At 50.7% G+C, this 144179-nt stretch overlaps 2 protein-coding genes across 4 annotated transcripts in view; one reads left to right on the top strand and one right to left on the bottom strand.

The window, feature by feature from the left end:
- The window catches only part of UBE2T (ubiquitin conjugating enzyme E2 T), a 9246-nt gene extending 5081 nt beyond the window's left edge, over window positions 1-4165 (bottom strand). The window contains exons 1-4 of one of the 2 annotated variants that reach the window (XM_076054285.1): window positions 3976-4165; window positions 2655-2920; window positions 1267-1336; window positions 628-733 (exon numbers count right to left, since the gene is read on the bottom strand). In XM_076054285.1, the coding sequence (XP_075910400.1) occupies window positions 628-733; window positions 1267-1336; window positions 2655-2766 (288 nt within the window). In that variant the 5' untranslated portion in view covers window positions 2767-2920; window positions 3976-4165. The remainder of the gene's footprint in view (window positions 1-627; window positions 734-1266; window positions 1337-2654; window positions 2921-3975) is intronic. The other variant, XM_076054286.1, reaches the window with a different exon arrangement.
- A 24442-nt stretch (window positions 4166-28607) lies between these two features.
- Window positions 28608-141560, top strand: PTPRB (protein tyrosine phosphatase receptor type B). 2 transcript variants are annotated; one of them, XM_076054283.1, is made up of 37 exons: window positions 28608-29122; window positions 36474-36679; window positions 37617-37809; window positions 55731-55846; window positions 80888-81362; window positions 83345-83641; window positions 84406-84708; window positions 84902-85234; window positions 85829-86152; window positions 86699-87343; window positions 89217-89480; window positions 90048-90338; window positions 90922-91065; window positions 93512-93661; window positions 95583-95855; window positions 96829-97095; window positions 98032-98331; window positions 100766-100851; window positions 102438-102621; window positions 104328-104597; window positions 106415-106684; window positions 107168-107461; window positions 108296-108589; window positions 110538-110687; window positions 111956-112193; window positions 112791-112894; window positions 113525-113630; window positions 114765-114845; window positions 119233-119314; window positions 122230-122320; window positions 126420-126496; window positions 127044-127178; window positions 127941-128063; window positions 128531-128694; window positions 129897-130032; window positions 130434-130554; window positions 131832-141560. In XM_076054283.1, exons 1-37 carry the CDS (start codon window positions 29068-29070, stop codon window positions 131858-131860), a joined length of 7671 nt encoding a protein of 2556 aa, XP_075910398.1. In that variant the 5' UTR covers window positions 28608-29067; the 3' UTR covers window positions 131861-141560. The 2 variants fall into 2 exon arrangements, with proteins under 2 accessions (XP_075910398.1, XP_075910399.1); XM_076054284.1 differs by lacking the exons at window positions 28608-29122; window positions 36474-36679; window positions 37617-37809; window positions 55731-55846 and adding an exon at window positions 69487-72291.
- Window positions 141561-144179: the final 2619 nt, after the last annotated feature.

Raw genomic sequence — 144179 nt, 5'->3', positions numbered from 1 at the left:
GACTAATCGCTTGACGACAGGCCTTCATAGAGCCCAATGTGTTCGCTTACCGACAATTCATCGGTATATATTAATAAATGCATTGATCAATAATTTTGCGTTTAATGTTTATAATGTTGTTAGTATCTTTATGTATTAATGTCAATTGTTTTAAATATTATAAAGTACGGTTTAAAGATGTATTTCCTATACTCGCTTAACTATCAAATCACTTAACGACCGGTTTCATGGAACCAATTACCATCGTTAAGAGGGCTTTTCTATTGTATGTATTTTTATTTTTTTCCTTCTAACGCCGTGTTGTTGATAAATGCGTTGAGTCTTTCACTGCACGCACAACCGCTGTACAATCTTTTAAATGTTCTTATTTTTTTATTGGGTCTATGGTGGGCCACGACAATAATACATAAACCTTGAGCGTTATAGAATACATGTGTTAAAATAATACGCCTCGCGTGACCGCGGATCGTGCCAAATTAAAATCGCGAACCTTATTTGGCCTCTAGGCCATAAGTTCCCCACATCTACACGAGGATACGCAGCACCAAGGCACTTTCCGAAATACATTATTTTGTTTAATTAGTGAGAGCCAGGCGAGTGTGAAGGCACCTTGGGGGAAATAAGCACCTTAGGTGGCATCTTGAGGATGTCGAGGCATATTCGGCCGGCCGTGTCGATGTTTGGGTGATAGATGGGCGTCAGGAACGTCACCTTTGGGGGCTCAAATGGATACCTGCACACAGATGAGAACAAAAAATAAACCAACGCTTTAATCACGTACACCAACTGACGATACAAAATAATTATGTGTGTTGAACTTCTTTTGCACCATACGTAGCAAACCGTGCTAATCAGACAACAAACTATCACAAAAAGCATTCTAGTATGGTCCTCTTGCATGTACTGCTGGGTGAAGGGCTCCCCACTGTTGGTTGTGGAGGTTGTTTGATAATACTACTCCACCATGCTGGTTATTGCGGGTTGATCTTTGAGGACCCAGAACTGGTTCAGTTCTCACTTGCCAAAGATGTTAACCAGAGCCGGGAAATAAAAATTCAGGTATCCAGGTTCATAGCGCATGGGGCTAACCATTGCAACAACCACACTCCCCATTATTGTCCATAACACTCCATAATAGTGAATATAATGGAAGAGGGGTGGGGGTCAGGGATTAATATGAAACAATGTATTTTTATTTCACATTAGTTTTGTGATGGAGTTAAGTGTCCCTTTGTTATATCCCTCCTCCCAGCATTTGTCCTTTACCTGTCAGGTATCTGCACCTCCAAGCTGAAGATGCCTCCCTCGTAGGGAGTGCCCGCACCTCCCAGGATCTCTAGATGGAGACAAGATGCGAATCCAAGCCGAGACAATCCACGTGATGCAATCACCTCAAAGGGGCACTCGTGTCGGCCAGGGCATGGGTGCGGAACGTACGGCCCCCTTGGGCAAGACACGACCCACAACTGCCATTAAATAAAAACAACTAAACTATTTAAAATTTTGATTTGAAGCTTTTGTGACTGCAAGGATTCATCTTCTTTGGTTCTTTCGGTAAAGTCACGTAGAATGAGAATAAAATAATGAAATAACACAATAAAATTCTCAGCGAGAATTTTTTGTTTTATTTTATTATTTTATTTTTAATTTGACCAGGCAAGGCTCCACTGAGCTATATAGCTCTTTTTCAGAAGCGACTTGGCCACAAATGATAGCTGAACGAAGTAGCTTATCGTCACGTGGAACTTTATAGCGGCCAAATGTTCGTATATTAAACGCACGTTGATTCTAAATGTGGGCAAAAAACCTGGAGGGCCCGGAGAAAAATCCTCGCGACCACGGGGAGAACACGCAAGCTCCAAATATACAGGCGTCAGGGTCGGGATCGAACCCACGACCTCCTGCATATCATGCAAGGTAGTTAACATCTCGCCAACGTGGCGGCCCACAGCCACAAGAAGCCTCCCACTTCAAAATGGCCCCCGAATTATATTCTGTATTCTTCAAATTATAAGACACTCAAAAAATACGAGTCCCAAAGTTTGAGCCCTGTGTAGTTACAAAAATCAGGTGTCACACTCAGCTACCTGATTATAAGATAAAGCCGCATTTTTTGCATTTAAATACAGGGAAAAAAGTGGCTTATGAACCAGAGACTATAACAAAACCTGTCATTGTAGCTTAGCTGCACTCATCGGACACGAGATGTGAACATTTTCAACTTGGCAATACGGTTTCGAATTTTAGTGCACGCTACAGTTACCTATTGTTTTTCAAGTAGCACTGAGCACACAGCCAATGCATATACTTCTAGCGTGGTCAAAGTTATGCACTTTGGTAGCATTCTCCCACATGAATAATGTTCATCAATTCTCAAGGGCTGGAATTTATCCCAATTAAGTTCCGAACCAAATCTAACGCAATGGGTTTTGTTCATTAACCGATGACCAGGCCTGAGACCATTAACTCGCCGAATTTGGCGAAACTGGTTTAAAAACAGGCCGCTACAAGCTGGCTTCAATCCCACCATCTTCAGCGGGTTGCCGTTGTTACAGCGCTCAGACCGTCCCTCCGAGCCACATCCTCCGCGTGACAGCGATGATTACAATCGGTATGGTACAACGTGCAGGGGGGGTGACGGGATGAGGACTGACGGGCACGCAGCTCCCCGGACGCCTCGTCGCAGAGCCAGCACGACACGCCGGGCGGGGGCTCGCTCGCCAGACGCTCCACCTCCCGTGCCAGGCGTGACACTCGCTGCATCATTGCACCCCGGATCGCCTGCTGCTGCTGCTCCTGCTGAACTTGCTGCTGCTCCAGCTGCTTCTTCAGCTACTGTTGCTCCTGCTGCTGTGCCAGTTGTTTCTTCTGTTGATGCTCCCAGCTGCTCCTGCTACTGCTGCTCCAACTGTTCAGTAAACTGTAATGAAATATACGTGTAAACATCGTCACTAGGGAGACAAAGGCGGCCGGGTGTGGTGCTGGCCACCCACCCCCTCGTGTGGAGTTCCGGCCTTCACAGGTGCTCCTCCTCGCTAACAGCACTTGCCCCCTACAGTCTGTTAAAAGGCTGCACGGGGAGGATCTTTTGTGCGTGCGTTTGGACGCCCCTCTACTACCACACGTGTTGTTATACAGTGCGTGTACAGTCAACCCGCGTCACGCGGGGTCTTATTTGACCATACTTCACCACGCTGGTCCGCGCGGGGGTTATAAAGTCTGTTGCCACTCGTGCCGGGTTCGACCCGGAGAGTAGGGGGAGAACGGAGCGTCTGTTCAGGTGGCCAGGGATTATTGATTTGTACCACGTGGTGTGGTAACGCAATTGCCTTGAACGTTTCATTACATATTCTTGGTTCTTTCGGTAAAGTCACGTTGAAGGGAAACAATTAAATAATATATCCTTATTTTTATAATAATATATTATTATAAAGACAACACGAAGGACCACACAAATATTCCCCTATAGACTTAACAGACGGGTTAGTGCTGTTAGCGAGTAGCACCTGTGAAGGCCGGAACGGTAGCAAACGAGTTGGATGGTGGGTGGCCTGCACCACTCCCGGCCGTCTTTGTCTCCCTAGTGACGATGTTTACACAACAGCACGAAGGCACACAGAGACAAAGCTCCCTCGTGTAGCCTGTGCCAGACTGTAGGGGCAAGTGCTGTTAGCGAGCGGCACCTGTGAAGGCCGACACGGCACACGAGGGGGTGGGTGGCCAGCACCACGCCCGGCCGCCTTTGTCTCCCTAGTGACGACGTTTACACAACAGCACCAGGGAACAGTACATTCGAGGCCTTAAATGTTAACATTCCCCCCCCGCCCCCTTCGCATATTGATTTTTTCATCAACCTTAACCGTACTTACCAAACAAATATATGAAGTTTATAGAATTACGGTAAATGGAGCGGGGTGGTCACACAAGACGTCCATTATCTGTAGCATTTGGTACAACAACAAAAACCACACGTACCGTTAAAGCGAGGTCACGGGCGTGAGGAGGGTCACGGGCGTGAGGAGGTCACGGGCGTGGTGAGGTCACGGGCGTGGTGAGGTCACGGGCGTGAGGAGGGTCACGGACGTGAGGAGAGTCACGGTCGCCGCTGCGTGAGAGGGAACAGCAGCCTGGATTTGGCGCGCTTTTGCACTCGTCCAAGTCTCGCGAGATCTCGTTGACAATCCCACGGGCGGGGTCTGGGCGGGGGGTGCAGGAGGCAGGGCTGGATAGGGGGCGGGACCGAGTGACTATGACGTCACGGACGTTATTAACATAATTACAATCTACGTTTGTATTATGATGTTGGTTTAACAGATAGGGGCCGTCCATAAATGACGTCACGCGATTTTGGACGATTTTTGACCCCCCCCAGGTCACACGACGTCACAAAAAGTCAGACACCCCCCCTCGAATATGACGTCACGAAGCTCTGCCCGCCCCCCCAAAAAAATATGAAACATGCTTTAAATCGCTTTAAACTATTGTCATTGTAGTGCGTATTTAATATGGCGCTGCACTCTGATGTAAGAGAAAACATTTATTAAAAAGTCTATTTAATTAAGTAGAACGTGTTGTCTATATTTATTTAAAGTTGCGCATTTTGATGTGACGTTACATTTCTCAACCCCCCCCCCCCTTCGTCACACATCGTCACAAATGTCTGACCCCCCCCCCAGGTGCGTGACGTCATTTGTGGACGGCCCCTTAGGCTTTCGAGGATTTCTCAACAACGTCTGGCTGTCCGCCTGAATGAGGCTGCTAACGAAACGTTACGATACTTAAATTTTAAATGTTGTAGTGGGTTTACTCTCTAAAACACAAGCGGTGATTGTGAATGTTGTAGTGGGTTTACTCTCTAACACACAATCGGTGATTGTGAATGTTATAGTGGGTTTGCTCTCTAACACACACGCAGTGATTGTGAATGGTTAGTTGGTTTACTCTCTAAAACAAAAGCGGTGATTGTGAATGTTGTAGTGGGTTTACTCTCTAACACACAATCGGTGATTGTGAATGTTATAGTGGGTTTGCTCTCTAACACACACGCAGTGATTGTGAATGGTTAGTGGGTTTACTCTCTAAAACAAAAGCGGTGATTGTGAATGTTGTAGTGGGTTTACTCTCTAACACACAAGCGGTGATTGTGAATGTTGTAGTGGGGTTTACTCTCTAACACACAAGCGGTGATTGTGAATGTTGTAGTGGGGTTTACTCTCTAACACACAAGCGGTGATTGTGAATGTTGTAGTGGGTTTACTCTCTAACACACAAGCGGTGATTGTGAATGTTGTAGTGGGTTTACTCTCTAACACACAAGCGGTGATTGTGAATGTTGTAGTGGGGTTTACTCTCTAACACACAAGCGGTGATTGTGAATGTTGTAGTGGGATTTACTCTCTAACACACAAGCGGTGATTGTGAATGTTGTAGTGGGTTTACTCTCTAACACACAAGCGGTGATTGTGAATGTTGTAGTGGGTTTGCTCTGTAACACACACGCAGTGATTGTGAATGTTGTAGTGGGTTTACTCTCTAACACACAAGCGGTGATTGTGAATGTTGTAGTGGGTTTACTCTCTAACACACAAGCGGTGATTGTGAATGTTGTAGTGGGGTTTACTCTCTAACACACAAGCGGTGATTGTGAATGTTGTAGTGGGGTTTACTCTCTAACACACAAGCGGTGATTGCGAATGTTGTAGTGGGTTTACTCTCTAACACACAAGCGGTGATTGTGAATGTTGTAGTGGGTTTACTCTCGAACACACAAGCGGTGATTGTGAATGTTGTAGTGGGTTTAATCTCTAACACACAAGCGGTGATTGTGAATGTTGTAGTGGGTTTACTCTCTAACACACAAGCGGTGATTGTGAATGTTGTAGTGGGGTTTACTCTCTAACACACAAGCGGTGATTGCGAATGTTGTAGTGGGTTTACTCTCTAACACACAAGCGGTGATTGTGAATGTTGTAGTGGGTTTACTCTCGAACACATAAGCGGTGATTGTGAATGTTGTAGTGGGTTTAATCTCTAACACACAAGCGGTGATTGTGAATGTTGTAGTGGGGTTTACTCTCTAACACACAAGCGGTGATTGTGAATGTTGTAGTGGGGTTTACTCTCTAACACACAAGCGGTGATTGCGAATGTTGTAGTGGGTTTACTCTCTAACACACAAGCGGTGATTGTGAATGTTGTAGTGGGGTTTACTCTCTAACACACCTGAAGACGACCGTTTGTGTTATGGTCGAAACGTCGTGAGAATTTTTATTGTTTTATATATATTTTATTATTTTGTTGTTTCCCTTCAACGTGACTTTACCGAAATAACTAAGAATATACACAAGCGGTGATTGTGAATGTTGTAGTGGATTTACTCTCTAACACACAAGCGGTGATTGTGAATGTTGTAGTGGGTTTACTCTCTGACACACAAGCGGTGATTGTGAATGTTGTAGTGGGGTTTACTCTCTCACACACAAGCGGTGATTGTGAATGTTGTGGTGGGTTTACTCTCTAACACACAAGCGGTGATTGTGAATGTTGTAGTGCGTTTACTCTCTAACACACAAGCGGTGATTGTGAATATTGTAGTGTGTTTACTCTCTAACACACAAGCGGTGATTGTGAATGTTGTAGTGGGTTTAATCTCTAACACAAGCGGTGATTGTGAATGTTGTAGTGGGGTTTACTCTCTAACACACAAGCGGTGATTGTGAATGTTGTAGTGGGTTTAATCTCTAACACAAGCGGTGATTGTGAATGTTGTAGTGGGGTTTACTCTCTAACACAAGCGGTGATTGTGAATGTTGTAGTGGGTTTACTCTCTAACACACAAGCGGTGATTGTGAATGTTGTAGTGGGGTTTACTCTCTAACACACAAGCGGTGATTGTGAATGTTGTAGTGGGGTTTACTCTCTAACAAACAAGCGGTGATTGTGAATGTTGTAGTCGGGTTTACTCTCTAACACACAAGCGGTGATTGTGAATGTTGTAGTGGGTTTACTCTATAACACACAAAGCGGTGATTGTGAATGTTGTAGTGGGTTTACTCTATAACACACAAGCGGTGATTGTGAATGTTGTATTGGGTTTACTCTCTAACACACGAGCGGTGATTGTGAATGTTGTACTGGGTTTACTCTCTAACACACAAGCGGTGATTGTGAATGTTGTAGTGGGTTTACTCTCTAACACAAGTGGTGATTGTGAATGTTGTAGTGGGGTTTACTCTCTAACACAAGCGGTGATTGTGAATGTTGTAGTGGGTTTACTCTCTAACACAAGCGGTGATTGTGAATGTTGTAGTGGGGTTTACTCTCTAACACACAAGCGGTGATTGTGAATGTTGTAGTGGGGTTTACTCTCTAACACACAAGCGGTGATTGTGAATGTTGTAGTGGGTTTACTCTATAACACACAAAGCGGTGATTGTGAATGTTGTAGTGGGTTTAATCTCTAACACAAGCGGTGATTGTGAATGTTGTAGTGGGTTTACTCTCTATCACACAAGCAGTGATTGTGAATGTTGTAGTGGGGTTTACTCTCTAACACACAAGCGGTGATTGTGAATGTTGTAGTGGGTTTACTCTATAACACACAAAGCGGTGATTGTGATTGTTGTAGTGGGTTTAATCTCTAACACAAGCGGTGATTGTGAATGTTGTAGTGGGGTTTACTCTCTAACACACAAGCGATGATTGTGAATGTTGTAGTGGGTTTACTCTCTAACACACAAGCGGTGATTGTGAATGTTGTAGTGGGTTTACTCTCTAACACACAAGCGGTGATTGTGAATGTTGTAGTGGGTTTAATCTCTAACACAAGCGGTGATTGTGAATGTTGTAGTGGGTTTACTCTCTATCACACAAGCAGTGATTGTGAATGTTGTAGTGGGGTTTACTCTCTAACACACAAGCGGTGATTGTGAATGTTGTAGTGGGTTTACTCTATAACACACAAAGCGGTGATTGTGATTGTTGTAGTGGGTTTAATCTCTAACACAAGCGGTGATTGTGAATGTTGTAGTGGGGTTTACTCTCTAACACACAAGCGATGATTGTGAATGTTGTAGTGCGTATGTGTGGTGGTGTAGCGGTTTGCGCGCTGCGCTATGAACTTGGCGACCCGAGTTCGATTCCCGTTCACGGCCAAAATCCGTGACGATTATATGAACCCGTTCTGGGCCTGTCCTAGGTACACTCAGCCTCAAATGAGTACCTGGTGCGGTGTGTAAGCATCGCCACTCGGGAAACAAAGGCGGCCGGGCGTAGTGCTGGCCACCCACCCCCTCGTGTGCCGTTCCGACCTTCATAGGTGCTCGCGAACAGCACTTACCCCAGCAGTCTGTTAGAGACTACACGGGGGGGGGGGGGGGGGGGGTCTTTGTCATTCCTCTCACTGGAACAAACTTCCACTTCACATCAAGCGAGCGTCCTCCCTGTCGAGACCCACACCTCTTCACCCTGGCCCCATCCTTCGCTTCATCCCTAGGTAACCCTCCCGATAATACCCGTACCCCCCCCACTCCACATACCCCTCCGTCCTTTCGCTGCCTTCATTGTACCGCTCATTAACTCCCTGCAATAATTACGGTAAGGTAAGATGGGTGCCTGAAAAATATTCAACGCGTGAGACGAGGAATCGCCGCTCACCGAATCGCATTTGCACTGCGCAATCAGCCTGCCGTCAAGAAGATCCTCGAATGTTTCTTGGTCATGTTTTTGTTTGTTGCGGTTGTACCCGATTCAAGAGCCGCATGGCTCACAGGTCTATGTCTCCATATGTAATAAAGGCAACGTTGTGATTATGTGTGTCTGTTCAAAATGTTTAGCGTACTTCCCGACATGCAACAAACTTGAAATTTGCCATGTGGGTACTTTCCAGACTGTACACCATGCAAAAAATATAAATATACACTTTTTGGGGGGGGAGGAGCTCAATAATGCAGATATTTTTTGCACGGCAAGTGAGCTGTGATGTCAAATCTGTCACGTGACCCGCGCACGTGGAAGCGTAACGCATCGTAGTGTAGTGGTTAGCGCTACGCCGCGCTACGAACCCGGCGACCCGAGTTCGATTCCCGCTCGGTGATGATTATTTTAACCGGTCCTGGGCCTCCCCTAGGTCGACTCAGCCTCAAACGAGTAACTGCTGTGGTGTGTGAACATCGCCACTGGGGAGACAAAGCCGGCCGGGCATGGTGGATCCAAGTCCCGGGCGAAGCCGGGTAGTACAGCAAATACCTAATAAATGAAACTTAACTGAATTACATCTTCCGCTCCTGTCGAGAAAAAAAGCTGAAACTGCGGTGGCTGTCTGGAACTTTGCCCTCTGCTACCCGCCACGTGGCCCAGTAGCCCACAGCTCGTGCGTGGTTATCACCCCCATCGTAGCGTGATCCCCGCGCACTTCACGATTTAGCCACGGTCGGCTATGTACGGCGCGAAAGAAATTCAACGTACAAACATATCCAGGCTGTAACTCAGCTTGGCTTCCGATCTCTAAGGAGTTGCTTACTCAGCCACAGGCGTTGAATCATTGCACGTCCTACAAAAGCTCGCTACTCCCACTCCTTCCCTTCCAAAACAAATAATGTGCACCCCAAGACACTTCAAAGTGGGAGAGGTGGGGGGGATGAGTGAGGTGGGGGGGGGATGAGTGAGGTGGGGGGGGAATACGCAGGAAACCTACGTGACTTTAGCGAAATAACTAAAGAATAAGGAAACCATGTGTTTTAGTTGTGTGTTTCATGTTGGCTTCCACCGTCTTCAGCCAGGGCAATCGATCGGAAGCCAGACGTCCCACGGACTTGGTTACCGGAGGTGACAATCACACAATAGCTGTAAACCCACACGGGTTAACACGTATTCTTGTACAGGGGAATTGAAGTTTCAGGTCCAGGTGGCGTACAGCCGTTTCAATGGGGCAAAAATGATGAGTTGTGTGTATTTGTTTGTGTTTCTCCCTTGTGATGGGACTTTGTAGGATGAACGTTGAGATTTATAATGGTGTAGGGATGTTGTGGGAAGGAACCACACAGTGTTGGAAGGTAACACACAGCCATACCTTGGTGGCTACAACCACGTCCGCTATAGCCCCGCCCACAGTGGTGTATGGGTATAAAGGGCGGGGAGCCAGAGAGCTCGGGGCAGTGTGTTGGGGCCAAGAATGAAGAACCAGTGAAGAAGGAATGCCGGCTAGATAGACCCTGGGACTTCCCTGACCGCTGTCCTTTTAAGGGCTGGCAGGGTAAGCCGGTGGTGCGGCCCCAGAGCCTCAGAGCCGGAGCCCTTTTAAGGGCCGGTCTGGTTGGTGGGGTGTCGTGATCTGTGCTTGACCAGGGCCAGATCAGATAGCCTCTTCTAGCGCCTGTAGCTGGAGGAACTGGGAGCACAGGAATTAGGCTGATAGCCGAGGGGGTGTCCCAGCGTGTATACGGGTGAAGGGGCCGTTACCCCTTCCAGTGTAACCCCTGTTAAGTTGAATAAACAGTGCTGCCTCTACTCCACCGTGTCCTGTGAACCCACTACAATGGCACGGGGTGAACAATAAGGTCTGAAGTTGTCTAATGAAGTAGGGCACTGATATACTAGTGGTGAGTGAGTGTACTAGTGGTGAGTGTGCTAGTGGTGAGTACCAGTGGTGAGTGTGTGTAATAGTGGTGAGTGTACTAGTGGTGAGTGTAATAGTGGTGAGTGTCGTGGTGAGTGTAATAGTGGTGAGTGTAGTGCTGAGTGTACTAGTGGTGAGTGTAGTGGTGAGTGTACTAGTGGTGAGTGTACTAGTGGTGAGTGTACTAGTGGTGAGTGTAATAGTGGTGAGTGTAATAGTGGTGAGTGTACTAGTGGTGAGTGTAATAGTGGTGAGTGTAATAGTGGTGAGTGTACTAGTGGTGAGTGTGCTAGTGGTGAGTGTAGTGGTGAGTGTACTAGTGGTGAGTGTAGTAGTGGTGAGTGTACTAGTGGTGAGTGTAGTGGTGTGTGTACTAGTGGTGAGTTTAGTGGTGAGTGTAGTAGTGGTGAGTGTGCTAGTGGTGAGTGTGCTAGTGGTGATTGTCTATTTGTTTGTGTTTCTCCCTTGTGATGGAGACTTTGTAGAATGTACGTTGAGATTCATTAGGGGCACGGGGTGAACAATAAAGCCTGAAGTAGTAAGATAGGGCACGTAAACAAAACGTGCCAATTCGTGTGCTAGAGAGTAAACCCACAACATTTACAATTTGTGTACCGTGACATTTCGCTGGTAATTACATCAATCATCATGTTGGTTGTGGCAAATAATACAAGTAAAAAATATATATGTTCCCATGCGGAGAGGACGGATAATGCAAAGCCATCCTCTAGGGTACGGCGAATCGGGGTAACCGCCCAGGGACCCGTATTTTGGGGGGATGGGGGTGGGGAGCGATTCGACGTCACGGTGCCAGATGTAATATTACCGGTTTAGTTTGAAAGATACGGTCTGCTGATCTATTCTGTTATTTAGAAACACGCGTTTATATTATTTCGAATATTTCGGCTCCTATAAATGTCCACGTGATGGTGATAAGCCATTTGTGACCAGGTCGCTTCTGAAAAATAATAATTTCATGTTCCGGAGCGCCATTAATAATGCAATTGCCATCCCACAACGCTGCCACATCAATTAGCCCGGTCCCTCACACAGACGATACACAAATACTAAATCACTCGCACACGCTTACTTATAGCAAATAAAAAAAAACTAACAAAAAAGACGAAGACGTAAATACCGAGAGGAAGAAAAAAAATACACGTGTCAAGAAAGCGATCATCACGGAGATGAAGAAGCTGATGGCTCAGTGGAGTCCTTACCTGGTAAAATAAAAAAATAAATTGTTTATTTTACTTTTCCATGTGATTTGCTTCACGCCTTCCAGACGTTGCACTTCTATCGTGTTTTGGGAACTGTGTGTTGTTGTTGTTTGTTGTTGTAACTCGTTGACCCCGTGTCCCTGCTGGACATCTGTGAAAAAAAGAGCTTCATAGCCCATCGGATTCCTCCTCCGGAATAAATACAGATTCTGATTTAAATGATACGGATCGTGATCTCCGCACCGATTCTAGCTTGCATGTTGCGTAATATTAGTGTTGAAATTTTTTTTGCAGGAATTAATGTACTCATGCAATTTGTACTTAAAGTATTAACATCTCTTTTTTGGTGACTATTAAACATTTCTATATCTTGCACGACTATCGTGTGTTTTGCCATGTTTGCTGATGTAACGATCTTACCCTGTGCCGCTCTGCTGGACATCTGTGAAAAAAGAGCTTTATAGCTCATCGGATTCCTCCTGTAGTACAAATAACAAAATAATATCCACAATAGAAGTTTGGGGTAATATCGCGTAACTATAAATGTGTCGTTAAACCCACCACCACCCGACACAGCCAATTAGTAAAGGTTCTGTCATGTAAACAAAACGTGCCAATTCGTTACTAGTTCAGCACACACCGCTTGTGTGTTAGAGAGTAAACCCACTGCAACATTCACAATCACCGCTTGTGTGTTAGAGAGTAAACCCACTACAACATTCACAATCACCGCTTGTGTGTTAGAGAGTAAACCCACTGCAACATTCACAATCACCGCTTGTGTGTTAGAGAGTAAACCCACTACAACATTTACAATCACCGCTTGTGTGTTAGAGAGTAAAACCAATACAACATTCACAATCACCGCTTGTGTGTTAGAGAGTAAACCCACTACAACATTTACAATCACCGCTTGTGTGTTAGAGAGTAAAACCAATACAACATTCACAACCGTATAAAAAAACATTCTTATCGTTTCACAGTTTACCGCTAGAGGGGGCACGCGCAGCATCTGAGAAGCCCTCTCGCGTCCTCGGCAGTGAGGGAGCCGAACCTTGCCCACTATAATCTACAGGACCCCGGTTTGCTATATTTAGTGTGGGAACCGAGGAAACGTGCAGGAGTTCACAATGGGCGCGCTCCCTTGCCAAGGAGGGGGGAGGGGAGTGGATGGGAGGGATGGGAAAGCCTGCATCGGTCGCTTCAATCATTAGCGGAATGCCGGAGGGTGGGGGGGGCCCTTTTCCCCTTCCTCTACCCCCCCTGCCTTCGTCGAGAAAGGCGAGGGGCTTGCGAATGTCCAACGTGAACCACGAATGCGGACGGCTTGGGGAGCGGTAGGGGGCGGGGGGGGGCTGTGCCGCTTTCGTGTAGCCGGCCACGGTGAGACTTTAGTTGCAATCGGTCCGTTTGGGATGTTGGTGAAGGTGAGGCACACGAAGCTGCAGGGGCCCTGGCAATGGGCTTGCTCACTCCGCTGCCCGGCAGAGAAAGGGGGCTCTTGAGCTCTGGAGAATCACACTCCCCACCCCCCCCTCCTGCCGATAGCTTCCTGTGACAATAGTTGAATAGGTGACTTCCTGTGACACCTGCTCTATAGGTGACTTCCTGTGATACCTGCTGTGTAGGTGACTTCCTGTGACACCTGTTGTATAGGTGGCTTGCTGTGACACCTGTTGTACAGGTGACTTCCTGTGACACCTGTTGTATAGGTGACTTCCTGTGACACCTGTTATACAGGTGACTTCCTGTGACACCTGCTGTCTAGGTGACTTCCTATGACACCTGTTGTGTAGGTGGCTTCCTGTGACACCTGTTGTATAGGTGACTTCCTGTGACACCTGTTGTATAGGTGACTTCCTGTGACACCTGCTGTACAGGTGACTTCCTGTGACACCTGTTGTGTAGGTTACTTCCTTTGACACCTGTTGTATAGGTGACTTCCTGTGATACCTGCTGTGTAGTTGACTTCCTGTGACGCCTGTTGTATAGGTGACTTCCTGTGACACCTTCTGTATAGGTGACTTCCTGTGACACCTGCTGTGTAGGTGACTTCCTGTGACACCTGTTGTATAGGTAACTTCCTGTGATACCTGCTGTCTAGGTGACTTCCTATGACACCTGTTGTGTAGGTGGCTTCCTGTGACACCTGTTGTATAGGTGACTTCCTGTGACACCTGTTGTATAGGTGACTTCCTGTGACACCTGCTGTACAGGTGGCTTCCTGTGACACCTGCTGTACAGGTGACTTCGTGTGACACCTGCTGTCTAGCTGACGTCCTGTGACATCTGCTGTGTGGGTGACTTCCTGTGACACCTGTTGTACAGGTGACTTCCTGTGACACCTGTTGTATAGGTTACTTCCTGTGACACCTGCTGTACAGGTGACTTCCTGTGGCACCTGCTGTACAGGTGACTTCCTGTGACACCTGTTGTGTAGGTGACTTCCTTTGACACCTGTTGTATAGGTGACTTCCTGTGATACCTGCTGTGTAGTTGACTTCCTGTGACGCCTGTTGTATAGGTGACTTCCTGTGACACCTTCTGTATAGGTGACTTCCTGTGACACCTGCTGTGTAGGTGACTTCCTGTGAAACATGCTGTATAGGTGACTTCCTGTGACACTTGTTGTATAGGTGACTTCCTGTGACACCTGTTGTATAGGTGACTTCCTGTGACACCTGCTGTATAGGTGACTTCCTGTGACACCTTCTGTATAGGTGACTTCCTGTGACACCTGCTGTGTAGGTGACTTCCTGTGACACCTGTTGTATAGGTGACTTCCTGTGATACGTGCTGTCTAGGTGACTTCCTATGATACTTGTTGTGTAGGTGGCTTCCTGTGTCACCTGTTGTATAGGTGACTTCCTGTGACACCTGTTGTATAGGTGACTTCCTGTGACACCTGCTGTACAGGTGACTTCCTGTGACACCTGCTGTACAGGTGACTTCCTGTGACACCTGTTGTGTAGGTGACTTACTTTGACACCTGTTGTATAGGTGACTTCCTGTGATACCTGCTGGGTAGTTGACTTCCTGTGACGCCTGTTGTATAGGTGACTTCCTGTGACACCTTCTGTATAGGTGACTTCCTGTGACACCTGCTGTGTTGGTGACTTCCTGTGACACCTGTTGTATAGGTGACTTCCTGTGATACCTGCTGTCTAGGTGACTTCCTATGACACCTGTTGTGTAGGTGGCTTCCTGTGACACCTGTTGTATAGGTGACTTCCTGTGACACCTGTTGTATAGGTGACTTCCTGTGACACCTGCTGTACAGGTGGCTTCCTGTGACACCTGTTGTGTAGGTGACTTCCTTTGACACCTGTTGTATAGGTGACTTCCTGTGATACCTGCTGTGTAGTTGACTTCCTGTAACGCCTATTGTATAGGTGACTTCCTGTGACACCTTCTGTATAGGTGACTTCCTGTGACACCTGCTGTGTAGGTGACTTCCTGTGACACCTGCTGTATAGGTGACTTCCTGTGACACCTTCTGTATAGGTGACTTCCTGTGACACCTGCTGTGTTGGTGACTTCCTGTGACACCTGTTGTATAGGTGACTTCCTGTGATTCCTGCTGTCTAGGTGACTTCCTATGACACCTGTTGTGTAGGTGGCTTCCTGTGACACCTGTTGTATAGGTGACTTCCTGTGACACCTGTTGTATAGGTGACTTCCTGTGACACCTGCTGTGTTGGTGACTTCCTGTGACACCTGTTGTATAGGTGATTTCCTGTGATACCTGCTGTCTAGGTGACTTCCTATGACACCTGTTGTGTAGGTGGCTTCCTGTGAGACCTGTTGTATAGGTGACTTTCTGTGACACCTGTTGTATAGGTGACTTCCTGTGACACCTGCTGCACAGGTGGCTTCCTGTGACACCTGTTGTGTAGGTGACTTCCTTTGATACCTGTTGTATAGGTGACTTCCTGTGATACCTGCTGTGTAGTTGACTTCCTGTAACGCCTATTGTATAGGTGACTTCCTGTGACACCTTCTGTATAGGTGACTTCCTGTGACACCTGCTGTGTAGTTGACTTCCTGTGACGCCTGTTGTATAGGTGACTTCCTGTGACACCTTCTGTATAGGTGACTTCCTGTGACACCTGCTGTGTAGGTGACTTCCTGTGACACCTGCTGTATAGGTGATTTCCTGTGACACCTTCTGTATAGGTGACTTCCTGTGACACCTGCTGTCTAGGTGACTTCCTGTGACGCCTTCTGTATAGGTGCTCGGTGTATGGCAACGTTGTCCCAACAACATTCGTCCTTCGTCACTGGGGATTGCCTTCGTATTTCGTGAACAAGCCACACTCGTGTGGGGGTCAATGGGGTTTTCTTTTTTTAGTTTTTCTCTCTGGACACTTTGGTTTCCTTGCACACGCTCACACAGAAACACGCCCCCTTCAAGAAAAATAAATACATATAATTTTTGTAAAAAAAAAAATTAACGTTGGTTTACCCTTCCTTAATTTTGGTTTAAAAAAATCATTTTGGTTTTAAAACTATAATTTTGGTTAAAAATGTTTTAATTTTGGTTCGAAAAAAAGATTATTTTGGTTAAAAAAAGATGTAAAATTTTGGTTAAAAAAATTAAAATTTTGATTGAAAAAAATTGAGTTTTGGTCAAAAAAATATTTATTTTGGTTTAGCAAAACAAAACCCCATCCAAATGCAGGAACCTCATAATCAGTGTCTTAAGACTCGGTAAGGCTTTCGTGGCTCAATACACTGCACACAAGGACTGTAATTTTTCTCCAGGCAACTGAGAGCCCGAGATGGTAGCCCACCCTGCATGTCGTATGTATCTTGCATGTCTGTATGTTGAACTTATTTCGCAACCGTACGCAGATAACCGTGCTAATCGGAGGTGCGGGGGGAAGGACAATAAGCTACGTGTCTCTGTGTGAGTCTATGGGTCTGTGTGTGAGTCTATGGGGCTCTGTGTGAGTCTATGCGTCTCTGCGAGTCTATGGGTCTCTGTGCGAGTCTATGGGTCTCTGTGCGAGTCTATGGGTCTCTGTGCGAGTCTATGGGTCTCTGTGTGAGTCTATGGGGCTCTGTGTGAGTCTGTGGGGCTCTGTGTGAGTCTGTGGGTCTCTGTGTGAGTCTGTGGGTTTCTGTGTGAGTCTGTGGATCTGTGTGAGTCTATGGGTCTCTGTGTGAGTCTATGGGTATTTGTGTGAGTCTATGGGTCTCTGCGAGTCTATGGGTCTCTGCGAGTCTATGGGTCTCTGTGCGAGTCTATGGGTCTCTGTGCGAGTCTATGGGTGGTCTATGTGAGTCTGTGGGTCTCTGTGTGAGTCTATTGGTCTCTGCGCGAGTCTATGGGTCTCTGCGCGAGTCTATGGGTCTCTGTGTGAGTTTATGGGTCTCTGTGTGAGTCTATTGGTCTCTGCGCGAGTCTATGGGTCTCTGCGCGAGTCTATGGGTCCCTGTGTGAGTCTATGTATGTATATTGAACTTATTTCGTACCGTACGTAGCCTACCGTGCTAGTCGGAGGTGCGAGGGGAAGGACAACAAATTAAAGACACAAAGCAGTTCGAAATAAATTCTTTTCAATTGTCAGTTCTAGATGTAGGAGATGGTGGCGGTTATGTAAGCCATTCATTCAGCAGTGGATTGACCATAGCTGTAGACGATGACGATAACGACGATGATGATGATGACGACGACGATGACGACGATGATGATGACGATGATGATGATGACGATGATGATGATGACCACCATAATGATGACGATGATGATGACGACGATGATGATGACGACGACGATGATGATGACGACGATGATGATAACGATGATGATGACGACGACGATGATGATGACGACGATGATGATGACGACGACGATGATGATGACGATGACGATGATGATGACGACGACGACGATGATGATGACGATGATGATGACGATGATGATGACGACGATGACGACGACGATGACGACGATGATTATGACGATGATGATGACGACGATGATGATGATGATGATGACGATGATGATGACGACGACGACGATGATAGCCCGTCAGAAAAAAAAGTCTCTTTTGAAAGGGTTTGGGATCTAGACTTTCAGAAAATATATTTTAATAGATATATAGCGGTATAAATGAAACAAAAACAAACTGTACATCATCTGTAATGGTCGGAACCTCGCGGCGGTCGGTGTTTTCCCTCCGGGCACACGCACCTGCCACTCGTTCATGGAATTCGTCAAAACCATCCCCAAATGCGGGAACCCTTCCTGAAAAAAAAATGTTTAGTCTTGAGATTCGATGTTTCTTGCGCCCACCCTCGATAAGCGAGCATTATTAAATCTGTTTAACACGTAGGCTTTCGTGAACTATATCCTTAATAGAGTTTTTTTTTTCGGTTAGATCGCGTAAATATATAAATGTTGTGGTTTGACTCTCCAACACACAACCGGTGTGGCTGTACTAGTGACGAATTGGCCACGTGACAACCCCTTACTAAATTTTGATTTAAAGCTTTCGTGACTGCAGGGATTCATATTCTTGATTCTTTCGGTAAAGTCACGTAGAAGGTAAACAATAAAACAATAAAAAAATATATGAAACAATAAAATTCTCACGACGTTTCGACTGCAACATCGTGCAGTCGAAACGACGTGAGAATTGTATTATTTTATATATATTTAATTGTTTTATTGTTTCCCTTCTACGTGACTTTACCGAAAGAACCAACAATATGAACCCCTTACTAGCTGGCTGTGTCGGGTGTTGGTGGGTTTTAACGACACAACATTTATTTATTTACGCGATCTCACCCCCCCCCCCCCAAAAAAACCTCTTATGGATCATTAAATCTGTTCAACAAGTAAAGCAAAACAAAACATCTTTAAAAAAAATCCTAACAAAAAATTCGTCTTGAGATTCGATGTTTCTTTCGCCCACCTCGATAAGTGACCATTATTAAATATGTTCAACAACAAAAAATTCCCGCCCCCCCCCCCCCCCCCCCAAAATTTAAATATTCTCCCCTGCACAAATATACTCCGGTTAGAGGCCTCGGAGCCTTTCTGTGGCAATTCCACGCACCTATGACAGGTGACGGTCCATCCATAGGAATTGATGACTGCTCACATCCCAACAACAACCGCCATTCGCCACTAAGTGGCGGTGACGTGACACCACGACGCCTGTGCCAGGCTAGGTGCACCTTGAGGCCACGTGAAGTGTCGAACGCCCGCTGACAGGAGGTCACGGGGCAGACCCAGCAGGTGCCACGGGTCGACTGACTGAGACGACCGGACGATGCAGCACCACCTGTGCCTCCCTACTGTGCCAACTTGCTGTGCTTTAGCCACATCCCACAGAGTGGTTACACACGCGTTTTTGTTTTGACTGAACCTTGAACAGCGATCAACTGCGATGATGGCGATGACGATAAACCGTGTAAACCAACAACCAAATAACATTTTTTCGTTGTTGTTAGAATTTACGAGCCACGAGAAATCTCTTTCCTCAATCGCCTACACCTGCCCACCAGGTGCGAGGTGCCCCCTGACCGAAACATTCAATGGCGAGTCGACCTACGGTGGTGGGTGGGTGAGTAGGGGGGTGGTGGTGGTGGTGGTGGAGGTGGTGGAGGTTCCAGGTCTGCCCGAGCCACTGAGACGTGTCATGCTCCTTGTCCGTAGACTGGCGCCTTCCTTTTCCTGTACGCCTCGGCCCTCCTGCGTCCCATTGTGTTCGGTGTTTCCTCTTTAACTCTCTCGCTCTCCCCCTCCGCTGCCTCATAGCCTCCTGCATCTCCCTTTGCAACCCCCGCCCGCCCCGCCCCGCAGCCCTTCATCCACTCCCTCCCAACCGCAAGTGACGGGATGAAGCGAGTGCCGGGCATGTAGCAAATGCTATAAAGGGGTCCTATTTTTTTTTTTAAAACACGTAAATATTAAAACACGTAAATCTTTTAACTCGCACGGTAAAGTAATTGCATTGATGTCATTTGCTATAGGGCCCAGATAATACGACAAATCGTACGTAAAAGTTGAAGGCGGTATAGTACTATAGTAATAGAGCGAGTGCAGAATCACTGAAGCGGAATTGATAGCTTAAAAGCGTTTAGCGCGGGGCCCTTGAAAGTGCGGGGCCCGTAGCGAATGTAGCTACTTTCGCTTCGAGGATAATCCGGCACTACCCCCCCCCCCCCCCCATCATTGCACAAATTCACAGCGGTTTTGGGACATCCAGTCGCTCGTGACTTTGTTTCATACCTGCAACCGTGGCCACGCGAGGCGTACCGAGGGGCTTACGGTTCCTCTCACTGCGATATTTACCAGCCTTGATGAAATCCGTGATGTGGCACATGGCGTGAGGCTAGTCATAGCGAGATTCAAAAATACCGGATGTCGTTATGCCTGGTCTGGACCAAGAACCCTGAGCCTATTGGCAACGGTCGGCTACGTACGGTGCGAAAGAAGTTCAACACACTACATGCCCAACTCAAATGAAGTCCTAGGGGACTGCCACTTTGAAACGGATCGTGGAATGACATTCATTCCATCAACGCAATAGCAACTTAGCCGTACTAATCGGGGACTTGAGTGAATTATATTCAACCTGGAAATAAACAAAAATCTGTTTATGGTCATTAGTTAACATGATAGCGCGCCTCAACACAACTATAAAAAAGTCCTCACACAGAGACCCATAGACTCACACAGAGACCCATAGACTCACACAGAGACCCATAGACTCACACAGAGACCCATAGACTCACACATCGACCCATAGACCCACACATAGACGCATAGACTCACACAGAGACCCATAGACTCACACGGAGACCCGCAGACTCACACGGAGTCCCATAGACTCCCACAGAGACCCACAGACTCACACAGAGACCCATAGACTCACACAGAGACCCACAGACTCACACAGAGATCCATAGGCTCACACAGAAACCCATAGACTTACACGGAGACCAATAGACTCACACAGAGACCCAAGACTCACACAGAGACCCACAGACTCACACAGAGATCCACAGACTCACACAGAGACCCATAGACTCACACAGAGACCCATAGACACACACAGAGACATAGACTCACACAGAGACCCATAGACTCACACAGAGACCCATAGACACACACAGAGACCCATAGACTCACACAGAGACCCATAGACTCACACAGAGACCCATAGACACACACAGAGACCCATAGACTCACACAGAGACCCATAGACACACACAGAGACCCATAGACTAACGCAGAGACCCCCCCCCCCCCTCAGCACTTTCGGCTACGTACGGTGCGAACAAAGTGACACACACACACATTTTGGTGTGAACGATTATAAACACAGCAGTCGCGTAAGACCGGGCAGGGGGGATGTGGGTGTGGTGACGGACGGAACGGAGCGGTACTTGTCTCAAAGGACCCTTCCTGGAATGTGCTCCTCGGGTACCTCGAGACGCAGGCACCTAGAGAGGCCAGGCAAGGCAGCGTGTCGGTGGTGGTGGTGGGGGCAGCCAGGCAAGTCGCTACCGCCTCCTGCCCCGCACTCTGCATTTTGCCTTCCTGCGCGATGCCTTTTCCCGTCGGCTGGGTCTAGGTCACCCCTCTCGCTTCCTCGCTCGGGGGTGGTGGTGGTCGGGGGGTGTTGTGGGGGGGTGTTGTGGGGGGGGTGGTGGGGGGGTTGGTGGGGGGGTGTTGTTGGGGTGGGGGTGGTGGTGGTTTCTGTACAAACAGACGGCGGCCACGTAACTCAGCCGCCGGCGTTATTTGAGTGTCCGAGTTTTGTTGTTGTCGTTATCATCGTTACGATGAATCATCTTTTGTTGGCAGTATTAGTAGCATCGTCATCATGAGCAGTAGCAGCAGCAGCATCATTTAAAATCATCGGCTGCAGCGGTGACATCATAATTGCCACGCATTGATATTATTATTATGATCAGCATCAGCAGATGTCTCATCGGTAACATCATCATCAGCAGCAGCAGCAGCAAATAAGAACCACTGCAGTACACTATACACTACACTACTATACACTACACTACTATACACTACACTATACACTACACTACTATACACCACACTACTATACACTACACTATACACTACACTACTATACACTATACTATACACTACACTACCATACATTACACGACTATACACTACACTATACACTACTATACAATACACTATACACTACAATACACTACACTATTATACACTACACTACTATACACTACACGACTATACACTACACTATACACTACTACATTACACTACTATACACTACACTACTACAGATTACACTACTATACACTACACTATACACTACTATACACTACTATACAATACACTATACACAACTATACACTACACTACTATACACTACACTATACACTACTATACACTACACTACACACTACACTATACACTACTATACACTACACTATACACTACTATACACTACTATACACTACATTATACACTACTATACACTACACTATACACTACTATACACTACACTATACACGACACTGAACGCTACACCAGTGGCTATTCTTAACCTGGGGGTGCGAGATGCCCTTTCAGGGGGGTGGGGGGGGCGAGACACAGTCCACGACTTACTTTGTTTCATTAACTTACTATTCCCCCTAATCTCCCTGCCTAATCTCTCCCATCAACATAGTGCTAAGCTCCCATTAACACTGCTGTTGTGCGCATATACGGGGACGATAGTCTTACGTGGCGATGGAAGCTCATTTCACGCTAATCTCTCTTTCCCTAAGGGGCAGTCCATAAATGACGTCACAAAAAGTCAGACCCCCCACTCAAATATGACGTCATTTTTAAAATAAATCATGCTTCAAATCGCTTTAAACTATCGTCACATTGTAGTGCGTATTTAATGTGGCGCTGCACTCTGATGTTGTAGGAGTGTTGTTATAACAATTCTATATTTATTTAAAGTTGCGCATTTTGATGTGACGTCACATTTCTCAACCCCCCCTCCCCCTCGTCACACATCGTCACAAATGTCTGAACCCCCCCCCCTAGGTGCGTGACGTCATTTATGGACGGCCCCTAATCTCCCCCATTAACACAACTGACGTGCTTGCGTCCGGGGATGGAATTCCTTCCCAGCTGTTTCATCAAACCCTCTATGTAGTTATTAACATTGGTACATTTTTTTTTTTACATTTGAATACCAAAGGGGCCGTCCATAAATGACGTCACGCACCTAGGGGGGGGGGGTCAGAGATTTGTGACGATGTGTGACGAGGGGGGGGGGTTGAGAAATGTGACGTCATCGTCACGTCAAAAATGCGCAACGTTTAATAAATATAGAATTCATATTCTTAGTTTTTTCGGTAAAGTCACGTTGAAGAGAAACAACAAAATAACAAAATATATATAAAACAATAAAACATTCTCACGACGTTTCGACCATAACTCAAACGGTCATCATCAGGTGTGTTGGTTTGCATAAATTAATTTTTAAAACGGCACATTTATTTATTTATAAAAAAAAAACGTTGGCGTCACGAGCAGCGATTGGCAGTTTGCCCAGGACTAGTCCATCTATTTTTTTGAAAAGAGGAGGGGGGAGACGAAATTTTTATAATGTATGCTGTCTGAAAGCCACTGTAAGCGTGAACAATCAATCAAGAACTGAAATGATTTATCAAATGTTTCCAATGATTGCTAAGATAGAATCCATCTTCTCGGTTGAAATTGTCTCTGTGCTTGTATATGTGGATAGCCTCATGAACGAATCTCTCATGGAAGCCAGATGGCTTACAAAGAACCTCCGTCTTGGAAAAGTCAATGGCATGTGAGCCTACTGAATTAGAACAATGATCTGCTACGGCCGAGGTGTTGGTCCTACCGTGTTTAAGGTCTGCTTTATGTTCACGAATGCGGTCCGAGACATGGCGTTTGGTTTCTCCAATGTAACTACTACCACAGAGGCAACTTAGTTTGTAGACACCAGGGTATTGTATGTCCGGAATCACATCTTTTACAGACGGAACCAGATCACGGATTTTATGTAATGTGTTGAAACGGACCTGGATCTTGTGTTTATTCAAGATTTTGGAGATCTTTTTTGTGATCCCAGCAATGTAGGGTAAAGTGATGGTTTTGAAAGGCTCCTCAAGAGGGTTCTTCTTCATGGTTTGAGTGATAGCTTTGCGGATTGTATAGTCGGAGTAACCATTAGCCCTAAGAGCTTGGTGTACGTGCTTGAGTTCACTGTTTATGTGTTCCTGGTCGGATATGCATTGGGCTCTATGATACAGAGTCTTGATGAGAGAATTCTTCTGTGATAAATGGTGGTGGGAATCCGGTTTCAGATAAGCATCCGTATGGGTAGCTTTCCTGTAGACAGAGTGGCTCATTGAACCATCAGGTCTCTTTTTAATTAGGACATCCAAAAAAGGTATCTTGCCATCTATTTCGACTTCCATGGTAAATCTGATGGCTGGGTGTATGGAATTGATGTGGTCGAAGAATTGGTCTAGAGCAGGCCGGCCATGTGGCCAGATGACAAAAGTGTCATCCACGTACCTCTTCCATAAGGTTGGGCGCAGAGTGGCAGTCTGGATGGCGTCAGTCTCAAATTTCTCCATGAAAATGTTAGCTATAACTGGAGAAAGGGGGGAGCCCATTGGGGTGCCCTCAGTTTGTTTGTAGAAAGTTCCATTCCAAGTGAAGTATGTATTGGTTAAACAGTGTCTCACCAGGGGGGGTACCTCAGTGTTTAGTCCTTGATGAACCAAGTCTTCAATGCTTGCAATGGTGTCAGGTACAGGAACCTTGGTGAATAAGGAAACTACATCAAAACTGACAAGCAGGTCGTCTGGGGACAGGGAAATACCCTTGATTGTTGATACCAGGTGAGTAGAATTTTGTACCGCAGAGGTGGTCTTTCCAGTGAAAGGACGCAGGATTTCAGACAAAAAACGAGCTAGTTTGTAGGTGGGGGAGCTGATAGTAGAGACTATGGAACGAAGAGGTGTATCTACTTTATGTATTTTTGGTAAGCCGTATAATCTTGGTGGCCTGGCAGCAGAAGGTTTCAACGAAAACTGTTTAGATTGATCAATTAATGCGGTTGAATCAGAAATTATTTTGTTGGTTTGTGTGACGAGGCTGTTGGTGGGATCTCTTTTTATTTTTGTATAACTACCATCGTCGAGTAATTCTTTAATTTTGTTGTTGTATTCTATTTTATCCATGATGACAGTAGCATTGCCTTTGTCAGCTGAGAGAACTACAATATCATTCCTCTTTTTTAATTTATATAATTCAAAACGCTCATCTTTGCTGAGGTTGCTAGCTGGCATCTTAGCGTTTTTGAGGGTTGCAGCGATTTCAGATCTTGCTACGTCTGCAGCGATGTGACCCAGGCCCCTGAGAGCAACGTCTACTTGGGCAATTATATCATTAACTGGTATGTGTTTAGGTGTGACTGCAAAGTTTAGACCTTTAGCTAAAACGGATTTCAGACCATCGGAAATAGAACTGTTACTGCGATTAATTACGACTTTATTAACGTCTAACTTTTTGGTGTGTGGGTCCGGTCTTTTGTTGAAGAGGAGGTTAAATTTGGAAATCAGGTTTTCCTTACATTTGGTCGACATAGTAGCAGCTGAAGAGGCAGTCATATTGTCTACATGTTCCCAATCCGATGTGGACATTATTGCCGTCAATGATAAGTGTGATTTGTAGAGTGTCTTGTCTAACTGATCTAGTTCTGTGCGTATAAGTCTGATTTTTTCTGAGATAAGAGCTAAGCTAGTTTTGAAAAGAATTCGTTTCGCATTAGAAGAAGTTACAGCAGCAGAGGTCAGTGTAAATGCGATTGGTATTACCCCAGAGTCACGGCATCTCTTCAGGAAGGTGAGAGACTCGATCAGCTGAGCTTTCTTATCCCGGAGTTTGTTGAAGGATCTTAAAGTTATGTGAAAACCCTCCCCGTAGAGGCGATTAAATTTTGATTTAAAGCTTTCGTGACTGCAGTAATTCATATTCTTAGTTTTTTCGGTAAAGTCACGTTGAAGAGAAACAACAAAATAACAAAATATATATAAAACAATAAAAAATTCTCACGACGTTTCGACCATAACTCAAACGGTCATCATCAGGTGTGTTGGTTTGCGTAAATTTATTTTTAAAACGGCACATTTATTTATTTCAAAACCATCACTTTACCCTACATTGCTGGGATCACAAAAAAGATCTCCAAAATCTTGAATAAACACAAGATCCAGGTCCGTTTCAACACATTACATAAAATCCGTGATCTGGTTCCGTCTGTAAAAGATGTGATTCCGGACATACAATACCCTGGTGTCTACAAACTAAGTTGCCTCTGTGGTAGTAGTTACATTGGAGAAACCAAACGCCATATCTCGGACCGCATTCGTGAACATAAAGCAGACCTTAAACACGGTAGGACCAACACCTCGGCCGTAGCAGATCATTGTTCTAATTCAGTAGGCTCACATGCCATTGACTTTTCCAAGACGGAGGTTCTTTGTAAGCCATCTGGCTTCCATGAGAGATTCGTTCATGAGGCTATCCACATATACAAGCACAGAGACAATTTCAACCGAGAAGATGGATTCTATCTTAGCAATCATTGGAAAGATTTGATAAATCATTTCAGTTCTTGATTGATTGTTCACGCTTACAGTGGCTTTCAGACAGCATACATTATAAAAAATTTCGTCTCCCCCCTCCTCTTTTCAAAAAAATAGATGGACTAGTCCTGGGCAAACTGCCAATCGCTGCTCGTGACGCCAACGTTTTTTTTAATAAATAAATAAATGTGCCGTTTTAAAAATAAATTTATGCAAACCAACACACCTGATGATGACCGTTTGAGTTATGGTCGAAACGTCGTGAGAATGTTTTATTGTTTTATATATATTTTGTTATTTTGTTGTTTCTCTTCAACGTGACTTTACCGAAAAAACTAAGAATATGAATTACTGCAGTCACGAAAGCTTTAAATCAAAAATATAGAATTGTTATAACAACACTCCGACAACATCAGAGTGTAGCGCCACATTAAATACTCGCTACAATGACAATAGTTTAAAGCTATTTGAAGCATGTTTTATTTTCAAAATATAAATATGGTTTTGGGGGGGGGGAGGCAGAGCTTTGTGACGTCATATTTGAGGGGGGGGGGGAGTCTGACTTTTTGTTACGCCGTGTGACGAGGGGTTGGTCAAAAATCGTCCAAAATCGCGTGACGTCATTTATGGACGGCCCCATAGCCCGCGGGAGGAGGCGGGGTGGTGGGGGTGGGGGGTTTCCCCGCAGCTTGAAACAATTGTCTCCGTCGAAGCGCAGAGCGGCGAGGCGGCTGGAGCGATTTCGGGAAGCTGAACTGCAGGCAACGTGGGACAACGCGAGATGTTAACTCTCTCGCCTGGTGCACAGGAGGTCGTCCGTTCAAATCGACCGAAACCTGACGCCTGCGTGTGACTCTTCCCCGTGGTCGCGTGGATTTTTCTCCGGGTCGTCCGGTTTTTTTTGTCCCCTACCGCATTTAGGATCAACGTCACCCGCTCGTTTCGAGTTTTTGGTCCGCTAAATATTTCCACGCGATGGTGAGCCCGCTTCTTCGGGGCTATCGTTTTGTGGCCAGGTCGCTTCGCTACATAGGCCCAGTGGGCCTTAGGGGCCATCCGTTTAGTGCGTACGCATGGAGGGGGGGTTAACCCAAATGCGTACGCTTGCGTATGGGGGGAGGGGGTCTACTGACAATGTGCGTACGCATAGGAAACGGGGGGGGGTGGGGGTGGGGGGAGGGGGGTTGGGTGAAGCCTCGATAATAATTTGTCTACATTGGCCTTCAAATGAGTTAGATAGTCCGGCGGTGGACTATTCTGTTTGCTTAAGCACTTTAATAGTATTAATCCATGGTCATTTCTGCGCGGAATAAATATCGGCCGTTCTATAGGATTCGGGGGGGGGGGGGTGCGTCAGGCTGTACGTATCCAGGTAGGGGGGGGGTTTAAAAGGTACGCGTTCCCTTTAGGGCACAGCGCCACGAACCCAGCGACCCCACCACCACCACAACCACCACCCCCCCCCCCCCAAGCGAATTCGATGTCCGCTCCACGGCCACAACCAACACCGGTGACGATTCTCTGCACCGCTCCTGGGCCTCCCGTCAGTTCGATTCGGCCTCAAATAGGAGCGCCTGGTGGTGTGTGGGTGGGTGGGAGGGAGGGAGACAAAGGCGGCCGGGCGCGGTGCTGGCCAGCCCAACACACCTCTTGTACCATGTCGACCTTCAATAGGTGCTGTTCGCTAGACGCATTACCATGCCATACTCTTTGGTTCTTTCGGTAAAGTCACGTAGGTATAAAATATGAAATGAATTAAATCACGACGTTTCGATTGCAACACAAGCAATCATCATCAGGTGTGAAAGCCACAGCAAGAAAAATTTTCAGCTCAAAATAAAAAAAAATATCTTGCTGTAGTTTTCACACCGGATGATGATTGCTTTTGTTGCAATCGAAACGTCGTGATTAAATTTATTTCATATTTTATACCTACGTGACTTTACCGAAAGAACCAAAGAGTATGCAGTCAGGAAAACTTCAAATCTAGAATTAACATTACCAACCCCCCCCCCCAAAAAACACAATCCGTTCTGGCTATCCGGGTGTGTGTGTGTGTGTGTATGGGTTAGTGAGTGGGGGGGGGGATGTGGGGATTTTCTGTCTTGGTGTTTGTGTGGACATAGTTGGTGGTGTTGGGGAGGTATTATAACGAGAGATAGCCGCTACACCCCCACCCCCATCTCTCTCTCTCTGTGGACGGGAGGTCAGCAGACCGTGACAATGCGTGGAAGGAAGAGAAGGAGCGTTTTCAATTCGTCACCAGCCCTTGTCACAGCCTATCTGCCGAGCGGTCCGCTGCGAATTCCATCCGCTGGACATCGACAGCTCGGCAAAGCCGGGGGGGGGGGGGGGCCTTATCCGGAGGACGCCTTCTCTGGCTCTCTCTCTCTGCTCCCCTCTCTCTCTCTTTGAGCATCACGAATCTCAAACTCAACGCGATTGTCAGCCGAAGCGATAGGCGCGCGCCATCGTGAATGTCCGCAGGGTTTCCGCGGCTGTCGTCGAGAACGCTCGAGGGCCATCGTCATCATCATCACCAGCACCACCACCACCATTACCACCGTCGTCTTCCTCGTATTGGGCAGCATCAGCATGCCAGCGCTGATCCTGCTGTGTCTGCTACTGGCCGCGGTCAACGTGTTCGCAGGTGAGTGGCAGAAACCGAGGGGGGATTTGCTCAGTTCCACAAAGAAAGGAAATTACTTTGGAATGTTTCTCGGGGCGTGCGCGTGCGTGGCTGAATTCATTAATTAACATTTCATTAAGCGGCTTGTTTTTAATTGTTGTCGTGGCGGTGGTGGCGAGCGGTGGTGCAGTTGGTTAGCGCTGCGCTGCGCTACGAACCCGGCGACCCGAGTTCGATTCCCGCTCACGGCCAACAACAACAATTGTGACCGATTATATCTGAACAGGTCCTGGTCCACCCCTAGGTCGACTCGGCATCAAAATGAGAACCTTATTGCGGTGTGTGGTAAACATCCCCGCTTGGGAGACAAAGGCGGCCGGGCGTGTTGCTGGCCACCCACCCCCTCGTGTACCGTTCCGGCCTTCATACGTGCTCGCTAACAGCACTTGCCCCAACAGTCTGTTACAATCTTGATTTGAAGCTTTCGTGACTGCAGAAATCCATACTCTTCGGTTCTTTCGTGCGTAGAAAGAAAAAATTATCACGACGTTTCGATCGCAACCCAAGCGGTCGCACTCACCAGGCAGAAAAAATAGTCCATCAGTGGAATTGCTGAACCAGCCTGCTACAGGCTACACGTGGGATCCGTGTCGCCTTCGGTGACGGTGAGGGTGGAGGTGCAAGATTCATTTCAACTGCCTGAGCGTACACCTGACGTTACCAGGTAGCCGACTGATGGCTTTAAATGCTAAACGCGCGCGTGTGTGTGTGTGCTTGTTAAACAACGTGTCCTGTCCGTCGACGCCGTTCAAGTCCATGTCCAAGGTTTGTTTGTCCGTGTGTGAATTGAGTCGATTTTAAAGTGTGCGTATGGTGGTGTCCGTTTCAAGCACTCTGTGTGTGTGTGTGTCTGTGTGTCGATTGTGTCGTGTTAATCGCAGTGTCTGTCAATGGTGCTGGTCTGTGAGTGTGCGTGCGTTGAATTTCTTTTTGCGCCGTACGTCGCCAATTTGTGCCGATGGGTGGTGTAAAGTGTGCCTGCCTGTCTGCGTGTACGCCTGCGTGTGAGTGTCCATGTGGGTCCAAGACTGACGCAGGAGGATTTCCCCATAGCTTCTGGCCGTCACCTGATGATGCTGGTTGTTGTTGTTGTTCTAATTACCGGCAAAACGTCACAGTAATCTGATTGTAAATGTTGTGGTGGGTTTTACTCTCCAACACACAACCGGTGTAGTACTGTACTAGTAAACTACACTGAACACTACAGTATACACTACACTATACACTACTATACACTATACTATACACTACACTACAATACACTACACTACTATACACTACACTACAATTTTTCGATTTAAAGCTTTCGTGACTGCAATGATTCATCTTCTTTGGTTAAAATAACACAATAATATTGTGTTATTTTATTTTATCAATTTATTATTTTATTCTCATTCTACGTGACTTTACCGAAAGAACCAAAGAAGATACACTATAATTGTAAATGTTGTAGTGGGTTTTACTCTCCAACACACAACCGGCGTAGTGATGTACTAGTAAACTACACTGAACACTTCACTATACACTACACTATACACTACTATAGACTACACTACTATACACTACACTATAATTGTAAATATTGTAGTGGGTTTTACTCTCAAACACACACAACCGGTGTGGTGCTGAACCAGTAACGAATTGGCCACGTTTTATTTACGTGACAAACCCATTACTAATTGGCTGTGTCGGGTGGTGGCGATTTAACCTAAAAAAGCCCTCTTATGGATGATAGTGGTCGCGAAAGCCTCCTCCTGCCTCGTGTTAAACCCAACTCCGTGTGCCTGTTTACGCGCGTCTATGTAAACACTGCACGGTCTGCGTGTGTGTGTCTTAGTAATGCATGCGTCTGTGTGTCTACACACACATCCATGTGTGTGCGCGTGTGTCTTTGGGCTACGTGTCCGTGAGTGCTGCGTGCCTCCGTTGCGTCTCGGCGTTGCTTGCGTGCGTCTGTCAATTTGCGTGCGTGTGTCCGAGAGGTGGGGAGCGGTGGTGCAGCGGTTAGCGCTACGCTGCGCTACAAACCTGGCGACCCGGGTTCGATTCCCGCTCACGGCCAACAGAAGTGACGATTATCTGAACCGGTCCCGGGCCTCCCCTAGGTCGACTCAGACTCAAACGAGTACCCGGTGCGATGTGTAAACATCGCCACTAGGGAGACAAAGGCGGCCGGGCGTGGTGTTGGCCACTCACCCTCTAGTGTGCCGTGCCGGCCTCTATAGGTGCTCGCTAACATCACTTGCCCCTACAGTCTGTTAAGGCTACACGGGGAATCTTTGTCTTTGTGTGTCCGAGTGTACTCCCGTGTATTCTCGTGCGCGCGCGCGCGTGCGCTCGTGTGGTATTTGTGTCCTAGGCGTGTGCCTGTGGAGTTGATGGGGAGGGGCGGTAGTGTAGCAGCGGTTTAGGGAGCTGCGTTACGAACTCGGCCCCCACCCACCCCCCAGCTCACGGCCACCAACATCAGTGACGAGTGCCTGAATCGGAGCTCCCCCATAAGTTGACTCCGGCCTCAAGTGAGTACCTGGTGCGGTGTGCGGTCAACGCCGCCTGCGCTCGGGAGATAAGGGCGCACGGGCGTGGTGGAGGGCTGAACGATTAATCGATTTTAAATCGATTCCAAATCGATTAATCGCAATTTGAAACAATGCGATTAGAGAATCGCGAAGGCTGGCATTTTTTTTTTGCGATTTGAAAAGTTCCTCTTACTTTCTTATTGGAATTGTTTTATTTTGTCATTATTACAGCTTTATTTATTTAACTTAACAATTGTTCTATGTCTGATCGCTCTATTTCAATCAAAACATTTTAATAAATACATGTTGGAAGCAATTCATATCTTTTAAGTTCTCATCCGTTGCATTAGAAGGTATAGAGCTGTCTTTGCAGACGGACGCTTGTGTTGCGACCCAAACGTCGCGTTTCTTTTATTATATTTTTTTCTATCTACGTGACTTTACCGAAAGAACCAGAAAGTATAATACATAGAGCAGTTCACATATTGATGGTATCACGTGGTAATGCTCCGTCACATGTTTTGCATCTATTACACAGTGAATATCGAACTGAAGCTTTACTTAACATTTTTTTTTTAAATCGCAAATCGAAATCGCAATATCTGTCAGAAAAAATCGCAATTAGACGTTTTCCCCAAATCGTTCAGCCAGGGCGTGGTGTTGGGCGGCCACCCATCCCCTCGTGTGCCACCGTGCCAGCTTTCATAGGGTGCTGCTACTCGCTAACAGCACTTGCCCCAACAGTCTGTTCAAAGGCTATCCGGGTGATCTTTGTCTTTGTGCCCCCCCCCCCCCCGTGTTAGTATTGTGTCCATCCGCGTGCGCACTTCAGTGTTTAAGTGTCCGTCTAGTGTCCGTCTAGTGTGCGTAAGTGAGCGTCAGTGTGTCTGTCTGTCTGGGGGAGCGGTGGTGCAGCGGTTAGCGCCACGCTACGCTACGAACCTGGCGACCCGGGTTCGATTCCCGCTCACGGCCACCACCAGTGGCGATCGTCTGAATCGGTCCCGGGCCTCCTCTAGGTCGACTCAGGCTCAAATGAGTACCTGGTGCGACGTGTAAACATCGCCGCTAGGGAGACAAAGGCGGCCGGGCGTTTTGCTGGCCAACCCCCACCCCCTCGTGTGCCGTGCCGGCCTTTATAGGTGCTCGCTAACAGCACTTGCCCCAACAGTCTGTTACAGGCTACACGGGGGATCTTTGCTTTGTCTGTCTGGGTGAGCGTCTTCGCGTCTCCGTTCTTACTCTGTATACGTCTATTAATGTTTGTGTCTGCATGTCACTGCTTATTAGCGGTATGGATATGCGGGTTTGTCCGTGTCTATGAATCCCTCGCTGTTGCGAATGTCTCCGTCTCTGTCCGTGGCATATTGTGTCTGCGCGCGTGCGTCCTGGCGTCTCAACCTCATTGGAGAGATCTGCGTTTCTGTTTGCGACCGTGCATATATATTTGGTTGGTTCTGCTGGTGTCGTGTGTCGTGTGAAGAGACATGAGCTTCGTTAGCTCATTGGATTCCTCCAGTACAAATCAATATTCTGGATCTGTGCCTTTGCGTGCGTGCGTGTCTCAAGTGTTTGGACACGGTCTAGGGCACACATTGTCTGTGCACGCCTGCCTTAGAAGTGTGGCAAATAGCGCACTGCGCTCGGTACCTGGCGAGCACAAGTTCGATTCCAGCCCACGGCCATCGATCGCCGTGGCGATAATCTGAACCGCTCCTGGGCCCCACCTCTCTCCCGAGATCACCGGGTGCTCAACCTTCAATGAGTACCTGGCGCGATGTGCAAACGTCAGCACTGGGGAGACAAAGGCGGCCGGGCGTGGTGCTGGTGACCACCCAGCCCTCGATAGGGCGACACGGTGGCTAGGCGATGTCAACTACCTCGCCTGGTGGACAGGAGGGTCGTGGGTTCGATCACCGATCCTGACGCCTGCTGCTGTATATATGGAGTTTGCGTCTCTCATCATCATCACGGTGACCAGGAGATGTTAACTACCTCCCCTGGTACGCAGGAGGTCGTGGGTTCGATCACCGACCCTGACGCCTGCTGCTGTATATATGGAGTTTGCGTCTCTCATCATCATCACGCTGGCTAGGAGATGTTAACTACCTCGCCTGGTACGCAGGAGGTCGTGGGTTCGATCCCGACCCTGACGCCTGCTGCTGCTGCTGTATATTTGGAGTTTGCGTGTTTCTCTCTCCACGCGGTCGCGTGGATTTTTCTCCGGATCCTCCGGTTTTCCCCCTCCACATCTGGCGATAATCTGAATCACGTGGTTGATCATAAGCCACTTCGTTGAGGCTAGAATTTGTCGCTAGAGCTGGCGTAGCACAGTGGGCCTTAACCTGCGAAAACATAAATTTAGATTTAAAGCTTTCGTAACTGCAGGGATTCATATTCTTGGTTCTTTCGGTAAAGTCACGTAGAAGGAAAACAATAAAATAATAAAAATATAAAACAATAAAATTCTCACGACGTTTCGACTGCAACACAAGCAATCATCATCAGGTGTGAAAACCACAGCAAGAAAATTAGAAAAAGTGGCGGTTATTTTTAACGGTAGCATCACGGAGAGCGATTTGACAGTTTGTTCAGATGGACGAGTCCATCTATGTTCGGAACATAGATGGACTCGTCGAACATAGATGGACTCATATTCTTGGTTCTTTCGGTAAAGTCACGTAGAAGGGAAACAATAAAATAATAAAAATATAAAACGATAAAATGCTCACTAATTTTATTGTTGTATATTTTTATTATTAAAATTCTCACTAATTTTATTGTTTTATATTTTTATTATTTTATTGTTTCCCTTCTACGTGACTTTACCGAAATAACCAAGAATATGAATCCCTGCAGTCACGAAAGCTTTAAATAAAAAAATAGATGGACTCGTCCATCTGAACAAACTGTCAAATCTCCGTGGTGCTCACGTTAAAAATAACCGCCACTTTTTTCAAATTTTTTTGCTGTGGGTTTCACACCTGATGATGATTGCTTGTGTTGCAGTCGAAACGTCGTGATAATTTTACGGTTTCATTTTTATTTATTTTATTGTTTCCCTTCTCTGCTAAAACACAGTTTTTTTTATTTCGTTTTATAGTTTAATTTGTTAGTTTAATAGGCGCGCCGTGCCGGCCTTCATGAGTGATGCTCTATTGAAGGCTATAAGGGAGATTTCTAGATTTGAAGCTTTCGTGACTGCAGGAATCCATACTCTTTGGTTCTTTCGGTAAAGTCACGTAGGTAGTGTAGAAAATAAACTCAATCACGACGTTTCGATTGCAACACAAGTAATCACCTGATGATGATGATGATGATTGCTTTTGTTGCAATCGAAACGTCGTGATTTATTTTATACCTACGTGACTTTGCCGAAAAAACCAAAGAGTATACGGGAAATCTTTGATCGTGTGCGCGGGCCCAACTCACCAAGGCGTGTACGCAACTCCGTATCCGTGTGGCTGCATCGCGTACCGTTGGGGGTCCGAATGAGGCGTTGTCAAATCTGAAACGGATGAAAACGTCGAACAATTATGTTTTGTGTTGTGTTCACACAAATTGTAAATGTTGTGGATTTACTCTCCAACACACTGAAGTAGTACACTATATACTACACTATACACTACACTATAAACTACACTATAAACTACACTATACACTACACTACACACTACACTACACACTGCACTATACACTACACTATACACTACACTATACACTACACTATACACTACACTATACACTACACTATACTAGTAACTAATTGGCGCTTTGTTTACGTGACAAATCCCTTACTAATTGGCTGTGTCGGGTGGTGGAGGGTTTCGACACAACATTTATACTTACACGATCTAACCCAAGAACATTTATTATGCATAATATTGGTCGCGGAAGCCTACTGCTTCGTGTTGCACCTATGAAGGCCGGCACGGCACATGAGGGAGTTGGTGACCAACATCACGCCCGACCGCCTTTGTCTCCCCAGCGACGATGCGTTTACGCACCGCACCAGGTACTCCATTTGAGGCCGAGTCGACCTAGGGGATGCCCATGACAGTTTTATGATAATCGTCACCGATGTTGGTGGCCGTGAGCGCGGGAATCGAACTCGGGTCACAGCGTTCGTGGAGCAGCGTAGCGTGGACCACTACGCTGCCGCTCCCCACATCAGCATATCAGCACATAACCACCACCACCACCTACAGTGTCACGTCCCACCACCCCCCGCTAGCACCACCACCACCTGTACCCAGCAACAACTGCCGATGTCAAGACCCGTTCCAGATGCGCGCATCTCACCTGCGACCCGTGCCGCTCTAGACCCGTTCCAGATGAGCGCATCTCACCTGCGACCCGTGCCGCTATAGACCCGTTCCAGATGCCCACATCTCACCTGTGCCCCCTGCTGCTATAGACCCGTTCCAGATGAGCGCATCTCGCCTGCGACCCGTGCTGCTCTAGACCCGTTCCAGATGCCCACATCTCATCTGTGCCCCGTGCCGCTATAGACCCGTTCCAGTTTCCTGCATCTCACCTGTGACCCGTGCTGCCCTAGACCCTTGCCAGAGGCACGCATCTCACCTGCGACCCGTGCTGCTATAGACCCGTTCGAGATGAGCGCATCTCACCTGCGACCCGTGTTGCTCCAGACCCGTTGCAGATGAGCACATCTCACCTGCGACCCGTGCTGCTCTAGACCCGTTCCAGTTTCCTGCATCTCACCTGCGACCCGTGCTGCTCTAGACCCGTTCCAGTTTCCTGCATCTCACCTGCGACCCGTGCTGCTCTAGACCCGTTCCAGATGCGCAACGCCAAGAGCCCCGACTGCCTGTCCACGGTCGCGGGCTCCCCGCGTCTCTGGATGGCGAAGTGCGACGAGCGGCTGCCCGGGCAGCGGTGGCTGTGGCTACCCGGGGGTCGCCTCCGCAGCCACGCCGAGGGCTCCTGCCTGGGGTACAGCGGCTCCCGCTTCCACCTGGGCCAGCCGGCCAGCCTGGTGAGCCTACGGATATCACTGCTATAGACTGTGGACTACACTATAGACTACACTATAGACTATACTATAGACTACACTATAGACTACATTATAGACTACACTATAGACTACACTATAGACTATAGATTACACTATAGACTACACTATACACTACACTATAGGCTAGACTATAGACTACACTACACTATAGACTACACTATAGACTACACTATAGACTATAGACTACACTATAGACTACACTATAGACTACACTACACTATAGATTGCACTATAAACTACACTATAGACTACACCACACTATAGACTACACTATACACTACACTATAGACTACACTATACACTACACTACACAATACACTATACACTACACTATAGACTGCACTATACACTACACTATGGACTACACTATACACTACACTATAGACTACACTATACACTACACTACACAATACACTATACACTACACTATAGACTGCACTATACACTACACTATGGACTACACTACACTATAGACTACACTATACACTACACTATAGACTACACTATACATGAGACTACACTATAGACTACATTACACTATAGACTACACTATAGACTACACTATACACTACACTATACACTACACTATACACTACACTATACACTACACTACAGACTACACTATACACTACACTATACACTACACTATAGACTACACTATAGACTACACTACACTATAGACTACACTACACTGCACTATACACTACACTATAGATTAAACTATAGACTACACTACACACTACACTATACACTACACTATAGACTACACTATACACTACACTATACACTACACTATAGACTACACTATAGACTACACTACACTATAGCACTATAGACTACACTATGGCCTCCACGGCACGTCGTGCTCCGCCCATTGCCCCCCCCCCCGCCCCACAAGGTGAGCTGCCGGCACGCCCCCGGATGGTCGTGCGTGACGCGCGACCGTGATGCGGACCTCCTAGCGGTGCGCGACCGCTCGCTGCTGCTCAGCAAGCAAGGCACGTGGGTCGTGGTGCGGCACTTCGAGCGCAAGTACCCGAGCTCGTGGCGGCGAGCAGAGCCAGGGAGAAGCCTCGCCTCGCTCTGCGCAGGTGAGACGCGTTTCGGAAGGGCGGGGAGCGCACAGCAGTGGCGTCATTCTTCACGTTCTGCAGATGTAGATGCCACTGATTCTTCATGTTCTGTAGATGTAGATGTCACTGGTTCTTCACGTTCTGCAGATGTAGATGCCACTAGTTCTTCATGTTCTGCAGATGTAGATGCCACTGGTTCTTCACGTTCTACAGATGTAGATACCACTGGTTCTTGACGTTCTGGAGATGTAGATGCCACTGGTTCTTCACGTTCTGGAGATGTAGATGCCTCTGGTTCTTCATGTTCTGTAGATGTAGATGCCACTGGTTCTTCATGGTCTGCAGATGTAGATGCCACTGGTTCTTCACGTTCTGTAGATGTAGATGCCACTGGTTCTTCACGTTCTACAGATGTAGATTCCACTGGTTCTTCACGTTCTGCAGATGCAGATGCCACTGGTTCTTCACGTTGTGCAGATGTAGATTCCACTGGTTCTTCACGTTCTGTAGATGTAGATGCCACTGGTTCTTCATGTTCTGCAGATGTAGATGCCACTGGTTCTTCACGTTCTACAGATGTAGATACCACTGGTTCTTGACGTTCTGGAGATGTAGATGCCACTGGTTCTTCACGTTCTGGAGATGTAGATGCCTCTGGTTCTTCATGTTCTGTAGATGTAGATGCCACTGGTTCTTCATGTTCTGCAGATGTAGATGCCACTGGTTCTTCACGTTTTGTAGATGTAGATGCCACTGGTTCTTCACGTTCTACAGATGTAGATTCCACTGGTTCTTCACGTTCTGCAGATGTAGATGCCACTGGTTCTTCACGTTGTGCAGATGTAGATTCCACTGGTTCTTCACGTTCTGCAGATGCAGATACCACTGGTTCTTCACGTTCTGGAGATGCAGATGCCACTGGTTCTTCATGTTCTGTAGATGTAGATGCCACTGGTTCTTCACGTTCTACAGATGTAGATTCCACTGGTTATTCACGTTCTGCAGATGTAGATGCCACTGGTTCTTCACGTTCTGTCGATGTAGATGCCACTGGTTCTTCATGTTCTGGAGATGCAGATGCCACTGGTTCTTCACGTTTTGCAGATGTAGATGCCACTGGTTCTTCATGTTCTGTAGATGTAGCTGCCACTGGTTCTTCATGTTCTGTAGATGTAGATGCCACTGGTTTTTCATGTTCTGCAGATGTAGATGCCACTGGTTCTTCATTTTCTGTAGATGTAGATGCCACTGGTTCTTCATGTTCTGTAGATGTAGATGCCACTGGTTCCTCACGTTCTGTCGATGTAGATGCCACTGGTTCTTCATGTTCTGGAGATGCAGATGCCACTGGTTCTTCACGTTCTGCAGATGTAGATGCCACTGGTTCTTCATGTTCTGTAGATGTAGATGCCACTGGTTCTTCATGTTCTGGAGATGCAGATGCCACTGGTTCTTCATGTTCTGGAGATGCAGATGCCACTGGTTCTTCATGTTCTCGAGATGCAGATGCCACTGGTTCTTCACGTTCTACAGATGTAGATGCCACTGGTTCTTCATGTTCTGTAGATGTAGATGCCACTAGTTCTTCATGTTCTGCAGATGTAGATGCCACTGGTTCTTCATGTTCTGGAGATGCAGATGCCACTGGTTCTTCATGTTCTACAGATGTCGATGCCACTGGTTCATCATGTTCTACAGATGTAGATGCCACTGGTTCTTCATGCTCTGCAGATGTAGATGCCACTGGTTCTTCATGTTCTGTAGATGTAGATGCCACTGGTTCTTCATGTTCTGGAGATGCAGATGCCACTGGTTCTTCGTGTTCTGGAGATGCAGATGCCACTGGTTCTTCATGTTCTACAGATGTCGATGCCACTGGTTCATCATGTTCTACAGATGTAGATGCCACTGGTTTTTCATGTTCTGCAGATGTAGATGCCACTGGTTCTTCATTTTCTGTAGATGTAGATGCCACTGGTTCTTCATGTTCTGTAGATGTAGATGCCACTGGTTCTTCACGTTCTGTCGATTTAGATGCCACTGGTTCTTCATGTTCTGGAGATGCAGATGCCACTGGTTCTTCATGTTCTGGAGATGCAGATGCCACTGGTTCTTCATGTTCTCGAGATGCAGATGCCACTGGTTCTTTACGTTCTACAGATGCAGATGCCACTGGTTCTTCATGTTCTGTAGATGTAGATGCCACTGGTTCTTCATGTTCTGTAGATGTAGATGCCACTGGTTCTTCATGTTCTGGAGATGCAGATGCCACTGGTTCTTCATGTTCTGGAGATGCAGATGCCACTGGTTCTTCATGTTCTCGAGATGCAGATGCCACTGGTTCTTCACGTTCTACAGATGTAGATGCCACTGGTTCTTCATGTTCTGTAGATGCCACTGGTTCTTCATGTCCTGCAGATGTAGATGCCACTGGTTCTTCATGTTCTGGAGATGCAGATGCCACTGGTTCTTCATGTTCTGCAGATGTCGATGCCACTGGTTCATCATGTTCTACAGATGTAGATGCCACTGGTTCTTCATGTTCTGCAGATGTAGATGCCACTGGTTCTTCATGTTCTGTAGATGTAGATGCCACTGGTTCTTCATATTCTGGAGATGCAGATGCCACTGGTTCTTCATGTTCTAGAGATGCAGATGCCACTTGTTCTTCATGTTCTGGAGATGCAGATGCCACTGGTTCTTCACGTTCTCCAGATGTAGATGCCACTGGTTCGTCATGTTCTGTAGATGTAGATCCCACTGGTTCTTCACGTTCTGCAGATGTAGATGCCACTGGTTCTTCATGTTCTGTAGATGTAGATGCCACTGGTTCTTCATGTTCTGGAGATGCAGATGCCACTGGTTCTTCATGTTCTGGAGATGCAGATGCCACTGGTTCTTCATGTTCTCGAGATGCAGATGCCACTGGTTCTTCACGTTCTACAGATGTAGATGCCACTGGTTTTTCATGTTCTGTAGATGTAGATGCCACTAGTTCTTCATGTTCTGCAGATGTAGATGCCACTGGTTCTTCATGTTCTGGAGATGCAGATGCCACTGGTTCTTCATGTTCTACAGATGTCGATGCCACTGGTTCATCATGTTCTACAGATGTAGATGCCACTGATTCTTCATGTTCTGCAGATGTAGATGCCACTGGTTCTTCATGTTCTGTAGATGTAGATGCCACTGGGTCTTCATGTTCTGGAGATGCAGATGCCACTGGTTCTTCATGTTCTGGAGATGCAGATGCCACTGGTTCTTCATGTTCTGGAGATGCAGATGCCACTGGTTCTTCATGTTCTACAGATGTCGATGCCACTGGTTCTTCATGTTCTGGAGATGCAGATGCCACTGGTTCTTCACGTTCTGCAGATGTAGATGCCACTGGTTCTTCATGTTCTGGAGATGCAGATGCCACTGGTTCTTCATGTTCTATAGATGTGGATGCCACTGGTTCATCATGTTCTACAGATGTAGATGCCACTGGTTCTTCATGTTCTGCAGATGTAGATGCCACTGGTTTTTCATGTTCTGGAGATGCAGATGCCACTGGTTCTTCATGTTCTGGAGATGCAGATGCCACTGGTTCTTCACGTTCTCCAGATGTAGATGCCACTGGTTCGTCATGTTCTGTAGATGTAGATCCCACTGGTTCTTCACGTTCTGCAGATGTAGATGCCACCGGTTTTTCATGTTCTGCAGATGTAGATGCCACTGGTTCTTCACGTTCTGCAGATGTAGATGCCACTGGTTCTTCATGTTCTGTAGATGTAGATGCCACTGGTTCTTCATGTTCTGGAGATGCAGATGCCACTGGTTCTTCATGTTCTGGAGATGCAGATGCCACTGGTTCTTCATGTTCTCGAGATGCAGATGCCACTGGTTCTTCACATTCTACAGATGTAGATGCTACTGGTTTTTCATGTTCTGTAGATGTAGATGCCACTAGTTCTTCATGTTCTGCAGATGTAGATGCCACTGGTTCTTCATGTTCTGGAGATGGAGATGCCACTGGTTCTTCATGTTCTACAGATGTCGATGCCACTGGTTCATCATGTTCTACAGATGTAGATGCCACTGATTCTTCATGTTCTGCAGATGTAGATGACACTGGTTCTTCATGTTCTGTAGATGTAGATGCCACTGGGTCTTCATGTTCTGGAGATGCAGATGCCACTGGTTCTTCATGTTCTGGAGATGCAGATGCCACTGGTTCTTCATGTTCTACAGATGTTGATGCCACTGGTTCTTCATGTTCTGGAGATGCAGATGCCACTGGTTCTTCACGTTCTGCAGATGTAGATGCCACTGGTTCTTCATTTTCTGGAGATGCAGATGCCACTGGTTCTTCATGTTCTGCAGATGTAAATGCCACTGGTTCTTCATGTTCTGTAGATGCCACTGGGTCTTCATGTTCTGGAGATGCAGATGCAACTGGTTCTTCATGTTCTGGAGATGCAGATGCCACTGGTTCGTCATGTTCTACAGATGTCGATGCCACTGGTTCATCATGTTCTACAGATGTAGATGCCACTGGTTCTTCATGTTCTGCAGATGTAGATGCCACTGGTTCTTCATGTTCTGTAGATATAGATGCCACTGGTTCTTCATATTCTGGAGATGCAGATGCCACTGGTTCTTCATGTTCTGGAGATGCAGATGCCACTTGTTCTTCATGTTCTGGAGATGCAGATGCCACTGGATCTTCACGTTCTCCAGATGTAGATGCCACTGGTTCGTCATGTTCTGTAGATGTAGATCCCACTGGTTCTTCACGTTCTGCAGATGTAGATGCCACTGGTTTTTCATGTTCTGCAGATGTAGATGCCACTGGTTCTTCACGTTCTGCAGATGTAGATGCCACTGGTTCTTCATGTTCTGTAGATGTAGATGCCACTGGTTCTTCATGTTCTGGAGATGCAGATGCCACTCGTTCTTCATGTTCTGGAGATGCAGATGCCACTGGTTCTTCATGTTCTCGAGATGCAGATGCCACTGGTTCTTCACGTTCTACAGATGTAGATGCCACTGGTTTTTCATGTTCTGTAGATGTAGATGCCACTAGTTCTTCATGTTCTGCAGATGTAGATGCCACTGGTTCTTCATGTTCTGGAGATGCAGATGCCACTGGTTCTTCATGTTCTACAGATGTCGATGCCACTGGTTCATCATTTTCTACAGATGTAGATGCCACTGATTCTTCATGTTCTGCAGATGTAGATGCCACTGGTTCCTCATGTTCTGTAGATGTAGATGCCACTAGTTCTTCATGTTCTGCAGATGTAGATGCCACTGGTTCTTCATGTTCTGGAGATGCAGATGCCACTGGTTCTTCATGTTCTACAGATGTCGATGCCACTGGTTCATCATTTTCTACAGATGTAGATGCCACTGATTCTTCATGTTCTGCAGATGTAGATGCCACTGGTTCTTCATGTTCTGTAGATGTAGATGCCACTGGGTCTTCATGTTCTGGAGATGCAGATGCCACTGGTTCTTCATGTTCTGGAGATGCAGATGCCACTGGTTCTTCATGTTCTGGAGATGCAGATGCCACTGGTTCTTCACGTTCTGCAGATGTAAATGCCACTGGTTCTTCATGTTCTGTAGATGTAGATGCCACTGGGTCTTCATGTTCTGGAGATGCAGATGCCACTGGTTCTTCACGTTCTGCAGATGTAAATGCCACTGGTTCTTCATGTTCTGTAGATGTAGATGCCACTGGGTCTTCATGTTCTGGAGATGCAGATGCAACTGGTTCTTCATGTTCTGGAGATGCAGATGCCACTGGTTCTTCATGTTCTCGAGATGCAGATGCCACTGGTTCTTCACGTTCTACAGATGTAGATGCCACTGGTTCTTCATGTTCTGTAAATGTAGATGCCACTGGTTCTTCATGTTCTGGAGATGCAGATGCCACTGGTTCTTCATGTTCTACAGATGTCGATGCCACTGGTTCATCATTTTCTACAGATGTAGATGCCACTGATTCTTCATGTTCTGCAGATGTAGATGCCACTGGTTCTTCATGTTCTGTAGATGTAGATGCCACTGGGTCTTCATGTTCTGGAGATGCAGATGCCACTGGTTCTTCATGTTCTGGAGATGCAGATGCCACTGGTTCTTCATGTTCTGGAGATGCAGATGCCACTGGTTCTTCACGTTCTGCAGATGTAAATGCCACTGGTTCTTCATGTTCTGTAGATGTAGATGCCACTGGGTCTTCATGTTCTGGAGATGCAGATGCCACTGGTTCTTCACGTTCTGCAGATGTAAATGCCACTGGTTCTTCATGTTCTGTAGATGTAGATGCCACTGGGTCTTCATGTTCTGGAGATGCAGATGCAACTGGTTCTTCATGTTCTGGAGATGCAGATGCCACTGGTTCTTCATGTTCTCGAGATGCAGATGCCACTGGTTCTTCACGTTCTACAGATGTAGATGCCACTGGTTCTTCATGTTCTGTAAATGTAGATGCCACTGGTTCTTGATGTTCTGCAGATGTAGATGCCACTGGTTCTTCATGTTCTGGAGATGCAGATGCTACTGGTTCTTCATGTTCTACAGATGTCGATGCCACTGGCTCATCATGTTCTACAGATGTAGATGCCACTGGTTCTTCATGTTCTGGAGATGCAGATGCTACTGGTTCTTCATGTTCTACAGATGTCTATGCCACTGGTTCTTCATTTTCTGTAGATGTAGATGCCACTGGTTCTTCATGTTCTGTAGATGTAGATGCCACTGGTTCTTCACGTTCTATCGATGTAGATGCCACTGGTTCTTCATGTTCTGGAGATGCAGATGCCACTGGTTCTTCACATTCTGCAGATGTAGATGCCACTGGTTCTTCATGTTCTGTAGATGTAGATGCCACTGGTTCTTCATATTCTGGAGATGCAGATGCCACTGGTTCTTCATGTTCTGGTGATGCAGATGCCACTGGTTCTTCATGTTCTGCAGATGTAGATGCCACTGGTTCTTCATGTTCTGTAGATATAGATGCCACTGGTTCTTCATATTCTGGAGATGCAGATGCCACTGGTTCTTCATGTTCTGGAGATGCAGATGCCACTTGTTCTTCATGTTCTGGAGATGCAGATGCCACTGGATCTTCACGTTCTCCAGATGTAGATGCCACTGGTTCGTCATGTTCTGTAGATGTAGATCCCACTGGTTCTTCACGTTCTGCAGATGTAGATGCCACTGTTTTTTCATGTTCTGCAGATGTAGATTCCACTGGTTCTTCACGTTCTGCAGATGTAGATGCCACTGGTTCTTCATGTTCTGTAGATGTAGATGCCACTGGTTCTTCATGTTCTGGAGATGCAGATGCCACTGGTTCTTCATGTTCTGGAGATGCAGATGCCACTGGTTCTTCATGTTCTCGAGATGCAGATGCCACTGGTTCTTCACGTTCTACAGATGTAGATGCCACTGGTTTTTCATGTTCTGTAGATGTAGATGCCACTAGTTCTTCATGTTCTGCAGATGTAGATGCCACTGGTTCTTCATGTTCTGGAGATGCAGATGCCACTGGTTCTTCATGTTCTAGAGATGTCGATGCCACTGGTTCATCATTTTCTACAGATGTAGATGCCACTGATTCTTCATGTTCTGCAGATGTAGATGCCACTGGTTCTTCATGTTCTGTAGATGTAGATGCCACTGGGTTTTCATGTTCTGGAGATGCAGATGCCACTGGTTCTTCATGTTCTCGAGATGCAGATGCCACTGGTTCTTCATGTTCTGGAGATGCAGATGCCACTGGTTCTTCACGTTCTGCAGATGTAAATGCCACTGGTTCTTCATGTTCTGTAGATGTAGATGCCACTGGGTCTTCATGTTCTGGAGATGCAGATGCCACTGGTTCTTCACGTTCTGCAGATGTAAATGCCACTGGTTCTTCATGTTCTGTAGATGTAGATGCCACTGGGTCTTCATGTTCTGGAGATGCAGATGCAACTGGTTCTTCATGTTCTGGAGATGCAGATGCCACTGGTTCTTCATGTTCTCGAGATGCAGATGCCACTGGTTCTTCACGTTCTACAGATGTAGATGCCACTGGTTCTTCATGTTCTGTAAATGTAGATGCCACTGGTTCTTGATGTTCTGCAGATGTAGATGCCACTGGTTCTTCATGTTCTGGAGATGCAGATGCTACTGGTTCTTCATGTTCTACAGATGTCGATGCCACTGGTTCATCATGTTCTGCAGATGTAGATGCCACTGGTTCTTCATGTTCTGGAGATGCAGATGCTACTGGTTCTTCATGTTCTACAGATGTCTATGCCACTGGTTCTTCATTTTCTGTAGATGTAGATGCCACTGGTTCTTCATGTTCTGTAGATGTAGATGCCACTGGTTCTTCACGTTCTATCGATGTAGATGCCACTGGTTCTTCATGTTCTGGAGATGCAGATGCCACTGGTTCTTCACATTCTGCAGATGTAGATGCCACTGGTTCTTCATGTTCTGTAGATGTAGATGCCACTGGTTCTTCATATTCTGGAGATGCAGATGCCACTGGTTCTTCATGTTCTGGTGATGCAGATGCCACTGGTTCTTCATGTTCTCGAGATGCAGATGCCACTGGTTCTTCACGTTCTACAGATGTAGATGCCACTGGTTCTTCATGTTCTGTAGATGTAGATGCCACTGGTTCTTCATGTTCTGCAGATGTAGATGCCACTGGTTCTTCATGTTCTGGAGATGCAGATCCCACTGGTTCTTCATGTTCTACAGATGTCGATGCCACTGGTTCATCATGTTCTACAGATGTAGATTCCACTGGTTCTTCATGTTCTGCAGATGTAGATGCCATTGGTTCTTCATGTTCTGTAGATGTAGATGCCACTGGTTCTTCATGGTCTGGAGATGCAGATGCCACTGGTTTTTCACGTTCTACAGATGTAGATGCCACTGGTTCTTCATGTTCTGCAGATGTAGATGCCACTGGTTCTTTATGTTCTGTAGATGTAGATGCCACTGGTTCTTCATGTTCTACAGATGTAGATGCCACTGGTTCTTCATGTTCTACAGATGTAGATGCCACTGGTTCATCATGTTCTACAGATGTAGATGCCACTGGTTCTTAATGTTCTGTAGATGTAGATCCCACTGGTTCTTCATGTTCTACAGATGTAGATGCCACTGGTTCTTCATGTTCTGCAGATGTAGATGCCACTGGTTCATCATGTTCTACAGATGTAGATGCCACTGGTTTTCATGTTCTGGTGATGTCACTGGTTCTTCATGTTCTGGAGATGTAGATGCCACTGGTTCTTCATGTTCAGGAGATGCAGATGCCACTGGTTCTTCCCGTTCTGGATATGGAAATGCCACTGGTTCTTCATGTTCTGCAGATGTAGATGCCACTGGTTCTTCATGTTCTGTAGATGTAGATGCTACTGGTTCTTCATGTTCTGCAGATGTAGATGCCACTGCTTCTTCACGTTCTACAGATGTAGATGTCACTGGTTCTTCATGTTCTGGAGATGCAGATGCCACTGGTTCTTCACGTTCTGGAGATGCAGATGCCACCGGTTCTTCATCTTCTACAGAGATAGATGCCACTGGTTCGTCATGTTCTGGAGATGTAGATGCCACTGTTTCTTCATGTTCTGCAGATGTAGATGCCACTGGTTCTTCATGTTGTGCAGATGTCGATGACACTGGTTCTTCATGTTCTGTAGATGAAGATGCCACTGGTTCTTCGCGTTCTACAGATGTAGATGCCACTGGTTCTTCATGTTCTGCAGATGTAGATACCACAGGTTCTTCATGCTTTGGAGATGCAGATGCCACTGGTTCTTCATGTTCTACAGATGTAGATGCCACTGGTTCTTCATGTTCTGTAGATGTAGATGCCACTGGTTCTTCATGTTCTGAAGATGTAGATGCCACTGGTTCTTCATGTTCTACAGATGTAGATGCCACTGGTTCTTCATGTTCTGTAGATGTAGATGCCACTGGTTCTTCATGTTCTGCAGATGTAGATGCCACTGGTTCTTCATACTCTGGAGATGCAGATGCCACTGGTTCTTCATGTTCTACAGATGTAGATGCCACGGGTTCTTCATGTTCTACAGATGTAGATGCCATTGGTTCTTCACGTTCTGCAGATGTAGATGCCACTGGTTCTTCATTTTCTGTAGATGTAGATGCCACTGGTTCTTCACGTTCTGTCGATGTAGATGCCACTGGTTCTTCACGTTCTGCAGATGTAGATGCCACTGGTTCTTCATTTTCTGTAGATGTAGATGCCACTGGTTCTTCACGTTCTATAGATGTAAATGCCACTGGTTCTTCATGTTCTACAGATGTAGATGCCACTGGTTCTTCATGTTCTGGAGATGTAGATGCCACTGGTTCTTCACGTTCTACAGATGTAGATGCCACTGGTTCTTCATGTTCTACAGATGTAGATAGCACTGGTTCTTCACGTTCCACAGATGTAGATGCCACTGGTTCTTCACGTCCTGTAGATGTAGATACCACTGGTTCTTCTCGTTCTGTAGATGTAGATGCCACTGGTTCTTCAAGTTCTGCAGATGTAGATGCCTCTGGTTCTTCACGTTCTGCATATGTAGATGCCACTGGTTCTTCATGTTCTGTAGATGTAGATGCCACTGGTTCTTCATGTTCTGGAGATGTAGATTCCACTGGTTCTTCACGTTCTACAGATGTAGATTCCACTGGTTCTTCACATTCTGTATATGTAGATGCCACTGGTTCTTCACGTTCTGTAGATGTAGATGCCACTGTTTCTTCACGTTCTACAGATGTACATTCCCCTGGTTCTTCATGTTCTGGAGGTGCAGATGCCACTGGTTCTTCATGTTCTGGAGACGCAGATGCCACTGGTTCTTCACGTTCTACAGATGTAGATTCCACTGGTTCTTCACGTTCTGCAGATGTAGATTCCACTGGTTCTTCATGTTCTGCAAATGTAGATGCCACTGGTTCTTCACGTTCGGTAGATGTAGATGCCACTGGTTCTTCACGTTCTACAGATGTAGATTCCACTGGTTCTTCACATTCTGCAGATGTAGATGCCACTGGTTCTTCACGTTGTGCAGATGTAGATGGCACTGTTCTTCACGTTCTACAGATGTAGATTCCACTGGTTCTTCACGTTCTGGAGATGTAGATGCCTCTGGTTCTTCATGTTCTGTAGATGTAGATGCCACTGCTTCTTCACGTTCTGCAGATGCAGATACCGCTGGTTCTTCCCGTTCTGGAGATGCAGATGCCACTGGTTCTTCATGTTCTGCAGATGTAGATGCCACTGGTTCTTCATGTTTTGTAGATGGAGATGCCACTGGTTCTTCACGTTCTGCAGATGTAGATGCCACTGGTTCTTCATGTTCTGGAAATGCAGAGGCCACTGGTTCTTCATGTTCTGCAGATGTAGATGCCACTGGTTCTTCACGTTCTGCAGATGTAGATGTCACTGGTTCTTCATGTGCTGTAGATGTAGATGCCACTGGTTCTTCACGTTTTGCAGATGTAGATGCCACTGGTTCTTCATGTTCTGAAGATGTAGATGCCACTGGTTCTTCATGTTCTACAGATGTAGATGCCACTAGTTCTTCATGTTCTGTAGATGTAGATGCCACTGGTTCTTCATGTTCTGCAGATGTAGATGCCACTGGTTCTTCATACTCTGGAGATGCAGATGCCACTGGTTCTTCATGTTCTACAGATGTAGATGCCACGGGTTCTTCATGTTCTACAGATGTAGATGCCATTGGTTCTTCACGTTCTGCAGATGTAGATGCCACTGGTTCTTCATTTTCTGTAGATGTAGATGCCACTGGTTCTTCACGTTCTGTCGATGTAGATGCCACTGGTTCTTCACGTTCTGCAGATGTAGATGCCACTGGTTCTTCATTTTCTGTAGATGTAGATGCCACTGGTTCGTCACGTTCTATAGATGTAAATGCCACTGGTTCTTCATGTTCTACAGATGTAGATGCCACTGGTTCTTCATGTTCTGGAGATGTAGATGCCACTGGTTCTTCACGTTCTACAGATGTAGATGCCACTGGTTCTTCATGTTCTACAGATGTAGATAGCACTGGTTCTTCACGTTCCACAGATGTAGATGCCACTGGTTCTTCACGTCCTGTAGATGTAGATACCACTGGTTCTTCTCGTTCTGTAGATGTAGATGCCACTGGTTCTTCAAGTTCTGCAGATGTAGATGCCTCTGGTTCTTCACGTTCTGCATATGTAGATGCCACTGGTTCTTCATGTTCTGTAGATGTAGATGCCACTGGTTCTTCATGTTCTGGAGATGTAGATTCCACTGGTTCTTCACGTTCTACAGATGTAGATTCCACTGGTTCTTCACATTCTGTATATGTAGATGCCACTGGTTCTTCACGTTCTGTAGATGTAGATGCCACTGTTTCTTCACGTTCTACAGATGTACATTCCCCTGGTTCTTCATGTTCTGGAGGTGCAGATGCCACTGGTTCTTCATGTTCTGGAGACGCAGATGCCACTGGTTCTTCACGTTCTACAGATGTAGATTCCACTGGTTCTTCACGTTCTGCAGATGTAGATTCCACTGGTTCTTCATGTTCTGCAAATGTAGATGCCACTGGTTCTTCACGTTCGGTAGATGTAGATGCCACTGGTTCTTCACGTTCTACAGATGTAGATTCCACTGGTTCTTCACATTCTGCAGATGTAGATGCCACTGGTTCTTCACGTTGTGCAGATGTAGATGGCACTGTTCTTCACGTTCTACAGATGTAGATTCCACTGGTTCTTCACGTTCTGGAGATGTAGATGCCTCTGGTTCTTCATGTTCTGTAGATGTAGATGCCACTGCTTCTTCACGTTCTGCAGATGCAGATACCGCTGGTTCTTCCCGTTCTGGAGATGCAGATGCCACTGGTTCTTCATGTTCTGCAGATGTAGATGCCACTGGTTCTTCATGTTTTGTAGATGGAGATGCCACTGGTTCTTCACGTTCTGCAGATGTAGATGCCACTGGTTCTTCATGTTCTGGAAATGCAGAGGCCACTGGTTCTTCATGTTCTGCAGATGTAGATGCCACTGGTTCTTCACGTTCTGCAGATGTAGATGTCACTGGTTCTTCATGTGCTGTAGATGTAGATGCCACTGGTTCTTCACGTTTTGCAGATGTAGATGCCACTGGTTCTTCATGTTCTGGAGATGCCACTGGTTCTTCATTTTCGGAAGATGCAGATGCCACTGGTTTTTCACGTTCTGTCGATGTAGATGCCACTGGTTCTTCATGTTCTGCAGATGTAGATGCCACTGGTTCTTCATGTTCGGCAGATGTAGATGCCACTGGTTCTTCACGTTCTGCAGATGTAGATTCCACTGGTTCTTCATCTTCTGCAGATGTAGATGCCACTGGTTCTTCATGTTCTGTAGATGTAGCTGCCACTGGTGATCCTCCTCCACACCCGTGGTTCTCCAGCACAGGGTCAACCAATGAGAAGCGAGTTCTAGTTGCGGGGGAGGGGGTGGGCTTGACCATACTTCACCACACTGGTTGGTGGTGGAGGGTTGGGGTGGGGGGGGGGGGGGTATCGCTCACCAATGATGTTGGCCGTGGCCGGGAATCGAACTTGGGTAACCGACTTCATAATTACAGTGAGGGAAAAAGTATTTGATCCCCTGCTGATTTTGTAAGTTTGCCCACTGACAACGAAATGATCAGTCTATAATTTTAATCGTAGGTTTATTTGAACAGTGAATGACAGAATAACAACATAAAAATCCAGAAAAACGCATTTCAAAAATGTTATAATTTTATATGCATTTTAATGAGGGAAATAAGTATTTGACCCCCTCTCAATCAGAAAGATTTCTGGCTCCCAAGTGTCTTTTATACAGGCAACGAGCTGAGATTAGGAGCACACTCTTAAAGGGAGTGATCCTAATCTCAGCTTGTTACCTGTATAAAAGACACCTGTCTACAGAAGCAATCAATCAATCAATCAGATTCCACACTCTCCACCATGGCCAAGACCAAAGAGCTCTCCAAGGATGTCACGGACACGATTGTAAACCTACATAAGGCTGGAATGGGCTACAAAACCATTGCCAAGCAGCTTGGTGAGAAGGTGACAACAGTTGGTGCGATTATTCGCAAATGGAAGAAACACAAAAGAACTGTCAATCTCCCTCCGCCTGGGGCTCCATGCAAGATCTCACCTCGTGGAGTTGCAATGATCATGAGAACGGTGAGGAATCAGCCCAGAACTACACGGGAGGATCTTGTCAATGATCTCAAGGCAGCTGGGACCATCGTCACCAAGAAAACTATTGGTAACACACTACGCTGTGAAGGACTGAAATCCTGCAGCGCCCGCAAGGTCCCCCTGCTCAAGAAAGCACATATACATGCCCGTCTGAAGTTTGCCAATGAACATCTGAATGGTTCAGAGGACAACTGGGTGAAAGTGTTGTGGTCAGATGAGACCAAAATGGAGCTCTTTGGCATCAACTCAACTCGCCGTGTTTGGAGGAGGAGGAATGCTGCCTATGACCCCAAGAACACCATCCCCACTGTCAAACATGGAGGTAGAAACATCATGCTTTGGGGATGTTTTCTGCTAAGGTAACAGGACAACTTCACCGCATCAAAGGGACGATGGACGGGGCCATGTACCGTCAAATCTTGGGTGAGAACCTCCTTCCCTCAGCCAGGGCATTGCAAAATGGGTCGTGGATGGGTATTCCAGCATGACAATGACCCAAAACACACGCCAAGGCAACAAAGGAGTGGCTCAAGAAGAAGCACATTAAGGTCCTGGAGTGGCCTAGTCAGTCTCCAGACCTTAATCCCATAGAAAATATGTGGAGGGAGCTGAAGGTTCGAGTTGCCAAACGTCAGCCTCGCAACCTTAATGACTTGGAGAAGATCTGCAAAGAGGAGTGGGACAAAATCCCTCCTGAGATGTTTGCAAACCTGGTGGCCAACTACAAGAAACGTCTGACCTCTGTGATTGCCAACAAGAGTTTTGCCACCAAGTACTGAGTCATGTTTTGCAGAGGGGTCAAATACTTATTTCCCTCATTAAAATGCAAATCAATTCATAACATTTTTGACATGCGTTTTTCTTGATTTTGTTGTTGTTGTTATTCTGTCTCTCACTGTTCAAATAAACCTACAATTAAAATTATAGACTGATCATTTCTTTGTCAGTGGGAAAACGTACAAAATCAGCAGGGGATCAAATACTTTTTTCCCCTCACTGTAAGTGCTCTAACCACTACACGACCGCGCCAAAGACAAAAAAAGATCCCCCTGTATAGCCTGAACAGATTGTTGGGGCAAGTGCTGTTAGCGAGCAGCACCTATGAAGACCAGAACGGCGCACGAGGGGGTTGGTGGCCAGCACCACGCCCGGCCGCCTTTTTCTCCCAGTGGCGATGTTTACTACACATCGCAACCAGGTACTCATTTGAGGCTGAGTCGACCTAGGGGAGGCCCAGGACTGGTTCGGATAATCGTCACTGATTTTAGCCGTGAGTGGGAATCGAACTCGGGTCGCCAGGTTCGTAGCGCAGCGCACTAACCGCTTCACCATCGCTCCCCACACACACACACAGACAAACGCACACACACAAATACGCATAATCGCACACACACACATCTGCACAAACATACACACACACAAAGACTTCCCGTATAGCCTTAACAGACTCTTTCGGCTACACAAGACAAGACAAAGATCCCCCGTATAGCCTCCACAGACATTTGGGGAAACTGCTGTTCGTGAGCAACTATGAAGGCAGGCTCAGACAAACACACACATCACACGGACACAGAGACAAATACATAGACAAACAGACAGATGGACAGAGAGGCTGACACATATAGTATATATGGATACACACACAGATACACTATATATTTTTTTATGTTACCAGGTAAGGCTCATTGAGCGACGTAGCTCCTGGCCACAAATGATAGCTCAACGAATTGGCTCATCATCATCCCTTGGCAATGTACAGCAGCCAAATATTTTAAACGCGTGCTGTTGATTAGAACTGTAAAGGGGGGGGGGGGGGAGACCGGAGGACCCGGAGATTTAAAAAAAAGTACACGCCACCACGGAGAGAGAGAGAGAGACACGCAAACTCCAAATATACAGCAGCAGGCGTCAGGGTCGGGGATCGAACCCACGACCTCCTGTGTACCAGGCGAGGTAGTTAACATCTCCTAGCCAACACGGGGAGAGAGAGAGACACGCAAACTCCAAATATACAGCAGCAGCAGGCGTCAGGGTCGGGGATGAAACCCACAACCTCCTGTGTACCAGGCGAGGTAGTTAACATCTCCTAGCCACCGTGATGATGATGAGAGAGACGCAAACTCCAAATATACAGCAGCAGGCGTCAGGGTCGGGGATCGAACACACGACCTCCTGTGTACCAGGCGAGGTAGTTACCATCTCCTAGCCACCACGGGGAGAGAGAGAGATAACACGCAAACTCCAAATATACAGCAGCAGGCGTCAGGGTCGGGGATCGAACCCACGACCTCCTGTGTACCAGGCGAGGTAGTTAACATCTCATAGCCACCGTGATGATGATGATGATGAGAGAGACGCAAACTCCAAATATACAGCAGCACGCGTCAGGGTCGAGGATGGAACCCACGACCTCATGTGTACCAGGTGAGGTAGTTAACATATCCTAGCCACCGTGTTGATGATGATGAGAGACGCAAACTCCAAACATACAGCAGCAGCAGGCGTCAGGGTCGGGGATCGAACACACGACCTCCTGTATACCAGGCGAGGTAGTTAACATCTCCTAGCCACCGTGTTGATAATGAGAGAGACACACAGACTCCAAATATACAGCAGCAGGCGTCAGGGTCGGGGATGCAACCCACGAGGACCTGGCCATTTAGAAGTTGGGAAGCGTCTGGTTTAAACAATAACAAAAAAAAGGAGAGGGGCTACCCCCGTCTGACCCGTGATATTTATACGACTTGAAAACAAAGTCCCGCGCGCGGATATAATAAATAAATAAATAAAACAAATTCCACCAGCCTTTATAGCCCGTGATGATTGTTCAGAGGTGAGCGTGGGATGGTCTCTGACGCGCAGTCGAGAGGAGGGAGACGTGAGCGCTTGCATTCTGCTCTCTCGCGCAATCGGTCTCGCGCAATCTCGCGCATTCACTCGACAAGAAATTCCACTCTCACGCAATCTCATGCGGTCACTCTCATGCAATCTCACGCAATCACGCTCACGCAATCACTCGCACGCAATCACTCGCGCGCAATCACTCTCACGCAATCTCACGCACTCACACCAGCTCACGAGACCGAGGTTCCATCTCGGAGCCAGTTACACCTTCTGCCCTTTACCCCCACTGCCCTTCTACCCTTTACCGCGACTGCCCTTCTGCCCATTACCGCCACTGCCCTTCTGCCCTTTACCGCGACTGCCCTTCTGCCCATTACCGCGACTGCCCTTCTGCCCTTTACCCCCACTGCCCTTCTACCCTTTACCGCGACTGCCCTTCTGCCCTTTACCGCCACTGCCCTTCTGCCCTTTACCGCCACTGCCCTTCTGCCCGTTACCGCGACTGCCCTTCTACCCTTTACCGCGACTGCCCTTCTGCCCGTTACCGCCACTGCCCTTTACCGTGACTGCCCTTCTGGAATTGCCCCGTGACTAACCTGTTACTCCTCTTCTGTTACTGTTCCGTGACTGCCCTATCCCGTGACTGCCCTTCCAGTAGTTACGGCCGTAACTGCGAGACCATCGCTCTCCGTTTGACTGCCCTTCCCTTGACTGCCCTTTCGTGTGACGACCCTTTTGCAACTGTAGGTGCGCCCCTCCCGTGACTACTCTCGTGACTGTCCTCTTGGAAGTCCCCTCGGTGACTGCCCTTTTTGTGACCGCTCTCCCTGTGACTGCCCGCAGAGCCACGGCCGACATACGAGGAGGAGGAGGAGGTTGAACTCAAGGTCCGGGCCGAGTACAAGGTGGCCCTGCCCAGCGACGAGGCTGAGCTGAGCAGCAACGAGACGAGCACGCAGGTACGGTCCTTACACGCCCGCAATAGCACACGTGCCTCGCACACGTGACATGTACACGTGCCTCGCACACGTGACATGTACACGTGCCTCGCACACGTGCCGCGTACACGTGCCCTGCACACGTACCCTGCACACGTGACATGTACACGTGCTTCGCACACGTGCCCTGCACACGTGCCCTGTACACGTGCCTCGCACACGTGCCCTGCACACGTGACATGTACACGTGCCTCGCACACGTGACATGTACACGTGCCCCGCACACGTGCCCTGTACACGTGCCTCGCACACGTGACATGTACACGTGCCCTGCACATGTGCCCTGTACACGTGCCTCGCACACGTGACATGTACACGTGCCTCGCACACGTGACATGTACACGTGCCCTGCACACGTGCCCTGTTCACGTGCCTCGCACACGTGCCGCGTACACGTGCCCTGTACACGTGCCCTGCACACGTGCCTCGCACACGTGCCCTGCACACGTGCCCTGCACACGTGCCTCGCACACGTGCCCTGCACACGTGCCTCGCACACGTGCCGCGTACACGTGCGCTGTACACGTGCCTCGCACACGTGCCCTGCACACGTGCCTCGCACACGTGACATGTACACGTGCCTCGCACACGTGACATGTACACGTGCCCTGCACACGTGCCCTGTACACGTGCATCGCACACGTGACATGTACACGTGCCCTGCACACGTGCCCTGTACACGTGCCTCGCACACGTGACATGTACACGTGCCCTGCACACGTGCCTTGTACACGTGCCTTAACACACCCACACAACACGAGTGCCCCGTGTGAACCACACGCTCTCTGCAACACATCGTCACACACGCTCAGCACATGGTGCCCTGTGCAAGTGAGGGCCTATCCCGTATACTCGATGTGGTGTGCCGGTTGCGGATATTTGTTTGTTGTTGTTGTTCTTCCGGGTCACCTACCCCGGGCAGACCCAGCTGGAATTAAGCCCACAGCGGGCGCCCTTCCCAGTACTGTCCAGGCTCAAAGCCATCTTAGCTTCTGAGATTTGGCGCATTCCACTTGAATTGCTGCCACGGTGGCTATGAGATGTTAACTACCTCGCCTGGTATACAGGAGGTTTGTGGATTCGTTCCCGACCCTGACACCTGCTGCTGTATATTTGGAGTTTGCGTCTCTCATCATCTTCACGGTGGCTATGAGATGTTAACTCCCTCGCCTGGTATACAGGAGGTTTGTGGGTTCGATCCCGACCCTGACACCTGCTGCTGCTGTATATTTGGAGTTTGTGGTGTCTTTCTCTCCCCGTGGTCGTGTGGATTTTTTCTCCCTGTCCTCCGGTTTTCCCCTCCACATATAGAAACAAGCGTTTAGAGCATTTGGCTGCTATACAATTTCCACGCGATGATGATAAGCCACTTCGTTGAGCTGTCGTTCGTGATTTGTGGCCAGGTCGCTTCTGAGAAAGAGCTGCGTCGCTCAGGGGGGCCTTACCTGGCCAAATAAAACTCGTTTTGAATAGTGTCATAGGCACCACTACTTCTGTTATCAGTTTGACGCTTTTCAAACGAAGGTTAAGATCATATTCATGGTTCTTTCGGTAAAGTCACGTAGAAGGGAAACAATACAATAATAAAAACATAAAACAATAAAATTCTCACGACGTTTCGACTGCAACACAAGCAATCATCGTCAGGTGTGAAAACCACAGCAATACATATTTTTTTTCAAATTTTTCTTGCCGTGGTTTTCACACCTGATGATGATTGCTTGTGTTGTAGTCGAAACGTCGTGAGAATTTTATTGTTTTATATTTGTATTATTTCATTGCTTCCCTTCTACGTGACTTTACCGAAAGAACCATGAAAATGAATCCCTGCAGTCACGAAAGCTTTAAATCAAAATTTGAAGGTTAAGATCGTCAATTTATTACCTACGTCGGATTTTCTGTCTGTAACGGAGGGTTCACAATAACTCTAACACTGGAGAGACAAAGGCGGCCAGGCGTGGTGATGGCCACCAGATTGCGCACAGTGAATAGGCCTTTCAAGGTGCTCGTTAACACCTCCGATTAGCACGGTTGGCTACGTACGATGCGAAAGAAGTTCCACATACATACACACATACACAGAGACCCACAAAGATACCCATAGACACCCACAGAAACCCATAGATTAGCACGGTGGGCTACGTAGGGTGCGAAAGAAGTTAAAAATGCATACGTACATGCACACAGACCCATAGAGACACCCACCGAGACACCCATAGATCAGCAGGGTTTGCTATGAACGGTGCGAAAGAAGTTCAACATACATACACGTACACACACAGAGACCCACAGAGATACCCATAGACACCCACAGAGACACCCATAGATCAGCAGGGTTTGCTATGAACGGTGCGAAAGAAGTTCAACATACATACACGTACACACACAGAGACCCACAGAGACACCCATAGACACCCACAGAGACACCCATAGATCAGCAGGGTTTGCTATGAACGGTGCGAAAGAAGTTCAACACACATACACGTACACACACAGTGACCCACAGAGACACCCATAGACACCCACAGAGACATACTCTTTGGTTCTATTGGGTAAAGTCACGTAGGTGAAAATAAAATAACAAAAAATCACGACGTTTCGGCCACAACACAAGCGGCCTTCATCAGGTGAAGGGACGAGACTGTCTGGAGGACAGCGCTGAAGTGAGAGAAGCCACGCTTAGATCACGACCTTTAAGCTGTGTGAGAAGAAAAACACAAAGCGCCTTGACAAAGGAATTAGCATTTAATTTAGCATTGAAATGGAGTAGCCTTATCCTCTCTGAGATGAAATATAGGCTGGCCTTAAGCAGAATCTGTTTAGAATTCGGAGAAGATACAGCAGCAGAAGTGAGTGTGAAAGCGATGGGTATTACCTTGTGATCGCGGCATATTTTGAGGAAGGTCAGTGTCTCGATGAGCTGCGACTTCTTGTCCCGTTGTCTGTTAAAAGCTCTAAATATAGAACCCACAGAGACACCCATAGATCTGCAGGGTTTGCGAAAGAAGTTCAACACACATACACACACAGAGACCCACAGAGGCACCCATAGACACCCACAGAGACACCCATAGATTAGCAGAGTTTGCTATGAACGGTGCTAAAGAAGTTCAACACACATACACGTACACACACAGAGACCCATAGACACCCACAGAGACACCCATAGATTTGCATGGTTGCCCCAATAATTTATAAACGGCTATACCGGGGGACCTTTGTCGTTTTAATGCTTTCCAACTTATGGCTGGCAAGCGTGAACGCGTCAGCTCTGTCCGTCCGTCTGTAACGGATGAGCATGATGACTCCCGTAAATATGATCCGATATGTACGTATGTGTATGCATGTATGTATGTTGAACTTCTTTCGCACCGTGTATAGCCAGCCGTTCTAATCCATGGGTCTTTTTTAGTCCTTGTTGTTACCACGTTTAATAATAATAATATACAATCCATGCACGTGCGCGGTTTTTATTCTTTGTTGTTACCACGTTTAATAATAATAATACATAATCCATGCACGTGCACGATTTGTATTCCTTGTTGTTACCACGTTTAATAATAATAATACACAATCCATGCACGTGCACGATTTGTATTCCTTGTTGTTACCACGTTTAATAATAATACTAATAATACATCATCCATGCACGTGCACGATTTGTATTCCTTGTTGTTACCACGTTTAATAATAATATACAATCCATGCACGTGCACGATTTGTATTCCTTGTTGTTACCACGTTTAATAATAATAATACATAATCCATGCACGTGCGCGGTTTTTATTCCTTGTTGTCACCACGTTTAATAATAATAATACATAATCCATGCACGTGCACGATTTGTATTCCTTGTTGTTACCACGTTTAATAATAATAATACACAATCCATGCACGCGCGCGATTTGTATTCCTTGTTGTTACCACGTTTAATAATAATAATCCATGCACGCGCGCGATTTTTCTTCCTTGTTGTCGCCACTTTTTTTTTCCCCCTCGCTTCGTCGAACACGAAACCTCTTTCCTTTCATTGTTGCGTTGTCGCCGAGGCGATTGCCAGAGGCGCTTCGAGCCGCCGGCTCGCCCAGCGGCGGTCCCTGAGGCCGTCTCGAGAAAGTCGTTTTGGAATTATAATTTTTTTTATATTTTTCTTTATTTGTGTTAACTTGGCTTCCAAGGCGGCGTGTGTCCGGCGATTTACCAATTCCCACAAAAAAAGCTCGGGCAAAACCTTTTATTTTTTTTTCGATTTAAAGCTTTCGTGACTGCAAGGATTCATCTTCTTTGATTCTTTCGGTAAAGTCACCACGTAGAATGCGAATAAAATAAGAAATTGATAAAATAAAATAACACAATAATATTCTCACGACGTTTCGGCCACAACACAAGCGGCCTTCATCAGGTGAAGGGACGAGACTGTCTGGTAGGACAGCGCTGGAGTGCTCCAGCGCTGTCCTTGTGTTGTGGCCGAAACGTCGTGAGATTTTTATTATTGTGTTATTTTATTGTATCAATTTATTATCTTTTCTTTTTTTTTTGCGTTTTACTTACGGCCTGGGGAGGGGTCGCAGCGATGTGAAGATCCTACGGAACGCGCGCAGCAACGCACGTTCAAGCATAAGCTGAACTCTCATTCCGTGTCTTCAAGTAGAATTCAAATATATATACACACAGGCGTATGATTAGTCCATCAGCCTACGGGGCAGTCCTCGACATACGAGCGCAGTTCGTTACTTGGACCCGTACGTAAGTGGAGCGGTTCGTAAGTCAGAACACAGACAGGGACTCGTCTGTTTACGAATGAGTTAGGTTCCAAAGGTCTCTCCGTAGGTCGATATGTCCCAACTTTACGCCTGTCGATTCCAGACATGTTGTACAGCGTGTACACTAAAATGGGGGGATGGCTTTAAAAATTGTATATTCTCCTGTAGATGTAGATGCCACTGGTTATTATTGTCTGCAGAGGTAGATGCCACTGGTTCTTCATGTTCTGCAGTTGTAGATGCCACTGGTTCTTCACGTTCTGCAGATGTAGATGCCACTGGTTCTTCACGTTCTGTAGATGTAGATGCCACTGGTTCTTCATGTTCTGCAGATGTAGATGCCACTGGTTCTTCACGTTCTGCAGATGTAGATGTCACTGGTTCTTTGTTCTGCAGATGTAGACGCCACTGGTTCTTCACGTTCTGTAGATGTAGATGCCACTGGTTCTTCACGTTCTGCAGATGTAGATGCCACTGGCTCTTCACGTTCTGCAGATGTAGATGCCACTGGTTCTTCACGTTCTGTAAATGTAGATGCCACTGGTTCTTCACGTTCTGCAGATGTAGATGCCACTGTTTCTTCAAGTGGCATCTACATGACATACGGACCAGGTTTGTTCGTGTCTCTGAAAGTTCGGAGGTCGAATGTTCGTAAATAAAGGAGTCCCTGTAATCGAGGTTATTTAAATGCCCACACACACAAACACTCACTCCCAGCACGAGGCCGGCTCGCTATACCTCAAGGAGGATCGTTCAGCCGGACAACATAGTGACCCGGCGCATTTTGCAAGCGAGAGTTCGCGTTTTAAGTCAGTGCTAAACAAGAAAAACAAATAATTCATGGAAGCTATAGTTCGTAAGTGCGGGTGTTCGTGAGTCGGGTGTTCGTAAGCCGAGGACTGTCTGTGTTGGCTTTCCAAATTAATAGTATCCAGCAAGTCAGCAGGTTTATTTGGGGGTAATGTCCATTGAGCTAAGATTCGATCTATAAATGGAAACCCGGCCAAAGTGGCAGGCACTTTACGCGGGTATGGAGGGTTTACAGGGGCTGCATAGAGCCGCTGGTAGGACGGTAGCCGGCAGACTTACATGGGGAAGCGAGGGTTTAACAGGGGCTGGTATAGACGGGTAGCAGCTTTTGGCTCGCCATCGCACAAAGACGCTCACGGCATCACGCGGCGCTTTCAGATCCGCTTCTGCAGCCGTCTGGACCGCTCTTCCTTTCCGATATTCGCAACTGTCACGGGGAAGCTGTGCAACTTTTGAATCGTCGTCGTCTAGACTGACAAACTCATTTCTTAAAAAAAAATGCTTTTTGTGTCTCAGTTTGTGTGTCCTTCCACCCGCACCTCCGATTAGCCACGGTTGACCACGTACGGTGCGAACGAAGTTCAACACACACACACACACACATGGTTTAGTTTGTTGGCTTCCCCCCGCAACTCCGATTGGCCACGGTTGACCACGTACGGCGCGAACGAAGTTCAACACACAGACGTACACGCATGGGAAGAGAGGCTTTACAGAGGCCGCGTTGAACAAAAGCAGGGACATTTCATAAACATGGCTAAAACAAAAACAACCGTCGCTGTGTACAATGGAAATGTTGAAAGCGATCCAAAATAACGTCACGCGTGGCACGAGGGAGAGGCGCTCACGTGTGGCATTTAGAATGCAATTTCTAACGGCATTATTATAGCCAGAGAGAAAGAAAAAAACCTTCACTCTGAGCCGGTTTCAACTTTCCGTGGGCTCATCAGCAGAGTCAGACTCGTTCGGGCAAAATATCCCCGCTGCACTGCCGGACGTTATTGGCAAGGGCACTGTGTGTGTATGTGTGTCGGATAGCGTAGCGGTTAGCGCCACGCTGCGCTACGAACCCGGCGACCCGCTCACGGCCAAACACCAAGCCACGGTTTACCTGAACCGGTCCTGGGCCTCCCCTAGGTCGACTCAGCCGCAAATGAGTATCTGGTACGGTGTGCAGTAAACATTGCCACTGGGGAGACAAAGGCGGTCGGGCGTGGCGCTGGCCACCCACAACCCTCGTGTACCGTTCCGGCCTCCATAGGTGCTCGCTAACAGCACTTGCCCCGACAGTCTGTGAAGGCTATACGGGGGATCTTTTATCTTGGTCGGATAAAACTGGAGAACCCGAAGCAAACCCCTCCACGCACACGAGAAGGGGATGGGGAGCGGCGGGGGGGGGGGGGGGTGTGGAACACGCGAAGTCACCGCACAGATAGATCCAAGAATCCGCTGCGGCAAAGGCCAATTCCTGTCCGCCTGGAATGTGACTGGTAATTGATTTGAGGCGCTTCCTGCTTTTGTCTTCGTGTGTCGGGGTGGGGATACTTTCCTTCCTGAGGGCCCAACAAGGGCTCTCCAATACCTTTTGGCTGGGGCCAGACATCCAAAGCGTGCACCTTTCGCAATTGTCGAATACTCGCTGCGAGAACTCCCAAATGTTTGCACACGTGGACAGAGGGCCCAACAAGGGCTCTCCAATACCTTTTGGCTGGGGCCAGACATCCAAAGCGTGCACCTTTTCATCTTGTGGAATACTCGCTGCAAAAACTCCCAAATGTTTGCGCGCGTGGAGAGATGGGGCCCAGTGTCCCAAATGATTTTTTCATGAGCTGTGTGTGTGTGTGTTTTATTTGGTGGCCTTAAAGTGCACCGAGCCTGGCACGAGCGCCGTGGTCACGCCGCCGCCACTTTGTGGAGAATGGCGGTTGTTGTTGTTGTTGCGTGTTGTTATTTGTGCGCGTGCACCCACTAACCAGACGTGGCACGCTCCTCTGGCCCGCCATGAGCCTCTACGCCGAGCTGCATCGCACCGCTCTAGCCCGACCACGATTCCCAATCACCTCCGCTGATCTCGTCAAGGGGCAAGAGATTATCGTCATCACGTGGCCCTCCGACCGCCATCCTCGCAGCAGCAGCCGCCGCAAGCGGCTTTTGGCTGAGCCATCGAACAATGGCGGTGACGGTCACCGCGCCGTCGCGCGGCGCTTGCAGACGCGATTTCTCGGCGGCCGTCTGGAACGCTCTCTTCCCTTGCGTTATTAGGAAGCCACTGGGAGATAACGCAACTTTTAAATCATCACCATCTAGATCGTCAAACTCATTTTCTTTTGCACTTCTGTTTGTGCTTGGTCTGTTGTCCTTCCCACCGCACCTCCGATTGGCACGGTTGGCTACGTACGGTGCGAAAGAAGTTCAACATATAGTACATGAACAGAGACCTATAGAGACACCCATAGACACTCAGAGAGACCCAAAGATTAGCACGGTTGGCTACGTACGGTGCGAAAGAAGTTCAACATGCATACATAGACTCACACAGAGACCCATAGATTAGCACGGTTGGCCACGTACGGTGCGAAAGAAGTTCAACATATAGCAACACAGATAGCCGAACGCAGCATCACCCAGCTACTGCAACTCATCCCTCAAATGTCCGTCACGTGGCACAGTCTAAACCGCGGCCGTTACTACTTATTGTTCTTAGAGCTTGAATTGAGGCGATGTGTTGGAGTCTGCGTGTTCTATACCCCCGTATATATATGGGGAGTTTGAAATTCCCCACCCCCATACCCCCCCTCTCCCGCCCCCCCTGTTCTACACAGCGCGTGTGCGAGTCAAAGGCGACCGGGCGTGGTGCTGGCCACCCATCCCCTTCCTCGTGTGCCGTGCCAGCCATCATCGGTGGTCGTGCTGCTGCTGCTTCTCGCTAACAGCACTTGCCCCAACAATATGTTGGGACTACATGCTGGATGTCGTTGTCTTTGTTTTTGGTGTCGGTCTGTGGGGAGCGGTGGTGCGGCGGTTAGCGCTACGGAACACCCGGCGACCCGAGTTCTATTTCCCGTTCACGGACAAACACCCGTGACGAATATCTGAACCGGTCCTGGGCCTCCCCTAGGTCGACTCGGCCTCAAATTGAGTACCCGGTGCGGTGTGTGAACATCGCCACTGGGGAGGCGTAGGTGCTGCCCACCTAACCCCCAATGCGTGCCGTGCCGGCCTTCATAGGGTGCTACTCGCTAACAGCACTTGCCCCAACAGTCTGTTAAGGCTACACGGGGGATCTTTGTCTTTGTGTTCGTCCGTGTGAGTGGAGTCCGCGTGTTCGCTCTCCCCTGTGGCCGTGTGGATTGTTCTTCGAGTTCCCCTCCCATGCTTTTCCCTCCTCCACTCAAAAATTGTGCACACAAATTATGATTAAGTGGCTGCTTCATTAAATCCCCACGTTCGATGAAGCCATATTCTTTGGGTCTTTCAGTGAAGTCACGTCGGAAGGTTCAAAGAAACTATGTTGTGTTATTTTCTTTGGTTCTTTCGGTAAAGTCACATAGAATGAGAATAAAATAATAAAATAATACAATGAATTTATTTTATTTTATTATTTTTTCCCCATTCTACGTGACTTTACCGAAAGAACCAAAGAAGATGAATCCTTGCAGTCACGAAAGCCTTAAATCGAAATTTATGTTGTGTTACTTTCATTGATCCTATGTACGTGACTTTAACCGAAAGACCCGAGGAATATGAATTTCTGCAGTCACGAAAGCTTCAAGTCGAAATTTTAAAGCCACTTCGATGAGCTTATCACGTGTGGCCAGGTCGCCTCTCTGTCGGCAGCGCTCGCAAGCTTCCTAGGGCTTTACGTGGTCAAATAAAACTAGTAAAGTGTTCAGTTTAAATCAATTTGAAAACCCCCAAAATATGACGTGTTCGTTGTGGCCCGCCTTAGACGGGCAAGTCACCACGCTGGAGGAGCACGTTGAACCACGGGCGGCTGCAACTGAATTCGAACCCAGGCTCTAAGCAGGTCTGAATGGGGGAATCCTATCAAGGACAAACAGGTCTCCTAGTGCAAGGGATGCTGAGGGTACAGAGATCACGGTGCCCTACCGAGTGAACGCTTCCCCGTGCCTGTTTGGTGAGGTTCCAGGTTGTGCAGTAGCCCATTAATTTTTTGCTAATGCCATCATTAAGGGTGCCACGGTGGCTATGAGATGTTAACTCCCTCGCGTGGTATACAGGAGGTCGTTGGTTCGATCCCGACTCTGACGCCTGCTGCTGCATATTTCGAGTTTGCGTCTCTCATCATCATCACGGTGGCTCAGAGATGTTAACTACCTCGACAGGTATACAGGAGGTCGCGGGTGCCATCCTGACCCTGACCCCTGATGTATATTTCCAGTTTGCGTGTTTTCACCCGTGGTTGCGTGAATTTTTTCCCGGGTCCTCCGGTTTTTCCCTCCACGTTTAGAAACACGCGTTTAGAGTATTTGTCTGCTGCAAATGTCCACATGATAAGCCAGGGCACTGAGCTATCATTTGTGGCCAGGTCGCTTCTGAAAAAGAGCTCACATAGCTCATTGGGGCCTTTCTACTCACTCCACTCCACTCACTCCACTCACTCACTCCACTCACTCACTCCACTCACTCCACTCACTCACTCACTCTAGTCCCCCCCACCCGCTCCTGGTCCATCATGGCCCATACACCTCCTACGTACATCGTGCTCATTTCTATACTAATTCCTTTGTCAAGCGCTTTGCTTCCTCCCACACAGCTTAAAGGACGCGACCTGGGCTTGGCTGTTTTCACTCCAACGCTGTCCTCATGACAGCACGGTTCCTTCACCTGATGAAGGCCACTTGTGTTGTGGCCGAAACGTCGTGAATTTTTTATTTTTCTTTTTTGTTGTTTGTTACTTGACTTTACCGAATCGAACCAAAGAGCAGTGGGGCCTTACCTGGTAAAATAAAAATAAAACATTGTTGAGTTTTAGTTTCATCATCCCGGCGCATAAACCATCACACAAACTCCGGTCATCCTCCTTTGGGCGAACCGTCGAACAAATACGGTCACTGCATCGCGCGCTTTGCAGACGCGATTCTGGGGCCGTCTGAAATGCTCTTCCTTCATTATGAAGTCACTGGAGTTATGCACTTTTAAATAATCTAGATAGAAAACGGATTTCTTCAGAACAGCTTGTTGTCTTTAGTTTGTCTTCCGTCCTGCGCACCTCCGATTAGCGCGGTTGCCTACTTACAGTGCGAAAGATGTTCCAACAAAGTACATAATTGCAGTCTGCCATGCTATATGTAGGTTCTGATGCACTCTGGTGTGTGTGGCATGTTGTTTAACTTGGCCAAACTACTGCACGAAGTCGCCACTGCTTGTCTGGCTGTTCCGTCATCAGCGCGATCGGCGGTTACAATCGCCTTGCTGAGTGGAGAAATATTCACTCGGACATGCTGTGGGTGTCTCTTAGCCACATCTAGACACTCTGTGGGTGTCTCTTAGCCACATCTTGACACTCTGTGAGTGTCTCTTAGGCTCATCTAGACACGCTATGAGTGTCTCTTAGTCACATCTAGACACTCTGTGGGTGTCTCTTAGTCACATCTAGACACTCTGTGAGTGTTTCTTAGTCACATCTAGACACGCTGTGAGTGTCTCTTAGTCACATCTAGACACTCTGTGGGTGTCTCTTAGCCACATCTAGACACACTGTGGGTGTCTCTTAGTCACATCTAGACACTCTGTGGGTGTCTCTTAGCCACATCTAGACACTCTGTGGGTGTCTCTTAGTCACATCTAGACACGCTGTGGGTGTCTCTTAGCCACATCTAGACACTCTGTGGGTGTCTCTTAGTCACATCTAGACACTCTGTGAGTGTCTCTTAGCCACATCTAGACACTCTGTGGGTGTCTCTTAGTCACATCTAGACACGCTGTGAGTGTCTCTTAGCCTCATCTAAACACTCTGTGGGTGTCTCTTAGTCACTTCTAGACACTCTGTGGGTGTCTCTTAGCCACATCTAGACACGCTGTGGGTGTCTCTTAGCCACATCTAGACACGCTGTGGGTGTCTCTTAGCCACATCTAGACACTCTGTGAGTGTCTCTTAGTCACATCTAGACACTCTGTGGGTGTCTCTTAGTCACTTGTAGACACGCTGTGGGTGTCTCTTAGTCACATCTAGACACACTGTGGGTGTCTCTTAGCCACATCTAGACACGCTGTGGGTGTCTCTTAGTCACATCTAGACACTCTGTGAGTGTCTCTTAGTCACATCTAGACACGATGTGGGTGTCTCTTAGTCACATCTAGACACGATGTGGGTGTCTCTTAGTCACATCTAGACACGCTGTGGGTGTCTCTTAGTCACATCTAGACACGCTGTGGGTGTCTCTTAGCCACATCTAGACACTCTGTGGGTGTCTCTTAGCCACATCTTGACACTCTGTGAGTGTCTCTTAGTCATATCTAGACACTCTGTGAGTGTCTCTTAGTCACATCTAGACACGCTGCGGGTGTCTCTTAGTCACATCTAGACACGCTGTGAGTGTCTCTTAGTCACATCTAGACACTCTGTGGGTGTCTCTTAGTTACATCTAGACACTCTGTGGGTGTCTCTTAGTCACATCTAGACACTCTGTGAGTGTCTCTTAGTCACATCTAGACACTCTGTGAGTGTCTCTTAGTCACTTCTAGACACGCTGTGGGTGTCTCTTAGCCACATCTAGACACTGAGAGTGTCTCTTAGTCACATCTAGATACTATGTGGGTGTCTCTTAGTCACATCTAGACACTCTGTGGGTGTCTCTTAACCACATCTAGACACTCTGTGGGTGTCTCTTAGCCACATCTAGACACTCTGTGGGTGTCTCTTAGTCACATCTAGACACTCTGTGGGTGTCTCTTAGCCACATCTAGACACTCTGTGGGTGTCTCTTAGTCACATCTAGACACGCTGTGCGTGTCTCTTAGTCACATCTAGACACTCTGTGGGTGTCTCTTAGTCACATCTAGACACTCTGTGGGTGTCTCTTAGTCACATCTAGACACTCTGTGGGTGTCTCTTAGTCACATCTAGACACTCTGTGGGTGTCTCTTAGTCACATCTAGACACTATGTGGGTGTCTCTTAGTCACATCTAGACACTCTGTGGGTGTCTCTTAGCCACATCTAGACACTTCACGGACAATCGGTTCGCCTCGAGCGACCTCAAATTTATCCAACCGTCGGTGTTTGCCAAGTGAAAACAATTAATAATATGTAAATAACCTTACTCTTAGTGCCCGATCGGATAATCACAGGCTGCTTCCAAAAAATGTTAACACTCTATTTTATTTTATACTTACGTTACTAGCTTACGTGACTTAACCGAAAGAACCAAAGAGTATGGATCCGTGCCGTCACGAAAGCTTCAAATCAATATTACATGGGGCTATCGTTTTTAACGGAAGAAAATAATGGATAATAATAACAACACGAACATGATCACAAATGTAAATGTTAATAGCTTCAAAAAGTCAAAGAGCCTCCCACTTAAATTTTGATTTAAAGCTTTCGTGACTGCAGGGATTCATATTCTTGGTTCTTTCGGTAAAGTCACGTAGAAGGGAAACAATAAAATAATAAAAATATAAAACAATGAAATAGTTTTATATTTATTCTTGGTTCTTTTCGGTAACAATTTCATTGTTTTATAAAACAATTTTATTGTTTTATATTTGTATTATTTTATTGTTTCCCTTCTACGTGCCTTTACCGAAAGAACCAAGAATAAATTTTGATTTAAAGTTTTCGTGACTGCAGTAATTCATATTCTTAGCTCTTTCTGTAAAGTCACGTTATTGTTTTATATATCTTTTATTATTTTATTGTTTCCCTTCAACGTGACTTTACCGAAAGAGCTAAGAATATGAACCAAGAATAAGTCTACCACTTCGTTGTCAACGCACGCCTGGAATCTTCTCGAGGTGGTCTTCAGAGCCCCCCCCGGGGGGGGCGGGGGGGGGGGGGCTGGGTACATTTATCGTGGTTGTATTTGTTGCAAATTCTCGGAAGTGTTAACATGTTTTTGAAGCGACCCTGCACAAACCCGCAGTCTGTGGTGCCGTTTCAAACCCTCGCTGCGGAGTTCTAGGAAAGAGCTCCTCGCGTGGCCCAGTACCAAATGAAGTCATGGGGCGTATCCGGCAACGCGGACTCCGCAAGTTTATCCTCCCGTGTCTCATTAAGTGAGTGAGTGATTGGTCGCGAATACATACATGGAGGGTGGGGTGGGGTGGAGTGAGTGGGTGGTGGTGGTTGCATACAATGAGAGACGGGTGGGAGGGCAGAGGAGAGAGAGAGGCAGAGAGCGAGAGAGGGAAAGGAGAGAGAGCTAGGAGGAGAGAGTGAGACAGGGCGAGACCCACACACATACACACCCATACTCTCAGCCTTTTACTCGATCCACCCCACCCCTATGTTTATAATTCCAATCAACTCCTCCCATCTCTCTCTCTTTCCCATTTCTCTTCCCCTCTAGCGGCTCTATTCATTCTCTCACGCACGCAACACACGTAAACTCTTTCTCTCTCTCTTCTCACACACACACACATTGTTTTCCTACTGAGCTAGCGAACGGGAGTCGAACTTTAGCGTCGATAAGATACCGGGGACTGTAGGTGGTGGACGCGTTGTTGGTTGGTTGGTCGAGCGCTTTTCGGATGGACGCGGGCGACGAGGTCACATTGTAAGTCGACCGTGGCGACTTCGCGGAGATCAGGATCATCATTTTATATTTAACCGAGAACGCAAAAAAAAGGGCAGGAAATGTAATGGGTCAATGCGCTTCTTTGTTTTGCTTTGTGAGATGGTCGAGACTTTGGTAGACCTTGTGTGTGATTCTATCGTCGATGAGGATGTTAATGGAAGGGACAGGCAATGGCCACATCGGTCAGCTATCGAATAAGGGAGCATGTGAGGTTGATTATTATTAATCCTTTAGGCTATGATGATGATAATGATTAGCGTTATTGCCGCCATATGCTCTTAGTTGGTTTGTGAGATGGTCAGCCTTTGATTGATGCTATCCGAAGGGACACGGTGCGAATGTTTATTGTTCTACAAATCGTTGTTTTATTGTAAGTGAAAAGGGATTAAACGGGCCAGAGTTAATTGACAGTTTTGGGGTTGCGTGATTGATATTTAATTAAAGGGACTGGATATGGTAACAATCGATCAGCTATCGAATGGGGTGTGTGTAAGCGTGATTATTAACCCTTAGCTTATGATGATTTTAATTATTGTATAAGTAACAAATATGTATTTACTGTTTATTGTTGTATCATAGTAATATAATGTATATTTTAGCGTTGTATACTCATGCACGTGTGCGTATGTCTCTGTCTTAAGCTTACGGCGTATATGCGTACAATTTGACAGAGGCGTCATATGTATATCTTATTTAATTAGAGCTGGTTGTTTAAATGTAACTGCATGCGCCCGTACTTCCGACTTGGGCGGTTGGCTACGTACGGTGCGAAAGAAGTTCAACACACACACATAGATGACTCGTATGTTAACACTCGTCGATTGTACGTCTCCAGAGTGTATATACCCCGTATTTGTGGAACTTTGATGTGAATGTGTGAATTAATAAGGCTTAAACGACATTGTGTCAATAAGACACGCGATTTAGTCACTATATATACTGCATTTGTATCGCCGCTTGTACGTACTGCAATTGCATGTATTTAGTGTACTGTATCAATATATTGAATGTGAGTAGCGTATCTCTTACATACACATTGAGTAGTTGTCACACAAAGATCCCCCGTGTAGCCTTAACAGACTGTTGGGGCAAGTGCTGTTAGCGAGCACACGCACACACACAGACACACAGACATACACACGCCTATTCCATACACACATTAATGCATTGGCATATATGTACACAATCACCGTGAACACGTGGACCCGCTAAACAAACAGTGCGCACGCATCTTCACATCACCGCTGTACGCATCCGCATATAGACACAGCGTGCATGTCTCTGCGAACTTTATTATGTAGAAACACAAAGTGCCACCGCTCTTAAAGCTGCTAAGTGCGCGCAGAGACTTTACTTGGTGGAACTAACGAAGTGCTATGAAAGTAGGGCCATTGCCCGAAACGTCGCCTATTGTTCTTTTGATATTCAAGGCAACGCCAGTGTTGATTGACGGACGCGTTCAGCGCGCGTGTGTGCGTGTTAAAGTGTGCGGAGCGGTGGTGTAGTGGTTAGCGCTACGCTGCGCTACATGAACCCGGCGATCCGGGTTCGATTCCCGCTCACGGCCAACACCCAGTGACGATTATCTCAACCGGTCCTGAGCCTCCCCCCTCGGCCGACTCAGCCTCAAATGAGTACCTGGTGCGGTGTGTGAACATCGCCACTGGGGGAGACAAAGGCGGTCGGGCGTGGTGCTGGCCACCCCCTCGTGTAGCGTTCCGACCTCCATAGGTGCTGCTCGCTAACAGCACTTGCCCCTACGGTCTCTTGAGGCTATATGGGGGATCTCTGTCTTTGTTCAAGTTAGCGAGCACGTTTTTAGTCGCGGTTCGAAGGGGACGTTGTGCAATCATCGTTGTGCACCTAGAGGGGCGGTCTGGCTCTCAATGTACCCGTGCATACGTCTAAGCACACGAGCGCGCTCCTGGCTGACTAGCGCGTGCGTTGTTGGCACCCTTCTCGTGGACCCTGCACTCACGCACGACCACCACCACCACCGCCACTGCTACCTCCTCTGCTGCCTTGTCACGATGGTCATCTTCGGCATCCTGGCCGCATTGGCTGTACTGGAGGTAAGGGAATATTTACGTGATCGAAGCTGAATAATACTGAACACACAGACGCACGCGCACACACGCGCACACACACACGCGCACACGCGCACACACACACACGCGCGCGCGCATGTTGGGGCACGTATTTGGAGTTCACGGCAGTCTGCTGGAGGATTTTTTCCACAACTTTTGGATGTTCGGCTGATGATGCTGGTTGTTTTGTAATTACCGGCGAAACGTTATGGTACTGGAATTGTAAATGTTGTAGTGGGTTTACCATCTAACACACAAGCGGTGATTGTGAATGTTGTAGTGGGTTTACTCTCTAACACACGAGCGATGATTGGGAATGTTGTAGTGGGTTTACTTTCTAACACACAAGCGGTGATTGTGAATGTTGTAGTGGGTTTACTCTCTAACACACAAGCGGTGATCGTGGATGTTGTAGTGGGTTTACTCTCTAACACACAAGCGGTGATTGTGAATGTTGTAGTGAGTTTACTCTCTAACACACAAGCGGTGATTGTGAATGTTGTAGTGGGTTTACTCTCTAACACACAAGCGGTGATTGTGAATGTTCTAGTGAGTTTACTCTCTAACACACAAGCAGTGATTGTGAATGTTGTAGTGGGTTTACTCTCTAACACACAAGCGGTGATTGTGAATGTTGTAATGGGTTTACTCTCTAACACACAAGCGGTGATTGTGAATGTTGGAGTGGGTTTACTCTCTTAACACACAAGCGGTGATTGTGAATGTTGTAGTGGGTTTACTCTCTAACACACAAGCGGTGATTGTGAATGTTGTAGTGGGTTTACTCTGTAACACACAAGCGGTGATTGTGAATGTTGTAGTGGGTTTACTCTCTAACACACAAGCAGTGATTGTGAATGTTGTAGTGGGTTTGCTCACTAACACACAAGCGGTGATTGTGAATGTTGTAGTGGGTTTACTCTCTAACACACAACTGGTGATTGTGAATGTTGTAGTGGGTTTACTCTCTAACACACAACTGGTGTGCTGTACTAGCAACGAATTGACCGTGATGCCGGGTTTAACGACACATTTACATTTACGCGATGTAACCCAAACACTTCTGTTATCGATAATAATGTCAATTAATCTACTATATATAGATGCTACTGGTTGTCATTTGGATGCACTTGACCCTGCCGCGGGAATGTGGAATTTCCACCACTGGTTTCAGGTGTCACCCAACGAAGTAATGTTGCTGACTTAATCGATGTTCGTTGGACGGAACAACCAAAAAAAAAGCAACACTAAAAACGGTTGAAGGCGCTGCCCTGCAATTACCTGTTCGTGTCACTGCTGGCGGATGGACCTCCCGTTAGACTGCAGTGGTTATTGACCTTCACTACAGCCTTGCATTCCCTTTGGCTCTCAACAATATTCATAACTACATCGGGGGTTTGATGAAACAAAGTAAGTTGCCGACTTACGTTGCCCTCTACTTCATTTGTGTTTCCGATGATTTACCTTCTAAGAAAATCTGTCCATGTCTCGCACACCCCCAGGAAGGGCATCACGCACCCCTAGGGGGTGCGGCGTGCACCCCAGGTTACGAACCTCTGGTGTAGTGTACACCGCTGTTGTAGTGTATAGTGTAGCGTATGATCGTTTAGTTTATAGTGTTGTGCAGTGGTTCTTGGCCTTGGGCGCACACCAGGCTAGGAACCACTGCGCTAGAGGGAGTTCCTCGAGAGGGCGCTGTACTTGGCCTACTCTTTCACGCCGGTCAGACGAACTTTGAAGGCGTGGTAGGCACCACCACACGTTCCTCGTTTGAGCAGAGAGGCACACGTTTGTCTTCACGTGTTTGGACAACGATCCCCGTAGCCTCAACAGACTGTTGGGGCAAGTGCCGTTAGCGAGTCGCACCTACGAAGGCCGGCACGGCACACGAGGAGGTGGGTGGCCAGCACCACGCCCGGCCGTCTTTGTCTCCCTCCCGGCTCAGTCGATCTGTCGGGAGGCCTCGGGACCGGTTCAGACAATCGTCGCTGGCGGTGGCGGTGGTCGCGAGCGGGAATCGTAGGGCAGCGCACTCATTTGAGGCTGAGGCCGCCGTAGAAGAACCTCAGGATCGGAACATGTATTTATACTGGAAGAATCCGCTGAGCTGTGAAGCCCTCTTTCGCAGATGTCCCGCGGAGTATACGCTAACCTGGTGAATGTATCGCGAAAACTCGTTGCGTGAACACCGCGCGTTGAGCAAAGTTTTATTTACTTCGGTATCGCTCAGAGAATTGTCCTCCAGACTGTCGTGCTGCATTTTGCCGCGTTGCTGAACGCTCGTCACGCCACGTAACGATTCGACGCGTCTTCGCGTCGGGTGGCGGAGGTGCCTCGAGACACAAATTTGGCCACGGAATTTTGTCGTGGCCTCCCGCATCCGACAAATAATTTGTGGAGTGGCACGATTAGCAGCAGTAGCAGCAGCACGGCGCCACGGTGGCTATGAGATGTTAACTACCTCGCCTGGTGTACAGGAGGTCGTGGGTTCGACCCCGACCCTGACCCCTGCTGCTGCTGTATATTTGGAGTTTGCGTCTCTCGTCATCATCATCATCATCACGGTAGCTGTGAGATGTTGACTACCTCGCCTGGTGTACAGGAAGCGTGGTGGGTTCAATCCCGACCCTGACCCCTGCTGCTGCTGCTGCTATATATTTGGAGTTTGCGTGTCTCTCTCTTTCTCAGTGTTCGCGTGGATGTTTCTCCGCGGTCCTCCCGTTTTTCCCTCCACAATTATAAACACGCGTTTAGAGTATCTGGCTGCTGCTGCTGCTGTAAATTCCCACGCGATGATGATGATGAAAGCCACTTCGTTGAGCTATCGTTTGTGATAGCCAGGTCGCTTTTTTGAAATAAAATAAAAAGCTACACTCTTTGGTTCTTTCGGTAAAGTCACGTAGGTAGATAATAAAATACATTAAATCACGACGTTTCGGGCGCAACACCAGCGTCCGTCGTCAGATGGGACAGCCAATTGTTTCCTGCTGTGGTTGTCCCATCTGATGACGGACGCTTGTGTTGCGCCCGAAACGTCGTGATTGTATTTTTTTTATTTTTTTCTACCTACGTGGACTTTACCGAAAAAACCGAAGAGTATGGATGGCTTCCTGCAGTCACGAAAACTTCAAATCAAAATGAAAAAAGAGCTACTTAGCTCAGCGGGACCTTCTCTGGTCAAATATAAAATGGTTTAGGGGCCGTCCATAAATGACGTCACGTGGTTTTGGACGATTTTTGACCCCCCCACCCCCCCCCCCCTTCGTCACATGACGTCACAATAAATTAAGACCCCCCCCTCAAATATGACGTCGGAAAGCTCTGCCCCCCCCCCCAAAAAAAATATATAAAACATGCTTCAAATTGCTTTAAACTATTGTCATTGTAGTTCGTATTCAATGTGGCGCTTCACTCTGATGTTGTAGGATAAAACATTTATTAAAAAGTCTATTTAATTAAGTAGAACGTGTTGTCTATATTTATTTAAAGTTGCGCATCTTGATGTGACGTCACATCGTCACATTTCTCAAACCCCCCCTCCCCCTCGTCACGCATCGTCACAAATGTCTGACCCCCCCCCACCCCCGCCTATGTGCGTGACGTCATTTATGGACGGCCCCTTAGTTTAGATAATGGTGTTAATAGGAGAGATGTAACACGTTTCTTGAGCACACGTTGTAAAGACTGGAGAGGAGTGATGGGAGCTCTGGAGTCGACCAGTGAGAATGAACGAGTGGAGAGAGTCGTGTTGTGATCTGGAGTACTTAAAATCATTTTGATATAAATATTTAAAATAGGGTTTAATGCATATTGTTAATTAAACAGAATACAGGTATGAGGTAAGCGGTGTATAAATTATTTTAAATGCGCCCGAATATCGCTATGTAGTAGATAACGTACATTAAATGCACTAGAATACCACTATATAGTATATAATGTCCATTAAATGCACCAGAATACCACTATATAGTATATAATGTACATTAAATGCACTAGAATACCACTATATAGTATATAATGTCCATTAAATGCACAACAATACCACTATATAGTATATAATGTCCATTAAATGCACAACAATACCACTATATAGTATATAATGTACATTAAATACACTAGAATACCACTATATAGTATATAATGTCCATTAAATGCACTAGAATACCAATATATAGTATATAATGTACATTAAATGCTCAAGAATACCACTATATAGTATACAATGTACATTAACTGCTCAAGAATACCACTATATAGTATATAATGTTCATTAGATGCACTAGAATACCACTATATAGTATATAATGTACATTAAATGCACTAGAATACCACTATATAGTATATAATGTACATTAGAAGCACTAGAATACCACTATATAGTATATAATGTTCATTAGATGCACTAGAATACCATTATATAGTATATAATGTACATTAAATGCACTAGAATACCACTATACAGTATATAATGTAATTAAATGTACTAGAATATCACTATATAGTTTATAATGTACATTAAATGCACAAGAATGCCACTATATAGTATATAATGTTCATTAAATGCACTAGAATGCCACTATATAGTATATAATGTACATCAAATGCACTAGAATACCACGACAGAGTGTATAATGTAATATAAACATTCGCTAGCGTGCCATTGTGTGGTATGTAACGTATCGCCTTGGTATGTCTTGCGGTTGTATCCCTGCAACACATTGTGTTGAATTTGCTTAACAAACACGTGCATGGAGTGCTGCACGCGGTTACGAAAAACTCAGACAAAGGTCCCCCGTGTAGCCTTAAACAGACTGTCGGGGCAAGTGCTCTTAGCGAGTAGCGGCACCCTATGAAGGCCGGCACGGTGGCACACGAGGGGGTGGGTGGCCAGCAACCACGCCCGGCCGTCTTTGATGTTTACACACCGCATGTTTACTACACACTGCACCAGGTACTCATTTGAGGCTGAGTCGACCTAGGGGCAGGCCCAGGACCGGTTCAGATATATCCGATACCGTTGTTGGCCGTGAGCGGGAATCGAACTCGGGTCGCCGGGTTCTTAGCGCAGCGCGCTCCAACGTGTACTCACACGTACGGTACATCTACTGGAAATTTTATTAAATAATAATAGAATACGACGTTTCGATTGCAACACAAGCAACCATCATCAGGTACAAATGAATGAGAAAACAAACATCGTAAACTTGGAAATATAATGCAATACAACACAGAGAGTCGGCCAACACAAGAGTCAACACCCCACCTGGTTGATTACGTTCTTCCAAAGATTGCTAAATTTGAGAGAGAGACAAAACACAGACACGGAGACACACAGACAGAAACACAAGCAGAGAGATACTCACACAGAGACAGAGTGACACACACATAGGCACACAGACACAGAGACACAACAACAACAACCGCCGTTCGCCACTAAGTGGCGGTGACGTCACCACGACGCTTGTGCCAGGCTATGTGCACCCTGAGACCACGTGAAGTGTCGAACGCCCGCTGGCAGGAGGTCACGGGGCAGACCCAGGTGCCACGGGTCGACTGACTGAGATGACTGGCTAATGCACCACCTGTGCCCCCTTCTGTGCCAACCTGCTGTGCTTTAGCCACCCGGCGCTCCGCTCGTTGTTGTGAGCGTCGCTCCTCCGCCCTCCGTTGTTGTTGGAGGGCGACTGCCTCCAACTGCCCAGTAACATCCTTCACGAGCCTCCTCCACAGAGGCCGATCTTGACACCGCTGGTACCAGTCATCGGCAAGTCCACTCAGCTCCACGTACTCCTGTACCACATCACTCCATCTCTTCTCTAGCCCGTGCCGCGCCCGTTTAACCCCCTCGATCCGGCCGAACAAAAGCTGTTTCGGCATGCGGTGTCTGGGCATGCGGGCTACATGACCCAGCCAACGCAGCCTTGCCTGCCGGAGGCGCTCACTGATGGGACCTTGCCCAGATTTTTCAAAGATTTGTGAGCTCCTCACACAATCCAGCCTGGTTAAACACAAGATGGATCGTAGGCAGGCTAGCCTAAATGTTTCTAACCGGCGAAGATGTTACATTAGGGGGGTCCACGTTTCGCAAGCGTAGAGAAGGGAGGGAATGACCGTGGCCGAGAAGACCTGAAGCTTAGTGCGGAGCGGCAGACCAGGTAGCTTCCACACAGCGTTACGCAATCGATGAAAAGATATTGCCGCTCGACTGATAAGGAGTGATACCTCTGCTGTTAAACTGGAACCGGTCATAAGCACACTGCCCAGGTATGGGAAACTCTCCACTCTCTCCAGAACTGCCCCATCACCGATTGGGAGTTGTGGGTGTGGAGTGTCCGATGGTACAAAATACCCAGGCAGGTGCTTAGTTTTGGTGGGGCTGATGGTAAGGCCCCATCTCTTAGTGGCATGCTCCAGTCTCAGCAGCAGCGTCTCCAACTCCTCCTCTGAATGAGCAGCTATTACCAAATCATCGGCATACATAACGTGGTTGAGCAATAGGGAGCCATCCCTTGACCGCACCCGGGCATCGATCAGCCTCCCATTATATCTGTACCATATGGAGATTCCCACGGTACAGCTATTGAAGGCTTCACGAACTATGTGGTCAAAATAGATGTTAAATAATGTGGGAGCCAGAGGACATCCCTGTCGCATCCAAAGGTGTACAGGGAATGGCTCTGACTCCCGGCCACGTAGTTTTACCCGGGCCCGCTCACCATCATGAAGGTCCTTAATGATCGTGAGCAGAGGGTCAGGGACTCCAAAAGCACGAAGAACAACCCAGAGTCCAGGCCTACTGATGGTATCATAGGCCTTGACCAGGTCAATAAAGCAGAGATGTAGGTCTTGCTGGAATTCCCTACACCTCTGCTGTAGCAGACGGACAGAAAATATGGCATCTGTGCAGGACCGCCCTTTCCTGAAACCGCATTGGGGCTCCGCGAGCCTCTCCTCAGCGTGCCTGGCAAGGCGATGTTTAATAATCCTTTCCAGGACCTTTCCCGGCACACTGAGGAGTGAGATGCCCCTGTAGTTGTTACAGTCTGTGCGGTCCCCCTTCTTAAAGAGGGGGACCACTAGGGCATCCTTACAATCCTCCAGTGGTCCAGACTGTTGTTATGATGTCATATAGGGCAGTCTGTGCACAAACGCCACCCTCCCTCAGCATTTCGCTTGGGAGATCATCTCTGCCCGCTGCCTTTCCTGGTCTCAGACTCCGGATCGCCTTCAGTACTTCCTCAACAGATGGCACCTCAGCCAGCCACTCACAGGGGGTGACTTCTTCCAATATTTGAGGCACCGCAGCCTCAGCAGGGTCACACACACAGGCACACAGACACACACATAGGCACACAGACACACACATAGGCACACAGACACACACATAGGCACACAGACACACACATAGGCACACAAACACACGCATAGACACACATAGACACACGCATAGACACACAGACACACACATAGGCACACAGACACACCCATAGACACACATAGACACACAGACACCCACATTGGCACACAGAAAGACAACGTCTCTGTGTCGAGGCCTTAAATAGAGAGAGAGGGGGGGGGGCAGAGGGGGAGTTGTGTGGAATTCCTGCCCATGGGGGACGGAGGAGAGAATGAACTTATAAACAAGCACGGTAGTAAGCAAATTTAGTAATATGAGTAAAATATCGATTTAAAGCTTTCGTGACTGCAAGGATTCATCTTCTTTGGTTCTTTCGGTAAATTCACGTAGAATGAGAATAAAATAATAAATTGATAAAATAAAATAACACAATAATATTCTCACGACGTTTCGGCCACAACACAAGCGGCCTTCATCAGGTGAAGGGGACGAGACTGTCTGGAGGACAACGCTGGAGTGAGAAAGCCACGCTGAGATCACGACCTTTAAGCTGTGTGAGAAGAAACAAAGCGCCTTGACAAAGGAAGTAGCATATAATTTAGCATTGAAATGGCTGAGTGATTAGCTTGTGACTGGTCACAGAAAAGGCTATGTTAAAGTTAAAGCATACACCGAAAGAACCAAAGAAGATAAGTAAAATAATCTACTGGACTGTTCACAGTCCAGTAGATGTACCCATGTGCTTGTGTCCTATTCGTAACGTGGGTGCTTCTGTCACACTCATCTCCGCACACCACCACCCATTCATCTACCTATCCAAATACCCACCCATTCGCTCAACAAATCAATTACTCACGCACCCACCCACTCGCTCACCCATATGCGCACTCACCCACTCACCCGCCCACCCACTCACTCATATACTCACCCACCCTTCCATCCACTTGCCTGCTCACCCACTCTCCCGCCGACTCACCCATATACTCACCCTCCCATCAACTTTACCACCCGCTCACCCACCCGCTCACCCACCACTCTCCCATCCGCTCACCCACCACTCTCCCACCCGCTCACCCACCACTCTCCCACCCGCTCACCCACCACTCTCCCATCCGCTCACCCACCACTCTCCCACCCGCTCACCCACCACTCTCCCACCCGCTCACCTACCACACTCTCACCCACTCACCCACTGCTCACTCACCACTCTCCCAACCCTTGCAGAGAACGCAACCCATCCCTGTCGCCACCGCAGCCGCCTCCCCGACAACAACCACAACTACAACAACAACCGCAACAACTACAACAACAACGACACCGCCACCAACAACAACGGCCACAACCACGGCCGCGTCGACCCCAACGCCCCAGCCCGACTGCGGCGTCCGCCACCTGACGGCGGATGTCTTCCTGCAAGGCGCGCTGCTCACATGGTCAGCCGTCAGCCGCGGCTGCTCCTTCACCGCCCGCTACGTTGGGGAGGATGGGTTCGACTCTCAGCTGGCCGACTGCGATGGAGGAGGAGGAGGAGGAAAAGGTGGAGCAGGAGGAAGAGAGGCCGCAGCATCGGCTGCTGCTGCTGCTGCCGTCCCCATGTATTCGTGCACTCTGAGTGACCTGCGACCTGGCAGCGGCTACAGAGTGGACGTGCGCCCGGCACGAGGCGTCGGGAGCGCCGCCAGTCTGCCGATCCGCACCGGTGAGTTCGCCGCGCGCTAGCGCGCGTGTGGGTGTGTCTGCGGTGTGTGGGGAGCGGTAGTGTAGCGGTTAGCGCGCTGCGCTATGAAACCTGGCGACCCGGGTTCGATTCCCGCTCACGGCCAACACCGGTGACGGTTATCTGAACCGGTCCCGGGCCTCCCCTAGGTCGACTCAGCCTCAAATGAGTACCTGGTGCGGTGTGTAAACATCGGCACTAGGGAGACAAAGGCGGTCGGGCGTGGTGCTGGCCACCCACCCCCTCGTGTACCGTTCCGGCCTTCATAGGTGCTCGCTAACAGAACTTGCCCCTACAGTCTGTTACAGGCTATATGGGGGATCTTTGTCTTTTTATCTTTGTGTCTGCGTGCGTGCGTCTACATGTGTCTGCGCGTGTGCGTCTGCGCGCGTCTGCGCGCGTGCGTCTGCGCGTGTGTGAGTCAAAGGCGACCGGACGTGGTGCTGGCCGCTCACCCCCTTTCCTCGTGCGCCGTGCCAGCCTTCATTGGTGGTGCTGCTGCTCGCTAACAGCACTTGCCCCAACAGTCTGTTAAGGCTATACGGGGGATATTTGTCTTTGCTCGCGTTTGTGTCTGTATGAGTGTCCATGTGGGGAGCGGTAGTGTAGCAGTTCGCGCGGTGCGCTAAGAAAGATCTGGGACAAAGTCCCATCGGTGAGCTCCTCTGGCAGGCAAGGCTGCGATGGCTGGGTCATGTAGCCCGCATGCCCAGCCACCGCATGCCGAAACAGCGTTTGTTCGGCCGGATCAAGGGGGCTAAACGGGCGCGGCATGGGCTAGAGAAGAGATGGAGTGATGTGGTACAGGAGGACGTGGAGCTGAGTGGACTTGCCGATGACTGGTACCAGCGGTGTCAAGATCGGCCTCTGTGGAGGAGGCTCGTAAAGGACGCTGCTACTGGGAAGTTGGAGGCAGTCGCCCTCCAGCAACAACAGGGGGCAGAGTAGCGACGCTCACAACACAGCAAGTTGGCACAGTAGGGGGGCACAGGTGGTGCATCGGCCACTCATCTCAGTCAGTCAACCCATGGCACCTGCTGGGTCTGCCCCGTGACCTCCTGCCAGCGGGCGTTCGAAACTTCACGTGCACCTAGCCTGGCACAAGCGCCGTGGTGACGTCGCCACCACTTAGTGGCGAATGGCGGTCGCTGTTGTTACGGGGAGCGGTAGTGTAGCGGTTAGCGCTGCCGCTGCGCTACTAACCTGGCCACCTGAGTTCGACTCCCGCTCACAGCCACCGGCACCGGTGTTGATGACCTGAATCGGTCCTTGTTCTCCCCTGGGTCGACTCAGCCTCAAGTGAGTCGCGGTGCGGTGTGTAGTAAAACATCGCCACTTGGAAGACAAAAGCGGCCGGGCGTGGTGCTGCCCACCCACCCCCCTCGTGAGCAGCTCGCTAACAGCTCTTGCACCAAGAGGCTTTGAAAAGGCCGCACGGGGAATCGTCGTCTTGTTTCAGGCTGCCCAGCTAAGGCCGTCAGTGTTGTTGCGTTATCTCTGCCCGTGACTCGGGCTCGCCCACCATGACTCTCACGCAGGTGTTCTGATTATATATATCGTCTACGGAGTGAAAGTCGAGTGTGTGAGGTTGTGCTGCCGAGCAAAAGCAGATGAAATCGATAAGAAGGGCCACCCGGCGTTTTTCAGCCAAGGGCGATGACATCACACGCCGCCGCCGCCGCGATGTTACAATTTTGACGAAGGCATTTGATGGACGTTTTAAAACACATTTCAAACGAAGCAGAATACAGTCGCGCGGTGCATAAACGATATCCATCGCCGCGGAAACACCGCTCTGTGAGCCCCCCGGGCAGACGACAGTCCGGCACGGTGGAACCCCACGCCACTCGCCGCCCGTGGCGGTTGTTGGGTTTCTTTGTTGTTGTTGTTCATCTTCTCGCCTTCTCACGCCCGCTCCCGCACGCCTTCGACCGCCTGGGCCCGCCCGCCCGCCCGCCTGCCAGTGCCCGAAGCCGTGTCTCGGCTGCACGTCCTCCGCGACGCGACGACGGAACGCAGCCTCACGGTGTCGTGGCTCCCGCCGCCCGGCGCCGCCCACGGCTACGAGGTGCTCGCCGAGGCCAAGGAGCCCAACGGCCCCCCCGGCCGGGCCGTCGCCGAGGTGGTGGAGGCCGCCGCCGCCGCCCTGCCGCTGTCGGCCACCGTGGGCCGCCTGAGCCCGGGCACCAGATACGAGGTGTCCGTGCGGGCGCGCGCCGGGGACCGCCAGGGAGCTTGGGCGCGCGTCGAGGCCACCACGTGTGAGTTCACGCTTCGCCGCTCGCTCGTCTCTTCTCTGTGCGCGCGTGTTCGTGCGCGCGTATTCGTGTGTGTGTGTGTTCGTGTGTGTGTGTGTTCGTGCGCGTGTGTTCGTGCGCGTGTGTTCGTGTGTGTGTGTGTTCGTGTGTGTGCCTGGTTCGGTGTGTAAAACATCGCCGCCGGGCGTGGCGTTGGCCACATCACCCAACTCGTGTGCCGTTGCCGGCCTTCATAGGTGCTCGCTAACAGAACTTGCTCGAAAAGTATGTTAAGGCTATACAGGGGATCTTTGTGTATATGTGAGCGGTACCGCAATGGTTAGCGCACTGCGCTAACCCATAGACTCGCACAGAGACCCATAGACTCGCACAGAGACCCATAGACTCGCGCAGAGACCCATAGACTCGCACAGAGACCCATAGACTAGCTCAGAGACCCATAGACTCGCGCAAAGACCCATAGACTCGCACAGAGACCCATAGACTCGCGCAGAGACCCATAGACTCACACAGAGACCCATAGACTCGCACAGAGACCCATAGATGCGCACAGAGACCCATAGACTCGCACAGAGACCCATAGACTCGCACAGAGACCCATAGACTCACCCAGAGACCCACAGTCTCACACTGAGACCTATAGTTTTTTGTCTTTCCCCCACACCTCCGATTATGTATGGTGCGAAAGAAGTTCAGCGTGCACGCGCACGCACCACGCACACGTACGCACCTCCTCCACCGGGCCGCTCCGCGTGTCTGCTCCACAGTGCCGGCCCCCGTGCGGTCCCTCCGTGTGACGGCGGGCCCCGGCGGCCCGGGCACGGCCCTCGTCTCGTGGGACCCCCCCGAGGGCCGCGCGGAGGCCCTGGTGGTGCGAGCGGCCGCGGCGACGGCCCCCTTCCCGGCGGGGGGGTCGGGGCCCTCGCGGGACAGCCCCTCGCTGCCGCCGTCGACGCGTCAGTGGGCCCTGCGGGACGTCACGCCGGGCCGGGCCTACGCCGTGTCGGTGCGCTCCCTGCTGGGCGGCGGTGGCGGCGCGCACAGCGAGGCGGTGGTCACCTACCGCGCAGGTACGGTTCCGCCAAAGGTGCCACGGATGTGCGATCCCGCTGGCGTACAACCCCACCGGCGCGTGATCTGCCAGCGTTTCGGCCGGCCAGGGGCTGACGCGGGATCACCTTGGTGGCCATTCTCCGCCTCCCCTCCCTCCCGCCCTCCTCCACCCACCTCCTCCTCCCGTCCGTGTCTCCCCACGGGCTCCAGATCCGGCGCCCGTCCCGCGGCTCGCCGTGACCGGAGGCCCCTCGCCGGGCGAGCTGAGCGTGAGCTGGGCCGCGACCCCCGGCGACGCCGACCGCTACGAGGTCACCGTACGGCCGGCGACCCCGGACGAAGCCGGCGCGGCCGTGGCGGCGGTGGCGGTGGTGCCGTCCCCGCCAGCGCCGCTGCGCTCGTTGTCCGTGCCGGCGGCGGCGGCGGCCGTTGGCGACCTCAGCTGCCGGTTCCGGGACCTCGAGCCGGGCCGCGAGTACGCGGTGACGGTGAGCGTCGTGAGCGGAGACGCCAGTGCCGGCAGCACCGGCAGCGGAAGTGCAGGTGAGGGGGGCCCGGCGGAGGGATGGTCGGGTTGAGGGGGGGGGGCGGCACTGGGCCACGTGTCTACCGGTGCTGATACCGGAATCCTGGAACGACCGAGCAGGACCGGTGTGGCGTCGTTCCGCAGCCAGTCTTTGGGTGCCTCCCCGGCGTGTCAACGTCGGCACTGGGGAGACGAAAGGCAGGCCGGCAAGTGGCGCTGGCCACCCACCCGGCCCTCACGTGCCGCCGTGCCGGCCTTCGTAGCCGCTCGCTCGCAGCCCTTGTCCCAAAAGTCTGCTATGGCTGCACGGGTGATATTTGTCGAAACATGTCCAGCCGAATGTGCCTCTCGGCTCAAACAAGGCAATGTGTGGGTGCTACCACGTCTTTCAAGACGTCTGACCAGCATGAAAGAGTAGGCCAAATACAGCGCCCTATCGAGGAGCGCCCCAACAGTCTGTTAAGGCTATACATGCGGAGGGGGGGATCTTTGTCTTTGCTTTTGCCCAAATCGATCATCATCACGGGGTTATCGGCAGGTAACCAGGGCACTCGGCTGATATCCCCCCCCCCCTCCTCCCCCTTGTGTGGTCCTCCCCGCCGCCCTTTCAGCGCCGGCCCCCGCGAGCGACCTGGCCGTGAACTCCTCGAGCCGCGAGGCCTCCGTCTCCTGGGTGGCCGCCCGCGGCCGCGCATCTCGCTGCGAGCTGAGCCTGCTGGCCGCGGCCAGCGGCGAGCTCGTCTCCAGCCACGCCGTGCCCTGCCGGCCGGCGCGTGCCCGCGGTGACCGCGGCGACGATGGGAAGGACGGGACGGAGGAGGCGGGGCGGCTGCGGTTCACGGTGCCCGGCGTGTACCCGGGACGGGCGTACCGTGTGTGCGTGGACACGCACGCCCGCGGCCAGGTGGCGAGGGCGTGCGAGGAGACGCGCGCCGGTGGGTGACGTTCGTCATCGTTGTCGTCGTTTGGCCGGCGGTGGAATCGTCGTCGAGAGTTGCAACTTTGTAACGAGCGCGCGGGGGGGCAGTGCCCGTAGACGCAGGGGGCGCGGGTGAGCCGCAGACAGGCGCTTCGGGAAGGCGGCTGCCCGAACCGGGCACTAGCAAACAGTCACCCACGTTCTCTGTGTGCGTGGCTCCACATCGCGATGTTTGCCCGGGTGGATACCCGGAGCACCCGGAGGAAAGCCACGCATGCAACAGCCCTTCTTCTCAACATTTGTGCGAGGGTGATCCACCAACCCTTAGCTGCCTCCGCAGGTGCTGGATCACGGGCAGTCACGTGCAGCATAGGCACCACCGCCTGCATCATCATCATCATAATGGTGTCACCATGATATCATCATCATAGAGGTCTGATCCGAGGCATCACCATCATCATCGTCGTCGTCCATTTATCTCACACACCCTTACTGACCTCTCCCCGTCCACTGTCTCACCGTCCGCTGTCTCCCCATCCCCGTTGCTTCCGCGCATCTCCAGTCCCGTTGGCCGTCTCCGATCTCCGCGTGCACAACGTGAGCACGAGCGGCGTGAGCATCGCGTGGACGCGGCCCCACTCCGACCTGGACACGTACCGCGTCCTCTTGCACGCGCCCGAGGCCCAGGCGGACCTCCGGCCAGCAACCGAACGCCTCCTGCCCGAACCTCGAGGCCTTCCGCCGGGACGTGACAGCCTCGAGGCGGGACGTCCGGACCTCCAATCGGAACCTCAGGACCATCAGCCGCGGCGCCGAGACGTCCGGCTGCAGCGTCCAGACCTCCAGCAAGGACGTCCAGACGTCGAGCAAGGACGTTCAGACCTCCAGCAAGGACGTTCAGACGTCCAGCAAGGACGTTCAGACCTCCAGCAAGGGCGTCCAGACCTCCAGCAAGGACGTTCAGACGTCGAGCAAGGGCGTCCAGACCTCCAGCCAGGCCATCCAGACCTCCAGGCAGCACGTCAAGATGTCCAGCAAGGGCGTCAAGAAGTCCAGCCGGAACGCCGAGACCTTCACGAGCGGACGTTGCCCCGAGATGCCACGGAGACGGTGTTCCACAACCTCACAGCAGGGCGCCTCTACTTCATCCTCGTCTTCACCATCAGTGGCAACCTCAGCAGCTTCTCATCCGTGTCGGCCAGGACCCGTGAGCATCGCCTGGGGTCAGGGGCTGGGGTGGGACTGGCAAGCGCATGGGCAGGCGCTGCTGGGCTGGCAGGCGGGCTGGCTGGCTGGCTGGCAGGGGGGCAGGCGGGCTGGCAGGCAGGAGGGCGGGCAGGGGTGTGGCCAGGCGGATGGGATGAGCAGGCAGGCTGGCAAGTGGGTGGGCTGGCAGATGCGTGGGCAGGCTGGTGGGCTGGCAGGTAGGCGGGCTTGTAGGTGGGTGGGCTGGCAGGTGCGTGGGCAGGCTGGTGGGCTGGCAGATAGGCGGGCTGGTAGGTGGGTGGGCTGGCAGGTGCGTGGGCTGGCAGGTAGGTGGGCTGGTAGGTGGGTGGGCTGGCAGGTGGGTCAGTGGGCAGGTGGCTGGCAGGTTGTCAGGTTAGCGGGTGGGCAGATGTGTAGACTGTAGGGGCTGAAGGTGTTAGCGAGCACCTCTTTAGGACGATCGCTGATGATCGCTCGCGATGATGGTGGATTTGTTGATGCTCGTAGACTTTTATGAATTTAGATATCGACCCATATTTTCATATAGAAATCCATAGACTAGGGTCCTACATAGCGAGCCACAGATTTACCTAGACTCGGCTGTGATTAAAACGGGTTTTTAAGTGTCGTACGTCAAAGATCTCAGCCTGGTCACTAGTGACTTGCAGAGACCCATAGACTGACACAGAGACCCATACACTTACACAGATACCCATAGACTTACACAGAGACCCACAGATTTACAGAGACACATAGAATCACATGGAGACCCATATACCTACACAGAGACCCATAAACTTACACAGAGACCCATAGACTTACACAGAGATCCATAGACATACATAGAGTCCCATAGACTTACACAGAGACCCATACACTTACACAGACATCCATAGACTTACACAGAGACCCATAGACTTACACATAGACCCATAGTCTTACACAGAGACCCATAGGCTTACACAGAGACCCATATACTTACACAGATACCAATAGACTTACACAGAGCCCCACAGATGTCCACAGAGACCAGCATCGGCTTGACGTGTGCCCGACGTGCCGTGCTTACTGGCCAACGTGGTGCACCCAATCCATGTATGCCGCGGGTGGACACAGAGGGCGGTGGGAGGGGTGGTGGGGGGGGGGTGAGCGAGAAGGGGGGAGGGAGGAAGGGGTCCGGAATTTGACCCAAAATCTCCCCCCTTTTTTTTTTATAACTGCCGCGTCAGGAAATATGGAGCCGAATCGGCGACCCCGATTTCTTGTGACGACGACGCTCTTAAGGCCACGACTCTCGCTCGCATCGTTCGGGCTCAACGCCGCAGCAAGCGTAGCCGCACGCGCAGAGCGCGCGCCCCAAACTGAACGAGCCGCGGTAGCACCCCGCTGCCGATCTCGTCAAGGAGCGATAAAACATCGTCGCGCGGACTCCGGCCGTCGTCTTAATGGCGGCGGCAGCGGCGGCGGCGGCTTTTGGCTGACCGTCGAACAAAGACGAAGGTCGCCGGCATCGTGCCCGCGCGCGGCCGTCTGGAACGTTCTTCCTTCCGCCGCGGTGGTTAGATGTTAGCTACCTCGCCTGGTACGCAGGAGGTCGTGGGTTCGATCCAAGTCCTGAGGCCTGCTGCCGCTGTATATTTGGAGTTTGCGTGTCTCTCTCCCCGGGTCGCCCGGCTTTTCCCTTCACGGGGAAAAATAAATAAATCAACGTCACGTGTTTAAGGGTGTTTGACCGCCTGTAAATTTCCACGCGACGACGATAAGCCACTTCGTTGGGCTATCATCATTTGTGGCCAGGTCGCTTTTAAAAACCTTCCCCCTCCTCCCCCCCCCCCCCGTAACCCCCCACCCCCCCCCCACCGTCCCCCGGTCAGTGCCGTCCCCGGTGCCGGACCTGCGGGCGGACAACGGCGGGGCGGTGGACTCGCTGCGAGTGAGCTGGGGCCCAGCGGCGGGCGACGTGGACGGCCTGCGCGTCTCCCTGCTGCGCGGGAAGTCGCTGGTGACGGAGGCGTCGCTGCCGCCGGGGGCGCGGGAGCACGCCTTCGGCGGGCTCGTGCCGGGGGGCCGCTACCTGGTGCAGGTGGCGGCGCTCAGCGGGGGCCGTGCGGCCACCGCCTCCGTGTCGGAGCTCACTGGTGGGTTGGGTTGGGGGTTTGTGGGTTGGGGTTGGGGTTGAGCGGAGATGGTGGACGGCTGGGTTGTTGGATGGGTGGATGGGTGGTAGATGGGTGGGTGGATGGGTGGGTGGTTTGGGTGGATGGGTGGGTGGATGGGTGGGTGGTTTGGTGGGTGGTTTGGGTGGATGGGTGGGTGGATGGGTGGGTGGATGGGTGGGTGGTTTGGGTGGATGGGTGGGTGGATGGGTGGGTGGTTTGGTGGGTGGTTTAGGTGGGTGGTTGGGTGGCTGAGTAGGTGGGTTGGTGGATGGGCATTGAAGCCGGCTGACGGCGCTGGCTTCAATGCCCCCACACCTCATCCCAACCATCTCCATGCCCTTCTGCAGATTGAGCCAAAGAGACTCTTCTGATGGCAGCTGTCCTCCTCACTCCCCCCCCCCCCCTCTCCCCCCCACTCTCAACTCCTCCTCCTTCCTCCCCCCCCCCCCCGGCCAAAGTGAGTGGCGCTCGCCCATCACCTCTCCCGACCCTTCACCTGACCACCCCCCCCCCCCTCCGCCCGCCCCCCCCCCCCGACCACCGCAGTCCCCGGCAGCGCGGTGGACGTGGCGGCGACCAACGCGGGCCGCGGGGATCTCCTCCGCGTCTCGTGGGCGCCGCCCGCGGTGGGCGTCGTGGACCGGTACCGGCTGACGGTGCGACGCGCCGGCGGCGGCGGCGGCGGCGGCGGCGGCGAGGCCGTCTACAGCCAGGAGCAGCCGCGCTGGGTGACCGAGACGTCCGTGTGGTCGCTGGTGCCCGGCCGCGTCTACACCGTCTCGGTGGAGACGTGCAGCGGGACATACTGCAACCGCAGCGACGTGGCGGCGCAGACGCGTGGGTGACCGCGCGTCCGCGCCGCCAAACCATGCGGCACCCACGCACCATGCACAGCCCACGCACCCCCCACCCACGCACCCCCCACCCACGCACCCCACACCCACCCACGCACCACCCACGCACCACCCACCCACGCACCACCCACGCACCACCCACCCACGTACCACCCACACACCACCCTCCCATGCACCACCCACCCACCCACCCACTACCCACCCTCCACCCACCGCCACCTACCCACCAACCCACGCACTGCCACCCACCCACCACCCCCCACCACATGAGATGCGCCGTTTTGCTGCCGTGCCTCTGCCGTGCCTCTGCCATGTCACTGCCACGTGTCACTGCCACGTATCACTGCCACGTGTCACTGCCATGTGTCACTGCCGTGTGTCACTGCCGCGTGTCACTGCCGTGTATCACTGCCACGTGTCACTGCCACGTGTCAGTGCCGCGTGTCACTGCCGCGTGTCACTGCCGCGTGTCACTGCCACGTGTCACTGCCACGTGTCACTGCCACGTGTCACTGCCGCGTGTCACTGCCGCGTGTCTCTCCGGTGCGTCTGTGCCGTGCGCGCAGACCCGGCCGCGGTGTCGGGCGTGCGCGTGGCCGAGCGACGCCAGGACGGCCTGCGCCTGGCGTGGACCGCGGCCGCGGGCGACGTCGACCACTACGCCGTGCGCTGGGAGGCCGTGTCCAAGCGGCCCGGCGCCACCGCGCAAGGTGCTGCTCACGGGGCTTGCCGCCGCCGCTGTCGGTGATGGTGGTGGTGGTGCTGGTGGTGCTGGTGGTAGTGGTGGTGATGGTAGTGGTGATATTGGTGGTAGCGGTGTTGGTGGTGGTGATATTGGTGGTAGTGGTGTTGGTGGTGGTGATATTGGTGGTAGTGGTGGTGGTGATATTGGTGGTAGTGGTGTTGGTGGTGGTGGTGATATTGGTGGCAGTGGTGATGGTGATATTGGTGGTAGTGGTGTTGGTGGTGGTGGTGATATTGGTGGCAGTGGTGGTGGTGGTGGTAGTGGTGGTGATGGTAGTGGTGATATTGGTGGTAGCGGTGTTGGTGGTGGTGATATTGGTGGTAGTGGTGGTGGTGGTGATATTGGTGGTAGTGGTGTTGGTGGTGGTGATATTGCTGGTTGTGGTGGTGGTGATATTGGTGGTAGTGGTGTTGGTGGTGGTGATATTGGTGGTAGTGGTGTTGGTGGTGGTGATATTGGTGGCAGTGGTATTGGTGGTGGTGGTGCTGGTAGTGGTGGTGATGGTAGTGGTGATATTGGTGGTAGTGGTGTTCGTAGTGGTGATATTGGTGGTAGCGGTGTTGGTGGTGGTGATATTGGTGGCAGTGGTGGTGATATTGGTGGTAGTGGTGATATTGGTGGTGGTGATATTGGTGGTAGTGGTGGTGGTGTTGGTGGTGATATTGGTGGTAGTGGTGGTGTTGGTGGTGGTGGTGATATTGGTGGCAGTGGTGGTGATATTGGTGGTAGTGGTGATATTGGTGGTGGTGGTGGTATTGGTGGTAGTGGTGGTGTTGGTGGTGGTGGTGATATTGGTGGTAGTGGTGGTATTGGTGGTGGTGATATTGCTGGTTGTGGTGATATTGGTGGTAGTGGTGGTGGTGATATTGCTGGTAGTGGTGTTGGTGGTGGTGATTTTGGTGGTAATGGTGTTGGTGGTGCTGATATTGGTGGTAGTGGTGGTGTTGGTGGTGATATTGGTGGTAGTGGTGGTGGTGGTGGTGATATTGGTGGTAGTGGTGGTGATATTGCTGGCAGTGGTGTTGGTGGTGGTGATATTGGTGGTAGTGGTGGTGATATTGGTGGGCATGGTGGTGCTAGTAGTGGTGACTGGTGGTAGGGCTGGTGGTGGTAGTGGGGTTGTTGTGGGGGCGATGTTGGTGTTGGTGGTGCCTGGTGGTTAAAACACAATAAGTTGGCACAGTAGAGGGCCCAGGTGGTGCATCGGCCCAGTCGTCTAACTCAGTCGACCCATGGCACCCGTGACCTCCTGTCAGCGGGCGTTTCGTCACTTCACGTGGCCTTAAAGTGCACACAGCCTGGCACAAGCGCCGTGGTGACATCACTGCCGCTTAGTGACGAACGACGGTTGTTGTTGGTGGTGGTGCTGTAGTGTAGCGGTAGCGCTGTTAAATTCCCGCTCACGGCCAACACCAGTGACGATTATCTCAACCGGTCCTGGGCCTCCCCTAGATTGAGCCGGTGCGGTGTGTAAACATCGCCACTGGGGAGACAAAGGCGGCCGGGAGTGGTTCTGGCCACCCACCCCCCTCGTGTGCCGTTCCAGCCTTCATAGGTGATACTCGCCAACAGCACTTGCCCCTACAGTCTGTTAAGTCTGAACGGGGGACCTTTGTCTGTGTACATGTGAAAGTGTGTGGGGAGCGGTGGTGCAGCGGTTAGCGCTGCGCTACGAACCCGGCGACCCGAGTTCGATTCCCGCTCGCGGCCACCAACACCGATGACGATTATTTAAACCGGTTCCTGGGCCTCCCCTAGGTCGACTCAGCCTCAAATGAATGCCTGGTGCGATGTGCATATGTCAGCGTTTGGGAGACAAAGGCGGCCGGGCATGGGTGCTGTCCACCCACACCCCTCGTGTGTGCCCTCTTGGCCTTCACAGGTTGCTGCTGCCCGCTGTCAGCACTTGCCCCAACACATTCTGTTAAGGCTTTACGGGGGATCTTTGTCTTTGTGTACCTGGTTTGGTGTGTAAAACATCGTCACTAGGGATACAAAGGCGGCCGGGCGTGGGTGCTGTCCACCCACACCCCTCGTGTGTACCCTCTTGGCCTTCATAGGTTGCTGCTGCCCGCTATCAGCACTTGCCCCAACACATTCTGTTAAGGCTTTACGGGTGATCTTTGTCTTTGTGTACCTGGTTTGGTGTGTAAGACATCGTCACTAGGGATACAAAGGCGGCCAGGCCGTGGTTGCTGGCTCCTAGCCTCCCCCCCCCCACCCCTCTCGTGTGCCACCGTGCCGGCCTTCACACGTTGCTGCTACTCGCTGACAGCACTTGCCCTAACGCTCTGTTCCAAGTTTTCCAGTTTCATTTATTCGGTATAGCCCTGTTAAGGCTACACGGGGGGTGTGGATCTTTCCCCTTGTTGCTCTTTGGGGGTCACCGCCTCGCCGACCCCCTGCCACAGACGGCGCGAGCCGCGGCGGCGCCGCTCAGCTCGCCAACGACACGACGGAGATCGAGCTGCGGCAGCTGACGCCGGGCAGCGCCTACTCGGTGACCATTGAGACCTGGGCCGGCGACGCACACAGCGACGTCGTCACGGAGGAGCGCACCAGTGAGATGCGCGCACACACCCGCCTCCTCCTCCTCCACCTTCACACACACACCACTACCTCTACCACCACCACCACCACCTTCACACGCCCCCTCCTCCTCCTCCTCCTCCACCACCACCTTCACACACCACCACCTCCACCACCACCACCACCTTCACACACCCCCTCCTCCTCCTCCACCACCACCTTCACACACCACCACCTCCACCACCACCACCACCTTCACACACCCCCTCCTCCTCCTCCACCACCACCACCACCTTCACACACACACCACTACCTCTACCACCACCACCACCACCACCACCTTCACACGCCCCCTCCTCCTCCTCCTCCTCCTCCACCACCACCTTCACACACCACCACCTCCACCACCACCACCACCTTCACACACCCCCTCCTCCTCCTCCACCACCACCTTCACACACCCGCACCTCCTCCTCCTCCACCACCACCTTCACACACCACCACCTCCACCACCACCACCTTCACACACCCCCTCCTCCTCCTCCTCCACCACCACCTTCACACACCCGCACCTCCTCCTCCTCCACCTCCACCACCACCACCTTCACACCCCCCCCCTCCTCCTCCTCCTCCACCACCTTCACACACACACCACCACCTCCACCACCACCACCTTCACACACACACACACCACCACCTTCACACACACACCACCACCACCACCTTCACACACACCACCACCTCCACCACCACCACCTTCACACACACCACACCACCACCTCCACCACCACCACCACCTTCACACCCCCCACCTCCACCACCACCACCACCACCACCTTCACACCTCCCCCCCCTCCACCACCACCTTCACCCCCCCCCCCCCCTTCAGCTAGCGCTCATGCTGGCACCGGCTGCTGCTGCTGCTTCATCCGTTGACTGAGTTTACAGGGCGGTTCCCCGGGTTGCGGAAGGCCCCCGACTCACGGGGAGACCGTGCCTTCGGGGGAAGTGCTCCCCTACAAACCATCGCTTGAGCGAGCCACTTGTGCCGATGAATGCCGCGCAGTCGGGCGAGCGGCCTTGCGCCTCACTCGAGCTTCGGTAAAGTCAAGTAGATAGGTTGAACGAAATTAACAAAAAAACAACTACGACGTTTCGATCACCACACAAGCGGTCTTTTTTTGTCCTCTTGTGGTTCCTCCTCCCGGCCCCTCTTGAGTCGTCCTTTCTCTCTCTCTCTCACTCTCTCCATGAGTCATCCTCTCTCTCTCTCGCTCCCTGAGTCGTCCTCTCTGTCTGAGTCATCCTCTCTGTCTGCGTCGGCCTCTCTCTCTCTGAGTCGTCCTCTCTCTCTCTGAGTCGTCCTCTCTCTCTCTCTGAGTCATTCTCTCTCTCTGAGTCATCCCCCCTCTCTCTCTGAGTCGTCCTCTCTCTCTCTGAGTCGTCCCCTCTCTCTCCGAGTCATCCTCTCTCTCTCTCTGAGTCGTCCTCTCTCTCTCTCTCTCTGAGTCGTCCTCTCTCTCTCTCTGAGTCGTCCCCTCTTTCTCCGAGTCATCCTCTCTCTCTCTCTGAGTCGTCCCACCTCTCTCTCCGAGTCATCCCCTCTCTCTCTCTGAGTCGTCCTCTCTCTCTGAGTCGTCCTCTCTCTCTGAGTCGTCCCCTCTCTCTCCGAGTCATCCTCTCTCTCTCTCTCTGAGTCGTCCCCTCTCTCTCCGAGTCGTTCCTCTCTCCGAGTCATCCTCTCTCTCTCTCTGAGTCATCCTCTATCTCTCTGAGTCGTCCTCTTTCTCCCTCTCTCTGCGTCACGAGGTAGCGTGCACCGTGCGGCGACGGCGGTGGAGCGGCGTCACGACCCATCGCCGTTATCATCGCAAACACCGCCAGATGCCGTCCTGACTTTTTTTGTTTAACCAAACCACCGCCCGCGGTGTCCACCACCACCACCACCACCAGTGCCGGCGGAGGTGCGCAACCTGGCGGTGCGCAACCAGAACGAGGCCGGCGCCGGCGCCGGCCTGGTGGCGTCGTGGGTGCGTCCCGCCGGGGACTACGACGACTTCTTGGTGGCGCTGCGGCACGAGGGCGAGGCGGTGCGCAGCGAGACGGTGGCCCGCGACGGCACCGGGTGCACCTTCCGGCGGCTGACGCCGGGCCGCCGCTACGCGCTCACCGTGGTCACCCGCAGCGGCCCCTACGACTCGCCCGCCGTGGCCTACGGCAAGACGCGTGAGTCCAGGGGAGGGGGGGGGGGGGGAGGCGTGGGTTCTCACAACGACGGGGCAGCTAAAACGCAGCGAGTCGCCGGTCATCTCAGTCGGTCGACCCCGTGGCGCCTGCTGGGGGTCCGCCACGTGACCTCCTGCCAGCGGGCGTTCGACGCTTCGCGTGGCCTCGACGTGCGCCTAGCCTGGCACAAGCGCCGTGGTGACGTCACGGCCGTTTAGTGGCGAGTGGCGGTTGTTGTTGTTGTTGTTGTCTCGAGTTCGATTGACCGCTCAAAGCCGACACCGGTGACGATTATCTGAACCGGTCCTGGGCCTCGCCTAGGTCGACTCAGCCTCAAATGGAGTACCTGGTGCGGTGTGTGAACATCGCCGCTGGGGATACAAAGGCTGCCGGGACGTGCTGCTGGCCACCCACCCCCTCGTGTGCCGTGCCGGCCTTCATAGGTGCTGCTCGCTCACAGCACTTGCCCCAACAGTCTGTTAAGGCTACACGGGGGATCTTTCACTTTGTCAAACACGCTGCTTTAATTGTTGTCGACATTAAGGCGATGATGACAACGATGATGACGACGATGATGTCGTCTGCTGAAGATGATGCTCATGTTTCTGATGCTGACGATGCTGATGTTCCTGCCGCTAAGCACTTCTGCTGCTCCTGCTGCTGCTTGTGCTGCTGATGGTAATGCTACAAGCGATGCTAAAGGTGCTCGTGATGCTGATCGTGATGCTGCTGATTGTGTTGCTGCTGGCGATGCTGCTGATCGTGATGCTGCTGATCGTGCTGCTGATCGTGCTGCTGCCGGTGCGCATGTTAAACTTTTTTCGCACCATCGTACGTAGCCAACCGTGCTTATCGGAGGTGCGGGGGAAGGACACCAAACTGGTGCTTCTGATGCCGGTGCTGCTGCCGGTTTTGCTCCTGGTGACTTATCACGACGCTGCCTCCGTCCCCCCCCCCTCCCCCCGTCCGGCAGAGCCGGCTGCGGTGTCGCGCCTGCGCGTCGAGGAGCGCTCCACCGACCGCCTGCTGCTGCGCTGGGACCCTCCGGTGGGCGACGCCGATCGGGTGGAGGTGCGGCTGGTGGCGTCGGTGTCGCCCGGCGGCGTCGACCCGGCGAGCCTGCCCAGCTCGTCGGACGGCTACGTGGCGCGCGAGCTGGCGCCGGGGCGCGTCTACAACGCGAGCGTCACCACGTGGAGCGGCCAGGAGCGGCGCACCGCGAGCATCGCGGCGCAGACGGGTACGGCGCGACGGTGACGCTCGCGGCCGACGGCGACGGCCGGGGTCGGTGGCGGTGGGGTGGGGGTGGGGGTTGACGCGCCCCGGTTGCGTTCCCGACTCGGGTTCCCCAATGTGTGGAGCTTTGTGCGTGTGCGGGCGCACGCTGCGCCACGAACCCGGTTCGATTCCCGCTCACGGCCAACAACGGTGACGGTTATCTGAACCGGTCCCTTGGCCTCCCCTAGGTCGACCCGGCCTCCAATGAGTACCTGCTGCGAAGTGTAAACATCGCCACCGGGGAGACAGTCTGTTCAGGCCTATACGGGAGATCTTTGTTTTTGTGAGTTTGTGTGGAGTTTTGCACGTTCTCCTCCTGGTCTGCTTGGGTTTCCTCCTCCCTTGACTAGCCCTTCCCCTCCTCCCCTCGCTACCCCCCACCCCCCCCATACAATGTGACTAGTATCAGCCAAAACATCCCAAAGCTGAGAAATGTCCTGCAAATCACCCACTTCCTCGCGTTCCCCCCATTTCTCCACCTCCCTCGGTCCCTCGCGTCGCCCGCATCTCCGCGTCGCCCACGTCTCGACGTCGCCCACGTCTCGACGTCGCCCACGTCTCCACGTCGCCCGCATCTCCACGTCGCCCACATCTACACGTCGCCCACCTCACCACATTTCCCACGTCTCCACGTCGCCCGCATCTCCACGTCGCCCACGTCTCCACGTCGCCCGCATCTCCACATTTCCCACATCTCCACGTCACCCACATCTACACGTCGCCCACGTCTCCACGTCGCCCGCATCTCCACGTCACCCACATCTACACGTCGCCCACGTCTCCACGTCGCCCACCTCTCCACGTCGCCCACATCTCCATGTCGCCCACATCTCCACGTCGCCCACGTCTCCACATTTCCCACATCTACACGTCGCCCACGTCTCCGCGCCGCGCTCAGCTCCGGGCTCCGTGCGGGCGCTGGCGGCCGTCGGGCTGGACTCGCGCTCGCTCTCCGTCACGTGGTCCCCGGCGCCGGGCGACGTCACCTCCTACTTGGTGTCGCTGTGGCCTCCGCTCGGTGGCAGCGGTGGCGGGGGTGGGGTCGGAGCCGCCGGGACCAAGCGCAACCTCACGCTGCCGCCCAGCGCCACCAATGCCACCGTGGGGCGGCTGGCGCCGGGCCACGAGTACCGCGTCGCCGTCGCCGCCGTGAGCGGCGCGCTCAGCGGGGAGCCCGAGGTCATCACCGGCAGAACCGGTGAGCCGCCGGTCCCCCTGCACCGTCTTCTGTCTGTGTGTATGTACGTTGAACTTCTTTTGCACCGTGCGTAGCCAACCCTGGCCAATCGGAGGTGCGGGGGAAGGACAACAAACTAAACACAGCAGCAGCAGAAGGAGGTGGAGGAGGATGAGGAGGAGGAAGAGGGAGGGGAGGAGGTGGAGGAGGGAGAGCAGGAGAGAAGGAGAGAGGAGGAGGTTGAGGAGGAGGAGGCGGAGGGAGAGGAGAAGATCGAAGAGGAGGGAGAGAAGGAGAGAGAAGGAGGTGGAGGAAGATTTCCTGGATCTATAGGTTCTACAGGATTATCTAGGGCTTCTAGGACAGCCGAGGATATTCAAAGTCAACTATATCTCCTCTAGGACTTCATAAGATCTCCAGGATTCTCTAAGGCTTCTATGGCTGCCAGGACATCCAAAACTTAAACTAAACTTAATTTTGATTTCACCAGGTAAGGCCCACTGGTCTCTGTGGCTCTTTTATCAGAAGTGACCTGGCCACAAATGATAGCTCGACTAAGGGGCTTATCTTCATCACGTGGAAAAGTAGAGCAGCCAATTACTCTTCACACTCGACGTCAATGTTGATGACGGACATGTACCTGCCACGATGATGTGTATGACCAAAAAAAAGAACTGAACACGATTTTAATTTTACCAGGTAAGGCACATTGAACTACTAGCTTCTTTTTCAGACGCGACCTGGCCACGAGAGATAGCCTCAATGGAGTGGCCTTTTTCATCGCGTGGAAATTCGTAGCAGCCAAATACTCTAAACGTGTGACATCAATTCTAAATGTGGTGGGAAAAACCGGAAGACATGGAGGAAAATTCACGCGACCACGGGGAGAGAGACACACCGCAAACTCCAAATATACAGGCCTCATCCCTGGATCTTATGGATATCTCGGTCCTACAGGATTATCTGGGGATCATCTGGATCTCTGGGGTCTACAGGATTATCTGGGGATCATTTGGATCTCTGGGTTCTACATGATTATCTGGCGATCATCTGTATCTCTAGGTTCTACAGGATTATCTCGGGCTTCTGGGAAAGCCAAGCGTATTTAGGGTCAACTGCGTCTCCTGCAGGACTTCTAAGATCTGTAAGATTCTCCAAGGCCTCTATGGTAGCCAGGACATTCAGGATCTGCAGGATCTCTTTGATCTCCACTATATCCTAAAATCTGTAGGTTCCGTAGATCTACAGAACATGTACGTTATCTTGATTTGAAGCTTTCATGACTGCAGGAATCCATACTCTTTGTGTTTCTTTCCGGTAAAGTCATGTAGGTTGAAAAATAAAATATATCACGACGTTTCGATCGCAACACAAGCGGTCGTCCTCAGGCGGAAAAAAATATAATCCAGCAGTGGAACTGCTGAATTTTTATACCTGCGTGACTTTACCGAAAGAACCAAAGAGTATATACGTTCTGTATATCTATATAACCTATAGGATATCCAGCATCTCCAAGACTCCCCATTGCACCGAGGGCATCTGTCGGAACTGCTCAGGACGTCTCTCTCTCTGCCTCTCTTCCGCGTCTAGCTTCTCCCTTCCACCCCCTTAATGGAGGCCACTGGGTCGACAGACTTCCAGCTTCAGTAGCAGAAGCTGCTGCGCATCACGGTTGGCCAACGTCATCACACGCCCGTCCGTTGCTGATGTTTCTCTGGGCGTTCCCTGTCCCCGTGTCTCCCCGTGTCTCTGTGTGTCTCTGTGGTCCCCCGTGTCTCTGTGATCCCCCGTGTCTCCCCGTGTCTCCCCGTGTCTCCCTGTGTCTCTCCGTATCTCTGTGGTCCCCCGTGTCTCTGTGGTTCCCTGTGTCTCCCCGTGTCTCTGTGTGTCTCTGTGATCCCCTTGTCCACGTGTCTCTGTGGTCCCCTGTGTCTCTGTGGTCCCCCGTGTCTCCCCGTGTCTCCGTGATCCCCTTGTCCACGTGTCTCTGTGATCCCCTTGTCCACGTGTCTCTGTGGTCCCCCGTGTCTCCCCGTGTCTCCCCGTGTCTCTGTGTCTCCCCGTGTCTCTGTGTCTCCCTGTGTCTCTGTGGTCCCCCGTGTCTCTGTGGTCCCCCATGTCTCTGTGATCCCCCGTGTCTCCCCGTGTCTCCCCGTGTCTCCCCGTGTCTCTGTGGTCCCCCGTGTCTCCCCGTGTCTCCCCGTGTCTCTGTGTCTCCCCGTGTCTCCCTGTGTCTCTGTGGTCCCCCGTGTCTCTGTGGTCCCCGTGTCTCTGTGATCCCCCGTGTCTCCCCGTGTCTCTGTGATCCCCCGTGTCTCCCCGTGTCTCTGTGGTCCCCCGTGTCTCCCCGTGTCTCTGTGATCCCCCGTGTCTCCCCGTGTCTTCCCATGTCTCCCCGTGTCTCTGTGGTCCCCGTGTCTCCCTGCGCATCCCACCCGGTGTCTCCGCGTCTCAGTGCCAGGCACGGTGAGCAACCTGGTGGTGGACAACCGCTACTCGACCGACCTTCTCATGGCTCGCTGGCGCCCGTCGCCCGGCAAGGTGGCGCCCAGACCCTCCTCCTCCCCCCTCCTCGTCATCCTCCACCTTGTCCTAGTCCTCTTCACACCCACCACGGCCTCAAGTTGTCTCACAATTGTGCCGTCACGTCGTCGTGTCAGTCCGAGTCGTCATCATCGGCCGCAGTCAGATGCGCCACTGAGGGCTCAGTCGATCGCTCACCGACTCGCTCGTCTACTCACCCACCCACTCGCTCACTCATCCACTTTACCACTCACTCGCTCACTCATCCACTTTACCACTCACTCACTCACTCACCCACTCGCTCACTCATCCACTTTACCACTCACTCACTCACCCGCTCGCTCACTCATCCACTTTACCACTCACTCACTCACCCACCCACCCACCCACTCGCTCACTCATCCACTTTACCACTCACTCACTCACTCACCCGCTCGCTCACTCATCCACTTTACCACTCACTCACTCACTCACCCACTCGCTCACTCATCTACTTCACCACTCACTCACTCACTCACCCACTCGCTCACTCATCCACTTTACCACTCACTCACCCGCTTGCTCGCTCATTCACTCATTCATCCACTCACTCACTCACTCATTTACTCACTTACTCACTCACTCACCCGCTCGCTCATTCATTCATCCACTCACTCACTCATTCACTCACTTACTCATTCACTCACTCACCCGCTCGCTCGCTCATTCACTCATTCATCCACTCACTCACTCATTCACTCACTTACTCACTCACTCACCCGCTCGCTTGCTCATTCACTCATTCATCCACTCACTCACTCACTCAATCACCCGCTCGCTCGCTCATTCACTCATTCATCCACTCACTCATTTACTCACTCACTCGCTCGCTTGCTCATTCACTCATTCATCCACTCACTCATTTACTCACTTACTCACTCACTCACCCACTCGCTCATTCACTCATTCATCCACTCACTCATTCACTCACTTACTCACTCACTCACTCACCCGCTCGCTCGCTTGTTCACTCATTCATCCACTCACTCACTCATTCACTCACTTACTCACTCACTCACCCGCTCGCTCATTCACTCATTCATCCACTCACTCACTCATTCACCCAGTCACTCATCCGCTCGCTCGCTCATTCACTCATTCATCCACTCACTCATAAACCGACTCACCCACCCACTCGCTCACTCATCCAATTACCCACTCATACATTCACTCACTCGCTTGCTCGCTCATTCACTCACTCACCCACCCACCACCCACTCATCAACTGACTCACCAACCAACTCACTCAGCCAGACACAACGTGCCACTCATGTTCAAGTGTGGAATTGGAACCGGGGACGCTGAGATCCTAGGCTGTTTCACTCACGGTCACTTTTAGTGAATCTCACGTCACAAAGCGTTACTTATTTTATCGACCGCGGAGAGATGGTGGGCTGAGTCAACTCCAAAATAGGCTCGCTGATGACGACGACGATGACGACGACGACGACAACGATCATGATAATGATGACAATGATGACGACGATGATGACGACGACGACGACGACAATGATAATGACGACGACGTCGATGACGAGGATGTCGATGGCGACGACTGGGCGCAGGTGGACGCCTACCTGCTGCGCCTCACCGACGGCAATGGCTCGCTGGTGGCGAACGCGACGGCCGAGCCGGGCGACGCCGAGTTCTCCTTCCCGGGCCTCGTGCCGGGCTCGCCGTACCGCGTCGCTGTCACCGCCACCAGCGGCGGAGTGAGCAGCACCGCCGTCTCAGCTGAAGGCAGGACCGGTAGGAGGGCCTCTCGATCCTCCTCGCTCGCTCCCCCATCCCCTATAGACTCGCCCCCATACTATCCCCTGTAGACTCGCCCCCATACTATCCCCTGTAGACTCGCCCCCATACTATCCCCTATAGACTCGCCCCCATACTATCCCCTGTAGACTCGCCCCCATACTATCCCCTATAGACTCACCCCCATACTATCCCCTATAGACTCACCCCCCCACACTATCACCTATAGACTCAACCCCCACACTATTCCCTATAGACTAGCCCCCACGCTATCCCCTATAGACTCACCCCCACACTATCCCCTATAGACTCGCCCCCATACTATCCCCTATAGACTCACCCCCCCATACTATCACCTATAGACTCAACCCCCACACTATTCCCTATGGACTAGCCCCCACACTATCCCCTATAGACTCACCCCCACACTATCCCCTATAGACTTGCCCTCACACTATCTCCTATAGACTAGCCCTCACACTATCCCCTATAGACTAGCCCTCACACTATCCCCTATAGACTAGCCCTCACACTATCCCCTATAGACTCACCCCCACACTATCCCCGATAGACGAGCCTCCACACTATCTCCTATAGACTCGCCCCCACACTATCCCCTATAGACTAGCCCCCATACTATCCCCTATAGACTCGCCCCCACATTAACTCCTACAGACTCGCCCCCACACTATCCCCTATAGACTCGCCCCCACACTATCCCCTATAGACTCACCCCCACACTGTCCACCTATAGACTTGCCCCCATAATACCCCCTATAGACTCACCCACCACACTATCCCCTATAGACTCACCCCCACACTATCCCCTATAGACTCGCCCCCACACTATCTCCTATAGACTCACCCCCATACTATCCCCTATATACTCACCCCCACACTATCCCCTATAGACTCGCCCCCACACTATCCCCTATAGACTAGCCCCCACACTATCCCCTATATACTCACCCCCACACTATCCCCTATATACTCACCCCCACACTATCCCCTATAGACTCACCCCCACACTATCCCCTATATACTCACCCCCACACTATCCCCTATAGACTCACCCCCACACTATCCCCTATAGACTCACCCCCACACTATCCCCTATAAACTCACCCCCACACTATCTCCTATAGACTCACCCCCACAACTATCCCCTATAGACTTACCCCCACACTATCCCCTATAGATTCACCCCCCACACTATTTCCTAAAGACTCGCCCCCATATTATCCCCTATACACTCAACTCCCACACTATCCCCTATAGACTCGCCCCCACACTATCCCCTATAGACTCACCCCCACACTTTCCCCTATAGACTGATCCCCACACTATCACCTATAGACTCACCCCACACTATCCCCTATAGACTAGCCCCCACACTATCCCCTATAGACTCACCCCCACACTATCCCCTATAGACTCGCCCCCACACTAAATCAACTATAGACTCACCCCCACACTAAATCCCCTATAGTCTAGCCCCCACACTAAATCAACTATAGACTCACCCCCACACTAAATCCCCTATAGACTCACCCCCACACTAAATCCCCTATAGACTCACCCCCACACACCGTAGCCCAGCCCCGACACTACCCCCCTTAGGCTATCCCCTGAACCCTCACCCTAACCCTATAAACCAACCCCCCTCAACCCCCCCCCACCCCCCCGCCGCCCCCTAACCGCAGTGCCGGCGAGCGTGCCGTCGGTGTTCGCGGACAACGACGGCCGCCCGGCACAGCTGTCGGTGCGGTGGCACCCATGTCCCGGCGCCGCCGAGCACTACATGGTGCAGCTGCTGAGTCCCAACGACAGCCTCATCAGCAGCCAGCTGGTGCCGGCGGCGCGGGCCCGGCACGCCTACGGCGACCTCACGCCGGGGCGACTCTACCGCGTGCGTGTCTTCACCGTCAGCGGCGGCCTCTTCAGCTCGGCCGCCACGGCACAGGCGCGAACGCGTGAGTCGACGCGGTGTGGGGGCGGGGGCCCCAAAGTGGGTGAACAGAGCCCGGTGTTCTCGGTTAACGGGTCTCTGTGTGAGTCTACGGGTCTCTGTGTGAGTCTATGGGTCTCTGTGTGAGTCTATGGGTCTCTGTGTGAGTCTATGGGTCTCTGTGTGAGTCTATTTGTCTCTGTGTGAGTCTACGGGTCTCTGTGTGAGTCTATGGGTCTCTGTGTGAGTCTATGGGTCTCTGTGCGAGTCTGTCGGTCACTGTGTGAATCTATGGGTCTCTCTGTGAGTGTATGGGTCTCTGTGCGAGTCTACGGGTCTCTGTGTAAGCCTACGGGTATCTGTGTGAGTCTGTGGGTCACTGTATGAGTCTATGGGTTTCTGTGTGAGTCTACGGGTCTCTGTGTGAGTCTATGGGGTCTCTGCACGAGTCTACGGGGTCTCTGTGCGAGTCTACGGGGTCTCTGTGCGAGTCTACGGGGTCTCTGTGCGAGTCTATGGGTCTCTGTGCGAGTCTACGGGGTCTCTGCACGAGTCTACGGGTCTCTGTGCGAGTCTACGGGGCCTCTGTGCGAGTCTATGGGTCTCTATGTGAGTCTACGGGGTCTCTGTGCGAGTCTATGTGTCTCCGTGTGAGTCTACGGGTCTCTGTGCGAGTCTACAGGGTCTCTGTGCGAGTCTACGGGGTCTCTGTGCGAGTCTACGGGTCTCTGTGCGAGTCTATGGGTCTCTGTGCGAGTCTATGGGTCTCTGTGCGAGTCTACGGGTCTCTGTGTGAGTCTATGGGTCTCTGTGTGAGTCTATGGGTCTCTGTATGAGTCTATGGGTCTCTGTGCGAGTCTACGGGGTATCTGTATGAGTCTACGGGTCTCTGTGCGAGTCTACGGGGTCTCTGTATGAGTCTACGGGGTCTCTGTATGAGTCTATGAGTCTCTGTGCGAGTCTACGGGGTCTCTGTATGAGTCTACGGGTCTCTGTGCGAGTCTACGGGTCTCTGTATGAGTCTATTGGTCTCTGTATGAGTCTGTGGGTCTCTGTGTGAGCATATGGGTCTCTGTGCGAGTCTACGGGTCTCTGTGTGAGTCTACGGGGTCTCTGTGTGAGTCTACGGGTCTCTGTGTGAGTCTACGGGTCTCTGTGTGAGTCTACGGGGTCTCTGTGTGAGTCTATGGGGTCTCTGTGTGAGTCTACGGGGTCTCTGTGTGAGTCTACGGGTCTCTGTGCGAGTCTACGGAGTCTCTGTGTGAGTCTACGGAGTCTCTGTGTGAGTCTATGGGGTCTCTGTGTGAGTCTACGGGGTCTCTGTGTGAGTCTACGGGTCTCTGTGCGAGTCTACGGGGTCTCTGTGTGAGTCTACGGGGTCTCTGTGTGAGTCTACGGGGTCTCTGTATGAGTCTACGGGGTCTCTGTGTGAGTCTACGGGGTCTCTGTGCGAGTCTACGGGGTCTCTGTGTGAGTCTACGGGGTCTCTGTGCGAGTCTACGGGGTCTCTGTGCGAGTCTACGGGTCTCTGCGCGAGTCTACGGGGTCTCTGTGCGAGTCTACGGGGTCTCTGTGCGAGTCTACGGGGTCTCTGTGTGAGTCTACGAGGTCTCTGTGTGAGTCTACGAGGTCTCTGTGCGAGTCTACGGGGTCTCTGTGTGAGTCTACGGGGTCTCTGTGTGAGTCTACGGGGTCTCTGTGCGAGTCTACGGGGTCTCTGTGTGAGTCTACGGGGTCTCTGTGTGAGTCTACGGGGTCTCTGTGCGAGTCTACGGGGTCTCTGCGCGTCGCCAACCGCGCTGACCGGACGCTGACGCGTGCCCCCCCCCCCCCCACCGCCAGTGCCGGCGACGGTGACCGGGCTGCGCTCGACCGACGCCAACAGCACGGACTCGCTGCGCTTCGCGTGGACGGCCGCGTCGGGCGACCACGACTTTTACGAGATCCGGCTGCACAGCGCCGACGACAAGGCGCTGCTCGAGAGCAAGCTGGGCGCCCCCGCCGTGGGGGGCTGGGACTTCGGGGGGCTGGCTCCGGGGCGGCTCTACACGCTCAGCGTCACCACGTACAGCGCCGAGCTGATGAGCGAGACGAGCGTGCAGGCGCGCACACGTGGGTTCCTGCGGCTCGCCGTGCGTGCTCGGGGCAGCAGGGAGTCCTGCTGCTCCGGACGGTTTTTTTTGTTGTTTTCGTATTGAACGAACAAAGATATTGAACGGGGTTCATGGGGAAGGGGTTAACCCTGCTACCATGCTCGGGTCATGCACTCACATCCCCCCCTCCCCCCCCCCCCCCCCCCCCGTTATCTCCCCCCCTCCCCCTGTGTCGTCATCTCTCCCTCCCTCCCCCATCGTCACCCCCCCATCCCCCACCGTCCCCCCTCCTCCCATGTCATCTCCCCCCACCCCCCCCTGTGTTGTCTCCCCCCACCCCCTCCCCCCCCCGTGTCGTCTCCCCCCACCCCACCCCCTCCCCCCCCCCCCCGTGTCGTCTGCCCCAACCCCACCCCCTCCCCCCGTGTCGTCTCCCCCCACCCCACCCCCTCCCCACCCCCTCCCCCACCCCCCCCCCCCCCGTGTCGTCTCCCCGTCTCAGTGCCCCGGGCCCCGTTGCGCCTCTCCTTCCGCAACGTGAGCACCACGGCGGCCGAGCTCGTCGTCGACTACCCGTGGGTCGCCGGCGTCGCCGACCTCTCCGTGGTCGTGCGGCCGAGCCACCCCGGCCTGCGCGTGCGGCCGCGGCCGCCGGGCGCCGGCGGCGCGCCGCTCGACGCTCGCCGCTGGCTGGCGGGGCTGGTGCCGGGCCGCGGCTACGCGGTGGCCGTGCGGGCGCTGAGCGGCGGGGTGCTGCCCACGATCAGCGAGGCCTGCCACGGGTTCGTGCGAACCGGTGAGGCCGGCCGTGCCGACGAGCTCCCCGATGGTGACCGGGGCTGCCGGTCGGGCGTCTCTGTGTGCACGCCGCCGCCGCCGCCGCCGCTGCTTTGGCGCCACGATGGCTCGGAGATGTTGACTGCCTCGCCTGGTGTACAGGAGGGCGTGGATTCCATCCCGACCCTGACACCTGCTGCTTTATATTTGGAGTTTGTGTCTCTCATCATCATCACGGTGGCTATGAGATGTTAATTACCTCGCCTGGTGTACAGGAGGGCATGGATTCCATCCCAACCCTGACGCCTGCTGTATATTTGGAGTTTGCATCTCTCTCATCATCATCATGGTGGCTATGAGATGTTAACTACCTCGCCTGGTGTACGGGCGATCGTGGATTTCATCCCGCTTCTTACGCCTGCTGTATATTTGGAGTTTGCGTGTCTCCCCGTGGTCGCGTGGATTTTTATCCAGCTCCTCCGGTGTTTCCCTCCACATTTGGAATCAACGTCACACGTTTAGAGTATTTGGCCGCTATGAATTTCCACGCGATGAAAAGGCTATCTCTCGTGGCAAGGCCGCGGCTGACCTGGTGAAAATAAAATCGTTTTTACATATTTTTAGTCATACAGCATCGTCGTCGTCATCTACATCATCAGCGAGCCTGTTAAGGAGTTGACCGAGCCCATCATCCCTCCGGGGTTGATAAAAAAAAAGTAACGCTTTGCGACAAGAGCGTCAATAGACAGTGAGTGTTTGACCGCTGTAAATTTCCACGCGATGACGACAAGCCACTTCATACGTAGCCGCCGCCCGTCTGTCCATCTGTCCGTCCGTGCGCCCACCCTTCCAGTCCCGCTGCGTCCCGCCGCCTTCCACTGCCGCCCGGAGAACTCGACGGCACTCTCGTGCTCGTGGTCGGCGCCGGCGGGCTCCGACGTGGACGCGTTCCTCGTCGCCTGCGACCCGTCCTCCGGCGGCCGTGGTCGCCGCGTCTCGGCGCTGCTGCCCGCCGGGGCCGCCGCGGTTTTTTCCCACGTCCTCGCCAACCTGGAGCCGCACAACAACTACACCGTGACGCTGATGGCCGTATCCGGGGAGCGGCACAGCGCCGCCGCCGTCCAGGCCATCGTCACCATGATCGATCGTGAGCGCCGGCGTCGCCGCGGTTTCCCGTTGTCGCGCCTTGAATCCGAACCCAGTCAAACGCGCTACGCCCGAGGCCAACATCGGCATGGACGTTGGCCCTGCAGTGGCCCAGCGTTGGTCCGACATTGGCGCAACGCGCCTTGTTTTCGCCACGGTGGCTAGGAGATGTTAACTGCCTCGCCTGGTATGCAGGAAGTCGTGGGTGTGCATCGCTCATCATGACGGTGGCTAGGAGATGTTGAACTACCTCGCCTGGTATGCAGGGAGTCGTGGGTGTGCATCTCTCATCATGACGGTGGCTAGGAGATGTTAACTACCTCGCTTGGTGTACAGGAGGTCGTGGGTTCAACCCCGACCTTGAGCTTGCGTCTCTCTGACCGTGTTCTCGTGGATTTTTCCCTGGGTCCTCCAGAATTTTCCCCTTCGACATTTCAAAGCAACGTCGCACGTTTAAGAGTATTTGGCTAAATAATTTCCCACGTGATGACAATAAGCTACTTCGTTGAGCTATCAGTTGCGATGGCCAGGCCGCTTCTGCAAAAAGAGCTATATAATAGCTGAGTGGCCCTTACCTGGTGAAAATAAAAAATGGTTCGGTTTAGTTTTTCGAATACATTTCCACGTGATAAGCCACTTGATTGGGCTATCATTTGTGTGGCCAGGTCGCTTCTGCAAAAAATAACTACATAGCTCAGTGGGCCTTACCTGGTAACATACAAATGGTTCGTTATAGTCAGTAACATCCCAGTATCTGGAAACAAAGGTGGACTTTGAGACCTTCGAAATGACCAAACCGCGCACGAGAGCGACAAAAATCTCGTCTGTCGCCCGAGGTGGACTTTTACGGCAAGCGGCGTCAGCAAGCGTCCACCAAAAGGTGCTTTGCCTCCAACGTACCGGGTAAAATAAACTCCTTCAAAAAAGTTTTTTTTTTAAAACAACGGTTTTATTTTAAAGTGCACTAAAAAGTAAATAACTCGATTGGACAACGGCAATTGGATGACATCTTGAAAAAAGAGACACGCGGCGCCTGCTTTTTGCGCGAGCAAAAAATAGATAATTAATATGCCGTCCATGAAAAAAACGAATATTGCTTGAAAGGAGGCAGTTAATTGATGAATCGATGCCGATTTTGATACAGACATGCATTGTCGCCGGATCTGAGTACGTGTGCAAAATTTGGTCGTCGATTGGACAACGGGAAGTCGACTAAATCTCGATCACAAGATTTGACCACGACACAGGAGTCAAGTCAAGTTGAATAAAAGCGGTGATACACAGTGTACTTAAAAAAAAAATATGAACACTGACATGGGACCATCCTTGGCCATCATTCTCAAGACACGCCTGGAATCTTCTCCAGGTGCTCTCCAGAGGCCGGAGGCAGCAGCAAATTTCTTGCGGTGTTTGTTGCAAATTCTCAGAAGTGTTAAAACACTTCTCGAGCACCCTGTGTTAAATTTCGATTTAAAGCTTTCGTGACTGCAAGGATTCATCTTCTTTGGTTCTTTCGGTAAAGTCACCACGTAGAATGAGAATAAAATAATAAATTGATAAAATAAAATAACACAATAAAATTCTCACGACGTTTCGGCCACAACACAAGCGGCCTTCATCAGGTGAAGGGACGAGACTGTCTGGAGGACAGCTCCAGCGCTGTCCTCCAGACAGTCTCGTCCCTGATGAAGGCCGCTTGTGTTGTGGCCGAAACGTCGTGAGAATTTTATTATGTTATTTTATTTTATCAATTTATTATTTTATTCTCATTCTACGTGGTGACTTTACCGAAAGAACCAAAGAAGATGCACCCTGTATTAGTTACAACGGTTACTGACACATCGGGAACCTGCTGAGCACCCCCCCCCCCCCGCGGCTGTCCCCCGCTATCACTATCACCCCCCTCCCTCCCACCGCTGTCCCCCCCCCCTCCCCCCACCGGTGTGCAGGGCCCCCCGAGCCGGCGCGCGAGGCGGCCCCCGCCGACAGGAGCAGCGTGGCGTTCCGCAAGGGGATCCGCTTCAACATCAGCTGCGACTGGTTCAGCGACGCCAACGGGGAGATCAAGTTCTTCAGCGTCATCGTCCACGAGTCCCAGGGTAGCGGCGACGGTGGGGGGGCGGGGGAGAGGGGTGGGGGGCGGGGGAGAGGGGTGGGGGGCAGGGGGGAGGGGCAGGGGGGAGAGGGGGTGGGGGCCAGGAGGGAGGCTGTGCTGTTGATGATAATCAAGTTACCAATGGCGATCGTAATGATGATGACGACAAAGACAGAGCCGATGATGACGACGATGATGATCAAGTTACCAATGGCGATCATAATGATGATGACGACAAAGACAGAGCTGATGATGACGACGATGATGATCAAGTTAACAAATGGCGATGATGATGATGATGACGACGAAGACAGAGCCGATGATGACGACGATGATCAAGTTAACAAATGGCGATCATAATGATGACGACGACGAAGACAGAGCCGATGATGACGACGATGATGATCAAGTTAACAAATGGCGATCATAATGATGACGACGACAAACACAGAGCCGATGATGACGACGATGATGATCAAGTTACCAATGGCGATCATAATGATGACGACGACGAAGACAGAGCCGATGATGACGACGATGATGATCAAGTTACCAATGGCGATCATAATGATGATGACGACGAAGACAGCCGGTGATGACGACGATAATGATCAAGTTACCAATGGCGATCGTAACGATGACGACGATGACAGAGCCGATGATGACGACGATGATGATCAAGTTACCAATGGCGATCATAATGATGATGACGACGAAGACAGAGCTGATGATGACGACGATGATGATCAAGTTACCAATGGCGATCATAATGATGATGACGACGATGACAGAGCTGATGATGACGATGATGATCAAGTTAACAAATGGCGATCATAATGATGACGACGACGAAGACAGAGCTGATGATGACAACTATAATGATCAAGTTACCAATGGCGATCATAATGATGATGACGACAAACACAGAGCCGATGATGACGACGATGATGATCAAGTTACCAATGGCGATCGTAATGATGATGACGACGAAGACAGAGCCGATGATGACAACGATAATGATCAAGTTACCAATGGCGATCGTAACGATGACGACGGCGATGACAGAGCCGACGATGGCGACGATGATGATCAAGTTAACAAATGGCGATCGTAACGATGACGACGACGATGACAGAGCCGACGATGGCGACGATGACTGATGATGACAATGACGGCATCGATGACACCTCCCTCCTCGCCCCCCTCCTCCTCCTCCTCCTCGCCCCACTCCTCCTCCTCCTCCTCCTCCTCGCCCCACTCCTCCTCCCGCAGACACGTCGCCCGCCAAGCCGGATCCGCGGCGCTCGCTGCCGCCGTACGAGGAGTACGCGCGCAACGCCTCCGTCAAGGTGTACGCCACGCCGCCCTTCGCCAACCGCTGCCTGCGCGACCGCCTCGGCGCCTTCTCCACGCAGGTCGGCGCCGGGCGCGCCGACGCCGCCTGGGGCTGCGCGGACGCCGCGGGGGGGCCCTGCCACGGGGGGCCGCTGCGGCCCAACACGCCCTACCGGTGAGGGCCGCCGCCGCCGCCGCCGCCGCCATCCCCCGGTCCGCGTGGCCGCGTGGGGGAGCGGCGGTGCGGTGGGTGCGGTCGTGGTCGGGCCGAGCGTCCGGTGGGTCGGGGTTGGGCCACCGCCGATGAGCGGCGGTAAAGAACTTCGACGTGCATACATTGGACGAGTGTGCGGTGGTTGTGGTTAGGCTGAGCGCGCGGTGGTTGTGGTTGTGGCTAGGCTGAGCGTGTGGTGGTTGTGGCTAGGCTGAGCGTGTGGTGGTTGTGGCTAGGCTGAGCGTGTGGTGGTTGTGGTTGTGGCTAGGCTGAGCGTGTGGTGGTTGTGGCTAGGCTGAGCGTGTGGTGGTTGTGGCTAGGCTGAGCGTGTGGTGGTTGTGGTTGTGGCTAGGCTGAGCGTGTGGTGGTTGTGGTTGTGGCTAGGCTGAGCGTGTGGTGGTTGTGGCTAGGCTGAGCGTGTGGTGGTTGTGGTTGTGGCTAGGCTGAGCGTGTGGTGGTTGTGGCTAGGCTGAGCGTGTGGTGGTTGTGGTTGTGGCTAGGCTGAGCGTGTGGTGGTTGTGGCTAGGCTGAGCGTGTGGTGGTTGTGGTTGTGACTAGGCTGAGCGTGAGGGCCTACACGGCGCTGCAGGACGTCCCCCGAGGTCTCGACGAGCCGCTCTTCACCGACACATTCTTCTCCGCGCCCATCCTCACCGCGCCAGGTGCGTCCGTGTGCTCCGTCTCCCTCCGTGCGTTCTCCACGCATTCATCGCGCGTGACGTCGGCGGCACGGCTCGGCTCCCGCAGTGGGAAAAAACCACCCTCCCTTCCTCCCTTCCTCCCTCCCCTCCCTCCATCCCTCCCCCCTCCCTCCCCCCCTCTGCTCCCCTCTCTCCCCCCCTCCGCTCTCCTCCCTCCTTCCCTCCCTCCCCTCCCTCCCTCCCCTCCCTCCCTCCATCCCTCCCCCCTCCCTCCCCCCCTCCGCTCCTCTCCCTCCCTCCCCTCCCTCCTTCCCTCCCTCCCCTCCCTCCCTCCCCTCCCTCCATCCCTCCCCCCTCCCCCCCTCCGCTCCCCTCCCTCCCCTCCCTCCCTCCCCCCCTCCCTCCCTCCCCCCCTATCTCCCCCCCTCCTCTCCCCCTCCCCTCCCTCCCATTCCACGCCGAGCTGGCTCGCCTTGTCCCCGGCGCGGCTCGCTTGTGCAGTGTAAAAAAATATATATATTAAAAAAACATCCATCCAAGGCTTGTAGACCTCCGATTAGCGCGGTCGGCTACGTACGGTGCGACGGAAGTTCAAGGCACAGACGGGTTGACCCGCCGCCGTCGTCGCCTGTCTGTGCCGCGTGAACGCAGAGGAGTTCTGGGGCCCGGTGGAGGGAACCCTCGCCGGCATCGCCCTCTCGCTGCTGCTCGTCTCCACCGCCGCCCTCCTCTACTGGAAGCGCAAGGCCCTCGTGCCGTACGTGGCCAGCGGCACGCTCCGCCCGCGCCGGAACCCCGGCGTTTCCGCCCCCCGCCGCCGCACCGCGCTCGTCACCCGCGGCCAACGCCAAAACAGGCGAAAGGCTCCGGCCCCCCGAGTAGGCCCGTGACGGGCCGCCGCGGGCCGCGAGTGGGAATCGAACTCGGCTCGCCGGGCGCTGGCCTCTTGCGCCGCCGCTCCGCGCTAACAAAGGGCAAGGGTCCCCCGTGTAGCCTTGATTGACTGGTGGGGCAAGTGCTGTTGGCGAGCAGCACCTATGGAGGCCGGCACGGCACACGAGGGGTTGGGTGGTCAGCACCACGGCCGGCCGCCTTTGTCTCCCCAGCAGCGATGTTTACTACACACCGCACCGGGTACTCATTTGAGGCTGAGCTGACCTAGGGGAGACCCAGGATCGGTGAGCGGAAATTGGAACGCGGGTCGTGGGGTTCATAGCGCAGTGTGCTAACCGCTACACTACCGCTGACCACACACATAACAGACTGTTGGGGCAAGTGCTTTTAGCAAGTACGACCTATGATTGCCAGCACTCACACACTCACTCTCATACACTCTCAAGCACAACTATAACAACAACCGCCATTCCCCACTAAGTGGCAGTGACATCACCACGGCGCTTGTGCCAGGCTAGGTGCACTATAAGGCCACGTGAAGTGTCGAACGCCCGCCGGCAAGAGCTCACGGGACAGACCCAGCAGGTGCCATGGGTCGACTGACTGAGATGACTGGCCGATGCACCACCTGTGCCCCCTACTGTGCCAACTGATGGAGCAGTTTTGGAGAGAGTGTCGAGTTTTCCATACTTGGGCAGCGTGCTCATAACCGGCTCCGGTTTGACAGCAGAGGTTCTCACTCCGAATCAGTCAAGCGGCTACCGCGTGGACGCTAGCTGGTCTGTAGCTCCACACAAAGCTTCGGGCCTTCTCGGCCACGGTCATGCCCTCCCTTCTCTACGCTTGCGAAACGTGGGACACACCCCCCCTGTAATGGAACATCTTCTCAAACAAACGCACACTAACACACACTCGCACCTGACACACTCAGAATTCCGGTAGCAAGGGGCCGGTGTTGGTCGGTCACCGCAGTCACGCGGCAACTTTGCCGTTGCAGGCAAAAGCGGGACAAGCCGATGCAGCTGAAGTCGCCTGAGAAAACGGCGGGCTCCAAGACCCAACGCAAGACCGAGAGGAGGTGAAACCCCCCGCGCTCGCACAGCCGGGGAAGCTCTAGACGTCGCTCGGTGTTTGCCCCGCGGGGTCGCCGCGGTGGCGGTGTTAAGCGGGCTCGCGATCAAGAGGTCGCCGGTTCAGAGGTCGCCGGTTAAAGAGGTCACCGGTTCAGAGGTCGCCGGTTCAGAGGTCTCCAGTTAAAGAGGTCGCCGGTTCAGAGGTCTCCAGTTCAAGAGGTTGCTGGTTCAGAGGTCACCGGTTCAGAGGTCGCCGGTTCAGAGGTCTCCAGTTAAAGAGGTCGCCGGTTCAGAGGTCTCCAGTTCAAGAGGTCGCTGGCTCAGAGGTCACCGGTTCAGAGGTCGCCGGTTCAGAGGTCTCCAGTTAAAGAGGTCGCCGGTTCAGAGGTCTCCAGTTCAAGAGGTCGCTGGTTCAGAGGTCGCCGGTTCAGAGGTCGCCGGTTCAGAGGTCTCCATTTCAAGAGGTCGCTGGTTCAGAGGTCGCCGGTTCAGAGGTCGCCGATTCAGAGGTCGCCGCGATTCAGAGGACGCCGGTTCCATTCCATCTCCGGGCATGGCGATTGAAAACTAAAACGCGTATTTAAAAAAATATATATATTTTTTTACCAGGTAAGGGCCCCACTGAGCTGCCATGTAGCGCTTTTTCAGAAGCTATCTGGCGATCACAAACGGCAGCTCAACAAAGTGGGCTTATCATCATCATCATCATCGTCGTGTGGACATTTATTGCAGCAGACAAGCACTCTAAACGGAGTGAAGTCGATTCTGAATGCGTAGCGGCGAAAAAAAACGGAGAATAAAAACCATGCGACCATGGGGAGATGGAGAGAGAGAGAGAGAGACAGAGAGAGAGAGACACGCAATCACGCGTCAGAGCCGCGATCCAACTCGCGACCTCCCGCATACCAGGCGAGGCGGTTAACATCTCGCCACCGCGGCGCAAGAAATAGGCAGTCTGCTTCCAATTCCAGGCGCTCCAGTTGAAACGAAAGAGGGAAAAGTTGCGGAACTCCCAGCCTCTCGCCCCCCCCCCCCCCCATCCCATCTCTGCCCCGGCCGCCCCAATTCACCGGGCGGTGCAAACGGCCACACCACCGCGGTTGCCCGGTGGGCGGCAGACGCGGGACGTCGCTGGCCCAACGTCGGGCCGACGTTCGTCCCCGCGCTCGGGCCGCGTCTTGTTGCGTCCGCTTCATTGACCTCGGTGTACAACAACGTGGCGTCTCATTTGACATGTCATAATAAGTTCCATGATACAGGGGTTTTGGGGGGTTACATCGCGTAAATACACAGATGTGGTGACGCCGTTAAACCTGCCAGCAGCCCCACACAGCCAACTAGTTAAGGGGTTTGTCACGTAAACAGAACGTGGCCAATTCGTCACTAGTACAGCATTAGTATATAGTGTAGTGTGTAGTGTATAAGTGTAGTGTATAGTGTAGTGTATAGTAGTGTAAAGTGTAGTGTATAGTGTAGTGTATAGTCTAGTGTATAGTAGTGTATAGTGTAGTGTATAGTGTAGTGTATAGTAGTGTATAGTGTAGTGTGTAGTGTAGTATATAGTGTAGTGTATAATAGTGTAGTGTATAGTGTAGTGTATAATAGTGTCGTGTATAGTGTAGTGTGTAGAGTAGTGTATAATAGTGTAGTGTATAATAGTGTATAGTAGTGTATAGTGTAGTGTATAATAGTGTAGTGTATAGTAGTGTATAGTGCAGTGTATAATAGTGTAGTGTATAGTGTAGTGTACTAGTACAACAACACCGGTTGTGTGTTAGAGAGCCAAGCCACAACATTTACAATTTGAGTAACGACGTTTCGTCAGTAATTACAACCAGCAATCATCAGGCGGACAGCCAGATTTGTGGAGAAGTCCCCCTGTTTCGTTCCTTAAATAGCGGCGTAGATGCGATGACAACTCTATTCTTGCGCGAAGTGGGGGGCGGGGGGGGATTAATTAATGCATATTAATATGGTAATCAACGTACATTATGCATGCTCATTAAGGGAGCCCATTTTTCTTGTACTGTCTGTCGATTGTGTGCACCAAAATAGCCGTACCAACGGTAATCCCCATTGAAGTGTGCTGACCTGTATGGGCATGCATTTAAACAATGCATTCTTTGACGATTCGCTTACAAGCAGCTCCACGTCTGTGGCTATCCGAGCGGGAGGATGGAACAAATTTCTCCTCCGCACGAAGCGATCGTCCTCCCTGTCCACTTTCCACTACTCCCTCGAGACCCACACTCATCCCTGGCCCAATCCTTCCCTCCATCCCTAGGTAACTCCCCCCCCCCCCAAGTAATTCCCATACCCCCCCTCCCTCCCCATACCGCCTTTATCTACAGTGAGGGAAAAAAGTACTTGATCCCCTGCTGATTTTGTATGTTTGCCCACTGAAAAAGAAATGATTAGTCTATAATTTTAATGGTAGGTTGTTTGAACTGTGAGAGGCAGAATAACAATTTAAAAATCCAGAAAAACGCATGTCGAAAATGTTATAAATTGATTTGCATTTTAATGAAGGAAATAAGTATTTGACCCCCTCTCAATCAGAAAGATTTCTGGCTCCCAAGTGTCTTTTATACAGGTAACGAGCTGAGATTAGGAGCACACTCTTAAAGGGAGTGCTCCTAATCTCAGCTTGTTACCTGTATAAAAGGCACCTGTCCACAGAAGCAATCAATCAGATTCCAAACTCTCCACCATGGCCAAGACCAAAGAGCTCTCCAAGGATGTCAGGGACAAGATTGTAGACCTACACAAGGCTGGAATGGGCTACAAGACCATTGCCAAGCAGCTTGGTGAGAAGGTGACAACAGTTGGTGCAATTATTCGCAAATGGAAGAAACACAAAATAACTGTCAATCTCCCTTGGCCTGGGGCTCCATGCAAGATCTCACCTCGTGGAGTTGCAATGATCATGAGAACGGTGAGGAATCAGCCCAGAACTACACGGGAGGATCTTGTCAATGATCTCAAGGCAGCTGGGACCAGTCACCAAGAAAACAATTGGTAACACACTATGCCGTGAAGGACTGAAATCCTGCAGCGCCCGCAAGGTCCCCCTCCTCAAGAAAGCACATATACATGGCCGTCTGAAGTTTGCCAATGAACATCTGAATGATTCAGAGGACAACTGGGTGAAAGTGTTGTGGTCAGATGAGACCAAAATGGAGCTCTTTGGCATCAAATCAATTCGCCGTGTTTGGAGGAGAAGGAATGCTGCCTATGACCCCAAGAACACCATCCCCACCGTCAAACATAGAGGTGGAAATATTATGCTTTGAGGGTGTTTTTCTGCTAAGGGGACAGGACAACTTCACCGCATCAAAGGGACGATGGACGGGGCCATGTACCGTCAAATCTTGGGTGAGAACCTCCTTCCCTCAGCCAGGGCATTGAAAATGGGTCGTGGATGGGTATTCTAGCATGACAATGACCCAAAACACACGGCCAAGGCAACAAAGGAGTGGCTCAAGAAGAAGCACATTAAGGTCCTGGAGTGGCCTAGCCAGTCTCCAGACCTTAATCCCATAGAAAATCTGTGGAGGGAGCTGAAGGTTCGAGTTGCCAAACGTCAGCCTCGAAACCTTAATGACTTGGAGAAGATCTGCAAAGAGGAGTGGGACAAAATCCCTCCTGAGATGTGTGCAAACCTAGTGGCCAACTACAAGAAACGTCTGACCTCTGTGATTGCCAACAAGGGTTTTGCCACCAAGTACTAAGTCATGTTTTGCAGAGGGGTCAAATACTTATTTTTCTCATTAAAATGCAAATCAATTTCTAACATTTTTGACATGCGTTTTTCTGAATATTTTTGTTGTTATTCTGTCTCTCGCTGTTTAAAAAAAAACCTACCATTAAAATTATAGACTGATCATTTCTTTGTCAGTGGGCAAACGTACAGAATCAGCAGGGGATCAAATACTTTGTTCCCTCACTGTACCCCCGATCGTCCCCCTCGTTACCCCCTGCAAAGCGCCTTGGGTAAAAGCACTTCGTAAACATGGGTAAATTCACGTCGATTGAAAAATAATAACAATAACATTTTATTGTTATGACTTTACCGAAAGAACCAACGAATATGAATTCCTGCCGTCACGAAAGCTTGTAGTCAAAATGAGACAAGATACTTTCATTTTGCGTAGCCGTCGGTCGTGCTGACAGCATCTCATATCAACGCCGTGCGCCAATTATATACAGGGACCAAAAGAATCCCATACACGGCCACCGAATCCCATACACGGCACGGTTGGCTACGTACGGTGCGAAAGAAGTTCAGCGTCCAGTACATAACTGCCATGAAAATTTAACTCCCCACCGCCCCCTGCTCTCTCTCACCGACGCGGCCACTGATTCCACATTCTCTCTCCTGGCTATTCCCAGTCCCATCTACCTGTCCGACTTTGAGAATCACCTGCGCAAGCTGCAGGCCGACTCCAATTACCTCCTCTCGCAGGAGTTCGAGGTAAGGCGGAGGAGAGGACGCACAAACGTACCGCACACACACACACAACACACACACACCACACACACACCCCATACACACACCCCATACACACACACCCCACATACACACGCCACACACACCTCACACACACGCCACACACACCTCGCACACACCTCACACACACCCCACACGCACACACACACCCCATACACACACCCCACATACACACGTACCCCACACGCACACACAACACACACACACCACACACACCCCATACACACACACGTACCCCACATACACGCCACACACACCTCACACACACCCCATACACACCCCACACGCACACACACCCCATACACACACCACACACACACACGTACCCCACATACACACGCCACACACACCTCACACACACCCCACATACACACGCACACCACACACACACACGTACCCCACACACACACACACCACACATACACACGTACCCCACACGTAAACACACACACACACCACCCACACACACCACACACACCACACCACACACATCACACACACACACCACACACACCCCACATACACACACACACACCACACACCCATACACATACTCCATAGACACACCCCATACACACAACACACACACCCCCCACACATACCCTACATACACCTCACACACCCCACACACCCCACACACACCTCACACACGCCCCACACAAACACCCCACACACCCCAAACACACAGCCAACACACACACCACACACAGTTTGTGTCTCTCATCATCATCACTCTGGCTATGAGATGTTAACTACCTCGCCTGGTATACAGGAGATCGTGGGTTCGACCCCCTACCCTGACGCGTGGATTTTTTTCCGGGCTCTTCCGGTTTCCCTCCACGTTAAGAGACACGCGTTTAGAGTATTTGGCTGCTAAACATTTTCACGTGACAATGAAAAGCCACTTCGTTGAGCTATCATTTGTGATAGCCAGGTCGCTTCTGATCAAACACTATCTATATATCTATCTATCTCAGTGGGCCTTACCTGGTAGAATAAAAAATAAATAGTTTTAAATATTTTTAGACCTGCCCGGCACCACGCGCCACTGTTGCGGTCGTGTTAGCATGTCGCTGTAACTCGTTGGGCCAACGTATCACGATTGTTGGATGTGTGACCTTACGATGGTGACAATGATGGTGAAGCATGATGATTCTGCTGCTGCTGATAGTACTACTGCTGATGATGACAGTACTACTGCTGCTCATGATGATGATAGTACTACTGCTCATGATGATGACAGTACTACTGCTGCTGATGATGACAGTATTACTGCTGCTGATGATGATAGTATTACTGCTGATGATGATAGTACTACTGCTGATGATGATAGTACTACTGCTGATGATGATAGTACTGCTGCTGCTGATGATGACAGTACTACTGCTGCTGAAGATGACAGTACTACTGCTGCTGATGATGATAGTACTGCTGCTGCTGATGATAGTACTACTGCTGATGATGATGACAGTACTACTGCTGCTGATGATAGTACTACTGCTGCTCATGATGATAGTGCTACTGCTGCTGATGATGATAGTACTGCTGCTAATGATGACAGTACTACTGCTGATGATAGTACTGCTGCTGATGATGACAGTACTACTGCTGATGATGATAGTACTGCTGCTGATGATGCTAGTACTACTACTGCTCATGATGATAGTACTACTGCTGATGATGATGATAGTACTACTACTGCTGATGATAGTACTACTGCTGCTCATGATGACAGTACTACTGCTGCTGATGATGATAGTACTACTGCTGCTGATGATAGTACTACTGCTGCTGATGATGATAGTACTACTGCTGCTGTTGATGATGATAGTACTACTGCTGCTGATGATGACAGTACTACTGCTGCTGATGATGATGATAGTACTACTACTGCTGATGATGATGATGACAGTACTGATGAGCGTAGTGCTGAGTGTACTAGTGATTGTGTGTACTAGTGGTGAGTGTACTAGTGGTGAGTGTAGTAGTGGTGAGTGTACTAGTGGTGAGTGTACTAGTGGTGAGTGTAGTGGTGAATGTAGTGGTGAGTGTACTAGTGGTGAGTGTACTAGTGGTGAGTGTACCAGTGGTGAGTGTGTGTACTAGTGGTGAGTGTACTAGTGGTGAGTGTACTAGTGGTGAGTGTAGTGGTGAGTGTACTAGCGGTGAGTGTACTCGTGGTGAGTGTACCAGTGGTGAGTGTACTAGTGGTGAGTGTAGTGGTGAGTGTACTAGTGGTGAGTGTAGTGGTGAGTGTACTAGTGGTGAGTGTACTAGTGGTGAGTGTACTAGTGGTGAGTGTAGTAGTGGTGGTGTACTAGTGGTGAGTGTAGTGGTGAGTGTACTAGTGGTGAGTGTACTAGTGGTGAGTGTAGTGGTGAGTGTACTAGTGGTGAGTGTACTAGTGGTGAGTGTAGTGGTGAGTGTACTCGTGGTGAGTGTACTCGTGGTGAGTGTACTAGTGGTGAGTGTACTAGTGGTAAGTGTACTAGTGGTGAGTGTACTAGTGATGATTGTACTAGTGGTGAGTGTACTAGTGGTAAGAGTAGCAGTGGTAAGTGTACTAGTGGTGAGCGTAGTGGTGGTGAGTGTCTATGTGTTTGTGTTTCTCCCTTGTGATGGGACTTTGTAGGATGAACGTTGAGATTTAAAAGGGGCACAGGGTGACCAATAAGGTCTGACTTGGTCTGTAATAAAGTAGAGCACCCATAAGGGGTTTACAGCAATGCCGTGGCCCATGATCAGACACCTGTGTTTAAAAAAAAAAAAAACTTCCTAGCTCATTGCACTTCCCAAAGATAGAAAAAAGACACGACCAGATTCTGCCTCTCGATTGTGACCCCTGCCTCTCGTTGCCCCCCGCCCGTCGCTCGCGAAAGGATCTCAAGGACGTGGGGCGGCAGCAGTCCCAGGATGCGGCGCTCCTACCGGAGAACCGCGGCAAGAATCGCTACAACAACGTACTGCCCTGTGAGTGGTCCCGTCGTCCGCCGCCGGCTTTAAGTCGCGATCATTCCGCCGCTGGGGTCGAGGTCTACGCACACAAAGCGGCGGCTTTGGGTAGCGTAACGAGCGTGGGGGGGCCTCGCCCGGGGGGGGGGGGGGGGAGGTGCTTTGACCCCCCTGGTGGTGGCCAAAGCTACGACTTGGAGGCCCCCCCCCCCCCCCTGTTGTGACAACCGACCATGAGATTTGTGTCCGACAACAGCGTGAGAGAGACAACAGCGACAACGCTTATTTAAAAACGCGGTTTCAGTTTGCTTTTTGAGGTGACAATGCAATTCCGTTGAACGTTTCCACGTTCACATTTTTGTTGTTATTGAATTAGAGCCGGTTAACGTTTAGTGAAGAGACAAATTAAATATTGTGGGGGGGGGGCCGGTCCACCTGACCGATTACCACGTCACCAGGCACCATCTCTCACAAAACCACGATGTTGCCCATACCCCCTAGAGCAGTGGGTATGAACTGGGGGGTACGAGGCGGACCCCTGCGGGGATACGTGGTAATGTCCCAGGGGGTAACATGGTTGTGATTTATAAACGTGTGAAACGATATCATCCGAAAGAGTTATTACGTAAATGCTACAGTATACACTACACACTACACTACACTATACACTACACCAGTGGTTGCCAATCGGGGGTATGCGGACTCCTGGGGTAATGTCCGAGGGGGTAATGTGAGAAGGTGATTTATAAATGTGAAAAATGATATCATACATTACGTACATACTATACACTAGGCTATTGACTATTATACTTTGCACTCCTACACTATACAATACACTATTATACACTACACTATACAATACACTACTATACACTACACTGCACCACGATACACTGCACCATTATACACTACACTATACACTACACTATACACTGCACCACTATACACTACTATACACTACACTATACACTACACTGCACCACTATACACTACACTATACGCTACACTATACACTGCACTGCACCACTATACACTACACTATACACTACTATACACTACACCATACACTACACTGCACCACTATACACTACACTAAACACTACACTGCACCACTGGTTGCCAACCGGGGGTAAACGGACCCCTGGGGGTGACGTGGTAATGTCCCAGGGGGTACACGTCAGGTGATGTATAAACGCTTGAACTTATCTCGTACGCGAGACTCATTGGTGAATATAATCGCGCAATGAGCCTGCCCAACATAAAATAACTACGATAAAATAAAGTAAACCCGTACGGTCAACCTAGAAGGACTTAAACGACCTTTCTGAACTCGTCGATCGTCAACAATGTTGGCTTTCCAAGAGTAAGCGCAGGCCAGTGACGTGCGGTGAGGTCAATGGCTGGGGAGGCACTGACTAGTGTCAGAGCCAGATTCACACACTGAGGGCGGCGTGGCCTCACGGAAGGGGCGTGGCCTCACTGAGGGGGCGTGTCCTCACTGAGGGGGGCGTGTTAGACACGTCCCCCTTCAGTGAGGCTGAGCTTGTCGCTGCCTCACCCCTCGTCTCTTGCTGTCTTTGCAGCGTAGCTCCGCAAATTTGGCGATTTTGACTTTAAAAATGATTGGAATCGTACAGAAATTACATTTATAACACAGTTCAGTGGAAAAAATCTTAATATTTATTTAATTGTATTATTCTCTTTTTTTACTTTTCGTAACAACTATTTTCATTGGCGTCTGACAGGTGAGGCTCAAGCCTCCCCTGCCTCCCCTGACTGCACGTCCCTGGCGCAGACAGATTACCTCGCATATCTACGGGACCTTTTTGCCAGTGTCAAAGTGTGAAAAAGCAACAATAGGTGTTTACCCTTGCTGGCAATAAAATAGGAGTTGTGTCAAGACGTTCAGACACCAAATAGACGAAACCTTTTGCAAGGCATCAAGTTGCTGCATTAAACACACACGCGGTACTTGCGGTGAACATGCAAATGTAGTGGGTTAAATTCAGGCGCACACTGCAACTTTGGAGGCAACACTGTTTTTTAGGTAACATAATTAACACTTAACATAACGACTTAAGGTGGTTAGCCACCTTTCCTAACTTAACTAACACACGGGGATACTACATTACTGGACCAGGACAGCCCGACACGCTGCCTGGTCCACTAGCGGAGACCGGAGAGCTTCATCCCAGAGATGACCCAGCAGCAGAACAGCACAGAACAGCCCCCAGCTCTCCATCCACACCCCGCTTATAACCACTCCGGCCTGGCCTGCTCTGCCCCAGGCCACGCCCCCCTTCCCGATCCCCCCAACCACGTGACTCCCCTGGGGCCCCTGGCCCCCCCCCCCGTTATCCGGTCACGTGTCCTGTTGGGTTCACGCAGTGTGTCACGGCCCGACACGACCCCCGACAGCCCCATACCGAGCCAATACAGCGTAGTGTCGTTCCACTGCACTACACAAACAAAACATGCTCTGATAATTATGAAAAATGGGCATTGTCTTTGAAACTCATTGGCCTACACCAGGCTACAGCCTTCTGTAAGGCATTGTATCACTAGTGGCAGACCAGAGAACAATGCCAAAAGGCGACCAGGACAAAGACAATGCACGCATGCCTGCCAACCCATACGGTTTACCCCGTATTCTTGTACAGGGAAATTGAGTTTATTCAGGTCCTATACGGCGTACAGCCGTTTCAATACGGGCAAAAAATGTGTTTGTCTATTTGTTTGTGTTTTCCCTTGTGATGGGACTTTGTAGGATGAACATTGAGATTTATAAGGGGCACGGTGTGACCAATAAGGTCTGAATTGCTCTGTAATGAGGTAGGGCACTGATAAGGGGTTGACAGGTATGATGCACCTATCAAAGCAAATGACCTCACGTGTGCAGAGTGTCCGTTTATTTTTGTTGTTGTTATTCGCTTGCAGTGACCGTACTAGCTGAGTTAGGATATACCTTACCAAATGGACAATTGGGTCGAAATATTGACGTTCATTAGTTCATACATTTATGTTTCAGAACCATCGTTGGGTCAGGCCAGGGGGGGTGGGGTGGGGGGGTGTTACGTACACGTACACACTGATCATCGATGATCCGGCGGCTTCGAAAACGCCGGATAATCACTTCTATTCTTTGGTTCTTTCGGTAAAGTCACGTAGATAGAAACATTTTAAAATAAAAAAAACATGAATTTAGACTGTAGCCTGGTTCTTAATCGGAGTGAGTGTACTGACAGTCTATAATGTAGACTGTAGCCTGGTTGTTCTACGTGACTTTACTGAAAGAACCAACGAATATTAATTCCTGCAGTCACGAAAGTTTTAAGTCAAATTCACTTCTAATCTTGATTATTTAAAATATCATCTTTTTGCGCAGTCCTGTATGACATAATATTTTTAGGTGTTGTGTTTATGTTTTTTCAGGTGTTTTAAATGTGTTTGCTATCTGGAATTGGCCTAAATAAACATACAAATGGACGCAAATAAATGCCCGACTTTAAAAGTGACTGTATTTACTGTACTGTACTTACACCACTCCAATCTCGAAGCCTCTGCACGGGGTGATGTATATAACGTGCAGTAGGTTCATTGTTTAAGTTGTATGTAGTGTATAATGTAGTGTATATAATATTTAACACTGATATCAAGTTGTATGTAGCGTTTGTATGGAGTAAGTTGTATGTCATGTATAATGTAGTGTATAAAATATTTAACACTGATATCAAGTTGTATGTAGAGTTTGTATGTAGTAAATTGTATGTAGTGTATAATGTACCGTGTGTAATATGTAACACTGATATCAAGCAGAGCAACTTTGTTTGTCACGCACACGGTGCCGATCACCACACTGGTTACAGCCTTTCTAGCGGTTTTGCCGGTTTCACCGGATTGACCCGGGACCACCGGATAATGTTAGAAGCTGCCGGATAATGAATCGATGATCATCTGTACATGTATTCCGCCTCTGTTCTCCGATCCGTACCTTGGCCTCCTTCTCCTCCCTCCTCCTACCCGTCTCTCTCGCTTCCACCGCCACCGTGGTGACCTCGGTGACCTCGTTGACCACTGTGACCTCGGTGACCTCTGTGCCCGTTGCGTTCCCTTCCAGACGACGCGACGAGGGTTAAGCTGTCCTGCTTCGACGACGACCCCAGCTCCGACTACATCAACGCCAACTACATCCCGGTAAGGAGCAGCCGCCCCCCCGCCCCAACCTGGGGCCGTGAGCGGTGAATGGCACTCGAGTCGCCGGGCTTGTAGCGTGAAGAATTAGCCACTCCCCACACAACAACAACAACTGCCATTTGGCACTAAGCGGCGATGGCATCACCACGGTGTGTGTGCCAGGCTGGGAGCGGTGGTGCAGTGGTTAGCTTCACGCTGCGCTACGAACCCGGCGACCCGAGTTCGATTGCCGCTCACGGCTAACACCGGTGATGATGATCCGAACCGGTCCTGGGCCTCCCCCTAGGTCGACTGAGCCTCAAAGGAGTACCCCGGTGCGGTTAGTAAAGGCATCGCCAATGGGGGAGATAAAGGCGGCCGGGCGCGGTGCTGGCCACCCACCCCCTGGTGTGCCACCATGCCGGTCTTCATATGAGCTCGCTAACAGCACTTGCCCCGACAGTCCTGTAATGGCTAAATGGCTATACGGGGGGGGGGGGTCTTTGTGTCGTTAACGTCGTCGTCGTTAATGACACCGCCACCGTCGCGGAATCGTCCCTCCCACCAGGGCTGCAGCTTCCGGCGCGAGTTCGTGGCGACGCAAGGCCCCCTTCCCGGAACGAAGGACGACTTCTGGAGGATGGTGTGGGAGCAGAACGTACACAATGTCGTCATGGTGACGCAGTGCGTGGAGCGAGGGCGGGTACGTACGCGGGCGCGCACGCGTGAGCATGCACACGCGCGCGAGCATGCACACGTATGTACGCACACGCACGAGCGTGCACACACACACACGTACGAGCATGCATGCATATGCAAAGCCTTCAACAGGCCTCAATCCATTCAACGTGGAACGTTGGGCCAACGTTGGGCCAGCTGGGAAAACTAGGTCACAAGGTGCCAGTGTCTAAACTTCGGGTAACCCCAGCTGTTCACCAGACCTCTCCTTCATGCCACCAAGCCTCACGGAACCTCTCAGTCCAAGCCTTACCTAGGCCTCTTTAAGAAATTTCTACCTCGCCTCCCCTCACCAAGTCTCACCAAGCCTCACCATAAGGTGCTCACTACAGCTTCACCATACCATCCCAAACCAGGGCTCACTAGGCCTCACAAACCTTCCCAGGCCCCAAGGCTAGGTTCACTTGCTCACTTATGCTCTCATTAATTCGCAATCGACCACTCATTCATTAATTCATTCTCACTATTAAATCGCTCTCATTTAATGAAGCCTCATCAGACCTCGCCATACTTTACAATGGAGCATCACTAAGCCTAACTAGGCCTCATCAGTTCTCGCCAGGCCTCGCTAGGCCTCACCGCTCGGTAAAACACGGAACGTTGCGCCAACGTTCGCTTCAACGGTTCCGAAGCATGCGTCGACATTGGCCCAACCTTGGCGCATTTTTTGCCGGGGCCTAGTCTCACCGCGGTGCCGCGTTGTTTCCTCTTGCCACGGTGGTTGCAGGTGAAGTGCGACCACTACTGGCCGTTCGACCAGGACCCCCTGTACTACGGCGATCTCATTGTGCAGATGTTCTCCGAGTCTGTGCTGCCTGAGTGGACGCTCCGCGAATTCAAGATCTACACGGTGAGAGACGCGCTCCCGGGCGTGTTTGTGTTTCTCCCTTGCAATGGGACTTTGTAGGATGAACGTTGATATTTATAAGGGCACCGGTTGACCAACAATGTCTAGAATTGGTCTGTAATGAGGTAGGCACTGATAAGGGGTTGACAGGTATGATGCACGTATCAGAGCACCGTACGTAGCCAACCGCGTTAATCGGAGGTGCGGGGGAAGAGCAGGAAGCTAAACACAAAAAGCAGTCCTAAAAAAATGAGTTTGTCAATCTAGATGATTTAACACTGCATAGCTCCCAGTGGCTTCCTCACATCGGAAGGGAAGAGCATTCCAGACGGCCGCATCTGAAAGCGCGCGACGCGATGCGGTGATCCGTCTTTGTTCGATGGCCTGGCCGAAAACTGCCTGAACGTGAACGAACGCGTGAGCGAATGAGCTGACGACGAATGGGCGATCGGACGGATGGACACGCACAGGAGGACCCGTCAGAGAGCCCGCGCGTGGTGCGGCAGTTCCACTACACGGTGTGGCCGGACCACGGCGTCCCTGAGACGGCGCACTCCCTCGTGGGCTTTGTGCGCACCGTGCGCGACTACACCAACCGCAGCCCTGGCGGGGGTCCGACTGCGGTGCACTGCAGGTGTGTGTGTGGTGTGGTGTGTGTGTGTGGTGTGTGTGTGTGGTGTGTGTGTGGTGTGTGTGTGGTGTGTGTGGTGTGTGTGTGTGGTGTGTGTGTGGTGTGTGTGTGTGGTGTGTGTGTGTGGTGTGTGTGTGGTTTGTGTGTGGTGTGTGTGTTGTGTATTGTGTGTGGTGTGGTGTGTGTGGTATGTGTGTGTGGTGTGTGTGGTGTGTGTGTGTGGTGTGTGTGGTGTGTGTGTGTTGTGTATTGTGTGTGCTGTGTGTGTGGTGTGTGTGTGTGTGTGGTGTGTGTGTGGTGTGTGTTTGTGTGGTGTGTGTGTGGTTTGTCTGTGGTGTGTGTGTTGTGTATTGTGTGTGGTGTGGTGTGTGTGGTGTGTGGTGTGTGTGTGGTGTGTGTGTGGTGTGTGGTGTGTGTTTGTGTGGTGTGTGTGTGGTTTGTGTGTGGTGTTTGTGGTGTGTGTGTATTGTGTGTGGTGTGTGTGTGTTGTGTATTGTGTGTGGTGTGTGTGTGGTGTGTGTGTGTGTGGTGTGTGTGTGTTGTGTATTGTGTGTGCTGTGTGTGTGTGGTGTGTGTGTGTGGTGTGTGTGTGTGGTGTGTGTGTGTGGTGTGTGTGTGTGGTGTGATGTGCGTATGGTGTGTGCGTGGTGTGTGCGTGTGGTGTGTGTGTGTGGTATGTGTGGTGTGATGTGCATATGGTGTGTGCGTGGTGTGTGTGTGGTGTATGTGTGGTGTGTGGTGTGATGTGTGTATGGTGTGTGGGTGGTGTGTGCATGGCGTGTGTGTGGTGTATGTGTGGTGTATGTGTGGTGTGATGTGCGTATGATGTGTGCGTGGTTTGTGTGTGTGTGGTGTGTGTGGTGTGCGTGTGGTATGTGTGGTGTGATGTGCGTATGGTGTGTGCGAGATGTGTGTGTGTGTGTGTGGTGTGTGTGTGTATGTACCGGACCACACCACAACCGCCGATATCTGACCTTCACCACTCCACACTGGCACCGTCGCTAACCGTAACCCCACCAACCCGACACTGAAACCACTGCTAACCCTTACACACACACGCGGGCGAGGTTCCTGGGCCATCCACCCCCTCGTGCGTGCCGCTCCGGCCTTCATACGTGCCGCTACTCCCTACCAGCCCCCGCCCCAATAGTCTGTTAAGGCTACATACGGGCGGGTGGGATCTTTGCCGTTGTTCCGCCGGGCAGTGCCGGGGTGGGCCGCACGGGAACGCTCATCGCGCTGGACCGGCTGCTGCAGCAGATGGACAGCGCCGGGGCGGTGGACGTCTACGGGACAGTGCGGGACATCAGGCAGCACCGGGTGCTCATGGTGCAGACAGAGGTGCGTGCGTGCGTGCGTGCGGCCACGAGCTAAAGATGAAAACTCGTTTCTCTCGCGCTGCTTTTTTGTACGTTTAGTTCGTTGTCGTTCGCCCCGAAACCTACAATTAGCCACGGTTGGCCACGTACGGTGCAAAAGAAGTTCAACACACACACACACACGCGCGCGCATCCCCGAGGTCGACTCGAACGAGTACCTGTGTAAAAACATCGCCACTGGGGGAGACAAAGGCGGCCGGGGAGCGGTGTTTGGCCACCCACCACCCCAATCGTGCGCCGTGCCGGCCGTCATAGGTTGCCGCCCGCCACTAACGGCGCTTGCCCCAAACAGTCTGTTCAAGGCTAACACGGAGGGGGATCTTTGTCTTTGTGTGTGTCGCCGCCACACCCACCTCCGTCCAGTGCCAGTACGTGTTCCTGCACCAGTGCGTGCTGGAGGAGCTCCGATCCAAGAAGAGCCGCAGCCTCCTGGGCAGTGTAGCGGCTCCCGTCTACGAGAACATCGAGCCCAGACGCCCGGACGGTGAGACGCGCAACAGCTTTAACCCATTCATGATAAAGGTTTTTGGGTTAGATCGCGTTTATTTATAAATGTGTCGTAAACCCTCCACCACCCGACACGGCCAATCAGCAAACAAAAAAGGTGTCACGTTGACAAAAGACAAATAATTCACTACTTTAGCCCACCGGTGTGTTGAAGAGTGAATCCACAACATTTGCAGTTTGAGTACGACGTTTCGCTGGTAAATGCATCCCAGCATCATCGGGCAATTCGCCAGAATGGTAAAGCCCTCGCTTGCTCCTATATAAAACCGGGAGCAAGCGAGGGCTTTACCATTCTGGCGAATTGCCCGATGATGCTGGGATGTATTTACCAGCGAAACGTCGTACTCAAACTGTAAATGTGGATTCACTCTTCAACACACCGGTGGGCTAAAGTAGTGAATTATTTGTCTTTTGTCAACGTGACACTTTTTTTGCTGATTGGCCGTATCGGGTGGTGGAGGGTTACGACACATTTATAAATAAACGCGATCTAACCCAAAAACCTTTATTATGAATAATATTGGTCGCGAAAGCCTACGTGTTAAACTAACTTTAACCTAAACTGTCTTATGGCTGTTATTGTTTTGACTTGCATCCCACTGGGATTTTTTGCACACAGCGTTGATATACGGTGGATCTTTTTTTCTGGAATATTTTGCTGGTTTCTGCTGCGCGTCGTCGCTTCGAGATGTTTCTTTGCTCATGTTTTTGTTTGTTGCGGTTGCACCCGAGTCAAGAGCCGCATGGCTCACAGGGCTGTACCTAATAAATGAAACTGAAACAACAGCAGCAGCAACGATTAGCACGGTTGGCTACGTACGGTGCGAAAGAAATTCAACATACATTAGTTTGTTGTCCTTCCCCCTGCGCCTCCGATTGGCACTGTTGGTTCCGTACGGCGCGAAAGAAGTTCAACATGCATACACATACAGTACATGCATACATACACACACACACAATGTGCGCACGTAGGATTTTGCAGCCAATGCTGCGATTGATTTCGTGTGTTAGGCCACGCAAAGTGGAGCTTTCACCGAAAATAAATAAACCCGATGATGCCGGCGGCGAGGATTTTCTTTCGCGACGTCAAAAATTCGACGGCTGCGGCCAAAAAAAAACCAACAACCCACAAACGACGAAAGGCGAGAACGGACGACGGAGCGAATTTTGAACGCACGGTTTGGGAGATGGAATCGCTGAGTCCGCCCAACCGTCCGCCCGCCCACCGCTGCTTCCTGTGCGTGCGCGCTACAGATCTGATGATACCTGGATTCCTGCAGTGAGACAAGACGGGCCCGAAGGGAGGCAGCCGCCACCACCACCACCACCACCACCTTGGCCGACCACTCACCTGACCCACTCCCCCCTTCCACACCTCCACCGCCGTCGCCCCTCCACCACCTCTACCACCCCACCCATGGCGCAATTGATGGAATCGACGGCTAAGTGTGAAGGGGCATCGTGCCCCTGGGGTGAAGTTATGAGCGGAGTTGGTCGCAGCCGCGTCAACACTCAACTCCGATGTAAGTTACCGTGTATTTATATATACATCAAACAACAAAGACAAAAATCCCCCGTGTAGGCTTAACAGACTGTTGGGGCAAGTGCTGTTAACGAGCACCTATGAAGGCCGGCACGGCACGCGAGGGGGTGGGTGGGTGGCCAGCACCACACCCGACCGCCTTTGTTTCCCTAGTGGCGATGTTTACACACCGCACCAGGTACTCATTTGAGGCTCAGCCGACCTAAGGGAGGCCCAGGATCGCTTCAGACAATCGTCACTGGTGTTGGCCGTGAGCGGGAATCGATCTCGGGTCGCCGGGTTCGTAGCGCAGCGCGCTAACCGCTACACCACCGCTCCCAATACACACACACGCACACACGTGTATGTGTGTGTGTGTGTACACACGTGTGTGTGTGTGTACACATGCCGCTGTTGGTCACGGTTCAGTCGATGGCACCTTAATAATGCAATTCGTGCTCAACTCAAGTGCTGGTGTCATGTAGAGACTGCATGGGAGACACGTGGTCCAGATGATGTGCATTTTGTTCGACGGCGTAGAGGCTCCCACGTGCGGGAACCCCGAGTTCAATCCCTGGTCTGTGTTGACGAGCTGACGTCTCCGTCATTGTCGTCATCAGCAACCATTATTCAATCATTCAATCATTATTCAGTCGTGATCAGTCCTCGTCATCACTATCCTCATCACTGACATCATGATCATCATCAAATTCATCATCATCATAAATAATCGTTCTAGGACCAGTACACCATAATTGTCATGATCTATTTAAAGCCATAATTATGGATTACTGTCATTGTAATCATCATTACCATTTTACTTAATCATCACTTAAGCACTCATGCCACCATCATCATCATCAATGTCATCAAATCAATCCGCATCTGTCATGACCGTATCATCATCATCATCATTCAGCCTTAAACATTATTAACCATTAAATTATATCACTCATCATCCTCTGTCATTATTAAATCATCATCGGTCATTCAATCATCTCCATCATCACGTTCTTCGCGGCTCTTTGGCATTCAGTTGTCAATGATAAATAATGATCAATCATCATCATCATCTCTGGGGCCAGTAAAAGACGTTCTGGCTGGTGAGAACCCCCCTCCACGCTTGATGCACGGTGGAATGCATCTACAAAGGTGGCCGTTATGTTAACCAGCACCTCGGGCCCCTGCCTTAGCACTGTGGAATGTCCTCCAACTGCCCCCAGAATGGAGAGCAGGGACGGGGGCCGTGTACTGTGAGCCTTAGGAGCACACGTGACACCGATTCTGACTGTGTGTGTTCAGTTTGTTGTCCTTCCCCCCGCACCTCCGATGAGCACAGTCGGCTACGTACGGTGTGAAAGCAGTTCAGCACGCATGCATTGTATAGTTTACTGTCCCTCCACCGCAACCTCCGATTAGCCACGGTCGGCTAAGTACGGTGTGAAAGAAGTTCAACATACGTACAAACGTACGGACGTGAAAGCATTTTTTTTTTGTAAACACGCGCTGGACGTTCGAAGATCCAGCGACATCATTCGCACGAGCTGGCCATCGTGTTGCCGGCGTTGCGGGCGCCCAGTTTTGCTAAAGGGTGAAAGAAATCACGGGCAGAGTTACTCAAATCGGATTCTACACTCAGCAGCAGCAGCAGCAGCAGCAAATCATCGCCCCCCCCGCGCCGCCGCCGCCGCCTCCGACGCACGAACACTTGGCAGGACCCTCTTGGAAAGAAGTAACGGGAGACTCGCTGAGGCTGGCACCGGGTGAAACGAAGCGTCACCTCGGTGGCGGGTGGGGTCGTGGTGGCGTGGCACGCGCGCGGTGGTTTAACGCGGCGGTGGTGGTGGTGGTGGTGTTGGTGGCGTTTTTGTTTTTTTGCATCGTAGTTTTCATTATTATCATTACGGGAGCCTTTTTTTTGCCAGCAATTCATCAAAAGTGTCACAAAATAAGGATGGATTTTTACCCTTGCTGGCAATCAAACGGCTGTTTTACCCAGAAAGGGAAAACGAAAAAATGTTTTTCGCACCCGTTTTATTGGCAGGAAGGAACAAAACCCATTCTTATTTTTCACCCTTTGATAACTGGCAAAAAAAAAAGGAATGCCACAATAGAGCTGCTCACCCCGAGCGATGAATGCTCTGTATACGTGCATTGTCTTTGTGCTGTTTAACACGCAGTAGGAGGCTTTCGCGACAAATATGATCCATGATAGAGGTTTTTTGGTTCGGTCGCGTAAATATAAAATGTGTCGCGAAACGTCGCGGTACACGAATTGTAAACGTGGCAGTGGGGTTTACTCTCCAGCACACACCCGGTGACTGCTGTACGAGTACACTACACTATACACTACACTACTATACACTACACTATACACTACACTATACACTACACTATCAATGTAAATGTTGTAGTGGGGTTTACTCTCCAGCACACACCCGGTGACTGCTGTACGAGTACACTACACTATACACTACACTACTATACACTACACTATACACTACACTATACACTACACTATCAATGTAAATGTTGTAGTGGGGTTTACTCTCCAGCACACACCCGGTGACTGCTGTACGAGTACACTACACTATACACTACACTACTATACACTACACTATACACTACACTATAATTGTAAATGTGGCAGTGGGTTTACTCTCCACCACACAACCGGTGACTGCTGTACGAGTACACTACACTATACACTACACTACTATACACTACACTATACACTACACTATAATTGTAAATTTGGCAGTGGGTTTACTCTCCAGCACACAACCGGTGACTGCTGTACGAGTACACTACACTATACACTACACTATACACTACACTATAGACTATACTACTATACACTACACTATACACTACACTACTATACACTACACTATACATTACACTTTACACTACACTATAATTGTAAATGTTGCAGTGGGTTTACTCTCCAGCACACAACCGGTGACTGCTGTATGAGTACACTACACTATACACTACACTATACACTACACTACTGTACACTACACTATACACTACACTATACACTACACTATACTACTATACACTACACTATACACTACACTATACACTACACTACTATACACTACACTATACACTACACTACTATACACTACACTATACACTACACTATACACTACACTACTATACACTACACTGTACACTATTATACACTACACATAACACTACTATAGACTACTATACACTACACTATACACTACTATACGCTACACTGTACACTACACTATACACTACACTATACACTACACTAAACACTACACTATACGCTACACTATACACTACACTATACACTACACTACGATTGTAAATGTCGAGTTTCCTCTCCAACGCAATCGGCGTGCTGAACTGGCAACGAACTGGCGCGTTTTGTTTACGTGACAAACGCACTACTAATTGGCTGCGTCGGGTGGCGGCGGGTTTAACGACACATCGACATTCACGCGCTCTAACCCGAAAAAACCTCTGATGTCTTTGTTACTGTTCGCCTTTTGGTGTTGTTCTCTGGTGTGACACTCTCCAGCACACAACAAGAAGGCTGCTGCCTCTGGTGTAGGCCAATCAGTTTCAAAGGCAATGCCCAGCTATCATTGTCAGAGTTTGTTTGCATGTGTGTGGTCAAGGCGGCAACTTGAATTCCTTGCAAAAGGTTTCTATTTGGTGATTTGAACATCTTAACGCAACTCCTGCCGTTGCATTTGCACGAAGGGCAAACGCCGCGTGGCTGTGGCCATGGGAGGGCACCAGAAGCTGTCTTTTTAGTTTTTAAGAACTGCTGTTTGTGTTTATTTTCGTTTGTCTCTCCCCTCCGCACCTCCGATTAGCACGGCCGGCTACGTACGGTGCGAGAGAAGTCCAACGTACATACATATGAGTATGCGTCTCTGTAGGTCTCTAGGGTTCTTTACGAGTCACTAGGATCTCTGTGGGTCTATGGGTCTCTTCCTTCCGATAGTAGGAATCCATTGGGAGCTTTGCACTTTTAAATCATCATCATCGAGTTTGAAAAGTCATTTCTTTAGAACTGCTGTTCGTGTTTAGTTTGTCGTCCTTCCCCCGCACCTCCGATTAGCGCGGTTGGCTACGTACGGTGCGAAGGAAGTTCTACGTATGTACATGATGGTGGTGATAGTGGTGGTGGTGGTGGTGGTGATGATGGTGATGTTGAGGAGGAACCTGCATGATGATGAAGTGGGGGATGTTGACGTTGATGGTGGTGGTGCTGTTGATGACGCGGCCGTCTGGAACGCTCTTCTTTCCGATGTTAGGAATCTCCCGGGAGCTATGCACTTTTAAATCATCGTCTAGATTTAAAACTAATTTCTTTAGAACTGCTTTTTGTGTTGTTTCTTTTTAATTTGTTGTCCTTCCCACCGCGCCTCCCGCCGCCGCCGCCGCCGCCGCACCGCCGATGAGCACGGTTGACTACGCGCGACGCGAAAGACGTTCAACGTTGCACGCGAAGACACAACCCGGTCCACGACGGGGACGCCTGAGACTTCGCCAGCCAGAGGAGAGTGCGTGGCACCGTGCGGCGAGAGTCCCACGCTTCCTCCTCCCCCGGACGAGCGAACCAAACGTCTCGCGAATGATTACGCGCCCCCCACCACCACCCCCCCCCCTCCTCCCCACAATCTCGGCGACGATGTCGCGGCTTCCTCGGAATCAGAAGTCTTTATCGTGGAGGAATCGACGAGCTGTCAAGTTCCTTTGGTTATGCCCCGCACAGGTGTCCAGTAAGACCAGGCGCCAAAGAAAGCTGTCTCTGGTGTGGACCAATCAGTTTCAAAGACAATGCATCGTCATATACTACCAGAGCATGTTTATTTTGTTTGCATGTTCACCACAAGTATACGTGGTTAACGCAGACATGATTTCTTTGCAAAAGGTTTCTGTTTGGTGTTTTAACATCTTAGCGCCTATTCTTGGTTCTTTCGGTAAAGTCTCGTAGAAGGGAAACGTGACTTTACCGAAAGAACCAAGAATATGAATCCCTGCAGTCACGAAAGCTTTAAATCAAAATTTTAGCGTCTGTTTTTTCGTGCCAGAAAGGGTGAAACCTTTTCTTATATTTTGACACTGGCAAGGGAGGTCCCTTGATAAACAACAATGATAAACAACAATGATAAACAATTATGAGACCTCCTTTGCCAGTAACAAGATATAGTAATAGGTTTTACCCTTTTAACTGGCACAAAAACTGACACCTTTGTTCAAGGCATCATGTTTGCAATAACCACAACACAAGCAGTCAAAATACACAAAAGAGACAACTCTGATAATGATATTGGCACTGTCCTTGAATTTGATTGGTCCACACCCGAGACGGCTTTTCTTAGAGCCTAGTCTCCACTGGTGTTGGACCAGAAGACGCTAAAAGGCGTACAACTCAAAAACAGCACACTTGAATAAAGGTGTCAGTTTTTGTGCCAGTTGAAAGGGTAAAACCTATTACTAGGGTAAAACCTATTATTATATGATAAACAATGATAAACAACAATGATGAACAACAATGATAAACAACAATGATGAACAACAATGATGAACAACAATGATACAAACAAACAAAAACACGACCGAAGTTCAAAGTGCTGCATAGGAAAGGTGAAAAGAAACTCTGGAAGCTGCAGTGGAGCCTTGCTTAACCTGGGCAAAAACATCGGCATCGTAATCCTCCCCCCCACCCCCCCGAGTCCATTGGCCTACGGGCAGGCACTTCCAGACGGAAAAATAAAATGTTCCCATCGCCGAGCAGACGGCGGCCGTTTTTGTACGGTCTTCATTCGAAGCTTTCGTGACTGCAGGAATCCATACTGTTTGGTTCTTTCGGTAAAGTCGCGTAGGTAGAAAAATGAAATTAAAAAAATAATATATATGTCACGACGTTTCGATCGCAACACAAGCACGCAAGAAAAAATAATCCAGCAGTGGAACTGCTGAACCAATGTTCTTCCTGGTTCTGCAGTTCCACTGGTTCAGCAGTTCTTCCTGGTTCAGCAGTTCTTCCTGGTTCTGCAGTTCCACTGGTTCAGCAGTTCTTCCTGGTTCAGCAGTTCCACTGGTTCAGCAGTTCTTCCTGGTTCAGCAGTTCCACTGGTTCAGCAGTTCCACTGGTTCAGCAGTTCCACTGGTTCAGCAGTTCCCCCTGGTTCAGCAGTTCCACTGGTTCAGCAGTTCCACTGGTTACGCAGTTCTTCCTGGTTCAGCAGTTCCACTGGTTCAGCAGTTCTTCCTGGTTAAGCAGTTCCACTGGTTAAGCAGTTCCACTGGTTCAGCAGTTCCCCCTGGTTCAGCAGTTCCACTGGTTCAGCAGTTCCACTGGTTCAGCAGTTCCACTGGTTAAGCAGTTCTTCCTGGTTCAGCAGTTCCACTGGTTCAGCAGTTCTTCCTGGTTAAGCAGTTCCACTGGTTAAGCAGTTCCACTGGTTAAGCAGTTCCACTGGTTAAGCAGTCCAAGCGTTCGTCATCAGGTGATGACGGACGCTTGGTGTTGACGACCGCTTGTGTTGCGCCCGAAAACGTCGTGATTTATTTTATTTTTCTACCTACGTGACTTCACCGAAAGAACCAAAGAGGATGTTTTTTGTGCCGGTTCAGAAGCCCCGCAGGTCATTTTAACATGGACAGCAAGAAGCGTCTAACTGCTGCCGTTGCCCAACGGAGTGAACACAAACCTGGATGCAGGTTCTTTTTTGGCAGAGCTTCAATATATTTCATGGAATATTTTCCGGAGACTTTGCCCTGCTCCTGCCCCCAGTTAGGACGGCGGGTGGTTGGGTGGGAGGCAGGGAGATATTTTCCGGCGCTCAGCCCTGGGCAGCTCCGACTATAATGAAGGCCCTGTCAATGTTTTGTCGACAAATTTTGGGGAGAGTCCATGGTTTGCAGAGTTGATCTGGTATCCCACGCATTCCGTGTGTTTTCTTTTTCTTTTATAACGGCCTTATTTGTATACACGCCATGCCAATAGAGACTGTGAACATGTATTTAAAGATATCTATATAGAATAACGTATTTTTCCTAATTACGGGTAATATATTAAACTCTGCAAGCTTTTCACGGAGGAGAAGGAGAGAGAGAGAGAGGGGGGAAGAAAAAAATATATATTTTCATTGAAAACTATTATCACTCCCGTTTCCCTACCTGCTCCTCGATTACATTACACTTGCGCCCATTTTTCCGTCGCAACGTCGCGAGCTCGGGATGCAATCTTGCAGGCGAATGGCATCGGATGTTGATGCGTCGGGGAGTGCGGAACAGCAACGCGCGCATTCGGACTCGAGGTGTAGGTCGCGGGTGCACGTGAACAGTTGGGTGAAACTTGATTTGGAGCTTTCGTGACTGCAGAAATTGCTCTTTGGTTCTTTCGGTAAAGTCACGTGGGAAGAAAATAAATTAAATAATAGTGTACGACGTTTCGATTGCAACACAGGCAACCGTCATCAGGTAGAACTAAATTTGAGAAGAGAGACAAAACACAGACACGGAGACACGCAGACAGACACACAAGCAGAGAGACACACAACATAGGCACTATCTGTGTGTCTATGTTGTGTGTCTCTCTCTGTGTCTGTGTTGTGTCTCTCTCTCTGTGTGTCTCTGTGTTGTCTCTCTCTGCGTGTATGTCTGTCTGTCTATGTTGTGTCTCTCTCTGTGTCTCTGTGTTGTGTCTCTCTGCTTGTGTGTCTGTCTGTATGTCTATGTTGTGAGTCTCTCTTTGTGTGTCTGTGTTGTCTCTCTCTCTGCTTGTGTGTCTGTCTGTGTGTCTATGTTGTGTCTCTCTCTCTGTGTCTCTGTGTTGTCTCTCTCTGCTTGTGTCTGTGTGTCTATGTTGTGTGTCTCTCTCTGTGTGTCTGTGTTGTCTCTCTCTGCTTGTGTGTCTGTCTGTGTGTCTATGTTGTGTGTCTCTCTCTGTGTGTGTCTCTGTGTGTGTCTCTCTCTGCTTGTGTGTCTATCTGTGTGTCTATGTTGTGTCTCTCTCTCTGTGTCTCTGTGTTGTCTCTCTCTGCGTGTGTGTCTGTATGTCTATGTTGTGTGCCTCTCTCTGTGTGTCTCTGTGTTGTCTCTCTCTGCTTGTGTGTCTGCCTGTGTTGTTTGTCTATGTTGTGTGTCTCTGTGCTTGTGTGTCTGCCTGTGTGTCTCCGTGTCTGTGTTTTGTCTCTCTCTCAAATTTAGTTCTTCCTAATGACGGTTGCTTGTGTTGCAATCGAAACGTCGTACTCTATTTTTAATTCATTTTCTTTCTACGTGACTTTACCGAAAGAACGAAAGAGTAGTTGGGTGAAAATTGGAGAGGCCGCGCGCCACAATTTGACTTTTGAACTCAAAGAGCAAACTGCTTGAAACGTTTTGGAAATTACCCACGTTAAAGTTTATTTATTTCGGGTTCGATCGCGTGAAAATGTGTGTCGTAAAACCCCACCTCCACCCGACACAGCCGACGAGCGAGCTTCGTCACGTGCAACAAAACGTGCCAAATTAAGTTCCTGGCTCTTGCAAGCGACACGAGGTTCAGCGGAAACGTCGTTTAACCTCGAATTGTAAAATGCTTTGCGTGGGTTTACGCTCCCGTCACGCCGCTGGTGCTGAAGCAGCAGCAGCAGCAGCGGCAACGAATTGGCTCGCCTTGTTCCACGTGACGAACCTCGTTGCCAATTTGGCCGTGGCGGGCGGTGGTGGGCTTGACGGCACCGTTTGCACGATTCGACGCGAACCGCAGCCCGAGACGCTCGCGTCGCGTCGCTGTCCTTCGTGCCGACGAAGACGCTGGCAGCGAGAGATTTCGAACGACGCGGAGCTGCGTGGCGAAAACGTTCGGCTACGCGAAACGTCTCTTGGTGGGAACAAGTGGCCAAGGATGTTCCGCTGTCTTGCGTGTGCGTGCCCAGAGACTTCGCTGGGTTGTGCGGGCAGCCAATTTGGGTCGGAGCGGCTATGCGATGGTCGGATGTGCGGCGCGTACCGCACTGCTCCAAAGTCACATTTGAGTTTTGCTGGCAATCACTTCTTTTCTCCGGGGGCGCTCCGTTTCGAATCGACAGCAAAGGCGCGCGCCGTTGTGCCGCACGGCTAGGAAGTCACATTTCATTTTTTAGTGGCTGTAAAGTTTTCCGCGCGGAAAGCTTCGGGGTGTCGGACGGTGTTGGCTTTCGCCGGGCACTCCGTTTCACACCGACAGCCAAGAAAAATTAAATCGGTCTCAAGGAGGATGGCTGCGGGGGGGATGGGGGCCTTGAGACTCGGCCTGGATTCCCCCTGGGGAAGATAAAAAAAGGTTTTTTTACGCAAGACTCGTAACGAAGGGATCACGGCGACTTGCAGACTGGCGCGCAACGTCTAATTGTTATACTCTCGTGTTTTGTACAATTGTAATATACACTTAAGAGGCATTTAGCAAAAAAAATAATAAAGACCGACATATGGAATACAGAATGGAACAAATGTTTGGCGCGCACCGTTCACGCCCGGCAAGCCGCAACGCCATTCAAGTCGACGCGTGTACGGTGAATTGCAAAAACCGCGGTCGGTCGAGTCCCGTGGAGGCAATTCAACGCCCGACATTCGCACGCGTGGACGCATGGTGGCCAAGCGATGGATTGTGGGCCCGGCTGTGGCAGACCCTTCGGAGTGCTGTCCGCCCGTGGACGCAGGCTGGGTGTTCTTCGCGTCACTCTGGTTTCCTCCCCACACGAAGCACGTCGCTCGCGAATGGAATTTGCCAAACATCACCAGGCAGCCGAAAGTGTGGCAGTGGCACGGCAAGGCGGCGGGGAACAGCCAACCTGTCGGGGGTCCCTCCTGACAAAGCCCCCCAAATAAGCCCCCCTCCTAGGAGTTCCTCCTGGTAAAGCCCCCTTCTTTGGGGGTCCCTCATGGCAAAGTCTCCAAGCAAAGTCCCTCCCTAGGCGTCCCGTCATGGCATTGTCCAAAGAAAATTTCCTTCGTAGGGGTCCCTACTGGTCGAGCCCCCCACCCCCCTTCCTCAAGAGAGCCCCCTTTCTATCCCGGAGTCTCGACAGCAGCGGTCGATCTGACGCAGCCTCGAGGCTCTTGGCCGACCCCTCGGCCTCTCCCTCCTCCTCCACTCACCTCACGTGGTTCTCGAGCTCACAGGGAGAACCCTCTGGGGCAAGGTCAACCAAGGAGAAGGCGGTAGGCCACGTGCCCCAAGTGCTGTGTTGCGTTCCCATATCAAGCCTCATCTTCGTTCGCCGTAGTACCCCATGGTTAGACCCGAGTCATCCTGCCGACGCACCAATATTTTGCGAAGACACCTGGTTATCGGAGGAGTCCAGCCGTGCTCCCAATGATCCCCTCCCCCCCCCCCCCCAACCCCGAACATTCACGTCTTGGATACGCAGAGCAAGACAGGTGGCACAAGAAACGTTCGAATATGGAGCTTTGCCAATCCGCAGAGGGATCGGTAGCACCAAACACCGTGGTTATGGCCTAGTCCGAGTTGTCTTGCGACACGCGATTACCAACCTTCGTTGCTCTGGATAATGCTACCAAAGCCAGCGAACCTATGAAGACCTCGACATTATAGCGACACCTTCGGGCAGACCGCGCACCATCAGGGACAAACAGGTCACGTGGAGATTGAGTAGGAATGGGCACAAATGCACCTCCTTCGATGTAGGCGCTGCAGAATTCACAACGCGCAAATCCAATTTACAAATGCAATCGTTTGTGAGAATTACATTCTGGCTCATGGAATTAATTAGAAGAAGAAGAAGAACGTACGAGGGAGGAACAAATGAAGCGGAACAAATTGAGTGGAGCGTGACACGGAACATGGGACAGAAAACACACGTTGAGCAAAACAGGACGGACAACGCCGATGGAACGGAACAAATGGGGCACAAGAACGAAATCCGAAACACGAGCGGGCAGAAATTACAAATCGGACGAACGCAGCCTACGGGATGGACAACGCGAACCCCGGGAGAGCGTCGAACCACCCGACACAGCCGGCGGTTGCGCTCTCATTAACCCCGTTCATCAAATCCATTCATTCATCCATCATCATTTACTGTCAGAATAATTATTCTCTATGGCTATCACTCATTAACCCCCATTCATTAAATCCATTCATCATCATTTATTGTCACGATAAATATTAGTCTCATGATATGGCTCTTACTCATTCACCCCATTCAGCAGGCGTCAGGGTCGGGATTGAACCCACGACCTCCTGCGTACCAGGCGAGGTAGTTAACATCTCATAGCCACCGTGATGATGATGAGAGACGCAAACTCCAAATATACAGCAGCAGGCGTCAGGGGTTGGGATCGATCCCACAACCTCCTGCACACCAAGCAAGGTAGGTAACATCTAGCCACCGTGGTGGCGCGGGAACAAGATACAATGAATCCGCGACAAAATTAATGATAAATTATGTTAAATGTTTTAGGCCCATATATGGAGTAATTGGGCATCGCTTTGTCCATATGAATGATATTGGAAGGGGAATGGGCGTATTTTGAACGATCCAATGCTAGATTAAACTGGAATCGACCGATTCTTTATGATGTGTTCGAGCATGGATCGAGCATGGATCAAGCTGTAACATGAATGTTATTTTTTACGGGTAAAGTGATTCCTGTGATATGTGGATCGAATGCGACGATACATGTATCGAAAAAAGCCTCCCCCTTGACGCCAATTGGCTTCCTTTTTCATTAACATAATTTATTATTCATGCTGTTGCGGACCAATATTCGGCCGCCCCTTGACGCTGATTGGCTTCCTTCCATATTAACATAATTTATTATTCATTCTGTCGCGAATTAATTGTATCTTATTCTTTAGGTCTTTCGGTAAAGCCACGCAGATAGAAAATTAATCATGAGAATAAGAATAATCCACCAGCGGAGTTTCAGAGCCGTTGTCACTTACAACCGATTGCTCGCTGGGTCACGTGATGGTGGGGACACACCCCCCCCCCCTCGAGTCACGTGACGAGAGGGACCCGCCCCCCCTCCATCGAGCCACGTGGCACGAGGCACCTTTGACCTCGCCACCGCTTCTTGCCTTCTGCAAG

This window comes from Petromyzon marinus, chromosome 65 (assembly GCF_048934315.1).
Source record: "Petromyzon marinus isolate PM22_M1 ecotype Great Lakes invasive population chromosome 65, UKy_Petmar_22M1.pri1.0, whole genome shotgun sequence".
Classification (NCBI taxonomy): domain Eukaryota; kingdom Metazoa; phylum Chordata; class Hyperoartia; order Petromyzontiformes; family Petromyzontidae; genus Petromyzon; species Petromyzon marinus.
The sequence above is the reverse complement of the archived record's forward strand: the minus strand, read 5'-3'. Positions and strand labels throughout refer to the sequence as shown.

Coding starts and splice junctions, on each gene's coding strand:
- PTPRB (XM_076054283.1), top strand. CDS start 29,068: ATGCCAGCGCTGATCCTGCTGTGTCTGCTACTGGCCGCGGTCAACGTG. Junction 87,344..89,216: donor ATCCGTGTCGGCCAGGACCC/GTGAGCATCGCC, acceptor TCCCCCGGTCAG/TGCCGTCCCCGGTGCCGGAC. Junction 95,856..96,828: donor CGTGGCCTACGGCAAGACGC/GTGAGTCCAGGG, acceptor CCCGTCCGGCAG/AGCCGGCTGCGGTGTCGCGC.